Below are 144,179 nucleotides of genomic sequence, written 5' to 3'. Positions count from 1 at the left end.
CTGATTTTGTCATGGTTCTTCCTGCTATAGATAGTTTATTGTATATACATGCAATAATATAAATATATATGTAAAAATGTTTAATTAATTAAAAAAAAATCAACATCTATCACCCAAGAAAGCAACCAAAATCTACCCAGTCCACCTTAATGGAAATTTGATGTTGTTACACTTTATCAGTCTTCTCTCTAAAACCACTAGGCCAGAAGTAAGGATAGGAGATGGCTCAGTCTGCTTCTCTGCCAGTTAAGCTCGAGAACCTAACTTAATATTTCCAGATCATCTGTAAAAGTCAGGTTGGTGGCATGAATATATAATCCCAGCACTCTTACCATATAATAGGAAAGAGATAGGGTGTTCACTGGAAGTTTGTGAGCTAGATATCCTAATCTATCAAGGATAACCAACAAAAGATTTTTTCTTAAGTTGGAAGGTGGGGACTGACAACCAAGGCTGTGCTCTGCTCTGCCCTCCACAAAAGCACATTGTTATGCTTACATTCAAACACACAAGCACACAAGAACTCAAAACACAAGCATACACTGATTAAAACCCAAAACAAAACAACCCAGAAATTCAGGGAGACTAAAGCCATTTAAAATTCACCAACAGGCCCTCCCAGTCACATTGTAGTAAATCTTCTGGTGCTTTCAACAATGTAATTGGTAAACATTAGATTGGATTTCATACTCAGTCCTTAATGAACAGTTTCCATGTTGCTGCTGCTTGACTTCTTGTGTCTTGCTGTGCTTGTATTACCTAGTTTGGTGTGCTAGTGGTGAGATACTGAGATGCCTGTAAAACTCCAGTCCTTCAGGTAATTGGGCATTTTCTACAATACACACTTTCAATTTTATGTAGAATGATTGTTTTCAATTACACCTAAACCATAGTTTCCACAAGATTCTTTCAGACTTTGAAAAGAGACTTCACTGGTTTCCCATTTCTTCCATCAAAACACACTCAAATTGTAGACTTCATGTTGCTATTTTGTGGTTGGCACTACTTTTCAGCATCTGTTGTAGTGATTTTCACAGTAATGTTTAAAAGAACACTTGTTGAAGAAATGAAACACATCTCAGTCTAGGGACATATGCTGAGCTGTGTAGAGTTGTTATCACCCTTTTTATCTGCATAGGTTCAATTAGTGCTGTTTCTTCTTTTAGAATCACTAAACTCAATTAGTGAAACCTACATCTTAAATTAGATAACTTTACTGAACAAATGGCTTAAATAATTTTTAAAATATTCCATGAGAATGGCAAAATGCTTCTGAAAATAGTTTTAAGTGTACAGGAGATATTTTGGGATATATCCTTTGAGGAATAAACTATTATGGTTTCAGATTTGTAATCATTAAACTTAATAATATTAGTACCCGAGACTCCATAGGTGGTAGTGTGCTTATTAGTAGCAATTATCTTAGTTTTCCCCACTGAAATTAAAATGGCAATACAGTGCTGAATTTAAAGAATATAAAACAAGAAAGTTGAAGCAAGTAACCCATCTCACCAGAGATTTTAAACAGAAAACAAATGACTTGGTGGCATCCTCTTATATCTGATACTCACTTGGCAAGTCTGACTGTGAAGGAAGGATGAGTTCGAGAGGCACATTTTGTGTAACCCTGCTGAACATCCAGATCATCCTCCACACCCTCTGAAAGCCTAGAGCTTTCTTGTCCTTTAAGGAAAAGAATATTACCACAAACATTCAAAATACATGTGTCAAGGGGCACCAACCTAGTGCAAAACATTCTGTCTGGTTCCATGAGTCACACACAGGGACAGACATCTGCCTAAAGCAGCTGTGTGTCCATGAGGGTACCAGAGGATGCAGAGTTCACTGAAGGAATGTAGCAAGAGATTTGAGTGTTAATTTCTAAATTAAGGAAAACATTCTACAGGATAGAAAATGCTAACAGAATGCACTGCAATGTTTTCTTCCCACATTGGTCTTTTGTGATTTTTCCCTTGCTATTTGCTCATATATGGTGTAGGTAGTAAGGGATCAGGGATGAAGAAATGTATTCATTCCTTTTCTCATTGCTGTGATAAAATACAGGATGAAAGTAATTTAAGGAGCAAAGGCTTTCTTTGGGTTCACAGCAGCATAAGAATAAAGAACATGGGATAGGATAATTCTGCAGGAAGGGGAGTTAGGGAGTTGGAGTAATTGCATTCATAGGCTGGAAGTAGTGTGCAACAACCCTTCTGCTTTCTGTTTAGTCCTGGAACCCAGCCAATGGAATGGTGCTATCTACAGTTAGAGTGGATCTTGGCAGCTCAGTTAATCCAGAAAACCCCTCAAAAGCACACACCATGTTTGTGAACTAGATCCTATAAGGTTGATTATTAATATCACAAAAGGGATATATTTCTGGTATATGCTTTTGTGCCGTGTGTTCTATCATACATCATAAACATGCTGTTGCTCTTAGCTTGTTGTTCTACAACAAAGGAGTATGTCATCTCTTCTTTCAGGACTGTGTATGGAGCAACCTGTTGAGACTGTACTGAATGCCATGGTACCTGAATCTCTCTAGCCCTCTACCCTTTCTTTCTATTGAAAGGTCAGAAATTCGCTCTCCTTAAAATTACCTGCCATGGCCAGGAGATGTGACTCATGACTATAACCTCAGCAATCTGGGAGGCAGAGCCAATCAGATCTCTGTTCATTATAGGCCAGCCTAGTCTACAATGTGAATCCAGAACAGCCAAGGCTACACAGAGAAATCCTGTATCGAAATCTGCTACCACTAAAATAATTTACCTGCCATGATACTAATTCTCCTTAACATTACCCTAAGCCGGTAAAGTCTATTCTTACGCTTATTAAACTGCCAGAAATAATATACAGGGTGAGGTTAGTAAACCACAGCCTTTTATGTGTGTGTGTGTGTGCACATGCACACACCTACACACAGAGATGCAAACTCTGACAAATCAGTGTACTTATGTATGCAACTGACTGACTATTAGAAATATATTTTCATATACTGTAACAGCCACCATAAGATTTTATTCTCAGCTTAGTCATTTTTATAATAGGGACTTTCAATTATTGATAAATGTCAAATTCTTTAACATCTAGTTTCACGACCTTTTAAACAATGGAATACTTGTAATGTCAGGGGACAGGCCATTCAAAGAGTTAACACCGTGCCTAAGGACATTTTCCATAGTCCACCTAGAACACCAGAAATAGTGAATTTTTGTGATTTCTAAATTATTTTTCGAGGTCTTGTTTTTAAAAAATAACATGTGTTATAGTAATTGTACCCTAAATAATTTGCTTCCTCTGAGTTTGCAATCCACTGTACTGTTTTATAGCAAAGGTACCTACCGAGATTCTGATTATTAATATCATGAGTTGGAATTACTTCTATCTAAATTTATGTTAGTTGTATGTTAAAAAATAGACTGAATATGAAAAAAATACTGAGTGGTATGTTTTTCCCTGATTAAATTGAAGCATCTGACTGGGATAAACTGAAAGGGGTTAACGTTGTCATCGGGATGATGAGAGCAGAAAGATCTCCAATTTCTTCCATGAAGGAGACTTACTATCACAAAACTTTCATATTCAGAGGCAAAGACAAGTGCAGCAAGTATAATTAGAAGTCAGATGTTCCTTTAGCCGTAGGTATTCAAAGTTAAGCCACAAAGGTTATAGCTTGTTCTGAATTCCTGTAAGATTCTTAATTAAGGGTCTTTTTAGTCTTTGCAATAAATATGAGATTTTGCATATATATAGTATTTGAAAAGCCAGAACTTATATGACACAAAATGCTTGCATGTGGTTGTATACATCTTGTGAAAAGAAAGTAGGGATCATTGAATTACTTACATGGTCTGTAGGAAATCTTTTAATGTAAAGTAAGGGATCACCAGATTTTAGAACAACCTTAAAAACTGTTTCAGTCTGCTGACTTACCAGATGAAGACAGGGTGAAAGTGTTGAAAAATAACTCACAGTCTTTCAGCATGGTTTCTAAATTTATTCTTGTGTGCATCTCTATATTGAATTGAACTATAGTTTAACATAGTTAGTAGTGTTCTCTAATGGACAGAAGTAAAGGCAATAAATGTGTGTGTTTGTGTGTGTGTGTGTGTGTGTGTGTGTGTGTGTGTGTGTGTGCGCATGTGCCTATATGCATGTGCATGTACTTGAGTGTGTGTCTGTGTGTCTGTGTAAATTCATTAACTGAGTTGTAAAGCAATGAGAAAGTGAGAACCTGGTAGTCATCCTTGCATCTAGGTGTGTCAGCAGGCAGAGAGAGTGCTTCTAGCACAGCTGTCTCTCACTGGGGAAAGATGACTTGTAATTACTTAGTCCATGAGGCTGGGTGTCACAGTGGTTCCTATCTAGTAATGGAAGGCCAGAGAGCTCCTAGGAACAGTTGGTCCTTATTCCAGGATGAATGCTTAGAAATGCTGATTATGCTGTCAGCATCAGCAATAACAACATGACAAATCAACTCTGTGGCTAAGGGAAGGCCAGGCAAGGAAAATGCCTCCACACCCTTCAGATACATCTTCATCTTGGCTGCTATCTGAAGGTGCTACCCACAGCTGAAGGAGATCGCCCCAGGCCAATTCCTCATGTAAGGCTCCTTATTCAGTGTTTCTATTGTAGTAAATTTAAATGAAAAACAACAATAATATGTGACATGTATATTTATCATGGGGAAAATATATGGAAATAATGGAGTGTTTATTGGTCTTAGATCTAAGGCATGTTCCCTCAGTCTAGCCATCAGTCAAACACACAAAGAGAAGGCCCAGTGGACCTCAAAAGTGTGTCATGATGATATAATTTGATATAATATTGTCCAAGAGTATTGGAAAATGAAGACTGGTCAGATTAGAAATAGAGAAAGTCTATCCATAGCTTTCACTAGGGAGCCTGTCACCATACCTTGCTTTGTCTCAAAGACATAACATATTTTAATAGTTTTTTTAGGAAAGAGGAAAAGCATATATTTGTTGAGGGCTCACAGATTTCTATAAGTCATAGGCACTCTAAGAAACATAAGTCAAATATCCTAAGTAAGTCAGGGGACATATTTCTAACAGTTGGAACTAGGTCATGGAAATTAAAGGAGCTATCTGTTAATGTCAGTGTCTCTGTATAATCGGGAGAGCTGCATAAGTTTGGGCTTGGCATCCTGGGTGGTTGTTGGAGATCATAAATCAGAGTTCTGTGCTTTTTTTTTCTTTTTCTTTTTTAGTATTAATCATATGTACGTATCTGTGGGTGGGTATATGCATGTGGCGAAGAAAGGTGTAGAGCCCATTAAAGATGGAATTTCAGGCAGTTGTGAGTCAAACTTGATTCTTCTGCAAAGTCAATACACACTTAAGATGGTTGAGTCATATCCACAGCCTCCACAGTTCTATTTTAATAGGGGTCTCATTACTCTATTTGTATATTCTGTGTCTCACCACATATGCACAGCTATGACCTGCCTATATGTGTATATAAACCAGATATTGATTTGATATTCATTTACTCAGAAATGTCAGTTTTCTTTGAAAGACTGTATGCACAGGCATAGAACAAAAATGGCACCAAATGGCTAATTGGCTCTGATTGCACCCTGTTAGCTGAGTGAGGGAAAATGAAAGCCCTTCAGACACAGACACTCAATTCTACAGGTAGCTGTGGTGTTGCCATTAGGACTGTGCTTGCTGCTCAATGAGAATGAAGTAATTGTTAATTATAACTTTTCTTGGGACATTTCTTTTGTCTTCATCTTTCCAAACTACACTTGATGACTTTCTAATTGAGTCACCTTTTCTATGTAGGTAACATTAGCAACTCATTTTTTCCTGCCTTTTTCTGTAAATCTGAATGAGTCTCAATTTTCTTCTATGTTTCCTCTCTTAGAAACTAGATCAGTACTGCACTCATTTATCCAAATTATAACTTCCTAAATAATGGACTTATCTGCCATGAAAACTAATGTATTCAGCTAAATATTTCAGAATCTCTAAACTCCAATGTTTATTTACAGTTTCCTCAGCAGTTCTTTTTCTTGAGAAAATAAATTATGAACATGTCAAAAATGCTGGTTCTAACATTTAGCCAGATAACAAACGCTCTTATAAAGTAGCACTAATGAAAAGAAATAGGAGGCTAATCTTGTAATCTGTACTAACAGTCATTTATAGAATTCTGGAGCTAAAGTTTTGGTGTTCCCTCTCTGCTGGTCATAAAACACTTAGAGGACAGTGTGATTCAAAGGTGCGAATCTGCCCATTTATCCTGAAAAGGAATTCTGGCTCATGAATCTCCAAGGTTCACCTTACGATCCCTTTCAAAGTAGGCTCTCTTAAAATGTGTTGATGTTACTCGTGTTGCCAAGCCATTTAATCAAAGCATCTTTAAGCTGGCAATGTTAGAGTCACTATGTTTTATGGGTGACATGAAAAGATCTAACATGGAATTTCTGCCCACAGTTAGAGAACAACAAAGCATACTTGAATACAAAGTGAAAAAATGGCAGTATATTTAAAATACCCAATGAACACGACCTTCGCATCACAGTTATAGCTCATTGTAAGACATATAATAGAATTTGTTTCCAGGCTGTGTGAGGTTCTTATATACATTATCAAAATATTCCTAATTTTATAACCAAACTGTTAAGGACCCAAGTGTTCTGGTAGCACTCAGAGGAATGATAGTAGGCTACCAAGAAGAGACTTGATATATATATATATATATATATATATATATATATATATATATAAAGAAAAAAAGAATCCAAGTGTTCTCAGTTTTAGAGAGGCAAAACAGAAGCCTTTCTGTCTATTTTAGGAGATTTTAAACCCCTTATACTATCTAAATATGTATAAGTGAGCCTGACATCAGAAGAAGCCATCTGAGAGAGGATAGACTAAGTCCAGTCAGTAAAGCCTTGGGTCATGCATTTAATTCTAAGAAGATAAGTCACCAAAAAAAGTAGAATAGTTATTTAAGGCTGACCTATCTCATCACTAGAAGGAGGCAGGAAATTCACTAGCAAGCTATTTAAAAACCTCTTTAAAATGCTTAATTTGTTATAGTTGATGCCGTGTAAATTATTCTAATTCCACTTAATCTCACCACTAAACAGTTTTTTTAAAGTGAAGAAATCCCTTTTTTCCATTAGAGAACTGACAGAAATTTAGAACAACACTCAGTCAATATATACCACAGAGGGCATTTTTGTTAGAAACAGCTTTAGATAGAGAGACCTCTTATTTTCCACGTATGTGAGCACTATTTAAAATATGTAATATATATGATATAATATTTTATAAATGTATGATATATATATCATATATTGTATTAAAAATTTTAAATATATATAATAAAATATAATACAATAAATTATTTTTTAAACAGAGATAAATTTATTTTTCAGGTCACTCATTAAACCTTGAGAGTAGCACTGTGGTCCAGGAACACTTCAAGAGGCCCCTCACACTGTGCCGGTGTCCTTGAGCTGCAGTAGATCTGAAAAGTCTCTCTCTGTCTCTGCTGTCTATCTCTCTCTCTTTCTTTTCTTTTCTTTTCTTTTCTTTTATTCTTCCTTCTTCTTCTTCTTCTTCTTCTTCTTCTTCTTCTTCTTCTTCTTCTTCTTCTTCTTCTTCTTCTTCTTCTTCTTCTTCTTCTTCTTCTTCCTCCTTCTCCTCCCCCCCCCTCTGTCTCTCTCCCAATCTCAGGATGAAGTGGGCCGTCCCATGTAGATGGAAACCATGACTAATTTTTAAGGGATCCTGACTCTTAAACTAAAATATAAAGTGTAAGTTAATTAATGAATGGACATACATGTGTCTCTTTTATTAAGCATTATAGATAAGTTTTTTATTTTGTTTTAAGCAAGAGTCCTTATCACATACTGATTTCATCATAAATTTAATTTCAGTGACCAGTGTGTTAGCTATCTGATTTTATCCATGGAAAGAGTGAACAGAAAAAGTATGTTCGCAACTAAGATCAGGTTACTTGGAAATTATATTCCTAACTCTAACAGAGAGAAAAAGACTAGGAAGGATCTTATTCTTACAGATGATTATATTTAAAAGAGATATTAGTTTTCAGGTCATAGAGAAAGGCATTCCTCTTAAAGATGGAAAGATGTTTATTTAACTTTTAATAGATACATAAAAAGATTTTTATTTATTATTTTTCCTCTTTTTAAAGAAAGTTTGTAGAAATTAATACTTTACTTTTAGCTATACTTCCACAACATTAGCCTATGTCCTTGAAAAGAGAGTATGGAAAGGCAAGTATGTGAAGAGTACAGCTGCATGCTTTGTCCTGTTCTAGGCTATCTTTAAAATTGTGTATTTTTATAAATGCAAGGATTCCCACACATGCACACATTTCCTTTTCTTATTTGTGCAGATATTTGCCTAGTAATACTTTTCTTTTTATCTATATATAAAATCTGAATGAGACATATATTTTGTCATTCATGTTTGGTCCTATGGGAGAAATGATCATTTCTCTATGATAATACATAGGGGAGAATGTATTTTTGGTAAACATAGGAACAAAGAAACCAAGAGCATCCTCACCTCAGTTAATGTAAAAGCCTTCATGATGAGGAATATATACGTTTCTGTTGATAGATGTCATCATCTTTTATTATTAAGATGATCATGGTATTATATGAGCTATACGTTCATTCATTTTTTAAATACAATGAATATAAAATTCTGATAAACATTAAGACTATTTAAATAACTTGTTCTATGTCTGGGACTAGTGACAAGTTTATCTACATCTAGGGAGCCAGACCAGTATCATATCAACTTGTCCCAATCGTCTTCTCACGATTGAGTGTATTACACTGAAAACAAGGCCAAATACAGAACTGAAGCATCACTTAGTGAAGGGCAACATCATGTAGTGTCTTTCAAATTATGAATATACTGCCAAAGAGGAAATGAATGGATATTTTCAGCTTAAATGTACACCCTGACACACATGCATATATACACACATTTTCATCCCCACATATATAGATACAGGGGAGAAATCTTTGGAACTCTAAATTTACCGAATGACAAAGCCTAGGGAATACATGTGTAACAAACTGCATTCTGTCACAACATACAGAACCCATAGAGAATGAGTAACAAGATATACAGTGCACTAAAAGACCAATACAGACTACCTGACCCTGAAAGTTATTACTTGGTTACTTTAATTATTTGGGGTTGTAAGCATAGCAAGAAGCCATATTCACCAAAGGACATGTATGTCACATTATCACCTTGAATTCCCAAATTCCAAGAAACTAAACATTTCAAAATTGAAATTGTTGCCCATGTGGAATTCTAGAACACATTTTTCTTTTAAAACAGGTATGGTGGTTTGAATATGAATGGCCCCTACTGCCACATAGATTTGAATGCTTGGTGCCCAGGAAGTGGCACTATTAGGAGTTATGGCCTTATTGGAGTATGTGTGACTTTGTTGGATGTGGATGGGCTTTGAGGTTTCAAATGTTCAAACCAGGCCCCTAATCTCTCTCTTCTTGCTGCTTACCCATATGGATATAGAAGTACTAACTGCCTCTGAAATACCATGTCTGCCTTCCTTCTACCATGCTTCCCACCGTGATGATAATGTACTAAACCTCTGAATGTCAGCAAGCCCCACATTTTTGAAAATAAGAGTTCCTATAGACATGATGGCTCTTCATAGAAGTAAGACACTGACTGACAAAGAAAACAGGCTTTGTGTGTGTATATATATGTGTGTGTGTATGCGTGTGTGTGTGTGTATTTCTAGTTCCTGAGGTACAAAAACATTCATGTTTTAGGAACCTTTCCTCAAGAAGAGAAGAGAACCTATCTTATTTAAACTAGTCTACTAACATCTGTAAATAAGGAGCAATCAAGTCCTCAATATTTATCCATTTCTATTAAGAATAGAATTTTGGAAGACAACTCTGTGAATGAGGAATTCCTATGACCTTTAGAGTAAGTTTATTATTCAAAGATAAAAAGTGAGGCAATTAATTTCTTAAGTTCTTTATTTTGGATATTAGACCTTTGTCAGATGAACGGTTGGTGAAGATCTTTTTCCAGTCTGTAGGCTGTTGCTTTGTTCTGTTGACAGTGTCACCTGCCTTACAGAAGCTTCTCAGCCTCATGAGGTCTCATTTATTAATTGCTGACCTTAAGGCCTGGGCTGTTGGTGTTCTGTTCAGGAAGTTGTCTCCTGTGCCTATGTGTTCCAGGCTCCACTTTTTCCTTTAACTGAATTAATGTCTCTGGTCTTAAGTTGAGGTCTTTAAACCAAATAACCCAATAGAGAAATGAGGTTCAAAACTAAACAGAGAATTCTCAACAGAGGAATATCAAATGGCTGAGAAACACTTAAAGAAATGCTCAACCTCCTTAGTCATCATAGAAATGCAAATCAAAACGACACACTGAGATTCCATCTTACAACCATTAGAATGGCTAAGATCACAAACTCAACTGACACAACATGCTGGCGAGGATATGGAGAGAAAGGAACACACCTTCATTGCTGGTGGGAATGCAAACTAGTACAACCACTTTGGAAATCTATCTGGCACTTTCTCAGAAAACTGGGAATAGGGCTTCCTCAAGACCCAGCTATTCCACTTCTTCGAATATACCTAGAAAATGCTCTACCACACAACAGGGACATATGCTGAACCATGTTCATAGCTGCTTTATACATAATAGCCAAAACATAGAAACAGCCTAAGTGTCCCCCAGTAGAAGAATGGATAAAGAAACTGTGGTACATTTACACTATGGAATACTACTCAGCTATTAAAAACAAGGAATTCCCAAAATTTGTGGACAAATGGATTGAACTAGAAATGATCATAATGGGTGAGTTCACCCAGAAGCAAAAAGAGTTAAATGGTATATACTCACTTATATCGAGACACTAGTCCAAGGAGTACGTCCCATGAAAAACTTTACTTACCAGGAAAGTGGGTCAGAGGAGAGGACATCCTATTGAGACTTTAGGTGAGAGAAGCATGGGAGAATGGGGAAATAGAAGGATCCAGAGGGTCCTGGAAACCTACAAGAGGAACTTTCTGACAGGCAGATCTGGGTCCTGGGGTCCTCCTCAAACTATGGCACCAGCCAAGGAAAATATAGGCAGTAAACTTAGAACCCCTACCCAGACCTAGCTGATCCACAGGACATTCTCCACCGTTGAGTGGAGAATGAGATCTGACTTTCACACAAACTCTGGTGCCCCATATTTGACCACGTCCCCTGAATGGGGAGGCCTGACGGCATTCAGAGGAAGGATAGAAAGTTACCAAGAAGAGACTCAATACCCTAAAAGCATAAATAGGGGGAGGAGGTCCCCCTCAGTCACAGACATAGAGGAGGAGGGGAGTAGGAGGAAGTGGAAGGGAGGGAGGAATAGGAGGATACAAGGGATGGGCTAACAATTGAGATGTAATATGAATAAATTAATAAAAATCTTTTTAAAAAGTAAGGCAAATTCTATAAAGAGATAATCTAGCCTTACTTGCAAACCTCTTACATACAATCAAGTTCAACTTCTGAGCTTATATTACATGTGGTATTGTTCCTAAAATAAATGGCATACACACATTTGTATGTGTGTGTGTGTGTGTGTGTGTGTGTGTGTGTGTGTGTGTGTGTATGAATATCACTATTTAGATGAACAAAAAAATCTCATTATAATAGTTTTATTGTTCAGATGTATTGAGATAAAAATGTTATGACACATAGGAAATAATTTTTGTGTAATTTCTGATTGTTAAAAGTAATGGTAATGCTTACATTTATTTTAAGAGTACAAGCATTGATATAGAGCCTGCCCAGATTATCATTATGTTGTCTTTTTATACCATATTTGTTACAACAGTCTAACACTACTCACCACTGCGCAGAAGCTAATAGAACTACAGTAGTGAGTGGATAAGGATGTGTTCCAACAAAAACTAGTGGATGATAACATGAATGTACATGAGAAAAAAACTTGATATATGTTCACTAAAAACAGAGCAAAGTACTAAAAAGAACATCTTTACTACCCTCTCCTGCATAGCCATATAGAGTCAAAAAGCAAAAATGAAGAGACAGTTAGCTTTGAGAACTTTAAAACACATTTGTTACTCTTTCAACAGTCTCTAAGCCTATGTCATGAGTGGATAAAGCAAAGCGATATGGCAAGAGGGTGTGTAGACTGAAGCTTGGAGCAAGGACATGAACTGCTGATATAAACATATTGTTTTGTGCCACTCTCATCATCACAAATTTTATATGGATGCATATTGTTCAACTTTAAAATAGTTTGCCTGAAGGTTTTATGGACTAGTCAAGTATAACATTGAGACTGAAACATTTGCCCTAACTTTTATCGAAGAATATCCTGATGAGATAGAAATCCCCCAAGAGAATTATAGTGGGCAACTGACATTCTTCTGCCATACCCAGGAACATTTTGAATATATTAAATACCACATATAGTGTTATTTTATAATATAGTCCATACTTTAAAGTATTTTTAAGTAATTATTGTTCTGCTGTCAATTTAATTGGTTTCCAGAAGTAAACATATGATACACTGTATAACTACACAGACATAGAAATGTGTAACTAAGATATAGCTCCACTATACATGCCCTTTACAAACAATAAAAATGTGACTATCTAATGGTAGAGAAATGTTCAGTGTCCTTAGTCATGTGGAATAAAGGAAACACAAATAAAAATGACTCTAATATTCCATCTTACTCCTATTAGAATGCCTAAGATAAAAAACTCAAGGGACAACACATGTTGTCAAAGATGTGGAAAAAAGGGAACACTCCTCCATTGCTGGTGGGAGTGCAAATTTGGGCAGATAGTGTGGAATTCAATTTGGCACTTTCTCATAAAACTGGGAATAGTTCTACCTCAAGACCCAGACCACTCCTGGGTATGTACCTGAAAGATGTTTCACCACAAAACAAGGACATTTGCTCAACTATGTTCAATAGCAACTTTATTCATAATAGCCAAAATCTGAAAACAATCTAGATGTCCCTCAGTGGAAAAAGGGATAAAGAAACTGTGTTACATTTAAACAGTGGATTACTACTCAGCTATTGAAAACAAGGAAATCTCGATATTTGCAGACAAATGGATGGAAATTGAGACATCATCCTGGGTGAGGTAACCCAGACCCAGAAAGACATGCATGGTATATACTCACTTGTAAGTCGATATTATCCCAATATAGATGTCCTCTGAGAGACTCTACCCAATGGAGGATCAGGACAGATGCTGGAACTAACAACTGAACTCTTGGCAGAAAACTGAGAGTGGTACAGAAGAATGGGGGAATGAAAGGACCTAGGGGGGTCAGGAGCCCCACAGGGAGACCACTAAGGCCTGCACACTTGTACCTACGGGGCCTGCAAAAACTGATGCAACAGCCAAGGAAAAGGCATGTAGAAAACCTAGAAGCCCTGTCAGATGTATCTGATGGACAACTCCTTCTCCCCCTAGCAGGGTGGTCTTGAGGACACATCGAGGATGCAGGCTATCCAGATGAGACTTGATAGGCTGTGGCCAGATGGTGGAGTGGAGGACTACTCCACACCCCATGTCAGACGTCTAGAGGATGGAAATAGGGCAGAAGAGGGAGGAAGGTTGGGAATGGGATGATAGGAGTGAGAGGATAACAATAGTGATGTAATGTGAATAAATTATAATAATTTTAATGTAATAATAATAATTTTAATGTAATTTTAAAAATTCACTGAGTCTAGAGCTTGGAATGAGATAGCTGTATTCTACTTAGGTGAACAAAGAAAGTTAGCAAAAGTGTATGTGGCTTAAAATTTTACTGAGTAAAATAAATCACATAATTCTCAAAATAGTTTTCTGAAAGTACAGAACCTGCAGTGAGCACTGCAGTGAAATACTCATTAGAAAATGATGACACAGACTTGGCTTTGAAGTAATGGCCTCGATATTTTTTTTTTTGGTATATTACTTGAAATGATAGAACTAAGTAGAATTACTTAAGAGAAATTGTTCATGAAAGTGTTAGCATTTCAAGTTAAATCCCTTACAAAAGAAATTGAGAAACAGTTACAGAAGCCAAACATAACCTATCTAATAAGTATAGGTTTTCACAAGGTTTCCTATGGCGTTATTGGGTTTAGAAAAGCACAGGCAAACATGTTCTTGACCAAACTGGTAACAATATAGGGTCGTGCTCTCTTTTGAAGTAATTCCAGGATCTGATGTGAACCATGGCTGCAAGGATATGTTGAAGATGTTCTGCTCTACCAAGGTATGGATTAGACAAAGGAGTCCATTATGTTCATCTTTTGACAGAAAATATTGCTTATTATCAACCACTTCTAGTAGAACAATGATAGTAAGAATATCATGCATAGACTATAAAAGATTACCAGTTATGTAGCAGAATATATATATATGCATGTGCTTGCATATATGGGTGATTTCAGATTTTTTAAATACATTCACATATATTTAAGATAGTTATGTAAATTGATTTTATGTGTACATGTATATATGTAAGTGTTCAAATTAAAATTGTGTATACTTATACACACACACACACAAACACACACAAATCTCAGCTACACTTCGAAAATGTAGTTTTATAGTTTCACTGGCTAAAAAAGGCTTTAGGTATCTGCAGTCAGTCAGGTAAAACTCTCTCATGTTCAGCTATATTTTTTTATGTTTCAGTATGAATACAGGCCAAATTATTTTGAATGTTTCTGTGGACTCCTTTACAAATTCCAGCCAGATGTTAAATTTTACTGTTTATGTCTAATACCCAAAACCATATTCAGTAGGCTGTTGGTAAAGGCATTAATGTTTTCAAATTTGTATTTTCTTAATTCTAAAAAAAAAAAAAAAAAAACTGTACTCTGTTTGGGACATTATAGAAAGGTGAGAATCATCCTGCAATAATCAGCAGCAAGAGTGACATTCAAGATTATATGCATTATTTTAATTAGGCAAGCTTGAAAATACATATGGCTTTCTTTGAGTAATGAACAACTACAGAGGAGATTTGATTAGCTAATGCAATCTCTTTTACAGGTTCACTTAAATCAACTGCATTTCAATAACAGTGAGTGATTAGAGAAAAATTTTATCAGAATCCCATTCTGAGGCATCATTCAGACAATCTATTTTATTTTTTGTAAGTGTTTGGAGTAGTTTGCATGGTAATGGTTCAAATTCCAAATCAATGTGGGAATTTTAACAGTGATTAAATTATGTATTCATTGGTTTGTGATTTAATGTAGCTGGCAGATTGAGAAAATTTTTATTAATGCTCAAAAGACAACCATGTATGCTAGTAAGCCCTGTAATTAGTGAGAGAAAAGCTTTACAAATCAAACTGTGTAGTGTATGCAGATATGACCTACACCCTGTCATCCAAAGCCTATTGATTTTGATTGTCTCCTTCTAAAAGTAAAGTATGTGGCATTTAACTGTGTACTCTGGATTGTTTGACTTTTGTTTATATTTTATCCTAGAGAAAGTAGGATGATTAGTTATAAGGAGAAATAAAGTATTATGGTGTAAAATGTTATGTATTTATTTGCTCTCAAGGACAAAAAAAAAAAATTCACATTTTAAAAACTGAGGATGTTATTTACTTTTATATCTATCCCAAATACAATTTCAATGTACACTTAGTTTTGGTAGTAATGATACAGCATGAAACATTATCTAAATGCCTTTCATTTTAAAAAAAAATATGTATGCATAGAGGGTTTGCACCTTTAAAAGTTACACTATTTCCTTCTACCCAGAGAAGCTTATGATAAAATTTATTTGTCATGATGCTAAAGTCTACAAAATATTTCATGGAGTTATGATCTGAATTTATAGAAAAATGATGGGCTTTTGTAGAATAAATATAAAATGCATTATGCGTATATCAGACAGTACATGTAAATAAAAGCAAAAGTTGTTTACTATTATTAAATTATCAAATAATAAATGTGTAAAAGCTGGGCTGTGGAAATGACTCAGTGATCAGATGCCTGCGTAAGCATGTGCAAAGTGTGAGAATCAAACTCAGAATTCCAATGAAACATCAAAAATATAAAAACTGTTTGAAAAGTTTAAACTATTTCCTTTATTGTGTATGGAGTTAATGAGATCAACAATATTTTATTTGTTTCATAAATTGGATATAAAATATAATGTATAATCTTGTCTTTCCTGTCATCAATCCCAAGGTGATTAATAAGTAAGATGTAGATTGCGCCTCTTCCTACTGAGAGGAGATCAGACCTTTGATACCGGTATGTTAGAATGAGGAAGAGAGGCAAATCCACTAGGAAAACCCCTTTGGAGCTCCCAGAGAATCAGCATTACCTGAGGTTTGGAACACACAAAGATTTAGTGTCCCCAAAATATATTTAATGGGTTCTGAACTCAGAAATGAAGAAAAGGTCAATTAGTTACTTTCCTGGCAGTTTTATAGATACACATATTGACTCTCACTATGCTTCCTTACACAACTGTTTGGTATTTGCCTAACATGTGCAAAGCTCTTCTATAACTTTTAAAAAATTTTTTATTATTTTTTGTTTCTTAATTAATTTATTCAGATTACAACTCAAATGTTCTCCCATCAGTTGTATCCTTCTGTTCCTCCTACACCTACCCTATTGCAATCCCTTAGGTCCATGTCCAAGGGGGATCTCCTCCCCCACTTTACGGTCACAGGCTAACAAGTCTTACTTTGGTAGTCTGCCTATTCTTTCTTTGAGGGTCACCAAGACTCCTCTCTAAGGCGAGGTCATCAAATATGTGGCACCAGAGCTCATGTCAGAGTTAGTCCCTGATCTCCACATTACTTCTATAACTTTATGTTGAAAATCACTATGCCAAGTACTCTATAGACTTTTAAGGAAACCATGAAGGAGCCATGGGTCCATGCCACAGTCTTCAACATTTTGATCTTGAGAAATAGCATTATCACTACCAAGTTCATGCTTTGGAAGTACGTAATTAAGTTTAAAAAAATGAAAAAAATGGCAAAAATATCCAGTCATATTATTTTAATGTGACTCTGTATTTTAATGTGGTTCTGTGTTGAGCCATACTCATAGCTATCCTTGGCTAAAGGCAGTCCTTGAATTGCTGATTAGGTACACCAGAAAAAAGAAGTATTTCTTCATTGTGGTTTGATCTCTTTTCTTCTATTGAAACTGGCAAGCTGTAAACAAATAAGTCATCTGTCTCACATCTTTTGAGGATAGGCAATCCAAAAGCAAGGTGCTGGCATCTGGTGACAGTCTTCAGGTTCTAGTAGTGGGCCTTCCAACCCTATCTCCCTCATACCTCATTGTAACCAACATTCTTCACTGCAGACATAAATGCTTTGAACGTTCTGCCCCCTAAATTAATAGACTGAAACTCACTTATAAAGTGATAGTATTAAGCATTGAAGTCTTTCAGAGGCCATTAGGTCATAGGGGCTGGGAGTTCCAGAAAGTGGCTGTTCCTACATTGAACCTGTGAATTCTCATGAGTGGGAAAATCAAGTGCAAATTTACTAAAAGATGAAAAGTTTTACTAAGTGTGAGAAATTCAAGTGACTGATTCAGTGACCAGTGTGTTAGCTATCTGATTTTATCCATGGAAAGAGTGAACTGAAGAAATATTTCTGCAATTAAGATCAGGTTACCTGGAAATCTAACATGCTTTCTTCCTGATAACAAGTGTGTGACAATCAGGTCTGTATATTCAAGATGTGGCATACTTTACTTTAACAACATAAAGCAAAGCTCAACTTAAATAGTGTGTATGGGAAAAGAGATGCAAGCTATGTGGCAGTATTATTTGTGAATGTTTCCAAGATAATTTTTTTTTTTGCTTGTTGTACCTCCTGAACCAGAGGAGTTCATGTCCTATCTATTTTAAACTTTGACTACACATTGTATTTAATAACCACCCAGCATTTTCAAGTTTTAGAAACCTTGATATATAATGTTACTTTGAAATTTCCTCCTTCTATTCTCATCCATGGAGGCAGATATAATGCCATAAACATGAGAAAGGCATGTTTCAGTCCTGGAGGCTAGAAAGCAATGATTATCCACTGGAGGATTCTGTGTCTGATGACGGATGGTTCCAAGTTCAAACATATGCCTTGGAATATATATATATATAATTTATGTTATATATAATTCCTATTGAATAATTGTAATAAATAAAGTAAAAGAATAAATAAAGAAAAATATTTTACAGTTGAATCTTATAGAATTAACTTCTCCATTGAGCTTTTCCTCTTTCTGATAATTTCAGCTTGTGTCAAGTTGTCATAAAACGATCCAACATACTAATTAGGAAACCAAATCCTGAAAGAAGGCATAAGAAAGAAGCAGAGTACAAACTAATAAAAACTTTGAGCTCTAAGTGATAATTGACTTTGAATCTCAATAACAAAAAGGATGGACTTGAGATAACTGTCACAGAGAATTTGGGTCCAGAATGAAGTTTTTAATGCATTCTAATGATCTTGTTGAACTGCATAGCTAGGGAGTGGATATGGATATGGATTAATCAATTAGTAAGTAAGACATTTCTCAAATAAATTCATCAAAACAATAATAACATAAATGCAATTTTATTTTATGTATATGGGTGTTTTGCCTTATTATATGTCTGAATACGTGCCAGGTGCTGACGGAAGCCAGAAGTGGCTATTGGATAGCTGGAACTGGACTTACAGAAAGTTGTAAGCTCCCATGATAATGCTGGGAATAAACGTGAATTCTCTGGAAGAGCAGTCACTGTTCTTAACTGCTGAAGAATCTCACCAACACCCAAAAATGTAATACTTAAGTCAGAAGAGAAAGTAAAAGTTAGGGAAAAAAAATCTGCCAGTCAAATGAGAAAATGAATTAAAACTCAGTACAATCAGATAAGCAAATATATGTGTAATTTCAATAACAATAAATAATGTATTTGAAAGACAGTAAAATTTTGAATTTTATGAATGCAGTTATGTGCTAATTTCACATTTTAAAAATATTAAAAACCTAAAAATAAAGAGACTAAAAAGAGAGTAGCAACCAATGAAAGCTAATGAAGTAGAATGAAAATCACAGGCAGTAGGTTTCATAACAAGGCTCAGCCTTGAAATATTCAGGATAATGAACAATAAATCAAGAAGATATAGCATTTCTACGTACATGACTAAGAAGCAAGTGTAAAAAATTTAGCACACCACAATAATTATCTACAATTATAATGTAAGATTTTATATACTATCTCAAGAAGTATGTCATAATTGGTTGTAGAAAAGAATTAAGAATAATGTGGTGTAGGAAAAACATTGGGAGAGGAAGCTGTTCCTTTGGGCTGTACAATCTAGCTAGATGAGGCCATTTGGTATTATACAAGGATTGTTTTACTGCTCCTCTACAGAAGGAAGACAGCAATGAACCCTAGGGATTATTTTTGGTGCATTAAATTCATAATTCAGGTTGGGGCCCTGTTCAGTGCATAAAACATTTACAGAATTACCTGAATTCCATCTATAGAAGCAATGTAAAAATTACGACTTGACGTCATATGCCTATAACCCGATATCAGGCAGGCAGACACTAGAAGATCCCTAGGACATGCTGGCCATCAGTTTAGCCTCGCATAAGTAGTGAGTTCTAATCCAGTGGAATAGACTGTCTCAAAGAAGGTGGTAACATCCAGAGCTTGTACACACACCCACACACACACACACACACACACACACAAAGACAGACAGAGAGGAAAAGAGACAGAGAGATACACATGGACAGACAGACACACACATACATGCACATAAACACAGAGACATATGTATATACATACAGAGACACAAAGAAAACTGAAATTTCAGTATTAGTCTATTTGTGCATTTTTTTCCTGATGAATTTACCAAACTTCATTATTCATATTTTTATCATGTATACATAAACACGAACAAGATCAAGTAATTGATCAATTTAGATTCTCTTGGTAGCATTTTATTATGTGTAGAAACAAAATATTAAGAGTTTTAAGCCCTTTAATTCCAGTTCTGGCATGTCTCTGAAAAGTTTGCTGATGCTTAGAAAGTCATTTCAATTTGCAACCCCTATTTCCTTTTCTGCAAATTGAGGTGATAAGATCAGACAGCCACTACGACTTCTCTTATCAGTCACCCTTCTATAAATTTATGCAAAATACTTCATCTTCTCAAAATTAGTTTTGTTACCTACAAATGTATATTTACATTCTATAATTTATAAGGGTATATTATCCAGCAATTAATTTTCATTCAAAATAAAGATAAAGTTATTTGCTTCAGGAATATCATAAAACAGATCTCAGTTAAAGACCAGCTACTTATTAACCTTCCAAAATAATTGAGTTAGATCAGTAGAGTACAACACTTAGATGTGTCCCCAACCTTCTGAATAAGTTGAAGAGAGTAGCACTGGGATCCTTAGCAACTTATGATACATGAATGCAAAAATAAAATATAGTATTAAAAATCTTCATTAGTTGCTCTTTTCCAATAGATAGAACTTGCAATAGATGAAATTATATGTGTTTAACTGGACAAAATTTTGTTCATTTTCAACTATCTGAGTGATCTGATAAGATTTTGTTACTCAAGAAATTAACTCATGACTTGTTTTATTTCCTTCCTCATGAATCAATATGGCACCTAATTTGTATCTACATTTTAAATGTAAAATTAGATAATATAAGATGTATATTTCCAGAACTTTGAGAATCTCTATATAAATGTGCTTAAACCAGCTTTTAAGCAAGCAAAAAGCTCAATGTTTAAAAATTTTTGCCTCTAAGATGGATGACCAGAGTCTGTTTCCCTGAAACCATGTGGTAGAGGGAAAGAATTCACAGAAGACTTGCCTTTTTATTTATTAAGTTATTTTTTCATATTATATCTCAGTTTTTATCCCCTCACTTATATCTTCCCCTTCCTCCTCCCTCTCTCTTTCAGGCTATTTCCCTCCCCTAGGTCTGTGACAGATGAGGACCTCCTCCCCGACTATATGATCACAGCCTATCAGATCATCCTGGTAGTCTGCATATCTTTCATTTCAGTGTCTCCTGGCTTCCCTGCCAAGGATAAATGGTCAAAAGGTGGCACCAGAGTTCATGTCAGAGTCAGTCCCTGCTCTCCACACAACTGTGGAGAATATGTTGTCCATTAGATAGGGGTTCTAGGTTTACTACATGTATTGTTCTTGGTTGGTACAGTAGTTTCAGCAGAACACCCTGAGTCCAGATCCGCCAGCCTTGATGGTCTTCTTGTAGGTTTCTAGGACCCTCTGGATCTTACAGAAGAGCTGCCTTAATGTTTGTGAAATACACAAATGTTGTCAACACTGCTCCCTCACCCACATCCATCTATCATCAGTGATGCTTTTTTATTTTATTTTATTATATTGAGTCTGTGTCTCATGCAGTCTACGTTGTTGTTACACACCACTGAAGGCAACGATGACCTTGAATTTCTGATATTCCTGCTTCTCCCCTCAAAGTAGTGAAACCATATCTTCCTTGTGTTGTAGAGTATAAGGTAGGCACTTCTGGGTCATACAGACGTACTCAACTAACAAAACTACAGGCCCAGGCCAAATGTTTATTATAAAATGATGGATGTCAGGATATTTACACAGATCACCTTAGCCTCTCCCCTGAGTGGGAAAATCATTCTTAAGAATTTACATCTTTGAAAGGTTATATGGGTTTTTCTGATGTTAACAGTCCAATAGCTCTATTCATGAATGCTAATATTCAAGGCAGAATATGGAGTCTTTATTTAAACTCACTGATATTTTCATTATATATATATATATATATATATATATATATATATATATATATATATATATATATATAACTTCACAGTCCTTATTTATTATAATTTGACATGTCTATATAAGGTGAAATGCAATAAGGCCTTCATAGTGGCTGTGAAATATCTGGTTACAATCTGGTACCTTCAGAAGCATGGTCAAGGAGCTTGGAATAAGTTTTCACCAGGAGTCAGACTGGTCATGGGTATCAGGGTTGGTTAGGATAATAGAAATGTCACTTCTACGAAGCTGGCATGAATATAGTCAGGCTTCATAGAGTCCTAAAGATATAGCGAGGTGACTAGAAGGAGGCTGTACTGCCTGATGAGCAACAGAACAATAATCAAAATGAGTTGTTGCTATACCAAAGGAACAGAGGTGGTTCTTTAAGTCTCCATATCAGGTGAGCAGCCTAAAGAGCTCCCTGGCAAATGGCAACAGGGAGAGCTAAACTGGCAGTGGGATATATTTGATTTTATTTTTGAGAGAGCAACACATATACCCTAAGCTACCACCAAACTTGCTCTGTAGCTGAGAGTGGCCTGGAACTCTGATCTTTTTGTCCCTACACCCCAGAAAGTGCTAGAGACTACAGGATTGAGTCACCGTGCTTGTTCTATTCCTCCATCTCTCTCACACAAACAAAATCTGACTTTTTAGGTTACCTTTTTAATAGAATCAGTGAAGCCTTATAATCCAATGACGGACAAGGAAATACACCTAATTCATCTTACAATCTAAGATTCCTAAAATCACACAGACTAGTGAGAAAATAAAAGTGGACTAGCCGGTGTTCTCCATCTGCTGCTTAGCTGTGAGAGACAAGTTCTAATTGAACCCCCATGAATTTTCTTACAAGGAGTAGACTTCACAGAAGTGTTCAGGTTGTCTACAGTAAGAGCTGCATAAGGACCTGATTTTTCAGAATTCTAGTAGGTGCATATCATTCCTTCATGTTCTAGAAAGTAGTTGTACTCATAAAGTCTTTAGATGACTCCTATCATCATCTTGGCCTCTCAATGACTTTAGCCCTCATAATGACCAGCCATGTACTGGAACATTCTAGGAGTACTGTAACCTCCAGAGGAAGTAAGATCTTAATGAATTCAAGGTATATAATGAATCAAGAATTAAATGCACATACTATAGGTCAAATTTCACTGTAGTTCTAAAAAGTTATATTTACATATTATAAAATTTGTTGACGCTGGTAACATAGAGGCAGTGAATATTGGTTTTCAGAAAATAAAAGCATTATAACAGTGAATTCCACTTTTTCCCAAATGAAGCATTTCTTTAGAACCTTATATAGAATGGTGAAAACTAGTTTCCTGGTAATTTTTTTTAGTAATCCTATAATGTCACATTAAAAAATAATTCTGAATAGACATGTCACCACTTTGTAGCTGAAACACAGCTTCCCTTTGCTTGAGATGACTGATAAAGCACTCCTCAATCTGTCAAAGTTGGTTTCTAGGAGGTTAAATCAGCTCTTCCACTTTGTCCTTTCCTTTTACAAGAACATTCTGAATTCTCCAACCTCGAGAGTGTTACCCTTTCTTTAGAGCTCAACAGAAGTGGAATTTCCAGCCAGTGTTGTGGGATGATTACTCTCTTGAATAATATATGTTTACTATCAGGTGACTATATTAACTGATTTACCATTTTGTGTCTAATCAAGAATGTGTGTGTGTGTGTGTGTGTGTGTGTGTGTGTGTGTGTGTGTGTGTGTGTGTGTGTGTGTACAACTGTATATGTGGTATGGCAGGGCCATGTGTCGAGCTCAAACAGCAACCTTGGGTGTCCATCCTTGGTTTCCACCTTGTAAAAGGCGAGGTCTCACTGGTGTTTGCCACTGTGCTACAAAACCCTTGCTAGCGAATACAAAAGCTTTCAGGAATTTACCTCTAGTTTTACTGATGGAGCACTCACTAAGTTTACAGTTGTGAATATTATGAGGCTTTTATGTAAGGTCTAAAGATTTGAATTCAGGTCCTTATGTTTGTGTTCTACTTACATGTTGGTAAGTTTAGTGTTTCTAACACTAATCAGAACTCTTGAATACTAGGACTGTTAGTATTGTTTAATTTCTAATAAAAGTGTTACATGCACAGCTGTACAATAGAGTTGGGATAAAAATTTCAGGATCCTGTCATATGGGTAGTTGCTTAAGTAAGACATTCAATTTTTAAAAACCATTCTGTGGATATTTGAGATATATTTAAAGAAGCACAGGGCTAGATTGTTCCTGTCTGTTTCTAAGTAACTTGTGAAAAAGAAAAGTGCTGTCTCCAGAATGCCTGAGCAGGCCAGGGCACTGTGTCTGCATCTCCTTATTTACATGTTTATACTTGAGATTCAACTGAACAATAGCATCTGCCTCCCAGAAAGTTGCTAGAGGAAACTTGTCAGGAATATAATAACACATCAAAGATTTGAAGCCTGTGTGTTTCTTTTACTATTTTTTAAAATGTCAGGTCTCACTCTGTAGGAAGCATTCTACAACATTTACTGCATTTAAAGTTAGAAAAAAAGCCCAACTGTAATCACAATGTAACAGCACACCTTCCATGTCACATATATTTTCACCATTATTTAAATATGTAGACTCTGTAGGTAGAAGTAGTTATCTCAGAAGAAAAATATTTTTTCTTTGCTTCCACTGCTTCTATGACAAAATGTTGTTATTTAATTAAAATGTAGAAATATATTATAACATTATTTCTAGAAGAAGAGAGTTTCACACAAACTACATTAAAACAACAACAAAATAGCTTTTGGAAGTTTTCACTGAAAACATACAAAAGAAAATAATTATTATGAGCAACTTATAAGAAAAATGCAGCATTAGTCAATTAACTCAATGTGATAGCTATTAACAGTCACTTTGATAGGATATAGAATCATCAAAGTGACAAGCCCCTAGGCATGACAGGAAGAGAGTTTCTAGACTATATTAGTTGCTGGGAGTGCCTAAGAGATTATCTTGGTAAGGCTATTTGAAGTGGGAAGGCCATTTTAAGTGGATGGCACCGTTCTCTTGTCTGGAGTCCTGTACTGAATCAATAAAAGAGTATTAGATTGACACTTCTGCATTCGTGCATCTTGTACTTGACACATGTTCAGTTAGCATTGGTAAAAGCTGCTAAGTCAGCCTTCTTTTCTTTCTGACCTGGATAACTGAAATAATAAAGACACAATGACAATACCTCAACCCCTCTGACTTGCCATCCTACATCTCTGGTGACCAGAGGACTTTGGTGAAAGAGATAAGGATGGATACCTCTTTCTCCCAAACTATGACTTTTAATCACTTTTTCAGGACATGTATGCTAAATAAGCAATAAGATAATTTTAAAAATTAAATATAATAATCCAATTAAGAAAGTTGTATGATGTAAGGACACTTGTTTTACAGCTGGTTTACTCCTGGCTCTTTTCTTCTTGATGCAGAGAATAAATTATTGCCTTCCTCACAGAATTTTTTTTTCTCAAAAATTACTGTCATGATTCTTATGATGAGTGAGGTCCCTGTATACCTTTTCATGTATCTTGTGAAACAATTTACCCTAAAATTATAATCAAAATCATCTTCTTTTATTAACAATGCTTTCGCAGATCCAATAACTTAACATAGCCCCTCACATATAGCTGTTGCAGAAAGAACTTTGGCTTGATAGTAGACCTGTCTTCCAGCAGAATTGATGAGCACAAGTGTCTGATCACTGAGATCCATCTGGATGTTAGTTATGTTACTTTTTAGAAGCATTTTCTTCAGCCTTTTTTGAAGATCCTACTATCAGGATCTTCTTTTTCTTTTACTTTTCTTACTCTTTCCTATTATCTGATTGTCAACACTATTCCTTTTCATGAAATTGAAGTTGAAACAGTCTTTATTTATCAGCATCAAGGGGGATTACTTTACTTAATACATTTATTATTTTGGAGACAAGAAATCAGAATTGATATGCATGAAAATTAGTACATCTGTTAAGATGACTTGCCCAAGTCTTTATTTTAAACCTCCGTGATGAATGACTCAAGTTCTTGGTTGTCCCTTAAAAGTATATTTTTGGTTCAGTAGATGCTTTGTCAGTAGTAAATTGCATTCTTGATTTGTTATTATTCAAAAATGAGGATTGCTAATTGGTGTTGTAATTGGAGTCTTCATTCTATAACTTAAATGCTTTCTGTCACATCTCAAAATGACCATGTATTAATTAAGTGGTCTTCAGATTGTTAATTAATTGAGCAATGTCTCAGTTCTCATCTGCAAAATATAATAATGCTTCTGAATAATTTCAATGGATTAGATCATGTAAAGAATTTAGAATATTGCCTGATACAGTGGAAGAGCTCTAAAATGTTAGTTCTTAATGTTATTGCTAATATTGTGTTAAAGTTAATTATTTGTAAAATAGAGTAAAGATATTTAATCTTTCATTGGCCAGACAAAATAATTGTTGAAAGTAAAATATAAAAAGAATGTATCTTATTGTTTCTCTTTCCAGGAAATATTATTTCCAGGAAATATTGCCACACTTGGCGATTTTCTTCAAATGGTATGATTAGCAAAGTCAAACCCTGTTCTTACACTTTGAAAGTTATGTAGATACCAAGCCAATGGTCAGAATATTCTCCACAGTTGAGTGGAGAGTGTGATATGACTTTCTCACGTACTCTGGTGCCTCACATTTGACCATGTCCCCTGGAGGGGGAGACCTGGTGGCACTCAGAGGAAGGACAGCAGGTAGCCAAGAAGAGACTTGATACCCTATGAGAATATACAGGGGGAGGTATTCCCCCTCAGGAACAGTCATAGGGGAGGGGAATAATGGGAAAATGGTGGGGGGGGGAGGAATGGGAGGATACAAGGGATGGGATAAACATTGAGATGTAACAAGAATAAATTAATAAAAAATAAAAAAAAATAAAATGCAAAAATAAAAAGTTATGTAGATACCAAAGAAATAACTGGATTATTTCCAAGCTGATGGCCTACAGATATATTTTGTCCAACATCTTTTAATGCCGAAGCCAGATGACAATCTCTGACAGAGAGAAATGATGCCTAAACATAGGAGAAATAATAGACTTGCCATAGCTGTAGTTTTGAAATCAAAGAAGTATTTTATTTTCATAATGTATTTGCAAATATTAAACTTCATTGTTCAACCTGAAGCTCTTTTCAGCCATGTGAATTCCCTCATACACAAGAAAATTATAGCCTATGCTGGTCTTGAACTCAAGATCCTCTTTCTTCCGTGTCTTTAGCATTTCCTACCATCATGCACCAACACAACTAGCACCAGTGCAAAGGATAGTACAAAAAGATGGAAGCTGTATCATCTATACACCACAAGCTTTGTTTACTGGATAATGGAGTCTAGGCAGACAATTCCTAGCATCCTCATTGTCTCAATGAGAATGTTACAAAGCACCTGTTTTTTTTTAAGTGTTTTTAATTTTTTCAAGCAAATATCATAAGCAATTAAAATTGGCATGCAAACCTACTTTCTTTTATTATTTCTTTCCATCTAGTTTCCATTAATATAAGGGGCAAGAGAACTTTGTGTTCTGTTAATCACAACTCTGCAATGGACAGATGTGCCGTTCTCAACCTAGTATCCTGGAACCATTGTATAGACTCTGGTAACTCTAGTTAGGGTGGTAGAAAAGGAACTATCAGTTCCCCAAGGGCAATATATATTCATACACCCTGTGGATGAAGAATGTGCACTCCTGCAAAGATGTCTACAGCTCTGGTGGTTTCACTGCCAACATCCTAGATCACCCGAAGTATTATCACTCTTCCTTGCTTTCACACATACTTTTTCTGTAGACATTCCATTACCAGACAACTTGTTTAGATTCCTAGTATTAGCCTATGATGATTAACATTAGATTTTCCTGGTTTAAAAATATTTTTAAAATTACTGTCCTCCTAAGTAATTCTTGTAGAAGTCTTTGGTAATTTCCAAAGTCTTTGCGCAGAAGTAACTTCACTAGAGACTATCCGTCCACTAGAAGTATTCTGGTATTTTTGAAACTTTAGGATAAAGGGGTTTCTATATAGATTTGTCTGTCTGTCTTTCTTTCTCTCAGTCAAATATTGATGTCCCAAATTTAAGTGTATATAGGCTTTTGGGAAGAACTCCTAAGCATCCCATCAAGATCTTTCCATACAAATAATGTTTTAGTCACCCAGTGGGAATTATTGGAGCTGCTCCCCAGTTTTTAGATGTCTTCCCAATCCATGCTGGACCTTGTTGGTGTGAATGGGCAGGCTTGGTAGTTTAGATTTCATTTCCTAGTTCCTGTGGTGGTTTATCACCCATAGTAGGGTATTTGTGTAGGTTACATGAGATTTGATTGTTTTTCCTAAGATTGCTTTAATCTTAATCATTATTTTCTTAGATAACTTTGTTGTTTTGCTAGTATTTGACCTGAGTATAAGATTGCAATTTTTCTATAGTTCAATGGAAATAATAGGGAGTAAGTACATATGTCGCATATACATTAAAAAAAAATTTTTGATCAGTGGACACAGTTCTAACTGTAATATGAAGGTATTGGACATGAACAAGTAGCATTGATGACTGTGAGGAATATTCACATTAGAAGTTCTGAGAGTCACAAAGCTGAGTTTTAACTCTTAGGAGTACAGAGACCATGTGCAGATTTTGTCTGACAGGACATGGTTTGTCATTTGCCGGAAGGCTTAATGTGTGTGTGTGTGTGTGTGTGTGTGTGTGTGTGTTAAATACATCTTGCTCGTCTTCTGAGGTATTCATTCAGAGGTTTAGAAAGGTATCATGAGGACTCCTGTCTCCTGCCCTTGGATGGCTGCTGCTAAGATCTGTTATCCATAGCAAGTTTACTGCCCATGGGAAGTTTTCTGACATAAAGCAACATAACTCAGAATCTGAGTACATCAGTACTGATAGTTATCAGACACCAAATCTGCTGTTGTGAAGTCTATGGCGAGAAAGAGTTCAAATTCTACATATTGTTCTTAAATATTTATGCCTTTTTGCTTTTATTTGTTGATGCTGTCGGAATTTTTCTCTCTTTACTTCTCTTCTCCTATTTTCTCCTCTCTATACTTCTCTCCCTTCCCTTTCCCTCCCATGCCCTTACCCTTCCTTCCTTCCTTCCTTCCTTCCTTCCTTTCTGCCTTTCTTTCTTTCCTTGATTCATTATTTTAGATAGACTTTCATTTTTCCCTAGTTCAACTTGAACTCATTTCTTCAAGTCCCTGTGTCATGATATTGCAGTTATAAGCCATAGCACTCAGTCTTAGAAAGCTAGGGATGGGACCCAGAACTTTGACCCTGTGAGGCAAATACACTAAAAATAGTTATACCCTCAGTCCCATTTGCGCTTTTTATACTTGTTTCATTCCATATACTTGGCCTTTCCTTTTTTATCCATTTTTCTGAGCCCCAAATTCAAATTCCATGCACTATTCTTTCATGGTATAATAAAAAATATTAAAATGTGGTAACTGAAAATCAAAAATTATGTTTAGTAAGGTTTGATGTTAATTTGTTTCCTAATGGTATAAAAGTTCATGACTTATTTTATTGCTTTCCACCCTCCATAGAATGGTTAAGATCACATAGTAAGCTTCAGTAGGTCTTAGTTCATGGTTTATGTATTTTGGCCATATGTCACACAATGCCCATGTGACTCAATATTTCTCTAAGTGTCTATCTCACTGACTTATGACCACTTCTCCTTAGAGGGGGGAGGCGGGGTGGCACTCAAAGAAAGAATAAGCAGGCTACCGAGATGAGACTTGATAGTCTACAACCATATAGTGGTAGAAGAGTCCCCCTTGGTCATAGACCTAGGATAGGATGAAAGCGGGAAGGAGGGAGGAATAAGAGGATACAAGTGATGGGATAAAATTTAGTTGTAATCTGAATAAATTAATCAAATAATAAAAAAAGAAAACACACACACACAAAACAAGTTCTAGGATTATCTCACAATGGCAGTGTTATTCTAAAGTTCTACTGCATTGATCATAAGGACATAAAATCAATGACAAAATAGTCTAATTGCATATCATATATGTGATATAAATTATGTTCAGACATTTTCTTGGCCTGAAAATAAAGAAAATTTATAATCATTGATCACTGAGATAGTTTTAGTGAACCTAGGTATGCCATGTATAGAAAGCCTTGTGCTTCCATTAAATTATGAGCCACTTGAAAGTTAATTTTTTAGAAATGGGTACAGTGACAAATTAAGGACAGAAAAGAGCTCTGTTTTCTCAATATTAAAATTTTGTAGAAAAATGCTATTTATCCATTCTATATTTGTCTGATAAGCAAGAGAAAGATTTCCAAGAATGTTAGAAAATATAAATGCAATATAAAATGGTTATATGGAAATAGATATATTATTTAGAACTTTTTTCGAACATATTTCCTTTTTTGTTCTTGAAAATCCAGAGACTGGAGAGAATTTATTTTAAGCCTTGTACAAAATCATTTTCAAAGCAGCCCAGCATCTGTCATAGTAGTTTTTTACGGTAAAAAAAAGAAGACACTGTTTTTAAAATAGTAATACAGAGAATAGTATCTTTACAATTTAAAAGACTTAATAAATTAAGTAATAGACTGTTTTTTATTTAAGACTTTTAAGAAAAAGCATATGTATAAATATTTTTGTGTAACATATGCTCTAGTAAAAACCATTTATGTAATTGTAGTATGTTTTGTGATAAGTACATATGACTATAGAATCTGTATGTATAGTTCCTATATGAAATTTACTTATAGTTCTCCTTTTAACTGGAATAAATGACAAAAAATATTTCAGGATGAAGACAAACTTATATGTGGAATAAATGCAATTTGCTTCTATTCCCCATAAAAGTTGAAAGAAGATGTTTTGTGATTCAAGTTTTTGATTCTGAATATTGCCTAAAGCCAGAAACGCTGGGATACTAATCATAAACATCAGTGCTTTTAATGAAGAAGGAAAGCTTTTGTCCTTTAGTGTGCAATAATTCATTTTACATCCTTAAAATTCTCTTAAATGTATACATACATTTTCATTCTATTTCATTGTTAATCTTCTGATCAAGGTTAAGATAGCTTAAAAGAAACACAGAGGATATTGGCACACTTTTAATAACTACTTCTATTTCCTTAGGGTATAAGTCTATTTAAGATCTTTACTTGATCTTGGTTTAACATTGGTAATTAGAATATGTCAAGAAAATTGTATATTTTACTTAGATTTTCCATTTTTGTGGAGTATATGATTTTGAAGTAAGACCTAATTTTCTTTGGATTTCCTAAGTTTCTGTTGTAATATCCCCCTTTTAATTTCTGATTTTGTTAATTTGGACACTGTCTCTCTACCATTTAGTTAGTGTGAGTAAGATTTTGTCTATCTTGTTGATTATCTGAAAGAACTAGGTCTTGGTTTTAATGATTCTTTGTATTATTCTCTTTGTTTCTAATTTATTGATTTCAGGCCTGAGTTTAATTATTTCCTACCATCTACTCTTCTTAGGTATTTGTTTCTTTTTGTTCTAGAGCTTACATATAACAATTCAGTTGCTAGTATCAGATCTCTCCAATTTCTTCATGAAGTCACATAGTGCTATGAATGTTCCTCTTAGCACTTCTTTCATTGTGTCTCATCAATTTGGGATGTTGTGCCTTAATTTTCATTGAATTTTAGGATCTGACTTCCAGTGGACACTGAGTAGAGAGCAGTTAACTTTCCATGAGTTTATAGGCTTTCTTTTCTATTTATTTTAATGTTAAAGACCAGCTGTAATCCATGGGTTTCTGATAAGATACAGAGATTATTTCTATTTTATTTATATCATTTGAGGCTTAATTTCTGGAGAAGATTCCCTGAGATGCTAAGAAGAAGGTATATTCTTTTGTGTTTGAGTGAAAAGTTCTGTAGATGTCTGTTAGGTCTAATTGACTCATGACATCTGATAGTTTCACTATTTCTCTGTGCTTGCCTCTATCTCTTGTCCATTGGTGAGAGTGAGGTGTTGAAGTCTCCCAATTTTAATGTGTGGGGTTCCATGTGTGATTTAAGCTTTAGTAAAGTGTTGTGGTTTTTTGCTTTTGTTTTGTTTTGTTTTTCAAATGTGTGCATCATTGTATTTGGAATATAGATCTTCTAAATTGAATTATTATCTTGGTAGATTTTCTCTTTGATGAGTATGAAGTGTCCTTCCCTATCTCTTTTGTTTAATTTTTGTTCAAAGTCTATTTTATTAGATATTTGAATGGCTACTTTAGCTTACTTTTTGGGTCTGTTTGCTTATAAACTTTTTTATAGTCCTTTACTCTGAGGTACTGTTTATTTTTGTTGATGAGGTATGTTTCTTTTATGCAGCAGAATGATAGATCTTGTTTCACATTCATTCCATTAGCCTGTGTCTCTTTATTGGGAACTGAGTCTATTGATGTTGAAAAATATTAATGTCTGATGATTGTTACTTCTTATTATTCTTATGTTTTTGTAGTAATGTGTGTGTGTGTGTGTGTGTGTGTGTGTGTGTGTGTGTGTGTGGTTTTGCTAAATGGAGTTACTTATTTCCTATGTTTTCTTGGGTATAGTTACCCTTGGATTGGAGTTCTCCTTCCAGTATCTTTTGTAGTGCTAGATTTCTTCTTTGATCATATTTAAATTTGTTTCTTGTTTGTTTGTTTGTTTTTTCCTCATGGAATATCTTGTTTTATCTATCTATAATGATTGAAAATATTTATGGGTATAATAATCTGGTGTGACATCTCTGATCTCTTGGAGTCTGCAAGACATCTGTCTAGGCACTTCTTGCTTTTAGAGTCTCTGTTGAGAAGACAGGTGTAATTCTAATAGGTTTGCCTTCATGTGTTACTTATCCTTTTCCTATTACAGCTGTTCTATACATTTAATGTTTGGATTATTATGAGTTGGGAGGATTTTCTTTTTTAGCTCAATCTATTTGGAGTTGTGTGAGCTTCTTGTATGTGTATAGGCATGTCTTTTTTTTAGGTTGGGGAAACTTTCTTCTATAATTTTGTTAAAAATATGTTCTGGTTCTTGGATTTGGGATTCTTCTCTGCATGGTATCGAGATAAAAATAGACAGAATGATCAATGGAATCAAACTGAAGACCGAGAAATAAACCCACACACCTATGATCACATGGTTTTTTACAAAGAACCCAAAACCATATAATGGCATAAAAAGCATCCCATACAAATGGTCCTGATTTGCCTGAATGTCTGGATGTGTAGAAGAATACAAATAGATCCATATATCAAGCCCAAGTCGATCAAAGACATCAACATAAAATGAGATACTTTAAATCTAATGGAAGAAAAATTGGGCAGTAGCCTTGACCTCATTGGCACAGAGCCAGATTCATGAGCATAAAATCAACAGCTTAGTCACTAATATCAACAATTAATAAATGGGATGAAACTGAAAAGTTTCTGCAAGGGAAAGGACACTATCTATAAGACAAAATGTCAGCATATAAAATGGGAAAAGATCTTCACCAACCCTCCATGTGACAGAGTGCTACTACCCAAAATATATAAAGAACTCTAGAAAGTAGACACCAACCAACCAAATAACACAGCTTTTTTTTTTTAAGGAGTAAAAAGCAAAACAGATTTTTCAATAGAGAATTCTCTAATGGCCAAGAAGAACTTAAAAATATTCAAAGTCCATAGGCATCAGAGAAATGCAAATCAAAATGGCCCAGATATTCCATCTTCTCTGGCCAGAATAGCTAAGAAAAAACCTCAAGTGACAGCACATACTTGTGAGGATGTGGAGCAAGGGGAACTGAATATTTCTCTTTCTGATAGTAGTTCAAACTTGTACAATCATCTTGAAAATTAATCTGGAAGTTTCTCAAAAATTTGGGAATAGACCTACCTGAAGACCCAGCTATACATCTTGGCATACACCCAATATGTCCTTTACTATACAAGGACACTTGCTCAATTGTGTTCATAGAAGCTTTATTTGTAACAACTGGAAACTGGAAACAACCCAGTTGTCCTTCAACAGAAGAATGAATAAAGAAGCTTGTACATTTATACAGTAGAATATTACTTATCTATTAAAAACAAAGACATCATGCAATTGGAGAAAAATGAATAGAACTAGAAAAGATCATACTGAGTGAGATACTCCTGACCCAGAAAGATACGCATGGTATGTACTCATTTATAAGTAGTTAATTATCTACCATTTAAAGGCTAACCATGCTACAATCTACAGACCCTAAAGAACCTAAGGAACACAGAGGATCCAAGGGAGGATAGTTGTATCTCACTCAGAAAAGGAACTACAATAGGCATTGGAAGTAGATGATGGGGGGAGAAGTAGGTAGGAGATGAGATGGATAGTGGATCAGGATGGGGCTTAGGAGTAGGGAGATCAAGGGAGAGAGGGGCAGATGAGAGAATGGAAATTTGATATGGGGAATCTCTGGATCTGGAATAGAGGAGACCCTAGGAAATCTATGAGTGTCACCTTAGCTAAGCCTCACAGCAGCGGGGTATATGGAGACTGAAGCGACCACCTCCTGTAACTAGGCAGGACTTCCATTAGAGGGCAAAGGATGCCAACTCACTCACAAAATCTTTGACCTAAAATTTTTCCTAGCTACAAGGTATGCATGGTCAAAGACTGAGTGAAGATTGTGGGAGTGGCCTTCCAAAGACTGGCCGTACTTAAGACCTATCCAATGGGACAGAAACAATTCCTGACATCATTAATGTTACCTTGCTATGCTTGTAGACAGGATCATAGCATAACTTCTATAAAAGGTTTAATACAGCACCTGATGGAAAGAGATGCACAGAAATATGGTCAAACATTATACGAGGCTCATGGAGTACTATGAAACAGTTGGGGAATGATTGAGGGAGCCAGAGAGATTAAGCACTTTACAAAAAATCTATACACTCCACTAACCTGGGCACATGGGGCTCAGAAACTGAACCACCAACCAAAGATCATACATGGATTGGTACTAACACCCCTACACATATGTAGCAGATACTCAGCTTGGTTTTCTTGTGGCTTGCTCAGTAATTGGAGTGGAGGCCCTCTCTGGTGTTGACCTCTGCCTTTTGATCTCATTCCTCTAGCTGGACTGCCTTGTGTGGCCTCAGTGGGAGAGGATGTGCCTAGTCCTACAGTGACTAAATGTGCTAGAATGGGTTGCTACCAATGGGGGACCACCACCATCTCTGAGTAGAAAGAGAGGGGAGAAATTGGGGAAGGGACTGAGAGAAGAGGAGGCATGGGGCTGCAGTCACAATTTAAAATAAATATATAAATAAATGTATTTGAAAAGACAGGAAGAGGAGGGTCCTGGGTTGTATGCATGTATGTGGGGGTACATATGTACCATGTGTGTTATGAGGTATGTGTGCAGAGATCACAGTAAAACCCTCAGAAGTCATTCCTTTACTTCCAACTTGGGATCTTTGAACTGAACTCATTTGATCATCAGGCCTGCATAGAAAGTGTAGTGACCTGAGTCATCATGTGGTTATGAAGGAAGATTAGAATATGTACTTAGTTTTGTTTTTATTTTTAGTTACAGGACAATGTGTGTGATAGGGTGGGGGAAATGCCTGAAGAAACCAAGGTTGGCCTCAAATCCTCTGGAACTAGATTTACAGGTCATTGTGAACTACCATGTGGGTTCCCAGAAGAAAACCCCACCCTCTGTGACAGCAGCCCATCTCTTGACCTCTGAGCATCACTGTATCACTGTGACCTACTTACACTGTGGAATCTCAAGTTGCCTTCTGATGTTGCTGCATTATGCAGTATTTAGATACATTTGTCATGCTAACAGATTACCACAGTCTTCAAAAGTTATAAACAATAGAAGTTCATTCAGCTCATGACTTTAAAAGTTGCAAATAGCAATAGCAAAGGACCAGTTTCAGGTTAGGGCTTGCCCTCTTGGAGACAGCATGAAGAGGGGAGCTCCTGATGAGAAGACACATAAATACGTAAACTTCAGCACCTTCTTTTCAGTTATGTATCCTTTCATTGGGGCCATTCTCAGAACGAAACTTAACCCTAGTTCTATCCCAGTAGCCCCTTCACATCAATATATAGTTTGTAGCTTTTCCCATATAAACCCACATGGACTTTATGTCAGACAATATCCTGTGGGACTCTACGTATCACCACTCTCTAGGAGTGTAGGATCTGGTAAGAACTGGTCAATATTATAAGAACTAGATGTATCTAAGTAAGGAAGCATATGTATGTATTATAAATAGGAGTGTGGACAGAGAGACTTTATTAGTTCTTTACAAATAATCAATTAAAAGCTCTTTGCAAGAGTTTTTTATAAGTTTCAAGATACAACAACAAAATGGCATTGACTTCAAATCCACCTCCAAGCAGTGACTTGAGAAGGTTGCCTAAACTTTCTGTTACTTGGTTTCATTATTTGTGATACAGACATAGTTGTGGCTGCTCTGCTGAGCTGTGGTGAAAATTAGATGGTGCAAGGACTTCCGAGCAGCGTCTGATTCCAGAAATTCCTTGATAAATTTTGACCATTGGTATTTTACCATCACTTTTAATGATTTTTAGGTGCTGGGCATTTCAGCCATAGGAATGGCCATTAGTCCCCCTACTGCAAGCTTCCACAGGTGACCTCATATGTGGGTTCCTTTCCCCAGGAGGCTGGCCTGAGAATCTGGTCACAGAGTTTTCCTTTAGCCTTCTGGAGACTTGCTGAGCAAAGCTGTCCTGAGAACTGGTCTAGAGGAGGCCTCATCTACAGTGAGGGAGCATTCTGGTCAGATGCCCTAGCTTGTGGTAGTGCAAGATGGTCTTGCACTTAGATGGGATTGACACAATGGCAGTCCATGCCTCTTCCAGTGGAGGAAGAGAGCCTACGGCTTGTAAAAGGCCATGTAATCAACTGCATTTGGTTAAAATAAAGACAGTCAAGAGTCGAAGAACTAGATTTTAATTCACTAAGATTAATGATAAAAGAAAGACTAAGACGGGGAACTACAAAGGGAGAAATGGGAAGTGAGTGACCCAACTCCAGACCTCTGGGATTTTTAAACCGAGAATATCTGAATTGAAGCCTTTTAACACAGTTCTGGGTCTGAGGAGATATTGTCAGCAGGGCAGGGCATATGCTCACCTATTTCCAAGCAGGAAGCTTACCTAGAGGGAGCATCTCTTTCACCTACAGACAAAGGCCCACACTTATAAGGAAGTGTGATAAATAGAATAGAAACATGAGCCTCACATGAGCAGCAAGAATTTCTGTGCTCTTCTGTTTGAGGAAGGCTGTAAGAAGATCCTATCACACAGCTCCCCTCCTCCACATGGCCCAGTGCACACAACTCTCCCTCTTGCCTATGAAACTGCAAAAGAAACCAGTTTCACATCATGGCACAGGTGCCTTCAAAGTTTCACTCCTTGTTCCCAGGTTATTTTCCAAAAAAGTATCAGGGTGGTTGACATGTATTTCATTTGCTGGTGCTGCCAAATGAACTTTTTATAAAACATAATAAAACAATGTTCTCTGGTAGCACAGAGTCACCTTCTCTTCCCTCCCCCCTTTCATTCTAATATTTTGTCAAGTGTGGCTTCGAGATACCAAAAGCATCAACAAAATGTGTCTCTTCTATAGTTTCTATTATCCAGGAAAAATTGGAAAAAGGGAAGCCTCATATTTTCTAACATCCCTTAAATTTTTCTTTTTCAAATAATTTATTTTCAAATATTGGTGTTCACTGCATGATTTGACAGGAGGTTGGAATAGAAGGGGACTCCTATCAATATGCTGCAGGCAGTCCTCTGTTCCTAAAGCACAGTGTGATCAGGCAGGCAGCTCCCCACAGGCTTTGAAACAGATGTGTCAGGCATCAAACTCCTCAAAGATATCTTGGCCACTGGGGGAAAAAATCCATTGCTATGTTTGGGAGTGAAAGACCTCAAAGAAATAAGAGAATCTCTCCCCTTTATTTCTGAGAAACATATTTTCCAAGCCTGGACAGACCAGAGAGAATTGCATTTTTACCATGAAATGAATTGTGTGACAATAGGGAAATGAAACTCTTAAATTATATAGGATATAATGCATCATGAACATATAGACCTGGTTATCTAAAATCATGTTTATCTGGTATGTTGTGTCTCTGATGGTTTCTATCCTGACTCAAGTTCATACTCTGATTTTCATGTATGTTTTTGTTATGGCAACATAGTCTTGTTTCCTTCTGTTCTTGGATACAGGCTAATAAGAGACACAGGGACATTTGAGAAGTTCTGGGAAACATTAAGTATCATATATGAGGGTGAAAGAGATGGAGCATTGGCATTATTGTTGGTTTGAAGTTCTGGTGATAATTGTATGAGTGCAGATACTAACAGAGTGTTCCAAGCATGTACTCACTCAGATATAGTATGTGCCATTTTTTTTCAGAGTGGAGTGAGGGGATGCATGTAAGAAAATCTAATTATGACCTTGGTGGGGTGCCATTAAAAGTTTTATTTACTTTTTAAAACTCAAAATGAGGTGTATTCTGGAAAAATATATAAATAACATTGGTTTTCATAAATTTCAGAAGCATGGTTAGGAATAAACTTAAGCATTAAAAAAGGTATACCTAAGGGACTAAAATATATCAGATTGGATTGTTTGCTAATTGAAACACACCAATGGTTAACTAACTGTGTTTGGGGTTTTTCTTAATTTACTTACCAGAGGTTGGTTTTTTACTTGTGTTTCTATAATAATTGACTATATTTTGAATATAATTATTTTAAACTAACTTCTTGATACTTAGCTCAAAAATGAATGATTCTTTGTAGCTTTATACTATCCTGACCTGAGAAATGTATCTAGTCTTTTTTGTTTTTTATTGAAATGGAAACTCAAAAAGAGTTTGAAAGGAAAAGGATTTAATTATTTTTCTTCCTTTTATTTTTACTCTGGGCACATAATAGTATGTGAAATAACCAAAGATATTAAATGACCATATTAATTGGTGAATGCTAGAAATTATTTTTTCCTTTCATTTCAGCTCTCAGGGGAAGTAATTTTACAAATTGCAAATGAACCAGTCCTGCCCTTCAGTGCTCTTGATATAGCCTTAGGAGTCCAAAACAGCCTTAAAGGTAATTTTTCTTTACATTGTTATAATTTTAATAAGTGGGAAAAAGTTTTGAATACTTTGAACAAGAACTAATTAAAGTAGCTAGTTTCTTTTTAAATATATTTTATTAATTTATTCATATTATATCTCAATTGTTATCCCATCCTTTGTATTCTCCCAGTCCTCCCTCCCTCCCATTTTCCCCTTACTCCCCTCCCCTATGACCATAACTGAGGAGGACCTCCTTCCCCTGTATATGCTTATAGGGTATCAAGTCTCTTCTTGGTAGCCTGCTATCCTTTCTATTTCTTTCTTTTTTTTATTAATTTATTCTTGTTACATCTCAATGGTTATCCCATCCCTTGTGTCCTTCCATTCTTCCCTCCCTCCCCTTTTCCCCTTATTCCCCTCCCCTATGATTGTTCCTGAGAGGGATTACCTCCCCCTGTATATGCTCATAGGGTATCAAGTCTCTTCTTGGTAACCTGCTGTCCTTCCTCTGAGTGCCTTTCTATTTCTTAATACTTAGAGCCGTGCTGTCTCTCTTCCTCTGAGGAAAAAACTGGAGACTATTGAGCAGTGTTTAAGGACCCGGCAGAGAGAAGTGAGGCAAGTGTTGGCAACTGAAGGGTCTGACTGCTGTCTTCTTTCACAGAGAGTTGAATCTCAATTCTCAAATCCCATTACTATTTACAGATTCATTGTGAGCTAGCAGTTCAGAAATCTAACTTTCCACCAACACTGTACCTAACATATTCACTCTACACAAGATGGAATCCTGGAATCCTCCTTCTCCTTCTGGACAGGTTCCTATGGGATGTGGTCTACTTTCCTGGCTCATGGAAAAGGCAGCAGTGAGGCAACAAGAGGATCAATTCAAGAGTTTCCCTTTCAGTCCCTCATGCATAAGCATAACTGCAGAATTCAAACTTCTCCTTTCAATTAAGTTCTTTCTTGTGTTAGTTAACTAAATATAAACAGGGGTAAAGTAAGTAAAGTTACGATCCTCCTCCTGATTGACACATCCTGCTATCAAATCAACAATGAGTCAGTGGCAGAAAACCACTATATTGAAAAAAAAAAAACAAAAAAACCGTAGGTTAGCTATACTGCTTAAAGAATTCTATGACAACAGAATGATCTCCAGAGTCAATGATTTCCAATAACTTGAAATTAATATATATTTTAAATTTGGAATAATTCTTCCTCAGAGAATTATGCTAGTTTGTTAACTTACTATTTATTTTGTTTATTATTGTACTGTATGAAAACAATATCATTGGTATTTTTTTTTCAACCTACTCATTTGTAAGTTCTCTTCTTCTATCACTCTAAGGTTGCTATGGCTACTGGTGCCACTCCGTTACCGTTTCATGTTTGCCACTTCTAGAATATTTTGAGCTCAGAAACTGGGTAGATAAGAACATGGTCTTTTACAAAATAAGCATAAAGCAGGTATAGAAAATCAATAGTTCTGTGAATAATAACTTTTCTCTAGGATTTTTTAAAAAATATTTTTCATTTGTTCTGAAGCTACTTTAATTTTCTTAGGGTCCAAAACATCATTTTCTATAAAATTGTTTTGGTATGGCAGATAGTACTTTAAATTTTCAGGGGACAAAAGATGAGGCTTTTACATTATGCAAATCCTTGTCCATCTGTATTGAAAGAACCATGCATGAAAAGGAATCTCAAGTAGTATACTTGAAAACACCAGTATAATAGAATTATAAACAAAGTTCTGTATGAATAAAATTTTCCTATGATCAATGTATCTTCAGGAAAGAAAAGTAGAACTACATAAAAAAAAGGTTAAAGAAATTAACCGAGTAAAACAAGAAGTGTTAAAAGACACTTTTAAATGTTGTTTGGTTATTTTTTTTTTAATAATTGAGTTTATTTTAAAATATCTTCAAATAGGTGTAATAGCTTATTATTACAACAACTATTAACATTTTTATAATGTAGGGTACTTCTGGGTCTCAAAAAGACCTATTATTCATAGCTAGAGTCATGCTATTAAGCTGGTTTTGTATGTGGTCAAAGGCCCCTTTCAACAAAAGTCCATATTTTCCCTAAGAGAAGCAATACAGTAAAACTGTTTTTCATGAACCCACCTTGGAATTCACAGGGTCTTTGAAAATCATTTGTTAACTAAGTTAAATACTTTCCAAAAATATGCTTATCTCAAAAGACTAGAAGGGGAAGAGATAGCAATTTTGTTTCATGTTGCTGAAACTCAAGAAAACTTAGCACCAGGCATTCACTATTGGATGAAGCAATTTGGGTGTCAATGTGATCTCAACAAAAGCAGTTTTAAAACAATGGTGTATGCAAAAGCATGGTGAGATGGCTTAAATTAGAATGTGCAATTAGGATGCAGCCAAGGGCATATGGTGATAGACAGAGTCAGGAAGCTGAGAATATTTTTGTTTTGATGACAATAGTCATGTGGGAAGCCAAAATTTTTTTACCAAAGAAAGGGAGAATAATTCCTGACCTGATTTCCTAGAGAAGGTGATGGTTCCTGTGTGATCACTTTACAGTGGTTAAAATGGCTGTTGGTCCATTTGGGATACTGATACAAAAGCTAAAGTGTAGATAAACAACAGGGATTTGTTGCTCACAGTGCCTAGGGCTGAGATGCTGAACACAGGCCTATCATATTCAGTACCTGCATCCTGGTGCCCAGATGCTGATAGTTTTCTCTAACCTAGCAAAGCAGAATGTGGGTGAGAGGTATCTGGGCCTCTTTTATAAGGGTGCATGTCTAGCATCATGGTACTTGAACACTGGGAGAGTACCAGCATTCAGACCAAAGTATAAGTAGAGAAATTCACCCCTAAAGTATGAAGCAAGATATAGAACATGGTAGATGGTAGATGTCATGTGAGATCTTCTTGTCTCTTTATTCATAAAGAATAATGTCATTATACAGGGATAAAGGGCAAGGAGAGAGCTGTGAAAATGTGATAATTTTTTAGGTAATGTTAAGATATCAGAAGAAATGTTTAATTTAATGAATGTACATTGTAAATGTAATCATTCAGCATAATTATGCAATTTTATACCTTCAGATGGAAATGTAAATGTGAGTAAAACAATTATTTTCCCTTGCCCTAACATAGGATGATTGTTAGTGTCTTAGAACAAATGTGAGGCAGCCACATTTAGTTCATGTAAATTATATACATAGAAGAGCCCTCTGTGATGGGGATTCAGAGAAGTGCAGAACCATGCTTAATTTTATCTGAAGTTTCCTAACAGTAGATAGCCATGCTGAAACTTGAATGAAGGTCAGAAGAGTGTGATTTAATCTAACAATGTGGTCCTCTTACCAAATCCAGAAGCTTCAGCTTGTTCCCTAGGCTTCTGGATCCCTACAGCCAGAGATAAGGGGCTTCCTTGCTCTCAGCACAGGAGCTATAGCAGGGCAAAGGGATTTCCCCTGCCTTGAAAGGCAGGTGAGACAATTTTGTGGTCCTCTTTGGGACAAAGCATCAAATGGCTTCCAGAGATTATTCTGTTCTTGCACTTCAGCAATTAAGGATCAAGTTAGCAAAACTTGACAAAAAAGCAGTCATTATTTGTTCTAAGGTTTGAAGTTATTTAGAAACTTCTCATACTACCTTCCTAGGCCTAGTCATTGACAGAGCTTTAAACAATGGAGTTAGGGCAGTATCAGGGTTAAGTTAGAAATAAGAAGGCAAATAAATCACTCTGAAGGCCTGTGAGATGGCTCAGTAGAAAAGGATGCTGAGAGTCTGAGAGCTACATCCTGCCTCTCACTCAGATCCTGTGGTGATGCATTGTTTGAAAACCTCACTCCCATGCAAAGGGACAATAACTTTTGCTTGATCTTGCAGCCGAAGGTAGTAAAATATTTTGACTTGAGACAGCAGTCCTACTGCGCACTCAGGCTCTTTAACCTACCTTTAAGAGAACAACGTAACAACCAATATTACTTGCTTTAGATTTTCCATGTCATCAACTTTTATCAGCTAAGGTAATGCATAACTGAAATCTCAAAGTATATGTTTTTCTGGGAATGACTGAACACACAAGAAAGCAGAGAATCGAAATCTGTCCTGGCTCTTGGTTAAATGATACCAAAGAGAAATGCTTTATTAATTCCTTTTCCTAAGTGCAACACTGACATATTCTGGGCACTCTGAGGTTATTATTGATACACTCAAAGCAGTGTAATAATCTCCTTGTAGAAAGAGAACCCTGACTTCTACAGTAAGTTATCTTTTGACTTCCTCACATGGACCATGGCTTAGGAGTGACAATACACTTATACCCACAAAAAAAATAAATGTATAAAAATTAAAACAGTCTACATTTAGGCCAGGTTAATAGCCCTGTCTGATAGTTCTATTTGGGAGCATGGTATAACAGTGAGAAAATCACAGGTAAGAGGTGAACCCTTGGTTACTCTATGGGATTTATTTCCTCTGTAGGTCAGACACCGCTGTCTATATACAGAAGTTTCCATAAGACCCTTGGTTTTGTGTGGGCTCAGCCAGGAGTGCATGGCTTTTTGTTGTTTTATTAGGCTGCCTCTGCTGCAGGTGAAGAACTTGGCCTTTCAGGGTTTGTGATTTTTTGTTTTAGGTCTCATGTGAAATTCCTTGAGTGTTCAGAGACTTGATACCCTATGAGCATATACAGGGGGAGGTAATCCCCCTCAGGAACAGTCATAGGGGAGGGGAATAAGGGAAAAATGGGAGGGAGGGAAGAATTGGAGGATACAAGAGATGGGATAACCATTGAGATGTAACAAGAATAAATTAGTAAAAAAAGGAAGAAAAAAATCAGGTCAGATTTTAGAGTTATTCATATTAAAATTTCATTCAAAATAAAAGAAAATGTAACAAAAATATCTTTGAAAGTCCATTCACAATGTCTTGAGTCTAAATATTTGTTCAAAGACCTGCAGGTTGTAGCCTTTAACATAGGCATTTTTAGAGTCCCAATAGGATGCCTTCCCCTCTGTCCCAGTTTCCTGGTAAGTGAAGGCTTTTGTGGGACATGCCCCTTGGGCTAGTATGCAGATATAAGTGAGTATATACCATTTGATTCTTTCTGCTTCTGGGTTAACTCACTCATTGTGATCATTTCTAGCTCAATCCATTTATCCACAAATTTCGGGAATTCCTTGTTTTTAATAGCTGAGTAGTATTCCGTAGTGTATATGTACCACAGTTTCTTTATCCACTCTTCTACTGAGGGACACTTAGGGGAGAATAGCAAAATAAAAGGATCCAGAGGGTCCTAGAAATCTACAAGTAGAACAATATGATAGGCAGATTTGGGCCCAGGGGTCCCGCTCAAACTAAGGCACCAGCCAAGGACAATACAGGAGGTAAACTTTAAACCCCTTCCCAGATCTAGCCAATGGTCAGAATATTCTCCACAGTTGAGTGGAGAGCGTGATATGACTTTCTCACGTACTCTGGTGCCTCACATTTGACCTTGTCCCTTGGAGGAGGAGACCTGGTGGCACTCAGAGGAAGGACAGCTGGTAGCCAAGAAGAGACTTGATACCCTATGAGAATATACAGGGGGAGGTAATCCCCCTCAGGAACAGTCATAGGGGAGGGGAATAATGGGAAAATGGGGGGGGGAGGAATGGGAGGATACAAGGGATGGGATAAACATTGAGATGTAACAAGAATAAATTAATAAAAATGCAAAAAAAAATAGGCATTTTTCCCTTGTATTTTAGTCATCCTAAATAAAGATGATGAAGTATTAATTGCTTACTAATTTAAGTAAACCTCTTTTATTTCTGTCATATTGACTATAACTGTATTTCCAGTACATATTACTTCAAGATTATAATGTGTAAATATGACTATGATGTCAACAGCTGATAGTAACTGATTTTGTCAACCATGCTATACACTTCCCTGGACTAAACATTTTCTGTAGCATGCTAAATGAAACACATATTTCTACTGCTTACTACTAGCTTAAGTTCTGACATATTTCTTATTTTGTTATGACAGTCAGCAGTGATTAGTCTCAAGTTCTAATTTATAGTGAAGAAAAAAAAAGTGACCTTCAAGGCTGAGCTATAAAATACTGTTTCTCTTCTCCGCGGCCAGTGTGAAAGCTAAGGTCCCTGAAACCCAATTGCATTTTCAGCACAGTAATTTTTACCCCTTGAAAATTGGCCATCTTGTTTATTTATGTCACTAGTTTATGATCACAGCCAACCATTCTCCACTGTTCCCACAACTGCCAGAAATAAGGATCATTTACCAGTGAATAATTTGTTTGAGTAGATTTACTGCATCTTTCTTGAAAGTGTATTTTGACTGAATGACCTTGGGTCTTAATATTTGGTCAATATCAAAAACAAAATAGAAACTGGATATTTTTATATTTATCCACTGCATTTAAAAATGGAACAGAAATAGTGACTGATAAGGTAAATGATACATACACTTCAGATGTACTTTTGTGTATTTGAGTGTGTGTGTATGTTTGTGTGTCTTTCTGTGTGTGTGTACATTTGTATGTGTGGGCAAAAGTACATGTGTGCACACATGTTTGGAGACCAGAAGGACAAAAATTGCTACTTTTTCTTTGTTCCTCAGATACTATCAATGTTTCCTTATGACAAGTTCTTTCAGTAGCCTGGGACTGAGAATGTAGGATTTGACCTAAGAGAGATGACCACTGAGTCCAGGGATCTACCTATATCACTCCACAGTCGTGGAACTCTAAGTCTGTGTGTACTACCACATGTAGCTGGCATTTCATTAGAGATTGAACTAAATTCCAAATGCTAAGAATGGAAGTATTCTAGTAACTCAGATATTTCCACTAGACCCTTTAGATGTAATTGTCATAAAGAAGGGTAAGTCTAAAATATTCTCCTAAAACGAGATGTGCTACCAAGAGGACACTTGATACCCTATGAGCATATACAGGGGGAGGAAGTCCTTCTCAGTCACAGTCATATGGGGAAAATGGGAGGGAAGGAGGAGTGGGAGGATACAAGGGATGGGATAACAATTGAGATGTAATATGAATAAATTAATAATATATATATAAAAGAGATAATAGATAAATAGATAAATAGATAGATACATAGATACATAGATAGATACATAGATAGATAGATGGTACTAGACTTTTGGAAGCTGAGTGGACATCAAAGGAAAATAATCATAAAGTAGGTTTATACTTAGGGGTCTGATAACAGTCAGAGAATGGGAAACTAATAACGTCACTCAGTTACTCTTTTTCAATTTTACTATATTTCAACATATAAAACATCAATTTACTATCATGACTATAGAGTGGTGATGTCTATTTTTTCTGTTGTAAGAAGTCTGAATGTTAATAATTTAATGTTATTATAAAAATCACATGTTATCAAATAAGCAGAAGTAATTCCCATTTGATCTGGCTATTTATTCAGTGCAAGCCAGACTTAGCTAGAAATATAATTTTGAGCCTTGTGACTTGTTTCCACCTTTGGATTGTCTAAATAAATTTAAACACTTGTTGGCATCATTTTCCCATATCCATCGAATAACTGACAATGCTGATTTGATGGGAAGTTTTTTTCTATTTTTTAATTAATTCATTCATATTATATCACAATAGTTATCCTATCCCTTGTATCCTCCCATTCCTCCCTCCCTCCTGCTTTCCCCCTACTCCCCTCCCCTATGACTGTGACTGAGGGGGACTTCCTCCCCCTGCATATGCTCATAGGGTATCAAGTCTCTTCTTGGTAGCCTGCTATCCTTCCTCTGAGTACCATCAGCCCCACCTCAAAGGGACATGATCAAATATGGGGCACCAGAGTTCATGTGAAAGTCAGTCCCCACTCTCCACTCAACTGTGGAAAATGTTCTGTCCATTGGCTAGATCTGGGTCAGGGTTCAATGTTTTCTGCACGTATACTTTGTTTTGTGTTTATTAGCTTTGATAGTTCATTGATGACAGTCACTGCATTTGGAGATGAAATAGAATTTTCAAGGTGATGTGCAGAGACCAGGATTTAGAATCCTGTTCTATTGGTTTCAATTTTTAAATGTCACAAGCAATTGAGACTCATCTAATATGTTTAATTTTTTCTCAACAATATAAAATGAATTTCCCAACTGGAAAAATTATGTGCCCAACCAATTGCACGATTCTTGTTCGCTGCCTACCGTATCCATCTTGGCTTTAATTACCACCTACCCCACCTGTGTGCCGGTTGATACATGGGGAGCTTTCCATGCCCTGCTCACCTAGTTCTATGAACTCCCCTTGAGGTCTGCAGTAGTGTAAACTCCAATGATTAAAAAAATGAGTTTTCCTTTCTTTACATGGACATTTTGGATGGTGCTTGATGTACAACTCAGAACAGGAATGTTGGAAAGCTGCCTATTTATGTGCTAACTACTTCACAGAGCATGCCACCAGTCTTGCTCAGTCAATGAAATGGGTTGAGAAAATATTGGCCATCTTTTCACGTAATTAAAAAAATAGAGTTAGTATTAATCCTCATTTTATTTACATGTGAATTCTCATTATATTACTATACCAAAGATTATAGTTCACTTATTGATAATCAATACCCAGTTGAATGAAATGTTCAAAAGAATGGGTCTAGTAGCAGAATCTCACATTTTTTATATTATGTTGCTGTTGGCCTGTCAAGCTTGAGTTTTCCTTCCCATGGATTTTCTTTTAAATCACTAGTTAGGTATGTTTGCTTGTTTTTTTTTTCAAGCAGTGCCCCTCCCTAAATTGTTATTCTATGTTCATGGGTCTTTTTATATTTCTTGGAAGTATACTTTTACTTTTGATTATCTCTTGTTTCACAGTTTAGTGGTAGTCACTCAGCTCCATTTGGGGTAGTGTTTTCTTCCCCAAGGCCTCACTCAAATATGTGCTACCTCTGTTATTTCCTGCAACTAGAACTGACATGGCAGTGACTACAGTCAGACACTGGCCTCTTAGTTTTCTTACATTCCCATTATTGTATTGGTTTATTGTATTAAATTTTTTTCTGAATGTATTTTAATCTAATACCCCAAGTCTATGTAGTTAGAAAAACCTCAGTCTATTATTACATGCATTTTGATTTAATGGTGTGTTTTAAAGGTGTTTTGTTCATTTGATTGCCTTAGTTAGCTTGTAACTTTGCTTACTATGTTTGTTCCAGGCCCCAGGTTTGTTTGCCAACACAGATCATAATTCTTATTTTCACTTGTGATAGAACCTAAGAAACTACCTCACATTCAGCAATTTTACTAAATCATTGGGTTTCTTTTCATTTTTGGAGTTAGCTAATGCATAATTAAACTAATATACACTGTTAAATATTCAGCTTCAAATTTCTCCCTGAGGTGGATAATGATAAGAATGTATAGTACGTGAATATAGTTCATTTCAGAAAGCTGTGGGTGCTGAAGGAACATCTCAGTGATTAAGAGTACTTGCAGGTCTTACAAAGTGCCCAGATTCAGTTTTTAGAGACCACATGATAGCTCAAAACTGTCTCAGCTCCTGCTCTAGGGAATATAATATCCTTGGCTCCTAGAACTTATGTGATACACACCTACATGCAAGCAAAATATTCATAAAAATAAAAATATCTATTTAAAAAGACAGAAAGCTTTAGTTCTCTCTTTTAAGGCTGCCAGTCACAAGATCTATATATCCAAACATTGCACAGTGGCAGCATCAGTGAGTTACAGAGAATGCTCAGGCATCATTTTCTATACCAGGCATTCAGGGATCAGGGCAGAGTTCATAACAGGTAGAGTTTGGAGATATATTAGTTACTCTTTTTTTGTGATAATATACTATCACCATGGAAACTTACAGAAGAAAGAGTTATTTTTGCTGAAGGAGATGAGGTCCATGATTTTGGGGAGAGGCATGGCATCATGCAGTCAGAGCAGAAATCTGAGATAACACCTCTTCAACAACAAACACAAAGCAGAGAGAATGATCTGGAAGTGAGACCAAATATCAAACTCTCAAAGCCCATTCCCAGTGGTGTACTTTTTCCAGCAAGGCTCTATCTCCTAAAGACATCTGCACCTCAAACAAGACCACCAACTGGGGACCAGCTGTTCATGTACATGAGCCAATTGGGGTTACTTCTCATTTAAATCTCTATACGTGCTAACCTCTCTCCATTTAGTTTTGTGGAAAGTGTGTCCACATAGCTTTAGAAACATAAACCACAACACGCACTTTGGGGATGAGAGCTCATTCAACACTGTGATGGGAGTACAGATCACTCCACATATACTCAATTCAGAAGTACTAAAATGTTCTGGAATAACGTCTATACCGGTTACAGGACTATTAGATAACTTTTATACTCAAGAATACAATGCCAAACAACATTCTAAGAAGTGGCCAATGTCTAATCCTTTCCAAATATCTGTTTTGTCATCTTTGGCAAGGGAATCTTACGAGCATTCAGTTTAGCCACAGGTGCTCATGTTCTTTTCTACTATTCATTTTTAAATAATATATATTTCTATATGCACTGTAAAGTCAAGGTTGGGTTATCTGAGCATTATTTTTGCTTTAGCTCACACAAATCTTTCTTTACCTGAATGGTGTTTATGGCCTTTAAGGAATCAGCTGAGATGATGCATTATGACTCCTACTGAAGAGGACAGCATGAGAGATAGAAAATGTAGTATAACAAAGAGCTGTTTCTCCCTTGGCATCATATCTGCAATTTCTCTTCTTCCCTTTGGTAACACCATGAGATATTTTAAAGCTGACATTAAGTAGCATATATTTTCCTCCAAATAATCTCCTATTCTGCTTTCAACCACTGAATTACATCAAGGATAAATCAGTTTGTATGTGTTTGTGTTTGAGTGTGTGCATCTGAGAAGTCTAAGGCGAGATTGTGCATATGTTAGCACCTTTAAACTGGAATAAGCTCCTGTATTACTGCAGTGGGCTCTGTGAAACGCTACTAAGAAAAAAAGGCTGTGTTTATTTTATATAAAAATACAGCTTTTGAGTGTAACTGGTATACTTTCCCCTTAATTTAAGAGGAAATGAAGTAGGTGTTTAAAACAACATTTGCAAAAAGAACCAAATCATACAAAAATACAAATAAGCTAATAGCAAAAACTTTTTGGATGATGATTCCTCCAGACACAACAAAGGTAGGAAGCAAATCAGTCTTTAAAGTGTGTTATTGATACACTTGTTAAATTTTGTAAAGCAGACATATACATAGTGGGTTATAGCAGTAAAAGTCCTTAAGCTATGAGACAGCTTATGCTGGTGGGTATCTTGTTTAGACAAAGGCACTGCCCTATCAGAACGGGTGGAGACTCAGTGAGCAGTGCCAGGTATGTGCTTGATGTTGGATCTTGATGGCGTAAGTTTGTGGGAAATGTATCAGGTCTGACCTATTCCAGGAAGTTATTTGGGAGATCCAGCATAAAGAATTTTCATAAGGAATAAGCTCTCTGAGAGATATCTCAGCACTCCAGAGATCCCTATACTAAGATGCCTGTCCTGTGTATTGTGCTGAGTTCCTCTCATGCCCTGTGCATGACAGGAGCCAAGAGGTGTGTTCTTCAGGGGCCAGAATTAGACCTAAATTGAAACGGAGCTTAAAAGAGATTTATGTCTTGGACAGATATATTCATTTAATCACAGATTAGGCTTGCATTTAGATTTCCCAGATCTCATTGCACCTGTCAGACCACTATACAAAACTACCTCAGGAACCACACTCTACTTTGGGAGGGATGCTATAAGGTGGCGCTCATGTAGATTTGTAGCAGGATCCCTGAGTGAAAAGCGTTTGTCTTCTACAGCACAGATGTAGGGATACATCAATATTGCTGTTTAAGACAGCTTTCCTGAAGTAATTTGCTATATAGAAACTGCAAGAATTTTCAAGAATCATTTGACATGATCTATTTTTAGGTAATCCTGAAATATATCTCCAAAACTTTTTTTCTTGGCTTCTGTATCAGATCCAGAAAAAGCATGAGTGGCCCTTACATACAGTGATTTCACATGACATTTGTACTGCATGCTTACGATTATTATGCCCAACTAAGTCACACATTATTAAATTATTAATCTTATATGTCATTACAAATTTCCTAACAGTGACATATTAATGCATGGAAAATTACTTCTTAAAGACTTCATAACTCCATGAATATTACCTTGAGATGCATGGAAAATGAAAGTATTTTTCAGTTGAAATGTAAATGAACTTTAAACATCTGGAATATATAATTTGTGCAGACAGTCCTAAATATTGCATACTATATCAGGCCCACTTTCAGCATTTAAAAAAGCACTATTTTCTACAGAGTTCCAAAAATGTGATAATGTTTGGCTTTTCACCAGAAGCAAAGATGTGACCATTATTGTAAATTAGGATTTTATTTTTAATTTCAAATACATTGGTATTTTCCCTACATGTATGTCTGTGTGAGGGGTTGGGTACCCTGGAATTGGAGTTACAGTTGTGAGCTGTCATGTGGGTTCTGTGAATTGAAACCAGGTCCTCTGGAAGAGGAGCCAGTGTTCCTAACCACTGAGCAATCTCTCCAGCTATGATCATCATTAAGAGTTGACAATTGAATTCCTTTATCCCCACATCAATCCTTTCCTTTCTTCACAGAGACTGGTGAGGTCAGTCCTTGGTGAGGACACATGGCTGCAGAGTCAGACATCCCAGAATGAAAATGAGATTTTTCTTAAAATGTAAACATAGAGGCCTGATACACTAAGGACCATAGATTTGGAAAGTATTTGGGAGAAACATCTTTGAGATTATACTCAGAGAACTATAATCATATTGTTGCTTTTCTTTCCTCCTTTAAAAATTACCTCTTAAACATGAGCTGATAACTGCCTCTAGCAGTCTTACATTCTCAGCTAATCCAGGCCATATGTGAAAGTCAAAATATTTTTAGAAAATCTGTAAGGGATATTTTGATTCAACTTTGTATAGTTTAACTGATTGCTGTCTTTAGATAATTTCTTCTTTTTTTAAGTTTGTATTTTCATCTATAATTTATATCAATCTAGAAAGTAAAGGAAACAGAAACAATATCATTGAAGATTGTTATACTCTAAACATATTCCAGAATAATTTTGTAGCCATCATATAATACAGCAATATGTTTCAAAGAAGACATTAACTTATAATTTCACAGTCAACCATTGTTTGCTTGCTTTTACTCAATGATTGTGAGAACAGCTATTTTCCTAGAACCCAATGAAGGGAAACAAATACACTGTATTTTCAGATAGGAGTTTCTTTTCCACAGAAAAACAAGATGCACCAGCAGATAGAGATAAAATTGTTACCAGTTTGGATTCTATGATAAAACAAGGTAATGTGCAGGTTACTTCATTAAATGACATATCTGGTGTCATTTAGTAAATAACTACTGTAATCTGCTGTAACTAAGCAGACAAATGTCTCTCTTGGCAAAGCTAAAATTCTTATGCAGATCCAAAAATCATGAAGGATTACTTTTCTGAGATCAATAAAGTTTCATAGAATGGGGTATTCATTCTGGGTCTGATTGAAAGGCAATAACAAGCTCAAATTGATTGACAGAGAAGTGTCTGCTAGGATTGCTTGCAGCATAATTCATACATCAGAAATACTGGGAGAGCATTACATGTGGAGCTGCTTCTCAATCTGTGACCCCTGACCCTGGAAGTAATGCCTGCCGTGTGTCAGGAAGTTGCCATTCTTGTTTTTTTTTTTTGTTTTGTTTTTGTTTTTTTCCAATAAAGATGTCAGTTCTATGCTCTGTAGTAACATAAAACACAAATTCATTTACAGCTAAATAAGAGAGAATGGCACAGTTTTTCTTACTTTGCTATGTAATAATGGCTTCAGTTCTAAAGTGCATGCTAGATCAGAACAGATTTTTCTTTCTTAAGTAGAATAACCTGAAAGATGTCTAGCTTGTTTTTTTCTTTGCTCACTCTTTCAATTTCAGTAATATCTAAATGTGCCTTGTCTGTTAACTTTTCTTTATGCAAAGATAGTCTGAGGTTACTTTTTTATGCATTACCCTTGGTGAATCATCACAATTTAGGAAAATACTTGTCACCCTAAAATTTCTATGAAGTAATTGGGAGTTGATTTTCAAAATGCATAAAGCTCAATTCACAGGAACTTTTGTGAAACCAAACACAGAAACGAGTCAATGTGGAATTCACATTGCAAACAAGAAATACCCAAACTCTGTGACTCCTGGAGTTGAATATACAATACCATTATTTGTGTTGTCTAAAAATTATCTTCAGCTCACATATCTGCATCTATATATTCTTTAAGTACATCTATAAATAAAGAATATTTAAAATTTTTAAGTTTTGTGCAGATACTTCTCTTAAGCCTATCTGTGTTTTTGAACTATGTTTACAATAACTTATCCAAATATATATGTGTGTGTGTGTGTGTGTGTGTATGTGTGTATATATATATAGATATAGATATAGATATAGATATAGATATATTATGTATTTCAGTGTGATGGCTCAGATTCAGACCCTTCTTGCCAAGCCTGATGATATGAGTTGCAGTCCCAAGATTCATATATGGAAGAAGAAACTGATTTCTACAATTTTTTTCTCTGAGCTATGCACACAACACATTAAATGGAATAAAAATTTATTATTTACCATTTGATACATGCATATAATTAGGTTATATTCATATAATGAAATGCTTGATTATATATAACATGTATTCAAATATGGTTTCAAATTACATTTGCTAACTTGCAGGAAAATACTTGATATGTATTAGTCAAATGATTCTCATGAAAATCCTGGGTAATGTTACTATATTTATAGTACCCTAGCAGTCGTCAAAGTTACTACATTTATATGACAGTTCAGTTTTCAGAGGGCAAAGAATGCTACAAAGATACAACAAATACTAGGTAGTATGTGCATTGCACCAGAGTCTGAGCCCACTGTGGTTCTAGACATGGCTTTTCTCTTGGACAAAGAATGGACTTGCAGGTGGTTTGGTACCTCCCTTAATATAAGAATCATCCTAATCATGTGGAAAAAGAACCAAAGGACTGTAGTCTTAGAAGTAAATTAAAGAACAGTATCAGTACATGGAGTGATTTTCAGCACACTGTAAAATGAAAAATACATTTCAAATAGGGATTGTGAAAAAAGTCTACTAAAAAAGTAGAGTCTCAAAGCATGTAATTTCATGTAGTCACATACCTCACATCTTTTCAAAAAGAAGAGACATTATTTTCTTTTCATTCTTTCTTTTTTCTTATTAATTTATCTCTTCTGACAGTGTATGATACAGCTTTAAGCTGATTCATATTCTCTTTGAAGTCAAGAGTGATCTTAAGTTCAAGGTCCATCTTTTTCCACCTCACAAATCCTGGCAAAGCAGGCATGCACCACTGTGACTGTATCGTTTACATTTTCTATTCAAAGATAGGTATACTATGGTGAGTCTGGACTGTTGAGCCAAAAATTCAAGGTTCCAATTCAACTTTGTTATTTGTTTGATGACATGTGACTTTAATTTGTGAGCTTCAATTAAGTCTCACTTTTCATAAAATTAGCAATGTTTGATAAATTTTAAGTTGTGCAACTAATAATATTTTAAAAATTAAATATGGTAAGTATGTGAAGCTTAATATAGTGTGTATAATACAATAATTCCCACTTTGGTTACCTACCACCTATTATGAAAAGTTAGTAGCCATGTGCTTAATGGTATATAATATAAATACACGTGTCAACAATATGCTTGGCAGAAAAAATATTATATCAAAGTTTAACTGAAATGTATATACCTTTGTTTGGGGAGGCAACTGACAGAAGTACTGAAGATGGGCCATTCTCTCATCAGGGGTCTGTCTGAGTTATAAACTAGAGCCAAAGTGGTAAAATATTAGCTTGGCTCCTTTGATACAGTCTCTTCTGAGATGGGCTCATTTATCTTCACCAGGTGATAAGCCCAGGGTCCCTCACCTGCTTGCCATGGCATCACAGTTGAGGGAAAGTGCTGAACTCTTCCAATCAGATGAGATGCGACCGGCTAATGACCCAAAGGAGAGAGCTCCCAGTCATGTCCGAATGCTGAATGACATCCTTCAAGACCTGGAGAAGAGCTTCCTTGTACAGCGGGTGCCACTGGGCTTTTATAGGTAGGAAATATACCTCCACATTTATGTCTTTCTCTCAAAGTCTTAATTAACTTCGCTTCCAGAGTACATTAAAGACTATAACACTACGTAAAAGAAGCTCCACTTTAGGATATTTAAGAAGAGTAAGAGTACTCTTGAGGCCTCTAAGAGTACATGGCAGTGAGATTGAGCAAACATGACTTGAACAGAAAAGTGGGGAAAGAATAGGACGAGCACTAGAGATACTAGGTGATAGGTTTAATCCAAACATATAAGCATATGCAAATAATCAATTTTTACTCAGAGGAAGGATAGCAGGCTACCAGGAAGAGACTTGATACTCTATGAGCATATGCAGGGCAAAGAGGTCCCCCTCAGTCAAAGTCATAGGGGAGAGGAGTAAGGGGAAAATGGGAGGTAGGGAGGAATCGGAGGATACAAGGGATGGGATAACAATTGAGATGTAATATGAATAAATTAATAAAATATATTTTTACAAAGTAAAAACAAAATAGTTATAGATAGAATATGGAGATGATTATTATCCAAAAGAAAACCTCAAATGAACAAATCTGGAATAACAGATTTCACTGGATTCAATATGATATCTTTACTGGGATATCAAGTTTCATCAAAGCTTCTATTAGGAGAAATATGCCTTCTTGAGTGCCAAGAGATGGGCCAGGCTGCTTTTCTCTAATAAGAACACATCTAGAAAGTTGAGTTTAGTTCTACAGGCTTTAATTTATCAAAGTTTCAAATATATTTAATATTTTTGTACAGTGCATTTCAATGGGTCTTAGGACATCTAAGAGAGCAGGGCAATTTTGGTGGAAATTCACAGGGATGCTCTTGAGAACATGTGGATAATGGTCTTATAGAAACAATGGTATGATTGGCTCTGTGCCTAAAACAAGTGGAATATGGTTTAATTTAGTATGTAAAAGGAAGATGGAAGTTAAACAATTCTGAGCATTTTAAATATTTTACATAATTGATTCATTATTCTACTGAAGATAAAATATACCTTTTTGTATAATACATGTTTATATAATATCTATGGATACAATAATTTAGTGTATATATATAATCATATCTATGTGTGTTACATGTGCATGTATATATATTTTCTGCATTTATATATGGTATTTGCAAAGTGTTAATTTTATAATCCCTTATGAAAGTTCTAGGCTGAACTGATCTATTGCTTCACTTCTCTCCCACCTCATTTCATCTGCTGTAGTGTTTCATGACTAGTCTTGTTAATATACTATGTATAACCAGAACTTAAAGAAGGAATCAATAGTCAATATAAAGGTATAGAAATCTTAATTACATTGAGAAAGAGTTTTAAAAATTACTCCTACACAAAGATTACCTATGACAGCGCTTAAAGCACTAGATGCTCCATCACTGTACATACTGAAACATGAGTTGTGAGCCACACGTCTATGACTACTGAGTGAGCGTGAGATTTTGAGTAGTATCTGGCAGCAAATTTAGTGACTGGATAAGAACCTCATCAATCCTCATCTTAATTTCTGAATCTAGAAGATGGGAAACTTTCATAAGGCATTTTTCTATTTTTGGTAATTGACTCTTTTAGCTTTTGATTTTAAATTGAAATTAACATGTAGACTAAATTTTACGTTATTTCTTTGACACTATTACTCAGGATCATATGATGTTAAAAACATTTTATGCCCTGTGTTTTCTAAGGCCCTGATATTTAGCAGGCGCTACAAGTAAAAAACATTTTTCCTGATAGTAATCTAGTGCAGGATTTGAAAGAAGATGGAACAAGGTGATTTGAAGAAGTGTAAAGAAGGAATGCATAGGTAACTGCTTAAAGAAAATCCAACCACATTATTGACAGATTTATTTAAAATATCTTTATTAAAGAAGGTACATCATGTTTAGAGACCCATTCAATAATGCCTATTTCTATAAGAAGAATACATACTGTTCTTGATATTACTGCAATGTGTAGCTGGCTAGCCTATCTAGTCCGATTTTTCTTATCCTTTCAATACTATTCATGGACTCAAATTACTTTGTCCTGTATTTTGAGAAGAAAAGCAAACATTGTCTGTTCAAAATTAAGACTTATTATTATCACAGCATATCCTGTTTCCAAGCAATATAAGTCCAAATGTTATTATAATAGTCTAGTTCATATAATATACTTTAGGACTGAAAGACAAAGGTTCAATGTTTAAGCATTTACTAAATTTTGAATATAGTTATTAGTTAAACATGCATTTCCTTAGGCTAAATGCTTGGTACGTGATAAGTCTATTTATGCATTTGTAAAGAAACTGTCCTCCAAAGTGTCAGTCTCATCTTGCATATCCAACAGTGAATAGCATGGTACTGTCATTCTCACCCTCAGCTACATTCACTGATAGTGTCCTGGGATAAGCTCTTCTGAAAGGTTCATGTTGGTGTCTAGTCTTTGAATTTGCAACTCCCTAATGGCATATGTTGTTGACAGTCCTTTTCTATACTTATTTCTCACCTGTGTTTTCTAAAGTGAGATTTCTCTTTAGCTATTCTGCCCAATTTCAAAACTGAATTGTTTGACTTCTGGTTGCTAAGTTCCATGAATTCTTTTATATATTGGATACCAGTCTTTTGTCAGATAACTGTCTCATAAAGATTTACTCCTACTGTGTGTTTTTTCTCCTTTTTGTAAGCATATCTTTTGAGCAGCATAAGTTTTTAATACTAATGAATTGTTACCAACAAATTTATATTCATATATTGGGCTTTTGTGCAGTCTCCAAAAATCTGTTTATGAAAGCCAAATTTATATAAATTTCTTAATCTTCTTGCATAAAGTATTCTGAAAGTTTTACAGTTTTCTGTTTTAGACTTATGTGTACTAACTAGATTTAGTTTACCTTTGTGAGATGTAAAAGGCTTGGCACTATTGCTTTTTTTTTACTTTTACTTTTTTTTTTTTTTTTTTTTTTGAGACAGGATTTCTCTGTATAGCCTTGATTGGCCTGGGCTTGCTTTGTAAATGAGGCAGGCCTTGAACTTGCAGAGCTCTTCCTGCTTCTGCCTTCTCAGTACTGGGATTACAGGCAGTTCCATAGCTCCTGGTTTGAGTTTATCTTTCTTTATATTTGCACTGTTTGTTTAAAATGCCATATTTCTATATTTCTCCACTCAATTGTCTTGGCTCCTTTGTTGTACAATAAGCACTTATTATTTCATGTACTAGTAGTTTCTAACCTGTTCAGGTAGAAAGGATTTTACAACATGTAGAAAGCATTGATGAAGATGGGATGACTGGGAAGGAGCTAGTGTGTGGATGTTTATCTTTTTCACCTTGGATGTTCTGCATCATAGGTAGAATTTCTGAACATCAATTTTGCTTCTCTAAAGTAGAAAAATTACTAGAGATGTTAATAAGAGAATAAAATTAATTGAGATGAGGTCAGAGTATGATATTAAATTTAAAGTTCTATACAAAAGTTAGAAAGTGAAAATAACTGTAACATTATGCTGTGTGTATTTGAAACCCTATAAGTATTTGCATCTCTACAGAGTTTGTTGCATTCCAACAAGGGAGATTATTTTAGATGTATTTATTACTTACTTAGTAGTGACTGCATGTATGCCTGCAGGCCAGAAGAAGGCATCAGATCTCCTTATAGATGGTTGTGAGCCACCATGTGGTTGCTGGGAGTTGAACTCAGCACCTTTGGAAGAACAGCCAGTGCTCTTAACCTCTAAGTAATCTCTTCAACCCCCAAGAATTATTTTATTTTTAAGTGACACAAAAAGTTTCCCCACTCCAGAATCACTACTATGATATCTATTCTTATATTAAAAAGTAGTCTTTTCCCTTAACAAGTATTTTCTAATTTTTTGTCACCTGATGGAGTCATAGCATCTTAGAGGAAAAGGGGATTTACAAGTAGCATATTTTTAATTATAAGCTATTAAATAAAGTATAAATAGACTGGACATCACTGCATTCTAAAATCTACCAGGTACTGTAACCACAGAGCAGCCCAATGAAAAATGCTGCTCTCATGTCACTTCTGTAAGTGATTGAGGAATGCTGACAGCATCTGGCCTTTTGGGCACTATTGCCCATGTGTTAAATGACGACACATAAATTTTCACATGATGGCTCTAGCAAATTCTGTGACTGAAATTTATGATCTTGTAAATTTACCCTTCCTAGCTTGTTTTAGTAAAGCTCAGGAAGATTCTCAGTCTTGTCCCCAGTTATTTTGCTGCTAAGGGTGTATTCCTGATGATGGGGAGTTTCTGTCATTTCCCCTTCCTCTCACATAACACCAGTCTACATAGTTAACAATCAGAGAACCCTAACCGTTGACATGTACGTTTAAATGTCTGGGCTGCACATAGAAATAACTTCAATTTTCAAACCTTAGACTAGAAAGTCATGGGGTTTTTGAATCCTCCCTTCAGGCACAATTAACAAAGGCCTTCTACCAAGGAACAGCTCAAAGCATGAGTACCAGTTACAGATGCAAGTTTTCAGTCAAACATTCCAATAGAATGTCAGCATAGGGGGCTGGAGAGATGGCTCAGAGGTTAAGAGCACTGCCTGCTCTTCCAAAGGTCCTGAGTTCAATTCCCAGCAACCACATGGTGGCTCACAACCATCTATAATGAGCTATAATGCCCTCTTCTGGTGCATGTCAGCATAAAGCCATTGTAGGATCTCTAATTATTTAAAGAAATGATAATTAAATATAAAAGCTAAGAGAAGTGTCCTATATAATTTTAATTTCAAGTTTCAATGTCTAGACTTATCAGAGTAGAAAGCCTAGATTGGGAAATGCCTATATAAGATTGACCTATGGGCATTTCTGAGAGGGATCATTGTGGTTACTAATGGATGTAGGAGAGCCCACACCAAGTGAGTGGTTTCTAGTGTAATGGGCTTGGCCTATATAAGGAAGATAGCCATACATGAGCCAGAGAGTAGGCCAGCTGATAAACAGACTCCTCTACAATTTCTGTTGTTCTTCCTTGCCTTTGAGTTCCTGGTCTAAAGTAACACTTCCGAGAATTGTAAGCAGTCCTCCTTAAGTTTAATTCTTTGACTTCTCTTTGTGATTATGGATTCTGCACAGCTTGCTTTTGTTTAGAGTATCACAGTAGCATAAAGAAAACTAGAACAACGTGTTTCTGTTCTGATACCAAGGTAAGAACACCCCCTCACCCCCATACGCACACACCAACTGCTCTGCCAACTGTGTTTAAGGGAAACTTCACCAAAGAATACCAACCTTACTATGACTTTCTTAAGGAGAACTGGAGGTCTACTACTGCATTTGCCTTGTACTTACTTGGCTTCAAGAATATTGACAACTGAGAGAGACTCAAATATGAGCTAGTATCAAATGTTACCTTCTACATAGAAATCATTCTTAAGAAAAGGAAATGTCTCCTAACTCTACTATACAATGCATTATGGGAGAAGAGTTATTAGTAAAAGAAATCTGTGGCTGGTAATGTAGTTCAAGACTCTTGCTGCCAAGCCAGCTTGATGATCTGAGTTCAATCCTAGTGGCTCATCTGTTGAAAGAAAAGGACTGACTTCTACAAAATATTCTCTCACCTCCAAGTATTGTGGTATGTCATACATGGGCACTCATACAATGCACATGTACACACACACACACACACACAGGGAGAGAGAAAGAGAGAGAGAGACTTAAATCTTTAAATAAATATATTGATCTGTATATTACCCTTCTAACTTTACAAAATATGTGTTATATTCAGCTGCTTATATAAACTATGAGGCTATATAGGAAACTCCAATCATACATCTTTGAAACATAAAACTTAGTTTCAAATAATGGACATATTCAGTCACTTAAAGAATGCAGCCCATGTGTAAATTAAAAGAGAGCATATGTTTGTGCTTGTACACATATGTATATCATGTACTTTATGCTTTTGTGAGAAATATGGCTTTAAGTTGATAAAAAAGGACTTCTTTTGGAGCTAGCCAGAATGTATTTGTGCAAGTTCAGGAGACCATTTCAAGCTAAGCCACGGCAAGATGATTTTCATGTGCAGTCTTGAAAGCAGAAATATAGTAGTGTAAATGCCAAGATGCTTCTGCCTTGAACCAGGAGTAAACAGAGCAAGCAACCCATTAAAATGCTTTTCAAACATGTAAGTTTTCCAATTTTCTTTGGAAAAAATGTTAGTTCTAGCTTCTACTAAGGCGTAGAAGGAATAGCATGTGGAATGTTGGAAAAATTACTTCCAAGATATCCATGTCTATGACCTAGCAGCACATTCATGGTGAATACTTGATCATTAAGAATTTCAAAAATTTTAATATATAGAATACTAGCTCATTCCATATTTCTGAATATCCATTATTATTATACAGCTTACACGATGTTTTAATAAGAGCAAGTTTTATAAGTAATAGTAGAATTTATTGTCCGGTATTCGATTGAGTTAATGACTACTTTGTTTAGGTTATTCTTTTTCCTTTAGTGGGGTGAGGGCGGCCTGAATGAGATTAAAAATCTCATCATTGTTTCTTTTGCATTTAATTCTATAAGTTCTGACTCTGCTTTCTTATGTTATTGAAAATACTGATTAAGGATTATAGTAATTATTTTAAATTGTTTTAATAATGGCTGTTACAACAGAGAGATCAATGCATGAACAGAGATGTGGAAAATGGACACAATGCAAAATTTCCAAAATTTGGTGATGTGGCTCATACAAATATTCTATACTGTATATCATTATATATGTTCCCTTTTATAATTATGAATACATGTGTTTATATGCTTTATAATGACGTATCCCTTGCATACTTTTATTTTTATCTTTCTAGGAAAATAAAGAACATCTCCTATATTTTAGTAGAAATGGGATTAATACGCTAATTTTAATAAATCTTTTTGTTTCTCCTAAGACAATGTATCTCATTATGACAGGAAACAGTCACATGCCATTAGATAGACTTTTATCTAGTCCTTTACAGTTAGCAGTGATTACTTTCTTCATGTACTTAGCCTGACTGCCATTTGTCGTTCTCAATATTTTGATTCCAATTGATATTGCTTCCTGCTGCTACTACTAAAGTACACCTACAAGGAAAACAAGGAAAAAACTGGAATATGTCATTTAAAAAAATCAGGTTTCTTCCCTCCTCAGACTAGTCATTCATAATATCTTGTCTAAAATTTGAAAAAAAAAGTAACAAAAATGAAGAAAATATGTGTTACTCTCAAACTGAATGCCTTGTAAACCTTTGAAAAGTATTTCCTTCATACAGCTATCCACACTGGCTTCTTATTCTTCTTACTTGATTCTCATTCTTCAGCTCCTTTGTCAAACTTTAATTCACATGTTGTCTTTTATGTTTTTTTCATGCGGAGAATAGTGTGTGCTGGGCTGCTGAAAGAAGGGTTGTCATACACTATACCATCAGTCTATGGCTGGTTCTGTGATCAATATTATAAAGGTTTTCTTAGGATTAATCATAAGCAAGGGCACTATGAATGAACAAACATGGTCTCAGTGGTTAGTGTGAAACAGATAATACATTCATTGATGTAGATTGTCCCTGGACAGAACAATGAAAACCCTCATGCATACACTCTGATTTTATATCACCCTGAGACTGAGAAGGAAAAGGAGCTGATGTTGCTACATAGTAAAGCCATCCTCTACTAGGCATCGTCCCTCTCAACACATCTTGAGCCTCTTCACAGAAGGTCCTATCTAATCTTAATCAATTTTGGAAGGCACCATAAGATAGAGTTTAAGATTATGGACTCTGGGGCTGGAAGATCTAGATAAATTTTTTGCTTATTTTTACCTAGACAAGCTTGGGAAGGATTTCTAACCTCACTGAACAAGAGTTTTATAAGCTAGCAACTTGTTATTTCTGAGAAGTTACATTGAGAGTTAAAAGGAATATTTATAACAACAATTTGTCCTTTTTAGACATTCCACAGTTTAGAATTACGACTGTCTTATGGTTTTATGCATTCCATGCATGCATAATGACTGGATCCCAACAGGACTCACATCAAGTAGTGTTTAACCTTTCTGTGCTGCCTTTAAACTACACACACACACACACACACACACACACACACACACGCACACACACACGAAAAAAAACTAAATAAGAAAGAAATTATAGCCAGGTGGTTGGAGCTTAGTTGTAGATGCTTGTCTATCATTTGCAAGGCCTTAGAGTTTATCCAGAGTGCTTAAAAATAAAACGTGTGTGTGTGTGTGTGTGTGTGTGTGTGTGTGCACATAGGTGCATGCAAATCACACATTTCTTCCAGTGTATAATGAAAGAAATAAATGCTTTGCTGTTCTGTATGAGGCTATTGAATGGAGGCCAATACAGAAATACTACAGCTGAATTCGTATCTATCATTCTCAAGAGTTTAACAGTAAGAGACTAAAGATTTATATACATACTCAATTTCAACTTTGGGATGGATCTTCACTCCCCAACTGAATTGAGAAATATTTGTGTGTGCCCTGCTAACTTAGTGTCCTTATCTATAAAACATGCATCGATGTCTTCCCTAGATGAAAGCCAAGCATCACAATAATACTTATCCAGCTTTGGTAATGGAAACTGTGTTATAAATATGGAGAGTTGATCAAGATCATAGTCCATGATATAACCATGTTAAAATTCTTAATCTCTGCTGTTGCTTTACCTGTTGAATCATGCTGCTCTACTAACAAGCTTTTTTGATGAACTGATCATTTGGGTTTCAATAGCACAGATTCTTGCCAAGGACTTACAATTCTTGTCAAGGACTTATAAGGATTAACATTACCATATCATATACTATATGTCTTTTTAGCAAGAGTTAAGAGCAGTGTATGTGTGTGTGTGTGCTTGTGTGTGTGTGTGTGTGTGTGTGTGTGTGTTTACCTGCCTGCCTGCCTATCTACCTGCATGCTTGCCTGTGTCCCTGCTTGTTTGTCTGAGTGTCTCTCTGTTAAGGAATATTGCACCAGGGTTAGGTAGCTATTCTAGTGTCTCTGAATGACTAGGCTGCTACATATGCACTTATTCATTCATTCATCATTATTGATTGACTATGTACCACATGCAGGCTTTGCACTCAGCTTTGAGACCACAATAGGGAACATAAAGACTCATCAAGCCTGATAGCCGACTTGATGTATTAGCTACAAGAAAAGCATCTGTTCCCATTTTATTTTATCTCTGTTCTTTTACAAGAGACTTTACTAAGTCCTTGTGTCCAAAGTTTAGCACACACAAAAAAAAGTGTTGTTTTCCTTAACAGGCAATATTAGACAATTTAGTTTCTTTCTGCTAGAAACAGATTAGAGATCCTGTGTGCACTTTGTTTGGACTTAATCATCAAAATGCCTCTTTTTACGTTTGTTGTTCCTTTCTATTTCAAGTGAGGAAAACAATATGGTTGTCAGATTTTCAGAGGGCGCTACACTGTCTTTCTGAGGGTACAAGCATTAGGATAGCCCTTATAGCACGTGTTTATTTCTCTAAAAATATATTAAACTTCAATGTTTTTATATGTTAAGTAATATTAAGACTAGTAATAATTACAACATCTGTGCCAAAGCAAGAGTAACTTGTAGATGGTGCTATGCTGAGCATTTTTCATATTTCATCTGGAAACCTTTTAGCAATATAATCCTTTAGTTTTATTATTTCTTTATAATAAAGAGGAAACTGTGTGAAGAAAAGATAGGCTTGGAATGCAGGTTTATTTTTCACCCCAAAGCACTCAAACATATATGTGTGTGTATGTGTGTGTGTGTGTTATGTTTGTGTGTGTATGTATATATGTATGTATGTATGTATGTATGTATGTATACTACATTTAATTGACTCAGTTTCTCCCTTTTTTGCTCAGAAGTTAATAATAATTTTAGCTAGATATTTATTTTGATATAGTCTAATGTTACTTTCAGTCACACAAATGATTTTAAATTTTATCTTCTCTTTCAGTGTACTGTGTACTCTCACAGTCAAAATCACATATAGACGTCTGCAAGGTTCTGTGTCTGTCTTTATTGTTGGAAATATTTAGTCTCTATTGTTCTAAATCTAAAAAATCCTCATATCCAACAAAAAAAAATGGCCTTATTCCTTCACAGTTCCATTAGATATTAAGCTGAATTCCAAGGTAAGTTGCATGTATTTTCCAGAGACATATATTACAGTTGATTGCCTTTTTACAAAAAAACATGTGCTATAAAAGGGGCCACAAATGAAAGACGTAGAGTTTAGCTATTGACCATGAAGCCTGAAAGCCATTACCTACATCATTCAAGAAGCATTCACCCACCTTGTATGTCATTTTCTTTTTTTAAAATTTTGGACAATTAGTGACTGGGAAGAATCTAACACTCAATAAGTATTTATAAAAGCATTAATTAATTTTTATTACTTTAAAATACATTATTAAGAAACAGTAGATACCAAGGGATACCAACCCATCCTGCCACCTCAAGTTGTGTATCCGTCCCAACTGAAGCCAATCAAGGTATCCGGCTAAGGGAAAGGGACCCAGAGGCAGGCAATAGAGTCAAAGACAGCTATTTTTAGTGCAACACATTTTAGCATGGTCATGTGTATAGTATCCAGACAACTTATTGTCTTATGAAGAGAATGAAGAAAAGTGGCCACATTCAGTATTTTCTTTATATCTTTTAAGGCATATTATCTCTCTCTTTTTTTCAGAATTAAACAAAACCACTTGTCTTTTGCCTAATTCATATTATCATTAAGCACTCTTGAATCCCTGAGCTCAAGAAGAAAATGTCTACCAATAACCCAGATATTGTGAAGAGCTACATCATATACTAAAATATGTAGCAAGTCCAACATATTGATATAATAGACATGAAAAAAAAAGAGCCAGTAGACATGACTCGGCAAAGCAGATGTTTGTTTCTATACCCTCACTCAGTGTAATTTTTTATTCAGATGAAAACATTACATGAGCTAGCCTAGCTGAGAAAGGGACACAAATGACCTTTCCTTGCCCCTTGACCCATTGCAGCACCTCCTGAATTTAACTATTAGTTTCAGAGGTGTGGAATATTTAACATATTCCACAGAGCCAAATACCCCATGAGTATACAAAAAAAAATGTAGTATATTAACTTATAGTCAAGTTCAAAGAACACCAACCTGGAAATTTAGAAAGACAGCAAAGAGTAAGTAGGAAAATATCTATATCACACTCTACAATGAGATGCACATATAATGTACAATTTGACATATAATTTATATAATCCTTAAAAGAACACAATAAACTACTGAATTGTGTGTGGAAAGACTCTGGTACTTCTTCACTCTATACCATATGAAAAGATACCACCTATCTTCATCAGCCCAATCTAAGTAAGTAAATTGGAAGTCAACCTGTTTCCAAATTACAAATACATCTTTCATGCATGTGCCTAAAGTTTCTAAATACATAAAATCATCTGATTATAATTAACTGAAATAAAAAACATCACATAGCTAGTATACTGAAGCCACTCAAAATACTTTTCCAGTCCCACTATCTTGTAAGTGTAAGTGTAAAATCCTAGCTAAAGCTTCAGAAGACTATTTTAGCTTTGTAGATGGTCACTGAGATGTATAGGCTTAATACCAGCTTCAGTAGAGTTAATTTCTGTATGCATTACATGTCCTGGATCTATGTGGCTATTTTATGGAGTCAGAGACTATTTGAACTGAAAGGAACCTTATGAATAAACACGATGTGCTCCAAGTGCCTATTCCTTGCCAGAACTGCTGCTTGATAACATAGGTTCATTTCTTGAGCCTTTCTAATTATCCTCTGTATACTTTTATGTGCTTTGATGACATCTATGAACTAGCTCTTTCTCAAATCTGTTCTCTTTTCTGTCTTCAATGCCTTATGCTGCATATACACATGTATTTTTATTGAAATTTCTAATGAGACTTTTGCTAGTTACTCATTTAGTTCAGTTATCCCATAATAAAAGTAAATCTTCAGATCAAAACCATTAAAAATTTCCACAAAGATATTAAGGATGGTAAATGACATAAGTTAAGTAATAAAATTTAATTAATAATGAAACTTATTTTAATATCAAATGTATGGCCAGTTTGTAGGTATAGATAGAATTTTAAAAATACTTTAAATAGCCAGAAATGTCAATTAACTTATATTTAATATTACATACAGTTGGGTGACTTTTCTTTTTCATTTCTTCCAGTTGGTACTTTAACCATTTTCTTGTCTGTGAGGTAAAAATGCCTTCCTTTAACTCACAACACTTACCTGAGTCTACTACTGATCCCTATCACAGGGACTAATTCAGCAAGTTCTAAACATCTGTCATTTGCAAAAACTACTAGGCATGGAGAAAAATTAGACCCAAAGCTCAAGCACTCTATAAATAGTAAACAGATGCGGACCAAATAATTATGTCACTACAAGTGTTAAAAACTGTCTTAACTGAAAGAAAGAAATGTGTAATCTTTTTCTAAATTTTATTTTATTAATTTATTCATACTACTTCTCAATGGTTATCCCCTCCTTTGCGTCCTCCCATTCCTCCCTCCCCCCCCCATTTTCCCCTTACTCCTCTCCCCTATGACTGTTCCTGAGGGGGATTACCTCCCCCTGTATATGCTCATAGGGTATCAAGTCTCTTCTTGGTAGCCTGCTATCCTTCCTCTGAGTGCCACCAGGTCTCCCCTTCCAGGGGACATGGTCAAATATGAGGCATCAGAGTATGTGTGAAATTCAGACCCCACTCTCCACTCAACTGTGGAGAACGGCAAAGTTGAAGGATCCAGAGGATCCTAGAAAACTACAAGAAGAAAATTATGATAGGCAGATTTGGGCCCAGGGGTCCTGATCAAACTATGGCACCAGCCGAGGCCAATACAGGCTGTAAACTTCAAACCCCTATGCAGATCTAGCCAATAGAAATGTGTAATCTTTTAATGTGACGAAATTGATTTGGTAGGAAGTGGAATAAAGGCCACTGAAAGAAATTATGTTATTAAAAATCTGATTATAAGTAAGTAGTAGCATACTTCATCAAATACCATTTTATCTATCTTCATATTTCTAACTACTATGTGAATGAATGATTATAAAGGTAAAGAAACAAAATAAGAGTTTTTTAAACTAGATATATCAAGAATGTAAAGGTGCAAGCATAACGGAGACTGAGGCACAGACACAGACAGAGATCTGTAAGCTAAGCAGGGTAGCATCTTAAAATTTTGAGTTCAATATCTATACTGCCTGTTTGGAATTGAATTAGTATAGGTTTTTACCTCCCCCTGCGTCTCTCCTTTCTTTCAGACTGCCTCTAACCTGATTATATGAGTCCAAATGAGGCCAAAGTTAAGTATCATGGTAAATATTCCTTACTTAAGTTGTAGGTATAATTCATGTATAATGTGCCTGTATGGCGACATAGAGATGAGTATTTGGTCACATGACTAAGCCATGTAGTTAATTAACTTAACAAATAAATTAATCATTGTAGCAATGATTTGCTGGGCAGGGAATTAGAAAAATGTGGTATTTTTAATAATTAGGAAATAGAATCTATGAAATTAGTGCTGGATTGGATCTCTGGGTGAAAATGTGGGGTAATAAAACATTTACCAGGCTTCTCCATAGAGAATGTCTTTTAACAGGTATAACATAGACTGAAAAAGTCTGTTTTTAAGAAGGGAGCCTTCTCAGTTCAGCTTATATCATCTGATTGACAAGAGAAGATCTATATTATTAATAACATTAAATGGGTAAATAGAGTTTGAGAAGAAATTATGTTTACATCTATTTTTTGCTGCTTCCAATATAGACAAAATTCATCTTACAATTCGGAAATAATTACATTTAAATGGTAATTGACTTCTTGTTCCAATGTGTGAAATTGGATGTATCATGGCCCAACACTTTTGGGAGTGTTTGGAAATATTCTGGATAAACAATTTCCTTTCCTCCCTCTTTTCTTTCTTTCTCTCGTTCTTTCTTTCTTTCTTTATTTCTTCCTTAATTTATTAATTTTCCATCTAGATTGTAGCGCACTCCCTCATCTCCTCTACTTCCCCGTCCTCCTTCTTTTTCCCCTTCCCCCTTTCTCTAGTCATGTGAAAGGCAGAACCCTCTTCTCCTATAACTTGAACCCAGCCTATCAAATCTAATCTGGACTGCCTACATCTTAATCCTCTGTGACATGTAAGGCTGTCCCACCATGGTTAAGTGATCAATGAGCCAGCAATAGGGTCCATTTCAGAGACATCTCCAGCTCCCCATATTAGGGGGCCCACATGGAGAAAGCACTGTCTGTGATCTACATCTGAACAAGGGATGTAGGTCCTCTACATGTGTGGTCCTTGGTTGGAGTGTCAGTCTCCGCAAAATGCCCTTGGTTCAGATTTGCTGGTTTTGTTGTTCTTTTTGTGGAGCTCCAACATGCTCTAGACCCTTCTACTCTTCAACTCATCAATAATACTCCCTGTTCCATGCCCAAAGTCTAAGTGTATTACCATTTGCTTCTATTCCCTGCTGGGTGGAGTACTCAGTGGACATCTATGGTAGTCTCCTTTCCCGGTCCTTCTCTTCAGGCCCTTCCAGTGTCTATTCTATTTCCCTTTGTCAATAAGAATTAAGCATCCTCCCTAGATTTCTCCTTGTTATTTAGCTTCTTTAGGTCTCTGGATTGTATTGTGGTTATCACGTGTTTTATAGCTAATAACTGCTTATAAGTGAGTATATAACATTCTTGTCTTTATGGGTCTGGGTTACCTTACTCGGGGTGATCTTTTCTAGTTCCATCCATTTGACTGTAAATTCCATGATTTCCTTGTTTTATAACTGAGTACTATTCCACTGTGTAAATGTACAACCATGTCTTTATCCATTCTTTGGTTGAGAGACATCTTGGTTGTTTACAGATTCTGGCTATTATAAATAAAGTTACTATGAATATAGTGAGCAAATGACCTTTTAGTATGCTGGAAAATTTTTTGAGTGTATGCTCAGGAGTAGTATAGCTGGGTATTGAGGGAAAGCTCCTCCCAGTTTTATGAGAAATCACCAGATTTATTTCCAACATGGTCAGACAAGTTAACACTCCCACCAGCAATGGAGGAGGGTTCCCTTTCCTCCACATCCTTGTCAGCATCTGCTGTTACTTAAGATTTTGATCTTAGCCATTCTGACAGGTGTAAGATGGGATCTCAGACAATTTCAATTTGCATTTCCCTGATGTATAAAGACACTGAGCATTTCTCTAGGTGATAAATATTGGTCTATTTGCATTTTAGTACATGTAGACATCCAGTTAGACCAGCAGGTTTATAAACTCATCTAAAAGTAGCATCCTGTGGCTAGGAATGTTTAACTTACATGAATATTAAGCAACTTAGGGTTTGGGATGTAGCTTAAAGAGGAGGGCATTTGCCCAGTATACAAAGAATCTTAGTTTCAGTCCTCAGCACCACACTCTAGTTGCACCATCAGTCCTCAGCACCACGTGCCTGTACTACCACTGTACTTCAGGCCCACAGACTAGTAATGTAGTACCCTCTGCATTGCGTGCAATAACACCAGAAAACCTCGGCATTACATGCCTTAACACCATCAATCCTCAGCAACTCATGGTGGCAACACCAATGTTTAGGAGGTACAGACAAGAAAATCAGAGTTGGAGGTAAATTTTAGCTAAGTTTAAAGAATACATACATGAATAAAATTTTCAAAGAAAGTAATTTCTGATTTTAATATTTACTTGAAGCAAAGGTTAAGAACGTTTTAAATTTTGATTTTTGTATGTCTGACTTCCTCCTCCATTATAAGATGTGTGTGCAAAGTTCAGCACTACAATAAAAGAGTGAAATCATGACCTATGAGTTTTCTATATGAGACAAAATTGTTATTTTCAGAAAGGTTTTCTTCTTAATTATATCTGTTAGCTGTTCAACATAAACATTGTTTGTAGTTATATGACCTGAATGTTTAGATCATGAGGCTCACTAACGACAACATTCACTAACAATTTCAAATGTACATAGTACAGATGTGCTTGATTAAAGAACATAAAATGCTTGGAAGATGTGCTATTAAATCATGAAGATGCAATGAAGAATAGCACAATGAAAATTCTATACTGACTAATGTTAAAATAATAGTCCTAAACCGAGTGTAGTAAAATGGCTTCATGTACTTTTTAACTCAATTTCATGTAGCCTCTAGAGAATTTTAATTTACACATGTAATAATCATTAGAAGTCTTCTGATTAGTATTGCTTAAAATGTTTTTCTAAACCCAATCTATTTTTAAAAATGAAACACATAACTGATTCAAATCAAGAAAAATATTTTTAAGATCCCATCAATGCAAACTGAGGCTTTTTGGAGGAGAGTTGTTTGGATAATGAAAATATGAGATATATATATATATATATATATATATATATATATAAAATATATATAATATAAAATATATATATTAAAATGAAAAAGTGAGGCAAATAAATGGTACATGAAATATATTATTATGTGAAGTATTCTAGCTTCTAATGAAAAAAAAATATATATCCCCGTCATATGTGTACCCTAGCTCCTATTTTTATATATCTATGTTATTTGGGAGTAAAGCAAGCATGGGTAATGAACTAGAATCAGCCACTATGAGAAAGGAAAAAGAAGTTTCAAGGAAAAGTGTACAGATGGTAATAAAACAATTATGACACCAGCATGGAAAGCTGAATGCTGGAAGAGGGTGGAAGCAAATGTACAGGGAAGCAAGCTGTTGAGAGAGGAGATTCATGGGGGAGAAGAACCAAAGAGTACATAGCCTTGTGAAAATTTTATATTTTATCTGCTACATTGCATGCTAATTCATAACTTAAAAATAAAATAAAATTAGTCTTTGTCCTCAGTAATCATAGTGGATAAGGCTACTGTTGTCTATGATGGTAGACTGTAAATATAGAAGAGGAATTCTTGAGAAGAAAAAAATATCATTAACATCCATAATAATTAGAGTATGCTGCTTTTTGAAGATGAAACAGAACTCAGTAATCCTAGTGTATGTTAGTTAAGTGGAAATGTGTTTGCCTAAGTAACCTGATAAGATATAGTGAATATATTCTGCTATTCTTGGAATTCTTTGTCTTTGATGCTAATAAGAATGTATCTAACTTTTGTCAGTACTCTCAGGTCCTTCACCAAAGAGACTCAGCCAGCCTTCTCTTCATTAACTGGATTCTGAGTCTGTACATAGGCTAAAGTCTGAAAATTGATTGAAAGGTCATGACTTTGTTCTTTTACAATTAAAGATTGGCTTTTTCCAATCAAAAAAAAAAAAAAAAAGAATGTATCTAACTTTCATCATATAACTACTTATCTTCAGAAGTCATAGTGTGATTTTTCTGAGGCATGACTAAAATATACTGGCTATTTGATTTACTTATGGACCTACTAAGGTTGTGAACAGTCCAGTTGCTGTCAAACTCAGAGCTATGTTTCAAGATAAGATATTCACTTCCTCTTTCAAATATCTGGAAGTCTTGTTCACATTCTTCTGCTTCTACACAATATCTACTATATGGCATTCATTGAAATCTGCAAAATGGATGGAATTATGTGAGGTACTCAATCAGGGAAAATTATAGAAGCCAGTCATAATGTGTCAGCATCTTGGAAGTGATGTCTTGAGTGATAGGAACACAAGTAGAGCAGGATGTCACACATTAGGATCTTGAATGTGCAGCATCAAACGAATACTGAAATTAAGGTTAGAAAAGTTTAAGCAACCTTGCACAGCAGCCACTAGTCTTTCTGTCCAGACTTAACTATTTAGTATGTCTACCCTATTCTCATTTTCTTCATTCTATGACTAAGAAGTGATATTTCCAGTTTGAGGGGATGACCCAGGCAGTAAGGCATGAGGACCTGAAACGAGATTCCCAGCACCTATGTAAAAAGTGAGATATATCAGCAAAAAAGAGGTTGAGGCACAAAGACCCTGGAGCTTTCTTTCTAGCCACCATAGCTGAATTGATGAATTCCAGGTTCAGTAAGAGACCTGGTCTCAAAAAAGAAAGTATAAGAAAGCAGGAATGATTGCAGAAGACATCTAATATCCACTTCTGGCCTTCCTATGCAAGGATAAACAGAGAAAGAGAGAGAGAGAGAGACAGAGAGAGAGAGACAGAGACAGAGAGACAGAGAAAGAGAGAGAGAGACAGAGAGAGAGAGAGAGGAAGAGAGAGAGAGAGAGAGAGAGAGAGAGAGAGAGAGAGAGAGAGAGAGAGAGAGAGAGAGAATTAAGAATAAAGAGTTCCCCCAAAGCTATCCTCTTATTTTTTTCTCAGCCATTTTTTTCTCCTGGTTTTCCATTGTTCTTTATAATCATTTCCACTACACAAATGTACATCTATAAAGAGTTTTTACTTCTGCTATGACTTCTTCTCTACAAACCCAATGTACTAAGGCCTAGATGAAGTCTTGCAGGTCACAGCCTCAAACTATGATATTGAAGCCTGAATCACTCTTCTATCCCTTCAGCTGTGTCCCTATCTCCCTTCCTTTTATTTATTTATTTTTTAAAGATTTATTTATTTATTTACTTATTTATTTATTATATGTACAATGCTCTGCCTGCATGTACACCTGCACACCAGAAGAGAGCATCAGATCACATTCTATATGGTTGTGAGCCACCATGTGGTTGCTAGGAATTGAACTCAGGACTTCTGGAAGCATAGTCAGTGCTCTTAACCTCTGTGCCATCACTGCACCCCCCATTTATTTATTTATTTATTTAGCAACATCCTGTTCTGTGACTGCTTCCTTGTTAAAGAATCTTTTTACTTCTGCAGTATCATTTGCAAATTATCTCATTTCCATTAAAGTGAACAAATTTGGCTGTCACAGGTTCCCTACTCTGCTTTTATTTGTTACTTTTAGGAGAGTCTTATCTTTGATCTACTTATTGTACCAAGTCAATATCTATAGGATGTAATGTATATTCTAAAGCTGCTTAAGATACAGTATTTAAAAATATCCCATTTAAATGACCCTTCCAAAGTTCAGGCTGAAATATGGTTTCTACTATGATTGCACTTGGATATGACAACTTTAAGAGCTGAATAGGTTATGAGAGTCTATGATTACAAGATGATTCCTACCTTTCTCAAGTGACCAGGTTAGTACTTTGCTTTGCTATAAAAGTTAGGTGTCTTTCTCATAGATATTTTTGCATCCTGTTCCATCTACTGTCTGGCTATGGGATACTCTCTGCCCTGATATTACTCTGTGAGGGAGACAGGAGCAGATGAAGCTCTTTGACTGTGGGCTCATTAGAAAACTATGAGCTACATCCCCCAATGGTTATAGGGAGAGCAGGAACTGTCTCTGACATGAATTCTGGTGTCCCCTTTTGGTCACTTCTGCTTGGTAGGGAGGCCTGGCAAGCATAAAGAGGAAGCCTAAACAGGCTATCTGGATGAGACCTGATAGGCTGTGGTCATATGGTGAGGGAGGAGGTTCCCTTCTGACAGAGGTCTTGGGGAGAGGGATTGGACAGAGGAGGGAGGGAGGATGGGAACTGGAAGATACAAGCGAGGGGTGAAAATCAAGATGTAATATGAAATAATTATAATTTATTAAATTTTAAAAAAAGAAAGAGAAAGCTAAGAATATTTAGGAAGATTTGGAGAGAGAAATGGAAAGGAGGAAATGATATAATTATTGTATACTCTCAAAAATAAATAATTATTATTAATACAGAAAACTATGCACTAATTTATTATCTGTATTAATCATTTGGGTATTAGTATTCTGTTATAGGAGCAGAAAATGTGCTTAAATCTGTCAGTGACAAAAAAAAAATCACAATTGATTATGCTCCTTTATTTTTTTCCACCTATCAGGAAAGACAGACAATGTATACATCTGCTAGCAAGAAAGACACAGAGCAAGAGACTGGGAAGCCCATAGTTGCAGGTCATATGGGTCATAAAATTGTTCTTCTTCCATTTTTCCCTCCTCTTTCTCCTTTTCTCATAATTTCTTTCAGAACACACTAGCTTGAAATTTTTCTGCTGGTTAAAGTTTGTATTGTTATATTGCAAAATACCCAGAAATAATATTTTCAGATGACAAATATTTAATACCGGGGTTAAATCGTGTCTTTCTTAGAAAACAACCTCAGACAAGTATCTCTACCATGATTGTTTTTTTCTTTTTCTTTAAACATATACAATTATTTTATTACACATTAACAAAGCAAACTACATACAGCAGGGAGAACCGTGAGATGATCATGAGATATATAAATATTACATTCATAGGAATTTGGTTATTTATATTTGTGAAACTTGAAGGAAACATCTTTCCTGTCTTGCTGGGTTAAAATTTATTAATGAAATGAAAAAATATCATATCTCATCTCTAGTCTTTTATCTTGATCTAAAAAGATCGTATGCCATAACCAACTAAACTTGATTGTAAAACTAAACTATCTGGTCTCCAACTTCTCTCAGAGACTTGGGAATAATTAAATTTAAATGCTGGAGTGAACTTGTAGTGCAGTTTGGTGACTTCCAAAATGAAAAAATGGCTGAGACAGTTTCCTGCCTGAACAATCACCCAACAGATCTAACATGATTATTAAAGCAGTACTATTGTCACAGAGTGAGGAGGAAATACATTGGCTGTTTCCTTATTGATGAGGTTGCAAATCTTTATGAGTTTGAGATGAGCGGCATTTTGGCTGTTGAATAGGAGGCTTTTGGTGTTTGCTTCTGTTGGAAGCTTTTCAATTTGTTAAACAATAATCCCAGTTCTGTACTTGTTGGGATGCTGTTACAATCTAAGTCCATTAGCAGAACATACTGAAATTAAACCTACTTCAGCTATGTGCTTTGCCAAATCTGGCATTTCTAGGCAAAGATCAAGGCTATTAATTAAATGAATTTGTCCTGTTTTTTTCTTTTTCTATAAAAAATGTATAACATTGGATCTTATATTTAGTTGTTTTGAAGATTATGTGAGATAATTATATAAAATGCACAAAATGTAAATGTTAAGTAATCACCAGAATTAAATTATTTCATCAGACTTATTTGGTATCTTCTAGCTATAAATCTGGACATGAATAAGGTGAACCAGACTCTTTTTTGCTATTCTTTTTTTTTTTTTAATTTCTTCTTGTTACATCTCAATAGTTATCCCATCTCTTGTATCCTCCCATTCCTCCCTCCTTCCCATTTTCCCCTTATTCCCCTCCCCTATGACTGTTCCTGAAGGGGATTACCTCCCCCTATATATGCTCATAGGGTATCAAATCTCTTCTTGGTAACCTGCTGTCCTTCCTCTGAGTACCACCAGGTTCTCCCCTCCACGGGACATGGTCAAATGTGAGGCACCAGAGTACGTGAGAAAGTCATATCCAAGGGGCATGTCCCACGAAAGCCTTCACTTACCAGGAAACTGGGACAGGGGGGAGGACATCCTATTGGGACTCTAGATGAGAGAAGCATGGGAGAATAGCAAAGTAGAAGGATCCAGAGGGTCCTAGAAACCTACAAGTAGAACATTATGATAGGCAGATTTGGGCCCAGGGGTCCCGCTCAAACTAAGGCACCAGGCAAGGAGAACACAGGAGGTAAACTTTAAACACTCTTGCTATTCTTGAAGATCTCCATCTATGGAAAGGCAAGAAACAAGGAGTTACAGTGGATGGTGGTCCGTGCTGTGATGATATTATAATCCATTTATTGTCCACTGAGGAGAAATCTACAAACTTTGTAATGAGTTGCGGGGTTCTCAGAACCATGACAGGCTCATGATGGTTCACCCAGAGCACATGTTACACTTTTGATCATTACTTTCCTAAGAATCAGTGCTTATATGCTATATCAAAAGGAAAACCTTACATGCTGATTTACTATTAGCCCTTTAAACATTACTCCAAAGCATCTATTGTTATTAGTTTATATGTAAACATCCTAATTGAATCTGATTGTTTAGAAATGCATACACATTTTAAAGAAGTCAAAAGTCTTTGTAAATCATATATTTCAGAATAAAAATGACAACAGCTGCTGATAGGTGACAGTCTGAAATCATTTAGTGGAGTTGACTCATTTCCAACATAAAGTGAGAGGGGTCATTTTATATGGAGGACAAAATGGAATACTGATTTAAATTTGGCCACAAAACTATTTACAGAAAATAAGCATTAGGAAACAGAGTGCTTTAGGAAACCAGTGCTTTCTTGAGAGTGGTAGGGTAGTCTTTTCATATCACTAGTGTGGTAAAATTTGAAAGGACAGGTGATTTTATTTGAATGGCCACCTGAAAGGCATTAATGTATCTGGTCAAGATCACAGACATGGATTTTATCTACTTAGAGTATCTGCATGTAACCTTTTCTGGTCAAGAGAAGTCATTTGATGATCCAGAGGTCATAGGCTATCATAATTTGGGGGTTAAAGGAGGTGGAGAATGTATGTCAATGGAAGTGCACCCGCAAAATGTTAAAGAACATGAGGTGATATTTAAAGAGCATTTTACATTTATCAGTCTTTTTGCATGTTATAGCTCACTTAATCATTGTAGCTAACAAACACAGTATGAACTAATATTTCCTATTGTTCAAGTTGTAGGCTCAATTAGCATAACAAGTATTACTTATTATAAACTTATTAAATGAGTGTACCTCCTTTACAACTCAACTAGCCTAAATTAGAGGGAAAGGAGATTAAGGACAACAAGAACGAAACCTGGGTATCAGTTCCTAAGAATAATTCTCCTGGCATAGTCAGCAGGATTTCAGCAGACCAGCAAGTTTATCAACATTGCTGCTGGTACCTAGAGCAATAGGAACCTGAAGCATCAGTCAGACTCCAAAGCCTTGAAGCCTTCCCTGGAGCAGTTCTCTTTAGGAGCAGCTCAAAGAGGAGTGATGAAAAGCCTAAAACCAAGTACAAGAAAAAGCACCCACCCTCCTGTTTTGGGCTCATATTCTGTCCAAGGGTATTTTTCACTAAGTTCCCCAAAGAAATAGTTTGACTTCTAAGTGGAAAAACTTCTTGCTCTCTCATATCTAATTGGTAAACATCCTGCTCTCTTCCCCATGCCACACATGGGATCAAAATAAAAACAGGTTTATCTCTCCTACATCAAGTGCCTGAAAAAGGGATCAGGTTACATTTCTTATAGTATGCCCAAGGGTATGGAGTAAGGAAGTGGTGGTAATAAGTCTCTCTGAGGGCTTGGAAGCTGCCGAGGATATAAAATGTATCCCCATCCTTCTAGAACAGGTTCTGCATGGACTGTTGATTAAATTTGCAAAACATAAACATATAAATTTAATTTAACAAAATTTCACAGAGCCTCATGGGGTGTTCACAAATAAAGTATAGAATAAAAGTTAATGTCAAGAACACACATCAAAAATCGTGAATTCAGAAAAGAAATCGTGATTAAAATAAACTTAGACTAGTGAAGCTTATTGTGTAATGGTGATTAGTAGAGATTAGCTACCAAGACTAGTTTGGCAGATTTTTCTTGATTTCTACTCCTATGAGATTGATAAAAATATTATTTTTCCTTCTTATATGAAGGCAGTACCTTTCATCTAGAAATATTATCTACCATGAATTTCAGAGGTCTTTCTTTTTTCTTTTGTGTTTCAAATATTTTCTACCTTAAAATAAAGCCACTTATCTACCTTAAAATAGCCTATTTCTGTGAAAAATATAGTCTGTGTGTGTAAGCTAGTTTCTTATACAGAAAAGACACTGGTGTATACTCAATGGACATGTTTCTGCTATGTAGCACTTAATATCCCTTACATTTTTCTCTCAATAATTTTAAATACATACTTGTATTCAACTTTTTTCATTTTTATCTTATACTAATACACTAGGAAGAAGATCACAATGGATCCTACGTAATACAAAGCATATAATTGAGGGTAGGGTGTATGCTATAATTATGTTTGTTAGGAAAGCTCTATTTTAATTTAAGAAAGTGTACTTAGAGTTAAGATTTGAATATTATGCTTAGAATAGAGTAGAGACTGAGAACTTGAGAATAAATACCAATATAGGCTGCTTTGAGAATTGTCTATAGTCTGTGAATTATAGGATCTCTGTGTGCTCGCATATTTCTCTGATGAGCGCAAAGCATAAATATAATTAGTACTTTGCCATTCACAACATAATATATTTGCTTAGTTTGGAATGGCTTTATTTTTATTGATTTTCTTCACTATTGAACACTGTACTTTACATTATAATAATCTGCTTTTAGTTTAGGTATTGGATTTGGAGAAGGAGACATAAAATTTAGCATTTTTCCTCATAGTTTAGTGTAGCTCTATTTAAACACTTTGTGAATGTATGTGTGAATGCATACTATATGACTGTATCTATTCTTGTATACATGTGCCCATATGACATATGCAAATCTGTATACATACATTTGAACAGTAGCCATGCATAAATATGTGCATACATGTATTATCTTAAAATTTATCGGCAAGTAATAAAAACAAAAATAGCAAGAATGAATGGGAAAGACTTACCACATGCTGTCAGGCATAAAGCATCTCTGAGCTGATGCTTTATTTGCTCATAAAACCACAGGAGGGGAAATCGTGTATAGCTTATCCTCAAAGATGTTATTCATTCACAGCTGTTAAATAGCATCAATAGCTTTTGTTATAAATGTAATCATCATCTACATCTGGGAATTGAAAAACAATTTGAAAATTCTGTGATAAAAATAAAGCAAAATTTTCTGTCTGCGGAGTTAGGAGAGGGATTCAACAAAAAAAAAAAATATATATATATATATTTTAAATTTTTTCCCCATTTTCTTTGTGACTGAGAGAAAGATGCAACTATACCTTTTTTTCTCACACCAAAATATAAATGTTCTTGAATTTGTCTTCTCCATGTGTTAAAAATATCAAAGTTTTGTATCTCAAATATTGCATATGTAACCTCAACATCTGCATATATTTGGTGAGATTTTAACGTCATCTCACAGACTCCCTGGTACTGGTATATTTTCAGATGAGCACATATTCTTCCCCAAGAGATCCTGAGTTTTGTATACCCCACACTTCACTGGGTGGTATCGGTTTAGGGTTATTGCATTAATGTTTCTGCCAGAACATTCACTGAGTGTGGAACAAATGTCAAGATGACACGTACCAGCATGCCTATTTCAAAGAATCTATTAACGTCTTTACTTTCAACTTGGATCTACAGTCCCAAAGGGTCTAACTCAGGGGCAGCACATTACTATTATTTTTTTGCATGATTCAAGTATTTGGATTCAATAAATAAAATTTCAGACAAGGAAAACTTTATTATTTGAAAGAGTCTATAACAATAAAGCTATTTGCATTTTAAACAATGACACTTAGGTCTTGCAAAATAGATTCTCATAAACTCTAAAATGTAGTTATTAACAAAATTACATATTTTTTTATTTTTAATTTATTCTTGTTACATCTCAATGTTTATCCCATCCCTTGTATCCTCCCATTTCTCCCTCCCCCAATTTTCCCATTATTCCCCTCCCCTATGACTGTTCCTGAGGGGCATTACCTCCCCCTGTATATTCTCATAGGGTTTCAAGTCTCTTCTTGGTAACCTGCTGTCCTTCCTCTGAGTGCCATCAGGTCTCCCCCTCCAAGCGACATGGTCAAATGTGAGGCACCAGAGTACATGAGAAAGTCATATCACACTCTCCACTCAACTGTGGAGAATATTCTGACTATTGGCTAGATCTGGGAAGGGGTTTAAAGTTTACCTCCTGTATTGTCCTTGGCTGGTGCCTTATTTTGAGTGGGACCCCTGGGCCCAAATCTGCCTATCATAATGTTCTACTTGTAGGTTTCTAGGACCCTCTGTATCCTTTTATTTTGCTATTCTCCCATGCGTCTCTCATTTAGAGTCCGAATAGAATGCCCTCCCCTCTGTCCCAGTTCCTGGTAAGTGAAGGCTTTCGTGGGACATGCCCCTTGGGCTAGTATGCAGATATAAGTGAGTATATACCATTTGATTCTTTCTGCTTCTGGGTTAATTCACTCATTATGATCATTTCTAGCTTAATCCATTTATCCACAAATTTTGGGAATTCCACGTTTTTAATAGCTGAGTAGCCTAATATTCAAAATATATAAAGAACTCAAGAAATTAAACACCACCAAACCGAATAACTCAATTGAGAAATGAGGCTTGGAACTAAACAGAGAATTCTCAACAGAGGAGTATCAAATGGCTGAGAAACACTTAAAGAAATGCTCAACCTCCTTAGTCATCAGGGATATGCAAATCAAAACAACTCTGAGATTCCATCTTACACCCATCAGAATGGCTAAGATCAAAAATTCAAGCGACACCACATGCTGGCGAGGATGTGGGAAGAGAGGAACACTCCTTCATTGCTGGTGGGAATGCAAACTAGTATAGCCACTTTGGAAATCTATCTGGTGCTATCTCAGAAAACTGGGAATAGGGCTTCCTCAAGACCCAGCTATTCCACTCCTTGGAATATACCCAGAAGATGCTCCAGCACACAACAAGAACATTTGCTCAACCATGTTCATAGCAGCCTTATTCATAATAGCCAGAACATGAAAACAGCCTAAGTGTCCCTCAGTAGAAGAGTGGATAAAGAAACTGTGGTACATATACACTATGGAATACCACTCAGCTATTAAAAACAAAATTACATATTAATCCATATTATTTTTAGTTTATGTTAGTTATGAGTGGATTTGGGAATTTCTAACAAAGCACAGAATCAAGTATGATTAGTAAAGGAAAATTTAATAGCTATTTAATGAATTCAGATATCATGAGCAGAGTAGCCAAAGGTTTAGTATATAAAATTTAGAAGTAGTTTCTAGGAACGTTCAACCCGAATCAGAAAAACAAAGTAATTATGACTTCTACACTCTGTTCATTATTTTGTTCGTATAACCAATTACTGAGAAACACAGGCATGGCTACCAAGAAGACGGACTGATTGATCTTAGTAAAACAGGGTCTGTATACAGGAGTCTACTAAAAACTGACCTCTTTTCCTTTGGGTAATCAAACAGTACCTGATTCATCTTACTCATAGAATTTCAGTCAATGACCTTCTACACTGGAACTCAAGGGTAAATTACAACATGTTGAGAAGAGTAAGCCTACCTTGTAACTTTGACCCAGGCTTAATCAGTAGATGTTCAGATGTTTGAAAAAGCAGTTTACCCTAAACATTTGCCAATGATATTTTGATCACAGATGACAGACCTTTCTCAAGGTATCATTCAGAGAAATGAAACTCTGTATTTACTTATTTAAGTCATATGGGTGGTATATTATCTTAGGCTTTCTAGTTCCCATCCCCTCACACTGGCAGGAGAAATGGCCACTGCAAAAGAATCTAAAAGCAGCTTTCATCTCTGCATCTTCTACTATCTTCCTCCCTTTTCCAACAATCTTCCCATTTGTTTCTCAAAATGTAAATCAGTGACACTCAATGTATTAATTACTCTTTATGACTCTTTAAAAAGCATTTAGGGTCATTTGATGAGAATAATTATTTCTGCATATTTAATATGTTACAATTTTAACAGTGATAATTAAATCACGTAATTTTATATGGTTATACATTTCTCTAAGGAAAAACTGACTATAGAACAAAACCAAAGATCTTGTTAAATGCATAACTCACTGGAGTAATTGGGGGGTAGGTAAATGTCATGATATAATTAAGGTTCAGAGCAGGAAAAAAAATATAAAGTCTATTAGACATCAACAATTCCTTGTTTCTAGATGCTCTGAGCAGTTATTTTTTACATTTTATATCTGTGTTTTACATCTTTGTGTATGCATGTATCTGAGTACAGGGGTGAGGGTACATGTGGGCAACTGTGCATATATAGTCCCAAAGTTGATGCCCAGAATCTTCCTTAGTGACCCTTCTACCATATATAATGAAGTATGGTCTTAGTAAAATCCATAAATTGCAGGTTTAGCTAGTGTAGCAAGTCAGATTTCTCTGGATATACCCTGTCCCTCTTTTCTGAGGCTGGGATCACAGTCAAGCTCTTATGCCTACCCAAGATTTACGTTAGACTTGGGAATCAGAACTCTGATTCTCAAGCTTGCAAAGCAACAGTTTCTTATGGAGCCATCTTTCCAGCCCACTAAGTAGTTTGAAGACAATCTCAGGATGTTCCATTACACATCAAATTTAATAACCTCTTCTAGAATATTATAGAGTACTAACATCAACCATAAGGCAGAAAAGTACTATGCATTAGAGGAGCAATATAAAGGATTATACCATAAATAACACTGTTGAAATATATTTTCCTTTCTTGTCATCAATGCAGAAGATCTCTGGGTTACTATTTTAAAGTCTAGATTCCTTCTGGTATGAAGGTACCCCTTTGGAACACAGGTACAAGCAGGTTCTGTTTCTTCCCCACAGTGCGCAAATGTACTCATGTACTTTGTACCTGCTTTAGAAGGCAGGTGTGCTGGCTAGTTTTATGTCAACATTACAGAAGCTAGATTCATTTTAGGGAGGAAACCATGATTGAAAAATGGTCCCATCAGTTTGGGCCACAAGAAACACTATCATGCATTTTCCTGATAATGAATGTGGGAAGTTCCAGGTCACTCCTGGCCTTGTCATCCTATTTGTTATAAGAAAGCCAGCTGATGGATGTTTTAAGTTGATAATGATGAGATATGACAGATATTGATTTACATTCAGAATTTTATATGCACCAAAATAAGAAAGATGTTTTCTTCAAGGCTGCCAAATGCAAATAGCCAAAACACTATGAATATAACATTTATACAATTCCTGCTTGTCTTGTGGTTCTTCTTGATGTAGGTAGTTTACTGTATATATGCATTATGATAATATAAACTTATATGTAAAATAAAACAAAGAATTTCATATTCTAAAAAAGAAAGAAAGCCAATTGATCAAGTCATGAGGAACCAGCTAGTCAGCAGTACACTTCCATGGGCTCTGAATCAGTTCCTGCCTCCTGTTGTACTTTTTTATTGCTGTGACAAAACACCATGACCAAAGCTACTTATATTAAAAAGTATTTTATTTAGCTAATGGCTTCAGAGAGCTAGAGTCCATTATGGTGGAGAAAAATGCATGGCAGTAGGAAAAATGTGTGTGTGTGTGTATGTGTGATGTAAACATTAGACATACTGTGAAACTTTTGAAGCTATACTATACTATCAGAGGTATACCTCTTTAAAAAGATCATGCCTGCTAAAAATTCTGAAACAACTCTACCAACTGGAGACAGAGTGTTTAAACATGTGAGCCTATGACAGCTATAGCCTTTCTCGTCATACTACCATAAGGTTCCTGTCATGACTTCCTTAGGTGATGTACTAAAAACTTTAAGAAAATATGATGGTGTGTTATAACATCCATACAAGTCTAAGACAATAGTCACATGACACTCAAACACTCTTAAGTCCTAAAATCTGAAAAGTGAAAAGCAAATATCTTTAGGTATGTGATAGCTAATACTGATCATCAATTTGCTAAAATCTAGAATTGCTTATAAGACAATTTTGGTTATGTCTATGAAGGCGTTTTTTGTTTTGTTTTGTTTTGTTTGTTTGTTTGTTTGTTTGTTTTTCGGATTAGGCCAAATGAGTTGAGAAGATACACCCTAAATTTTTCGTCTACAATTTCATATGCTGGAGTCTTAAACTGAAAGAGTAGAAAGTGAGGTGAGGATGGAAATTTATTTCTTTATGCTTTGTATAAATACGGGATGCAGTGTGGCCAGTTGCCTTACTCTTCTGCCAACATGATATACTACTCCCCAAACTGTGAGTCAAAATTAATGTTTCCTTCATCAAACTGTTTTTGTTACAGCAATGAATAGGTAACTAAAACAAGCAAGTTTCAGTTATCCCCATGAGTTGCAGATGAAGACTCTCTTGGTGAGAGAGACAATGCTGAGCAATAGCAGTTTGTCGTAGCTGGTTGAGACTTATTGCAATAGTGACCATGTATGTTGTTATAAATATGGGTCATCACCCAGATTTTGCCCTAGAAGGATCTTGCTCAAAGCTTCTGGTATTTCTCTTCCTTGGTTTCTTTTCTTCTTCCCTAGTTCTGACTATTTTTTTATACTAATTCTATAAACTATGGCATCAATATTAGAGTCAAGTTCAGTGTGTGTGTGTGTGTGTGTGTGTGTGTGTGTGTGTGTGTGTGTGCGTGTGTGTATAACTAAATACATTAATTATTAATCTGAACATATTTACATCTTGGTATAACCAAATAGACATTTTATTTTAATGTCTTTTGAGAACCCTTCCCAGCCTTCTGCTTGTCTTGTCCTGTGAGCATATGATGCTCTTTATTTAGTGTTCCTAAAGTCTAAGACGATATTTATATTATTTACATAAAATCTGGCATTTGGTTTTTAGTGTTTTTAATTGTTCGGTTTTGTTTTTGAGAAGATATTTACTTTATAATCCTGGCTATCTTGTAATTCATTCTGTACACCAGGGTGGCCTCAAATCGTCGAGGGACAGCCTGCCGCTGCTTCCCAAGTGTAGAGGTTAAAAACATGTGCCACCACCCTCTGTACAGAATTAGGATTGTTTTCTTAGTTAACTCTTACATAACTAATAAAATGCATCTATTTCACGCTTACATTTTGAAAAAATTCACAATACTTAAAAATCAGATAATTTTAGTATTTTAAAAATTGCAAGGTTCGACAACCTCTCTGTTACCTCTGTGATCCACCTCCCATAATAGGCATGTCCCTTGTCTCCCTCCCTCTCTCCCTCCCTCCCTCCCTGCTTCCCTTCCTCCCTTTCTCCTACCCTTTCTCCCTTTCTCTCTCTCTCTCTCTCTCTCTCTCTCTCTCTCTCTCTCTCTCTCTCTCTCTCTCTCCTCTCTCTCCTCATAGCTTACACACTCTTACTTTTCTCCAGGCTCCCTCCCCATTTCCCACAATAAACCTGTATACCAGAAAAAAATTTCAGTCCTGGAACAATTGCTTAGTGGTGAAAATAGTTTACATCTCTTGTGCAAGACCTGGGTTGCATCCTAGCTCCCATAGTAGGTCGCTCACAACTGCTTGTAATTCCAATTCAGAGGAAATAAGGCCCCTTGTCTTCTGAGCTTCTGACCTACACCTACCCAATGCACATAAATTCATGCAGATACTCATATGTATCTTAAAATAATTGCATAGCAATTTGCTTATGCGTCCATATGTTTTCAGGTCGGTATTTGCTGAGTTAATATCTTCAATTTTTTAAATATGAAAAATAACCTTTTTGTAAGCTATTTTGTATTAAAACATTTGTGCATTAAGAATCTGCAACACTTGACAACAGTCTTTAGAATTTTGTTATGTTAATCACTATACTTTGTGTGTACTTTTCCTTCCAAATAAAATTAGGCAAATATTGCAATATCCTCATGATGCTGAAGTATTTGTTTTGAATAACATAGTTGGTTTCAAAGAGACTCAACAAAAGTTGACTGTACAGCAGCTGTTTTCAAAATAATTATCTAAATTTAAAATAAAGCACTATATTATGAAAGTATACTATAAATCCATAATAAATATACAATTAATTAATTGGACTAATTTTATTCTCTATAATGATTTAAGTGTGTTACATAAAAAAGTTAAAATTACATATAACTTTGTCCTTTTGTGATTTATATGTTTTATATATTTATATATTCACTTTACATCCCTATTTTAGGTCCCTTCCTCCTCTCCTCCCAATCACACCTCCCACTCTCTTCTTCATATTCCTCCTCCCCCTCTCCTCAGAATAGGGGAGCCCTCACACCCAACACACCCCAACACATCAAGACCCAACCCATTGGGAAAGCCAATCCCTGACACCATTAATATACTTTGCTATGTTAACAGACAGGAGCCTAGCATAACTGTCCTCTGAGAAGCCATGCCCAGCAACTGACTGAATCTGATGCAGAGACTTGGTTAGGTAGAGCTTGGGGAGTGTGGCTTTCCTTTTTTTTAAAAAGTCAGTCTGAAATTCAAGTCCACTGAATGATGATGACCACAAATAAAGTCATTTTTCTTCCTTAATTTATGTAGTCTAGGTAATCCTTCATATATATGATCACAGGGTAATGTAATCTAGAAAAATTTTCATAAGCTTTGTAAAGAGGCTTGTAACTTAGAGGGTTCTAGATCCTGCTAGGTTTGCAATCAATATTAGTCATTACACAGTATGATACATCTTATATACAGGATAGAAATGGAAATAAATAAAAAAGAAATGCAGTTGTATAAATCTTGTCCTTCAGGTTCTTTACACAGTTGGAAGTAAGATGGAAAGAAAATTGCAGTAAAAAATTGAGAGTGAAAGCATATGACAAAGAAGAGTCATCATCAGCAGCAGCTTCTTGTCCAAGTATGGAGTTCTAAGAATTAGGAAAAGTCTTTTCTAACTTCTGTCTCCCCATTTGTAATCATGGAAGATTCTTTGTGCACAGATGGTTGTTTGTCTATTCGACAACCATCAAGCTCTGTAAAGGAAGAAAGTCTTCTTCAATCACATTAAAAATCACTTGAAAAAATGAGGTAGTTGAGCTTTATTGAAAAACTTTGGCTATCACTGCATAGACCACAGTTGTTTCTCTAGCATAATAGATATAGAAAAGTTTTAACCTAATCCCTGATTGTAACTTAGCAAGATGATTACTTTCTTACATGAGCCTATGTAAGACAAAATATCATGCAATGGATGGATCAAAAATTAAGAACTTCTTCCTCAGAGTTCTAGAGTCTTAGAAGTCCCATATCAGAGTGCCAGGACAGCAGTTTCTAGTAGTGATCCATTTATATTTTTAAAATGGCTAGGTACTTTCTGAGGTCCTAGTATGGTGGAGAGAAGATGAAATAGTCTTTCTTCCTGTACTCATCTCACTATGGGGATTCCACTCTTGTAAATACATATTAAAGTAGTCACTTCATCATACTAACACCTCACAGAGGTTAGGACTTTGGGTGGAATACAAGCATTCAGTTCATGGTAATGTTATCGTTGGCTTCTTCTTTGAAGCAAAAATCTACTTGCCAATCTTTAAACTGACTTTTGCGAATCAACAGAGATAACAAAGTATTGTAATGCACACTTCATAATTCGCAATTTTCAGACATTCATCCATATTTATCTGGTTGTTTAAAGAATTGCTAATCTATATGTCTCATTGTGCTCTGTTGATTTATTAGGAGTGAATAGGAAATGGATTCCTATACTAACTAATCTCTGCCCTTCTTCACAAGGAAGGCAATCACTACAAATCTATCAATGACATATTGAAAATCATCCCAAGATTTATTATCTTAAGAAATAGTCAATTACTTTGTTTATAATTCTCTACTACAGCTATGTGGGCTGGACCCAGCTTTGTGATGCTTCCAAGCCAGGCTTGGCTGTTCATATCTCACAGTGTATGTGTATTCAACATTTTTTCTGCCCTACTATCTGAAGGACACTCCTCACAGGCCTCAGATGATCATATCCTCTGTAACCCACTGTTCTCTTCCTAAGTGGAATAACCTAATATTGATTGCATAACAGCTTGGGAATGAGAAAAACAACCTGCCACAATTGGTGGGACACTGGCTTGCTGTATATGCCACATTGCATTTATCAAAGCAAATATTAAGGTTAGACCAGATTTAAGGGTTTAAACTGGTAAAATGGATCTTAACACTTAGGATATGAGTTAGAAATAAATATTTAAATGGGCCTGCATTCATGGAAGAAAGTGGTTATAGTCATTTGTTGTGCTGTGTTTTGTACTGTTTTGCTTTGCTTTTGATGAAGACTGACTCCCAGGACAGAGATACATTCAGTGCATGCCCTAACCCTAACATTGACCCCCATCCCTGATTGTAGCCATTTCTTCCCACAAGTTCCTTTGGCTGTCTATTGAATGGTCTGTGCCTTGACCATATCAATAATTGCCTCAGTTATTACTCTGAAAACTTTAGAGACTACCAAATTCAGTTTATCCAAGAATATCTGCATATTTTGTTAATTCTAATAGGCAGAGTATCCATGTGCAATGATTTTTTAAAATCAATATAATATAGTAATCTGCTTGTCAAGATGGGGTGCAGTTAGTGCAGCTCATGAAAGAATTAGAAACCATCATACATAATTGAAGTGGACTTTCTGCTTAGCATGCATATCAGTCAGTTATGAAAGCCATGACTTTTTATTTAGTATGATTTAATTTAGAAGTTTGCATTATAAAGCATATAGTATAATGCATATTATTAATACAAGTGATAGTGGGGAGCATCCCATGCTCATTTACTTATAGAAGAAGAGATACTTAAAAGGGTGGCATTATTTCTATCTTTCCATGACTAATTTCCTCATAATTCACACAACTGTACATGGTACATGAAGATCTTAGATGCATTTGTCTCAAAATTCATTATTTCTACTCTTTTCTTTTGCATATATAGAATTAGAAATTCTTTCCCTTGACACTACCTAGAGTTATTGATTAGGTATCTGATTTAGAACAACTCTCTCCTGGTCTTTGTGATGTGTCATTGAAATAGACCCATTACAATGAGTGATGTGTGTTGTAATTTAATTAGTCCCATCAATAATGCATTACATTTTCTTTTTATGTTTGTGTTTGTGTGTAGGGGGTCTTCAGCAGAACTATATGAATTACATTTACAAGATCCAAATTGTTACATATGAACGAAGATAGGCATGTGGGTGGGATTAATGTTTTGTTTAGCACAGTAACTAATAACAAGTTTCCAGTTAAGTAATATTTGAATTATGTCTCATGTCTATACATGCTACACTTGGATACATATTACATAAATTAAAATTTAAATGTGATTGATTGAGTTATAACAGTATTCTCCATCATTCTTTCTATAGGAAAAAATGTATGAATTGGACTAAAGCAATTTTGTCTATGGTCAATGTCTACATAAAAAATAATAAATCCTTATGGTTGTAGCCTAGAGACTCCATTCCTGGAAAATTTCTTCATGTACAGTTTCCCACTGTTTTCTGCTATTTTTTCCTGCTCTACATGTGACTTTTTAAACAGTCTATTAGTTGATTTTCAGTCTTTCTTAATATGAAATGTATTGGTCTGTAATTGGAAGAGAAAGACATTTGATGTCTTCGATACACTACAGGCTTTTCTAACCTTTAAATTACATTTGACTGAGTTTCAATTACTGTGATATCACATGGGAATACAGAAAGCTCTTGGCTTAGACATTTCTACCAGACCCATTGAAGTAATTAAAACATTTCAGGAGCATGAAGAATTTGTTTCTGAAAGTGGTACAATAGTAGTTTTGCTTATCTGAGAAGATGCTAGGGCACATAGGATTATTGTTAGAACATATAAGAAACACTTCAGAATTACAAGATGCATCAAAATATAGGAACATATCTAAATCTTGCCAGGGTTTCAGTATAGTGTTAAACACATGTTCCAAGGAAAATTATAATAGGTTATTTTTTGCAAAAGAATGCAAATACAGAAATGTGTTATGTAAGCAGGAAGCTAAATAGCCTTCATACACAAAAAAGAAACTGGAAAATAAAAGCTACTTTTGAAAGTCACTAAGAGAAATTATCCTGGGAATGAAAATTTAAGAGAGTTTGGTTATCCCTAGTTTTATTTTCAAGGGATGTAATAAACAAGGTGAAGATGTATTCTGTTATTATAGTAGAGATAAACTTTGCTATCTCACAGCAGCACCTACATAACTGTCCTTCAAATTATGATGGAAGAATACTTGTCATTCACACTCAACTAGACTTTTAGTTGCTGGAGTTCTATTCTGATCTGTATCCAATTTGAGTGGAAATGGATATAACCATCTATCTTATATAATAACTTGCTACAAGTTTCCTACACTTAAACTACATTTGACTCAATTTTAATTTCTGTGAGAGTACATGGACATACAGAAAGCTCTGGCATCACGTAACATGGAAAATGCATCTTGCTCCTTATGGAATTTCATAAATCCAAAGCAAGTATTTCTGTTCATATGGCATGTTTATTGTCATCATGAAGGCAGGTAATACATTCTTAATAGTTAGAAAGGACAACTGTTGGCATTTTTCAGACTCCATTGTGATGTCTTTGGGGAAATTCTTGTATTGTTTTCCAATGTTAAAAGCTAGTGAATGCACCTGTATTTTCGCTGCTTTAGACTTGAACATTCTTTGTGGAGGATATTTTCATTGTCCCACATTATGTTATATTATTTTTCTCAGGGTAAAGAATGTGATATCTAAGCATGAAAATATTTAATAATAGTTTCTGACAATGTCTAATTACTTTTTGATCCTGGAAATTAGTTTGAATAAAATTATTCATGATGAAGCATGAAATTAACACAGCACAGAGAAAAGATTAAAAATGGTAAATAGTATGAAAGTTTTTTTGTTGCTTTTTAAAATGTTTTATTAATTTACTCTTGTTTCATCTCAATGGTTATCCCATCCCTTGTATCCTCCCATTCTTCCCTCTCTCCCATTTTCCCATTATTCCCCTCCCCTATGACTGTTCCTGAGGGAGATATCCTCCCCCTGTATATGCTCATAGGGTATCAAGTCTCTTCTTGGTAACCTGCTATCTTTCCTCTGAGTGCCATCAGGTCTGTCCCTCCAGGGGACATGGTCAAATATGAGGCACCAGAGTTCGTGTGAAAGTCATATCCCACTCTCCACTCAACTGTGGAGAATGTTCTGACCATTGGCTATATCTGGGTAGGGGTTTAAAGTTTACTGCCTGTATTGTCCTTGGCTGATGCCTTAGTTTGAGCGGGACCCCCAGGCCCAAATCTGCCTTTCATAATGTTCTACTTGTAGGTTTCTAGGACCCTCTGGATCTTTCTGCTTTGCTATTCTCCCATGCTTCTCTCATCTAGAGTCCCTATGGGATGTCCTCTCCTCTGTCCCAGTTTCCTGGTGAGTGAAGGCTTTTGTGGGACATGCCCCTTGGGCTAGTATGCAGATATAGGTTTTTATTCTACTCAAATTTATATTTTAAAAATTCTAATATAAATTTCATACAAAGGAACACTGTTCATATGACAAAAACAAACCCATATCTTTTATCTTTAAAATTACTTGACTTTTAAACAGTCTTTTACGATGTAAGCATAAAATGTATGTTTTGTCTGCTTGATTACTGATTTCAATAAGGTTTGTGGGTTTATTAGCCAGAAGATAACACTTCTTTTACTGAATTCTGTTACCAGTGCCTATGTTATGATTAGAATAAGCATTACCAATGCCTATGTTGTGATGATAGTATCTACTACCAATGCTTATTTTATGATGAGAGTGTCCATTAACTAATCCCTATGTCATGATGAGACTCTTTGTTACCAGTGCCTATATTATGATGAGAATATCAAGTTTTGTTGGGTTACATTACATAGGAGATAATGCATGAGACTTTCCTAGGATATTTCATCTCTGTGTTGAACATTCTTTGAATGTATCTTTATTTATGCTTTATTTGGTTTCTTTGTTTTTCCCCCATCATAGATCTCATTTTTATTTAAAAATTATTATTTAAGGAAGATAATTTAAGCTGCTTCAGTAATTCTTATGTTCTGGTTATAATTTCACAAACTTTTAAACTGTCAGGTAAATCTGGAAGTCAGGGGTCTTGGCTCAGTTGCATAAAGCCTGCTAACCTTAGTTTGATCTGTGGAGCACATATACTGGAAGAAGAGAACTGACTCCCTCAAGTTTTCCTCTCACCTACACATGTGTATTGTGATATGTGCAATGCCTCCAACAACATGCCCAAATGAAAAATATTATAAGCACTAACAGGATAATGTAATTATTTGCTATGTATATGATATATATATATATATATATATATATATATATATATATATATATATATATATATATATATAAAGTCTCACACATTTAAAACCTCAATCATTTACTAACCCACTGTGGTAAAAGGATTCACAATCTCACCCTGAAATCTCATTCTATGTGACAAAATAAGTCATCTTGCTCACATGCACCTGTAGTTTAGTCTTCGTTGTGCAATCTGTTCCTTTCCATCTGTCCGATGTTCCCCAAGATTACATAGAATCCATTCTAATCTCAACAGCTATGGGAAACACATTTAGTTCACATCTTAGTGACAATTTCCATTTTCTTTAAATCATGAAATAATACAGCACCCATGAGACTGTGCATGTATAGTTGCTGTAATTGCTGTCCTCCAATTGATCGCTTTGCTGTTGTTGTTGTTGTTGCATAATTATATTAAGTTTTTAAAATTCTGTAGGAAATGCAAAAGATAAATTTCCACAGTGGAGGTTTTACTACTCCTGAGGATTAGCCCATTGCATCTTCAATTGTGGGAGGATGGTGACTCTGTTGCTCAATTAAGATTCACTGTCATGTTTTGGGACCATAAAAACTTAACATGCTTTTTATCTATATCAAAGACATATGTCTGAGGGAAAGCCAGTATGAGGAAATGTTGTATATTTCAGGTCACTAGCCTAGGACATAAATTTGAGGCCACTATCCACAGTGGGAGAGGGACATTGTGCTGATGCTCTTCTGTACATTGGGAACTACAAATCTCCTATGCTTTTGTGAGCTTTTGTCATAATATGACTCACAGTTCATTTGCCAATTTCCAAAGTGGTCATCTCAGTCCAGATCTAAAAAATAGTTTGTGCATGTAAAAAGCAAAACTTGAATCCAAACATAGTGTCATCTTAGAATGTTTTTCTTGTACTGTTCTATTTAATTGAGATGATTCCAAATTGCTTCTGAAATGCATAATGTCCATGGGTATGGAATTTGGGATTGCTTATCACTCAAATCGTGTTTCATTTCTCTTTTTGAATGTTGAGTTATGGTATTAAATAATGATGCAATTCATAAGTACATTTCATTGTAGTATCCTGTAGTTAGAACTGCATTCCTCCTCATTATCTCCTTTCCCATTAATCCCATTCAGTCTCCAAAGCAGTTTTCCATGTCTAGTCTCATGTCCTACCCATGTATAAAATGAATTCCAGAAAATCAAACAATCTTGTTAATGAAAAACCTAATGAGAAAAAAGGAGACATTTCTCAAAGGAGGCAGTAGAAATCAAAACTATTCAATGTTTTAGAAGCAGGGAAACCCTGGGAGTCTAACTCACCAATAAAGTATGTCAGAATTGGGAAATATTTTGCTTTGTGTTACAAAGCAACACATTACTGAATAGAAGTGCAATTGCAGGGAAACAACCCAAGATTTGCCAATGGGATTAAATTAAATAAAAAGGGTCAGCATGGCAAAATAAACTGGCAGTTGCCTATAGAATGGAATAAGTTCTTAAGTATACTGCAGTAAAAAGGTTAATATCTAAAATACATAAAGAACTGCAAAAATTATGGAAACACAATCAACAAATGGATCAATGATCTGGAAGGAGAGTTATCAAAAGAAGAAATATAGGATCCAAGATGGCGGCGAGCATTGTGGACCGTGTTTAGAAGTTCCAGTAAGCAGTTCAGGGAATTGCACAATTTCTGAACCAGGAACACCGAGGTACCCACACCATGGCAGCAGGAGTGCTCCATGGTTCAAAGGGACCAGGGTGCAGAGGACCTGCATGCCCCTGCACATGGGAAGAGCGCAGATTTTCTCAGATTGGAGCAGCACCGGAAGATTTTCTCAGATTGAAACAGCACTGGAAGCAGCAGCAGCAGCTGAGGTATGCAGCTCGGAGTCCTCCGGCAGAGACAAATGGTGTGGTGGCCGGTGGGAGTTGCTGCGGGAGAGGAGACTCTGGCAGGATTTGGATCGCACGGTGCCTTGAGACCCAAACTGGACTCAGCGGACAGTTCAGCCCCTGAGTCCCAAGTTCAGCTCAGTGCGCAGGGCCGTGGAGACATTAGCTCAGCTCAGCTCAGCAAGCAGCTCTGCCTGAGGCAATAGCTCAGCTCAGCCACAGCTCTCCTGCTGTGACATGGGCTGGGCGGAGTGCTCAGTTCCACCTGAGGTGCTAGATCAGCTCAACAGCAGCTACCCTGCTGTGACACAGGCTGGGTGGAGCACTCAGTTCCACCTTAGGCACTAGCTCAGCTCAGTGAGCAGTTCTGCCCAAGACACTAGCTCAGCTCAGTGTGCAGTTGTGCTGCTCTGACTCAAGCTGAGGTCAGCACCCAGATTCAGCCCAGAGTCCCTAGCTGGACTTGCCAGGCAGATTGGGCCCAGAGATTCTAGCTGAGCTTTCCTCACATGCTCAGTGGCCCTGAGACTCTGGCTGGATTCTCCAAGCAGTATATGCCCAGAGTCCCAGGCTGAATTTAGTGCGCAGTGTGGGTCCAGAGTCCCTGGCTGAGCTCAGTGTACAATTCCACCCCAGAGACTTGGGCGGAGCTCGGCATGCAGTTTGGGGCCAGAGTTCCTAACTGTGCTTGGCAGACAGTTTGGACCCAGAGACTCTAGCTGAGCTTTTGGCACAGTCCCGACTCTAAGACTCTGGATGAGCACAGTGCGCAGTTTGAATCCAGAATTCCAGGGTGAGCTTGGCGGATGGAATTGGCCCTGAGTTTCTAGCTGACCACAGCACACGCTGTGAGCGAAATGCCCTTAGCTGAACTTGGTGCGCAGTCCCAGCCCAAAAATTCTGTCTGAACTCTGCATGAATTTGCAGGCCAGAGTCCCTAGCTGAGCTCAGCAGACAGTTCAGGCCCTGAGAATCTAGCTGAGCTCAGAGCATGGTTCAGGCCCAATGTCCCCGGCTGGACTTGGCAAGGGACCCAGAAGGCTGTGGATAATTTGGCCTGACCCAACGTTCATTCAGACCCCAGAACAATTGCAGGACCAACAGTACAGGGGAACTGAGGATCACTGGCTGTGAGAGTCTAAAATGACAGGGCTAGCCTCCTGCCATCCACACCAGTGAAGTATCAGAGCTTCCAGCCTAGGGAAATCATAAGAAAACAAGTGAATCGATCATCAGACTCCCTCCACCTAACTCTGGAAGCTACCGAACAAAAACAGAGAAGGCAAGATGTGTAAAGGATGTGTTAAAGCATATGCAAAAACCCCCAAAACAACATGGCATCTTCAGTTTCCAGCTATCCCTAAGAAAACAACCCAGAGAATTCAAACACAACAGAAATACAAGAAAATGACCTCAAATCCTTAGTAATGAGGATGATAATTGAGGAAAAAAATAAAATCAAATGCAGGAAGATGCAGCCAGACAGGTGAGAGACATAAAAGAAGCACATAGAGTGGAACTGTAAAATTTTCAGGAAAATGCAAACAACCAGATGAAAGAAAAAAATAAAATGGTTCAAGCTCTGAAGACCTATAAAGAGGCAATGGAAGAAACTCAGGAATATACAGACAATCAGATGAAAGAAATCAAAAAATCAGTTCAAGATCTGAAGATGAAAATGGATTCACTGATAAACACACAGACAGAAGAAAAACGAGAACATGAGATCTCAGATAAGAAGGCGAGCAACACAGGGGGGAGTTTTTCTAACAGAATGCAAGAGATGGAAGGAGAAATCTCAGATCTAAAAGATACAATCACAGATCTTGAAGCAACCATTAAAGAAAATGCCAAATCTGGAAAACTCCTGAAACAAAACATCCAAGAAATCAAGGACACCATGAAAACAAGAAATCTGAGGATAATACGCATTGAAGAAAGAGAAGATATCAGACTCCAAGGCCCAGAAACTATTCTCAACAAAATCATAGAAGAAAATTTCCCCAACCTAAAGAAAGAGATGCCTATAAACATACAAGAGGCCTACAGAACCCCAAATAGAATTGACCAGAAAAGAAAATCTGCCCATCACATAATAATCAAAACACAAAACATACAGAATAAAGAAAAAATATTAAAAGCTGCAAGGAAAAAGGGCCAAATAACATTTAATGGCAAATCTATCAGAATTACACCAGACTTCTCAGCAGAGACTATAAAAGACAGAGAGCCAGGACAGAGATCCTGCAAACCCTAAGAGACCACAGATGCCAGGCCAGACTACTTTACCTAGCAAAACTATCAATAACCAGTGATGGAGAAAACAAAATATACCATGACAAAAACAAATTCAAACAGTACCTATCCACAAATCCAGCTTTACAGAAGGTACTAGAAGAAAAACTCCATCCCAAATGGGTCAAGCTACAACCAAAACTACTCAGGAAATAGATAACTATACCATGGCAAAAACACAACTACACAAACGCTCGACTGGAAACAACATCAAAATTAAGACACTTAACAGTCACTGGTCATTAATATCTCTCAATGTCAATGGTCTCAATTCTCCAATAAAAAGACACAGAATAACTGAATGGATGCATATACAAGATCCAACATTCTTCTGCATTCAGGAAACACATCTCACCCATAACGATAGGCATTACCTCAGGGTGAAAGGTTGGAAAAAAATATTCCAAGCAAATGGTCACAAAAAGCAAGCAGGCGTAGCCATTTTAATATCGAACAAACTAGACTTTCAACCAAAATTAATCAAAAGAGATGAGGAAGGGCACTTCATACTCATCAAAGGTAAATTCAACCAAGATGACATCACAATTCTGAACATCTATGCTCCCAATACAAGGGCACCCACATTTGTAACAGATCTGCTAAAAAAAAAAAAGCTTAAGCCACACATCGATCCCCACACAATAATAGTGGGAGACTTCAACACCCCACTCTCACTGAAGGATAAGTCATTGAAACAGAAACTAAGCCGAGAAATAACATCATTAACCAATGCCATGGGTCAAATGGATCTAACAGATATCTATAGAACATTTCACCCAAACAAGAAAGAATATACCTTCTTCTCTGCACCCCATAGAACCTTCTCTAAAATTGATCACATCATAGGTCACAAAGTAGGGCTCAACAGATACAAGAGGATTGAAATAATACCTTGTATCCTATCAGATCACCATGGCCTTATGCTGCAATTTATCAACAACAGAAATAACAAAAAGCATACACATACGTGAAAACAAAACAACTCTCTGCTAACTGACACCTGGGTCAGGGATGAAATAAAAAAAGAAATCAAGGAGTTTCTGAAATTCAATGAAAATGAACAACAACATACCTAAATTTGTGGGAAACATTGAAAGCAGTACTAAGAGGAAAATTCATAACACTAAGTGCCTTTAAAAGGAAATTGGAAACATTGCACATAAGTATATTAACGACACAACTGGAAGCTCTAGAAAAAAAAAAAAAAGAAGCAGAAACACCCAAAAGGAGTAGACGTCTGGAAATAATCAAACTCAGAGCTGAAATTAATAAATTAGAAACTAAGAAAACAGTCCAAAGAATCAACAAAACCAAGAGCTGGTTTGTTGAGAAAATCAACAAGATAGACAGATTGTTAGCCAAACTAACTAAAAGGCAGAGAGACAGTATTGAAATCAACAAAATCAGAAATGAAAAGGGAGACATAACAACAGACACTGAAGAAATACAAAGAATCATAAGATCCTACTTTGAAGGCATATATGCCACAAAATTTGAAAAATCTAAGGGAAATGGATGATTTTCTTGATCAATTTCACTTGTCAAGGTTGAGTGAAGAGCAGATAAACAAGTTAAGTAGTTCCATTTCCCCTATAGAATTAGAAGCAATCATTGATAGTCTCCCAACCAAAAAAGCCCAGGGCCAGATGGTTTCAGTGCACAATCCTACCAGACCTTCAAGGGCGAGCTAATACCGATCCTATTCAAGCTACTCCAAAAGATAGAAATGGATGGAAAATTACCAAATTCATTTTATGAGGCCATAGACTCATTGATACCTAAACCTCAGAAAGACTGAAAAAAGAAAGAGAATTTCAGACGATTTCTCTTATGAACATTGATGCAAAAATATTAAATAAAATACTTGCAAAACGAATACAAGAACACATCAAAGATATCATTCATCATGACGAAGTGGGCTTCATTCCAGACATGCAAGGGTGGCTTAATATATGGAAATCCATCAATGTAATCCACCATATGAACAAACTGAAAATAAAAAAACCACATGATCATCTCGTTAGATGTAGAGAAAGCATTTGATAAAATCCAACACCCATTCATGGTTAAAGTTTTAGAGAGATCGGGGATACAAGGAACTTTCCTCAACATAATAAAGGCTATATACAGGAAGCCAATAGCCAAAATCAAATTAAATTGTGAGATACTCAAGGAAATTCCTCTAAAATCGGGAAAAAGGCAAGGCTGCCCACTCTCTCCATATCTCTTCAATATAGTACTTGAAATTCTAGCCAGAGCAATAAGACAACAAAAGGAGATCAAGGGTATCCAAATGGGAAAGGAGGAAGTCAAATTATCCCATTTGCAGATGATATGATATAGTACATAAGTGACCCTCAAAACTCCACCAGAGACCTCCTAGAGCTGATAAACACTTTCAGCAAATTGGCTGAATAAAAAATTAACTCAAAAAAGTCTGTAGCCTTCCTATACACAAATGACAAGCTTGCAGAGGAAGAAATTAGAAAAAACACACCCTTCACATTAGCCACAAGCAATATAAAATATCTAGGAATTACTCTAAGCGAGTGAAGGACTGTTTGAAAAAAATTTCAAAACTCTGAAGAAAGAGATCGACGATGACATGAGAAGATGGAATGATCTTCCTTGCTCATGTATTGGGAGAATTAACATAGTAAAAATGGCCATCCTACCAAAAACAATCTACAGATTCAATGCAATCCCTATCAAAATATGTACACAATTTTTTAAGACATTATAACTTCGATTCTGGACTTCATATGGAAAAACAAAAAACCCAGAATAGCTAAAATAATCTTGTACAATAAAAGATCTTCTGGAGGAATCTCCATACCTGATCTCAAACTGTACTATAAAGCAATAGTAATTAAAACAGCATGATACTGGCACAACAGCAGGCTGGTTGATCAGTGGAATCGAATCGAAGACCCAGATATGAATCCACACACATATGGTCACTTAATTTTTGACAAAGAATCCAAATCCACTCAATTGAAAAAGGATAGCTTCTTCAACAAATGGTGCTGGTCTAACGGGATGTCTATGTGTAAAAAAATGCAACTGGACCCATATTTGTCACCTTGCACAAAACTCAAATCCAAGTGGATCAAAGACCTCAACATAAAACCAGAGACAGTAAGTCAGTTAGAAGTAAGTGTGGGAGAGAGCCTGGAACATATTGGCACAGGAGACAACTTCCTGAACAGAACACGAACAGCCCAGGCCTTAAGGTCAACCATTAATAAACGGGACCTCATGAGGCCAAGACGCTTCTGTAAGGCAGGAGGCAATGTCAACAGAACAAAGCGACAGCCTGCATAATGGGAAAAGATTTTCACCAACCTTATATCTGACAAAGGTCTCATATCCAAAATATATAAAGAACTCAGGAAATTAAACACCACCAAACCAAATAACCCAATTGAGAAATGGGGCTTGGAACTAAACAGAGAATTCTCAACAGAGGAATATCAAATGGCTGAGAAACACTTAAAGAAATGCTCAACCTCCTTAGTCATCAGGGAAATGCAAATCAAAACAACTCTGAGATTCCATCTTATACCCATAAGAAAGGCTAAGATCAAAAATTCAAGTGACACCACATGCTGGCAAGGATGTGGGAAGAGAGGAACACTCCTTCATTGCTGGTGGGAATGCAAACTAGTACAGCCACTTTGGAAATCTATCTGGTGCTATCTCAGAAAAATGGGAATAGGGCTTCCTCAAGACCCAGCTATTCCACTCCTTGGAATATACCCAGATGATGCTCCAGCACACAACAAGAAAATTTGCTCAACCATGTTCATAGCAGCCTTATTAATAATAGCCAGAACAGGGAAACAGCCTAAGTGTCCATCAGTAGAAGAATGGATAAAGAGACTGTGGTACATATACACTATGGAATACTACTCAGCTATTAAAAACAAGGAATTCCTGAAATTTGTGGATAAATGGATTGAGCTAGAAATGATCATAATGAGTGAGTTAACCCAGAGGCAGAAAGAATCAAATGGTATATACTTACTTATATCTGCATACAAGCCCAAGGGGCATGTCCCACGAAAGCCTTCACTTACCAGGAAACTGCGACAGAGCGGGGGATATCCTATTGGGCCTCTAGATGAGAGAAGCATGGCAGAATAACAAACTAGAAGGATCCAGAGGGTCCTAGAAACCTACAAGTAGAACATTATAATAGGCAGATTTGGGCCCAGGGGTCCTGCTCAAACTAAGGCACCAGCCAAGGACAATACAGGCGGTAAACTTTAAACCCCTTCCCAGATCGAGCCAGTGGTCAGAACATTCTCCACAGTTGAGTGGAGAGTGGGATATGACTTTCTCATGTACTCTGGTGCCTCACATTTGACCATGTCCCCTGCAGCAGGAGACCTGTGGCACTCAGAGGAAAAACAGCAGGTTACCAAGAAGAGACTTGATACCCTATGAGCATACACAGGGTGTGGAAATCCCCCTCAGGAACAGTCATAGGGAAGGAAATAAGGGAAAAATGGGAGGGAGGGAAGAGTGGGAATATACAAGAGATGGGATAACCATTGAGATGTAACAAGAATAAATTATTAAAAATTAAAAAAGAAGAAATATAGAAGGCAAATAAAAATTTTTGAAGTTTTTAAGACATATCTTCATTATATAATTGTATATTAAATCTTGAGTTTCTGTACCATTATATTTAAAATGTTTACCATTAAGAAATACAAATGACGCAAGTTCTAGAGGGGATATAGTAGATAAAAGTGAACCCTTATTAAATGTTATTAGAAATTTAAACTAGTGGAGTCATAATGGAAATCAGTGTGAAGGCATCTAAAAAGGAAACAAATCCCAAAACCAACCAACCAACCAAACAAACAAACAAAAAGTAAAACTGTCAAGTGGTCCATCTTTAAATATTCTGGACATATACTCAAAATCTACATGCTTCTAGAGACACACCCCATTGCTATCAATATTATTATCCCAATAGAAAGGATAAAGGATTAGCAGTATGCTCATGAAAAGATGAATAGATTGAAAATATGACGCATGTGTACAATGGCACTTTAGCGAGCAATAGATAGAAATAAAGTATGGAATTTGTAAGAAAATGAATGGATTGAGACAATATTATATTAAGAAATTAAGTGAAGCTCAGAAAGAGAAACATTGTAGTTTTTATGTCATATACATGCCATAACCCGTAAATGTGAACTGTGTGTCCAGATGAGTGTAAATATGAGTAGAGGCAATTAAATATAAAAGGGGTTCATGGAACTTGGAAAACAGGGGATTTAAACTAGGAAAACAGGCAAGAAAATAGTTCAGAATTAAGGAATACAGGGTACAAAAGGTACAGCAAAAGGGAAGCGAGTACTAGGGAAAAAGAAGTCAACCAAAAGCAAAGTATGTATGAAAACTCCATATGGAAACCTATTTCTTTGTCACCTAATTAAAAACATAAAGCAAATGACAATGGATGAGGAAGGGATGAGGGGAAAGGGAAATGTGTATGTGCTTCTTTCCCAAAGTCAATCATTTGCTAAGATACACTATAGCTCCATTTAACAGATCTGTCCCTTGCTAGGATACACTATAGTACCATTTAACAGATCTGTCCCCTGTATTTTCTGGTTGTAGATCTAGAAGCTTTGCAATCTCACTCCAATTTTTGGAGGCATCTGTACTTTCATGCCATAGCATTGTGTGATTGAATCAGGAAGCATTCAATACATGGTGACTTCTGACCCTACCAATGAACTGTATCTCTATGTTTTCATTCATTATTGGTTGAAAAATCATAACATTGTACTTTTTAACTGTTTTCTTTTTTAAGACATTATTTCTTTCTGGCATTATTCCTGATAAGGCTTTTATATGGAAATATAGTTGTGCATATATCTTTTTCATATTCCATGTTTCTTTTAGAAATATCCTGTACCATCTTGATGAGAAGACAAGCCAGTTTTCTATCCTCAAAGAGGCTTGGGAGCGCAGCAATCCACAGTCATCAAATGAGACCTTGGAAGAGGCCCTGTCCAGCGTGCTGAGTAGCATTAATGCAGCACAGGGTTTCTTCAAAGCAGGACTGGATGTATTTGAAGGTGTCTTGATTGGAAAGAACTGAAAAAATGTTCAGCATTTTTAAATATCTGTTTACAATTGTACAAAAAGCTCTAATTTGACCAGGTTTTTTTTGTTTGTTGGTTTTTGTTGTTGTTTTGTTTTTTGTTTTTGGTTTTTTTTTTTTTTTTTTTTTTTTTTTTGTCATTGAAGACTTCTACCAAGTTTAAAGCCATTATAAAGCATTTTATAAATGTACATAAGAACATTTTGCACAACTTAAATATTTTCTTGTATCCTAGTTGAGTATGTAACAACAATTATTGAAATAACATTTAAGATTTATATATTACAGAGAAATATACCATATTTTTAGAAATAAAATGCTTCAGGATGAGGTTAACATGGTCTTGGCACTATCACTACTGTGGACAGAGCCAGCAAAAATGCCAGGATTATCTCTGATGAAACTCTCAGTAACTGGGTTCCTATATCAGACATGGAGAGCTGATAAGGGTTCACATAATACTGCAATTAACTATTCAATATGAAGACGTGATGCATGGGTGATTGATGCCCAAAACCACTTTGAATGTTTATATTTTATGAAATGGAGTTCCTATTTTTGACACAACTAGATATAGTGATGTACTGGTTATAAAATTGTATTTTGTAAGTACTAATGAAAAAAGAGCCATAAACATTCCAAGGGGGAAACTCCACAGAAACTGGATAGAGCAATTTAAATGCAAATTCTTCCTAAAATGACAAGTTTTAAAGCCCCTAAATTGCCTCCTTGTTGCTACATGAACTTCAGCAGTGATGTACATCTGACAAGGAGAGCACATCCCTTCCCTCATTTTCTGTGGCTTCTGAATGAATGAAGGATATAAACAAGGACCAGGCTAAAGGAGAGCATCTCACATGGCTGTCCCCCACATCCCCCAAATTCTCTTCATATAAAGTGAATTTAGAGAACACTATATTGCTACAGTGGAAAGATAGCAAAGTTTGTCTTTGAAAATCCAAAGTATCATTAAAAGTCTAAGTGTTGCTTTATACTTATTCTAAGTACAGGAAGAAAATTTAACATTTTCCTTTTGTTTTCCTTAATAATGGCTAAGATTAAAAATAGAAAATTCACATGCCACTGATGCTATGAAAAAATGAAGTGCCTTTGAGTCTCTTCTCCCACACTGCTCTCATGTAAGAGAAGGATTTTGTACTTTGATATTGTTGTTCAGTAGCTCCAGAATCCATTTTCCCTCCAAGCTACAAAATTTCACTTGATGGTGGACAAGAATAACTTTTATTCCACTTTTCCAACACATTTGTTTAAAAAATATTTTTTATATTGAGTAATGCAGTTTCTCTTTGTAAACAGACCGCCAGAGTAATTCTTATAACGCTCTCTAACAATTTCATTCCTTAAACAACTGCCATTCCACATGGCTAGGGAAGTTCTCTGGCCATTCCTGTGTGTCTAACTCTTCACTTATTTTGGGTGAACATGAAAGTAAGCTTAGTTAAAACGGAAAGCTAGAATTCAGGGAAAAGAATTAATCATCATTGACTAAGTGATTTATAAGGGTCAGTTTTTCCCACCATTAGTAATGTTTGTCTACTCAAAGCAGAGAACTGAAGCAATTAGTTGATTCAGGTGGGAGAAATATTCAACTGAAGTGCCTATGTACATACATTTTCACATGAGAAATGAAACTACCTTGTAATATTTTAATGTACTTATTTAACGTAACAATTTTAACTGTACTTGCTTGAGAACATTTTGTTGTGTATGGAAAGGCACTAGGATGGTCCGGCACTGGCTGCTCAGCAGTGCTTCTTCCCCATTATCTGCAGAGATCAGCAAAGAACAGAGGGTCAGAATACTCACAGTGCCTGAGAATTAAACCCTATGTCAAAGGGTGCTTAATACTGAATCCAAGGTCATGCAGTTCCTGGTGTGGAGTTGAATTTAAAACAAAGAATGACAAAATATCTCTCATTTGGCAGAGTATCATCTTGGATCAAAACTCTATATTGTTCTAATACAACAACATATTGAGAATAGAAAATCAGTCTTCTGAGTTTTTATAAACTGTGTCCATAGGTAAGTCTAATTACATATGAGACCTGTATTCCTTCCTTCTAAATTCATTGGATTTGTTCACTGAAAACCAATTAACTCTTTGAGAGCATATTTCATTAGATCAGATGAACTCTCTTGTATGAACACACATTTAAACTTTCATGAATCCTGAAGATACTTACTCATGTTTTGATATTACCTGAATTTCAAGCTTATAAGCTAAGTACCACAACTCTGACATGCTTTTCTTGAGACTTTTTTAGATGCATAGCATGTTATCTTTCTCTAGAACTCCCCAGTTGATATTGTCCTGAACCAGGTAATGGTAAGTGCTGTGAATCAGCAGTACTTTCAAATTGATACTGAGACATGTAGGCATAAAATCAACACTGTCCCAATCAGAAGCAGTACCTCAAGATAGATGGTGAAGAAATGTGGACATAAGCATACGCTCGGAGAGTGACTAAAGCCTCCTACATTTTCAACATTTCAACCTTCTTTCCCAGTGTGTACTGTCCACTTTTTCAGAAGACAAAATTATAGATGACCTTTGTTGTAACTAGCCATCGACCCAGATGGTGTTGTGGGATCATAACCTAATTTTAATGTCAGGAAAGCTCACACTTTCTTTATTCTTGACAAAGTGTTTCCAGGAAATCTGAACAGAGTACAAAATCTGAGGAAGCACTGTACTTGATGCCAGAAGTCATGGCGGAGCATGCTGAACAAAAGAGTACCTGTTTCCTGGGAACATCAACAGAATCAGCAGATTTGAAATGTGAAATTTGAAGAAAAAGTCTTCATAATATTTATTCTCAGAATCCATATTATCTAGTTTAGTGATTCCTAATTTGTATTAATATTGTACGCTGATGAGACATCTTTTGAAAGCCAATTAAAGTGAAAAAAGTTTCACATTAATGAAGGAGATCAAAGATTCTCAAAATGGCCTCATTAAAACCCCAAACAAGGGCCTGGTGAGATGGTTCAGCAGATAGGAATACTTGAAACTCAATGTCCAGGGCCATAGTCCGGTTCCCAGCACCTGTCAGGGAGCTCATAAATGCTTTCACTAAAGGATGCGATGACCCTTCCAACCTTCAAAGTCATTGCACACAGATTCTTGCATGTACACACATTAATAAAATAACCACCAATCAAACATAGTAAGTGCAAAGGATTATCTATAAAAGAGTAGAAGGAAATAACTGAAATTTATGGCAGCTACAGCAGGCACTGGTCTAGACAAGGTTTATTTTTTTTTCTAGGTGACTATTACAACTCATTTAAGAAGGAAGAAATTGAATTTAATGACATAATGACACGTCTTCAAGAATTTTCAGATTAATTTAAAAAATGGTGTTTTGTCTCTTTCTTCTCTGAGTGGCCCTGTAATGTTAATGCAGCCCTCCTCACACCATGTATTGCAGAGAAAACAAGGGTTGTTTTGAGGTGATCTTTCCACATAAACAAACCCTCAGCTGGGTCATTAACAGCCACTTCCCCATCATTGTAAAATACCTAAAAATCATTATACACAATTCTCAATGGCTATAGCCCACCTAAAGAATGGTGTGTGTGTGTGTGTGTGTGTGTGTGTGTGTGTGTAAATTTGAAACTTTGAGAAATCACGAAAAGTAAGTACACAATTGTACTGCTATTAGGACAGCTAAGATTCAAGTTGTAAAACCAAGCCAAAATACATAAAACTCATAGTTTCTTTGCCGAAATATCTGTAAAACTCACTGCAAAACAACAAGTGCTTTGAATTAAGAATGAAACTGTATGTCAGATTTCAAAACTGAATAATCAATTTCTTAAATAAGTACATAGCATGTAGGAGTTTTATTTGTTGGAAAGATAAGTGTCAGAAAAATAAAATATTTCTTAGTATCTTATTAGTGATGAATCAGCATCTTGCATCAAATTTGAAAATATTAGTTTCAAGATCAATTGGTATATGTAGGCAATAATGACCTGCAGAGACAATCCTTGGTATGTGTAATTAATTACTGAAGAAATTAAGCTCTCTTTAAGGATTACATTTTCATATCCCATTAGTTTAATACATTACTGAAGTGTGCCTTAGCCATACATTTCCTTAATTGAAATGAGTTACTTTAAATACATGTGCTGAGTAGAAGGAAAATGGTTTTGCATATACCAGTAAATTTCTCTCCAACATGCTTATCTACACAACTGGGACCTCGGCCTAGGGACAGAACATGCACATGATATTTGCCCAGCTATTCTAGCAAACTCAGATCACTTGCATGAGTTTAAATTGCTAACTTAAAAATGGCACATCACAGTTCGCTGTTCTGAAATCTCAAAAAGTGTTGAAAGTTCAAAATACCCTGTCAAGTGTGAATACCTTTTAGTTGAACAGAATTGTTTTATCAAACTATGAATTTGAAGTGACATAAATGTGAAGAATTACAAACTATAGTGTAGAGTGTTGCTGGTCATCACGATAGGCACTCAGAAATATATCTTATTTTTTCTAGATAAACTTTAGAAATGGCATTAGATGTTCCTTTTCTGTAGGAGTCGTTTTAAGACCCACCTATTCAACATAAATGCATCAGTTAACTACCCTAATAGCTTCTCATTATCTTAGAAAGATGTGTACTAAAAGTGCCTTTATCAGAGAGGCTGTCAAGAATCCTAAGACCTGGCTTACTCTGAGTGACATGTTTCTTAATGGCATTTATAATCTTGTATTCAAAGTGGATTAGAATTTTAAAAGTAAAGGACTAAACTGAAGCAAATTCAGAGCATCCCATTGTGTTTCTGGTTATATTACTTTGTGTTTGAATATACAGTTACAAACCTTGCAATAAACAAAGTAGTGATATTGAGGAAATACACTTGGCAAAGCCAAAGAATTGCATGATTGTTCTCATTTCTTTTCTCCATGATTAATTCGAGAATGACATCACAAGTTACTGATTGACAATCTATGCCCAGAAAAAACTCTAATATCTGTACTCCAGGCATAACAATATTTACTCTTGCTCCTTTGATGGCTTGATCCCATAAGCACTGAGGTAGCTTTTCTCAGAGGAAAGCAGATTTTATTTTCCAGGGGTTAATTAATATGTACCATTTTAGTCATACACACACACACACAAACACACACAGGTGCCTGTACTATGCCATATGTCATGTGCTTTACTTTTGCAAGATCAGGAGATTGATATGCAATCATAAATGATTATGTTGCAGTAAAGTTGACATTGGTCTTTTGTTTTAATTAAATTGCAGACCTGGCATCTGTATAGAACTTCACTGAACAAATTGAGTCAGAGTTCCTATTTTAATGGGATACATATATTTTTCAATATAAATGTATAATTGTTTAATTATCTATGCTCTTCAGTAACTCTAACTTTACAGCTCCTTCAAAAGGCCTGATTTCAATTTGTGGCCATGTAGATGGTTAAAATCTGTGCTTCACCTTTGGAATTTCTTAGCAATTTAATAATGTGTTTTCAGTATACACAGTCAAATTTTATTCATATTCATGATAGTGATTTTATTTGATTTTATATAAAGATTGTATGAGTGGAGCTTACTCTGAAAGTTAGAACAAAAACAACTAATAAGAATAATTTCCTTATCATCAAACCAAATATATAAGAAAACAAAATATTTCACTACATTATTACATCTTGTGTGCAAGAAGTGAAATACCCAGATGGTTAAGTGTAGCTCACATAATTATATTCCCAGGATGTTATAAATAATTCTATTTAGTGGCTAAGCCAGACTTTTTTAGGTGATTTACTGTGTACATTACAAAAAAAAAAAAAAAAAAAGGTTTAGTCACAAAGATATTCAACATATTTTAACTTCCTATTTGAAAAAAATCAGATTAAAAAAGTCTCTTAGGGCATTCTAAAATTCTAATTAGTTTTAAGGACACCCAGAAAAATTGCATGGCATTTCAATAATACTTTTCTAAGTGGGCATCCAATGTTGTTTATCATTTTATGTTTGTTAGTTGTGTTTGTAATAAAACAACATTTAAAGTCAGATTTTATAAAAATTAATTTTCCAGTGCTATAATATCAAAAGATGTAATCATAGAATTATAAATAGAAAGAAGCAGGGTAAATATATATGTTCATTTGTTGCAAAATGTAAAGACTAGCTTTACCAAATAGATGTACTTTAATTGAAATCAATCACCTATAAAAGAAGTATGCCAACTAAGAAATTGCACTGAACTGTCTCAGTATTAGCTTTTGATCAAGATAACTTTATTATCATCTGTGATTGACAAACTTCAGTGCATAGAGATTGCTAAAGTCTATGTGGTCTTTCTTAATTTTTGATGAATTTAGTTTATAGTTATATGTCTATATTTTCAAATTCTATATATGGTCATGTGTCTAATTTTTATGTGTGAATGGCCATTAAAAGCTGATTGTTGTTGCATGTTTCCCAAGAGTGACTGCATCTCAGTGTAAACACATGCTGTGTACACAAATGATTCAATATGAAGTCGTTGGTGTGGTTTACAGTGATAAAAATGGATTGGATTACCAGAACCATTAAGAATGTGTACCTATTTTATATTTGACTTAGGTATTTGCACGTAATTAAAACTGTAGTACCATGAAATGAAAGCATCTTTAAATTAAAATGTTGTGATTCATAAATAAAATTAATATATAGCGAAATGATGATTCTTAAAGCACCAATTTCAAATGTATTAAAACACATGAAAAGTGATTCTATGTTCTTTTGTTACAAATATACAGTATTTCACATATGTAAATAAGTTAGTTCATGTTTTCTTAATGAGCTATCTTTCCATAATGATTGCCACAGCAAAACAGGTGTCCCTTTTCCACTTACTTAGAAAATCTGGTTCGGAGATTCATCATCGTTTCCTGCCAACTCTTTGCCTGAACTTTTATTTTTTTATTCATTATTTTTTTATTTGTTCATTTAACACGCCAAACACCACCCCAATTCCACCTTTTCTCCAAGATCCACCTTCCCAGACACTACCCCTATATACTTCCCCCAGGTACCAACACACACTGGCACATCAAGTCACAATAAGGACTAAGTATCTCATCTTTCACCAAGGCAAGACAATGCAACCCTGCTAGGAGATGGAATCCAGAGAGAGTCCAAGTTAGAGACAACCTTTGTTCCAGTTGTTAGGGGACCCACTTTATGACCAGACAGCCCATTAACATATGTGTAAGGGACCTAGGAAGGGTCCATGACTATTCTTCAGTTGGTAGTTCAGTCCCCATGGGCTCAGTTTAGTTGGCTATTTAGGTCCTATGGTGTCCTTGAACCCTCCTGCTCCCTCAATTCTTCCCCAAACTCTTCCATAAAACTCTATGAGTCCTGCCAAATATTTGGCTGTGCATTCCTGCATCTGTTCCCATTATCTGCTAGATGAAGTCCCTGAGATGACAGTTATGATAGGTTCCTATCTATGAGTATAGCATGTATCTATCACTAATAGTGTCAGTGATTGTGTCTCTCCCATGGTGTGGGTCTCAAGTTGGGCCAGATATTGGTTGGCCATTCCCACAATCTCTATTCCATCTTTTATCCCTGTACACCTTGTAAGCAGGACAAATTTGGGGTTTAGGAGTTCTGCCTGGCTGCAACATGCAGTCATTTCAGCCCCAGTATCTCCCACACCAATTAGAATGGCTAAGATAAAAAACTCCAGTGATAGCACATGCTGGCAAGGCTGTGAAGCAAATGTAACACTCATCCATTGGTAGTGAGAGTGTAAATTTGTACAACCACTTTGGAAATCAACCTGGCAGTTTCTCAGGTAATTGGGAATAGTTCTATATCAAGACCCAGCTATTTCACTCTTGGGATTATACTCAAAATATGCTTCACTAAACCACAAGGACATTTGCTCAACTCTGTTCATAGCAGCTTTATTTGTAATAACCAGAAACAAGAAACAAACCAGATTTCCTTCAACTGAAGAATGGATAAAGAAATTGTGTTACATTTATACAACGGAATACTACTCAGCTATTAAAAACAGGAAATCATGAAATATGCAAGCAGAAAATATCATTGTGAGTGAGGTGACATCGACCCAGAAGAACACAAATGGTATGTACTCACCCATAAGTGGGTATTAGCCATATAGTACAGGAAAACCATGCTACAACCCACAGACCCCAAGAAACTATCAAGGAGGGCTTAAGGGAAGTTGTTTGAATCCTACTAAGAAGGGGAAATAAAATAGACAACCTAGACATTGGAGGTGGAGGGAAAGAGAGACCTGGGTGAGAGAGGATATGGAGAGGGGAATGGCGGTCTGTAGGAAATCAGGTATTAGCAGAGCAGGGATGGGCTGAGGGGACTGGGAATGGGAAGGAAAATTTGTATTGGGGTATCTCTGGAAGAAGCTGGAGACCTGGTGTGGGTGAGGCTCCTGGGAAGTTATAAGGATGACTGGAACTTAGACTCCTTGTTTGAACTTTCTGTTCTCATATGCCATTTCAGGTTTCTAGTGTGGTATGCATTCTAACATCAAGCAATGACATCTGTACCCACTCCGATGCAAACAAATTTTGCTTCCTCAAATAACACTTTACAAAATGTTGTAAGTTATTCCCTACCTACAGAAGGATACCTCTTTGCATTTTGTAGCAAGTTCTATTCCTTTATTTGTTTATTCATTCAGTAAACATAAACCAAGTGACTGTTCTACCCAGGTTTTTAAAGGTGCCCAACACAATGTGTACTTCCACCTCTTGAGTCCAAAACCATGTAACTCTTTAGTTTCATATCAATGACAGTGTTAGAGATAAACATGATATTGTAGGTTATTGAAATCTTAGCAGATCAGGTACAGGAAAAGAAAATATGGCAGCTTCACTGGCCTGTTGTATAGTTCCTTAAGGAAAACTCTTATTTACCTAGTATTCTGCTGCACAGTAGTGTTGCTTTCTATGGTCTTACTACTATGTAACGCTCCAGTTACATGGGATGATTTCAATGATGTCTCTTAATCATTAGAGTAGCTTGCTCAATAGCTGTTAGCATTCTATTCCATCCAATAGATGACAAAACTGAGAGTTATGAAGATTAATAACACCTAACTGTGAAAAACACACAAATATTTTTAAAATATCAACTGTATAGGATTACATTTCTAAGACTATTAACATGAATAGATTTAGAATTTTTGTCGAAGGCCTATTCTGCATCTAATGGCATGATCATGTGGTTTTTGTCTTTTAATCTGTTTGTGTTGTAGATTACCTGTATTGATTTATGTATATTAACCACCCTTGCATCTCTGGGATGGAGCTAACTTAATCATAGATGATAATTTTGATATGTTTTGAATACTCTTTGAAAATATTTTATTAAGAAATTTTGAGCCTATGTTCATCAGTGACACTGATTGACCTATAGTTTTTCTTTTCTTGGATCTATTTCTGGTTTTGGTGTCAGGGTGATATTGCCTTTGAATCAACAACTTCAAAGAGTTCCTTCATTTTTCTTTTGTATTACTGACTAATATGACAAATATTAGTCTTAGCTCTTTTTTGAAACTCTGTTAAAATTCTGCACTGAATCAATCTGACCCTTGGCCTTTCATATTTGGGAGATTTTTTAATTACTACATCTATCTTATTGAATATTATAAGTCGATTTAAAATACTCATTTCATAAAGTAGATACCAACAGAAAAGAAAGAAGTCAAAGTAATTTTATCCAAAAATGATGTGATTCTGTACATAAACAAGCCCCAAAACATCGCCAGGACATTTATACAGCTGGTAATTCATTCTTTGTGGTTCCAAGATACAAAAATAGCATATGAAGATCACTAGTCATATGTATCTTGCTCCACTTTTAGCACCTTTTTTAAAGGAAGACAATAGATTAGATACATGCCACCACCTCTCTACATCCCAGAGACCAAGGACTGTCCCTCTTCAGAGGTGACACTGGACATACCCTATCAACTCTGCCCACCTTTCTGACCTGCCTGAGTACTGTGAGCCTTGAAACTGCCTTTGGACCCTCCTCTCATTCTAATATTTTTAGGAAGGGATCTGATATTAACAATTCCAGGTAGATTAGCATACATTGCCTGAAAAAAATAATGAGCTTGCTTCCACATTCCATAAGATTGGCTATGAGAATTTCTGACTCTCTAGAAGGTCTGGCTTTGGAATTAGAAACATCACTTAGTTTGGATTGATCCAAGATTAATTGTGACATCACTTTCAAACAACAAGGCCGAATTACCCAGCCACTGAATCCAAAATCCCATATAGCCATCAATATTGAACCAACCAGGAACAGCTTTAAACACCAAATCAGCAAAAGAGAAATAAGATTTCCATGTCAACATCACCAAAAACAACCTAATACCAGATCCGTAGGTCCTGCCTTAGTTAGGGTTTTATTGCTGTGAAGAGACAACATAACCATAGCAACTCTTCTAAAGAAAAATATTTCATGGGAACTGGCTTAGAGTTCAGAGGAAGCATGGCACTATGGTGCTGCAGAGGAAGCTGAGATATACATCATGATCTGTAGACAACAAGAAGAGAAAATGACACTGATCCTGGCTTAATCTTCCAAAACCTCAAAGCTCACTACCAGTGACACACTTCCTCTCACAAAGACATACCTACTTCAACATGGCCACACTTCCTAACAGTGCAATTTCCTATGGGCATACAGGAGTTATTTTCATTCAAATTACCACAGGTCCCATCTCAAATATAAAAAAGAGGAATAAGGAAAAGAGCAAGCCTCTGTAAAAAACTGGTATTCCCATAGTAATCTCAAAAAAAGTTAGTTGAATGATACAGATAATGAATTGAAAATAGCAATAATAAGCATGATCAAATAATTAAAAGAAGGTATGAAGAAATGACAGAATGAAGCTATAAAAACGCCAACCATTGAATGAAACGAAAAGACAAAACTGAAGATCATGGACACAAAAATCATACCTAAAAATAAGAAAGGTGATATATAACAAGCCAATAGCCAACATCAAATTAAATAGAGAAAAACTTAATGCAATTCCACTAAAATCAGTGACAAAACATAGCTGCCCAATCGCTCTGTATGTCTTTAATATAAAATTTGATTTTCTAGCTAGACAATAAGGCAAGTAATGAAGATTAAGGTGATTCAAATTGGAAAGGAAAAAATATCACTATTTGCTAATGATATAATGTTGTACTTAAGTTATCCCCAACATTCTACCAGAGAACTGCCGCATGATAAGCACCTTGAGCTAAGTGGAAAAATACATTAACTCAAAAAAAAAGTCTCCCAAAAAAGCTAAACCAAAACAAAGAACAGTAGCCCTTCTGTATACAAAGGATAAAAACAGGCTGAGAAACAAATTAGGAAAACAATACCTTTCACAACAGCCAAAATAATACAAAATACCTTGGTGTACCTTTAAAGAAAGTGAAAGATCTATATGACAAGAACTTCAAGTCTCTGAAGAAAGACACTGAAAAAGATATCAGAAGATTGAAAATCTCCAATGCTCCTGGATCAGTAGGATTAACATAGTATAAAATGTCCATCTTACCAAAATTAATCTAAATAAATGCAATTCTTATCAAAATTCCAGAACTTGAATGAAAAATTTTCACTTCATAAGAAAAACCAAAACAAACAAATGAACAAACAGACAAACAAACAAACAAAAACCAAAAACCCAGAATAGGTAAAACAATCCTTTGGAATAAAAGAACTTCTGAAAGTATTAACATGCCTTATATCAAGGTGTACTACCGAGCAATAGTAATAAAAATACACATGTTATGGGCATAAAAACAGACAGGCTGGTTAATGGAATCAAATGGAAGACTCAGAAATAAACCCAGAGACCTAGGGCCACCTGACTTTGTGACACAGAACCCAAAACCATACAATGGAAAACAAAAGAATCTTCCGCAAATGGTGAGAATCTTTCTGGATATGTGCAGATAGAAGAATGCAAACAGATGTTTATTGATCACCCTGAACAAAATTCAAATTAAAGTAGATGAAAGAGGACAACATGAAAACAAGATACAGTACGTCCAATAGAAGAGAAAGTGAGGAGTAGCGTTCATCTCATTGGCACAGGAAACAACTTCCTGAAGAGAAGAGCACCAAAGTTTCGGACACTAAGATCAACAATTAATAAATGGGACCTCGTGAATCCGAAAAGCTTGTGTAAGGAAAAGAACACTGTCAATAGAATGAAACGGCAGACAAAAATATGCTAAAAGATAATCACCAGCTCTATATCTATCAGAGAGCTACTATCCAAAATATATAAATAACACAAGAAACTAGACACCAACAAACTAAATATACCAATTAAAACATACGGCCCATTGGGCTAGTATGCAGATATAAGTGAGTATATACCATTTGATTCTTTCTGCTTCTGGGTTAACTCACTCATTATGATCATTTCTAGCTCAATCCATTTATCCACAAATTTCGGGAATTCCTTGTTTTTAATAGCTGAGTAGTATTCCATAGTGTATATGTACCACAGTTTCTTTATCCACTCTTCTACTGAGGGACACTTAGGCTGTTTCCATGTTCTGGCTGTTATGAATAAGGCTGCTATGAACATGCATGTCCCACGAAAGCCTTCACTTACCAGGAAACTGGGACAGAGGGGAAGGCATCCTATTGGGACTCTAAATGAGAGACGCATGGGAGAATAGCAAAATAAAAGGATACAGAGGGTCCTAGAAATCTACAAGTAGAACAATATGATAGGCAGATTTGGGCCCAGGGGTCCTGCTCAAACTAAGGCACCAGCCAAGAACAATACAGGAGGTAAACTTTAAACCCCTTCCCAGATCTAGCCAATGGTCAGAATATTCTCCACAGTTGAGTGGAAAGTGTGATATGACTTTCTCACGTACTATGGAGCCTCACATTTGACCATGTCCCCTGGAGGGGGAGACCTGGTGGCAGCAGGTAGCCAAGAAGAGACTTGATACCCTATGAGCATATAACAGGGGGAGGAAATCCCCCTCAGGAACAGTCATAGGGGAGGGGAATAATGGGAAAATGGGGGTGGGGAGGAATGGGAGGATACAAGGGATGGGATAACCATTGAGATGTAACAAGAATAAATTAATAAAAAAAAAAGATAGCTTTTAAGCATTAAAAAAATAAAATAAAATAAAGAAATGTTCCTCTTTAGTCATCAAGGAAATATAAATCAAAATGACCTTCTGATCCCACCTTATTTCTGTCAGGATGGTAGAATGCCGTTGGAATTCTGAATATGAACCAATGGCACGTTGCATATATTTTAGTTCTCCAAATTCTGCAAAATGAAGCACAGAAGCCACTGTATGACCTTCTTCCAAGACAACATGACACAGGCTTTGTATTTTTACTTTAGCATACACCATTATCTAGTAATTGAACCTTGGCAATACACACATAATATCTAGTCTGACCATGTTGGCTATAGGTGAAGCCCTTTTCCAGCATCTCAATTGGACTGCCATTCTGCAATTTTTCAAGCCTTTGTGGATATTTACCATTTGGTACTACTACCACTTTTGTTGTTATTGTAAGTTTCAGATTTTATTTTTCTGAATGTTCCATATTTTGGGTCAAATATTGCTAACAAGTCTGTCTTAACCTGATGTCACTCAATGATAATAGAAAATACTGTCTATTATACAAAATTATTTTTATGCTAAGAGAAATAAACTCAAATGGAATCCATAAGGACTGTGTTACACTGCCTTTCTCCATTTTCTTTCTTTTTTTTTTTCTTTTCTGTCTTTCTTTTTTCTTTTTTTTGATTTTTTGTTTGTTTGTTTGTTTGTTTTTGTTTTTTCGAGAAAGGGTTTTTCTGTGTAGCCTTGCTGTCCTGGACTCACTTTATACACATGCTGGCCTTGAGCTCACATTGATCCATCTACCTCTGCCTCCTGAGTGCTGGGATTAAAGGCATGTGCTACCATGCCCAGCAATCTTCCTCCTTTCTCAACATAGAAAACAATATTTTTCTTAAATCCCAAAACCTTTCCTTAAGGCTTTATTATCTTAGACCCAGCTTCTCAGTATGTCTTTGATTTCTTTCTTCTGCCTTCCCAACTGGATCCTGACTCCTCCCCCACTCTGGGAAGTTATTGGGTTCACAAGTGTTTGCCCCTCTGTCCTGTGGGAATCAGGCCAGCAAAAACCCTTCTAAAAGGAGTTTAGCTTCTTGCCTTGGCTGGGAAAGTCGTGCTTTGACAACCTTCCTTGTGTTAAAGTAAGGGTGCCTCGCTAAATAAGCCTAACCCACTCCATGACGGGCATCACTTTTCTAACTACGCCAGCAGAGGCCTAAGTTCCTGTTTCTCAGAAATAGAAATAGAAATTTCAGTCACAGGAAAAACCACAGAAAATGGACAAGCAGAGCTGGTCAAGACATCTGGCCAGGGGAGATAAGGTTGCTCACCTAGCTGTTTAAGTTGGTCCCTAACTAATGACTAACTCCTGACTTGGTGTCAGCCAATCCCTGTTCCACCCATACCCTCACTTCTAGTTTACACCAAAGAAAATAAAGAAGACTAACTGTATCTGTATTTTCCCTAACTGGCTTTAAAAAGAGCCTACAATCTTACCTCATGGTCACTGTTCTGCCTTGGTGGTAGTTTCTACTTGCTGGACTTCTGCAGAAATAAATGATCTTTACTGTTTGCATACTATCTGAGCCTGGTGTATTTCCTTTAGTGAGCTTCAAACCCTAACAAAAGTTTCTCTTCTTTTTCCTAGCAAAGACTTCCTAAAGAATTGCTTCTGGGTTTTGTAACAGTTCTTGTTTTCCTATAGACAGCTGGAGGCTTTGCTGCTCTGGGGGAGGGGGGACCAGCTGCTTAATCCAGAAGCTTTGAGCTCTTGCCTTAAAAATTGCAGTTGCTCCCCTGATTGCTGGAAAAAACTGAGAAACCACTCTGTACTTTTACTTTCTTTTTTTTTTTCATTTTATTTTATTTATATTACATCTCGATTGCTAGCCCTTCCCCTGTCTCCTCCCATTCTTCCCTCCCTCCCACTTCCCCCCTTCTCCTCTCCCCTATGTCTGTGATTGAGGAAGACCTCCTCCCCCTATATATGCTCTTAGAATATCGAGTCTCTTCTTGGTAACTTGCTATCCTTCCTGTGAGTGCCGCCAGGCCTCCCCATCCAGGGGACGTGGTCAGAAAAGGGGCACCAGAGTTCATGTGAGAGTCATGAATCAAATGGATCTAACAGATATCTACAGAACTTTCCACCCAAATGCAAAGGATTATACCTTTTTCTCAGCTCCCCATGGAACGTTCTCTAAAATTGATCACATAGTTGGTCACGAAGCAAACCTCAACAGATACAAGAAGATTGAAATAATACCTTGTATCTTATCAGATCACCATGGTCTAAGGCTGGACTTCAACAACAACAGAAATAACAAAAAGCATACTAACACGTGGAAACTAAACAACTTTCTACTTAATGACACATGGGTCATGGAAGAAATAAGGGAAGAAATAAAAGACTTCCTGAAATTCAATGAAAATGATGGAACAACATACCCAAATTTGTGGGACACATTGAAAGCAGTGCTAAGAGGAAAATTCATAGCACTAAGTGCCTTTAAAAAGAAAATGGAATCATCCCACATAAACAACCTACTTTTACTTTCTATTTAAGATTGGCCCCACTTTGGGTGCCAAAATGTAAAAGTTATTTTTATAAAATAGTGTTTATTTCTCAGTTTCTCTTTTAGCCAAGCTATCATACATATACCTGAGACTTTTGTTTGTTTAATAAAAAGCTTCCCGACACAATAACTGAGCAACTAAACATCTAATCTAATCTGACTTGCTCCCAACATGCATCCCAGAGATATTTGCACTTTGTAGCTTTCTCACTCCAGCACCTCTTTCCTGGTGTCTGACACCATTAATGTTACTCTGTAATCCTTACAGATAGACACATAGCATAACTCCCCTGAGAGACTTCACACAGAATTTATTGGAAGCAGATGCAGTTACCCACAGCCTAACATTAGATAGGACTCAGGAAGTCCTGTGGAAGAGTTGGGGGAATGATTGAAGGAGCGGTAAAGGCCTCCACAAAAAGACCTAAAGTCAACTAACGTGGGCACACGGTGGCTCACAGAGACTCAACTACCAACCAAAGAGCATGCAGGGACTGAATCTATGCTCCCTGCATATCTGTAGCAGATGTACAGCTCGGTCTTTATGTGAATTTACCAACAACTGGAGCAAGGCCTCTTTAGATCCCAGCTCCCCAACTGGGCTACCTTGTCTGGCTTCAGTTGGAGAGGATGCACCTAGCTCTCCAGCAACTTCGTGTGCCAGGCTGGGTGGGTACCCATGGTGGACCACTCCCTTTGTAAGGGCAAAATTAATGCCATATTCTATATGTAATTTATATTCTACAATTAAGCCAAGGTCTGTGAGAAAGTTGTCTTCCAGATGAATCCACTACTTCCTGCATTCTGGGAAAGACCATGCACTGCCATAAATGAAACCTGCCAGCACTCTCCAGAAGATACAATTAAGGCTCAGTGATCCTCTGAGATAAAACGGCTTTCCTGGAGAGTCAGCCTCCAGGGGGACCCAATCTGCCTGAAGGTCGACATTCTTGACACTCATGACCCCCGCTTATGGTTTTTTCCTTACTTCCCTGTGACCCCCAGCCCTAATTGTAGTTTTCCCTTATAAACCTGTTACCCTTGAAGTTCCTATCCTGCTGCATCAGGAAGCATGATGATCCGAAGCTCTGAGTCCGAAATACGGAACCTTGTGTATTTTGCATCGGTATCGAGTCATGGTTGTCTTTTTTACAGGTCTGGCGATCCGGGTAATCTCGGCATGACATCTTCTTTGAGGAGAAAGAGAAGGGTGAATCGGAAGGAAGGTAGGGGTACTTAGGGAGAGGATGGCAGACTGCAATCAGGATGTGAAGTGAGTAAAAATAAATTTAATTACTAAAATGATTAGAAAACAGAAGAAAAATACTCCCTCTTCCATGGTATTGCCATTTATACCTCATTAAGCACTGCTGCCCCTCCTCATTTTTCACATTTCACCCTTCTTAAAAACCTGTATCATGCTATTCAAGAGCCATAAAATACCTAACAAAATCCACAGTACCAGTCATTAGAAAATATTCTAGTTGTTAATCAGAACTGTCCACAATACTTGCAAAATACCATAAGATATTTCTGTTGTCCTTGGTTGTCTCCCAGAAACTGAAGACAAGTCTCCATTGCTAAAGACATCATGCATTTCAGGCACAGAAGTTGGAAGTATCAAAATGAATGTTTTCTAAAATCCCCTTCCCCGGGGACTAGATTAAGCAAAACTGGAAGGTACTCTGTAGCTTCCAAGGAAGAAAATCAATCAACAGTCATATCTAGTTACAATCCCTATGAATCACAGCAATGACAAACTTTGATGATATCGCTGAGATTTAGTAGAGGTACTTACATCTTGGGGTAAAAAAAAAAGCTGTCTAATTGGACTTAAGGTCCATTTAGTAAAAGAATTCATGCCTGATAACGTATGCCTAACAACTATCCATGGCTGGTGAGTCTGTGGAACATAGGAAAAAAAAAACTAATACTGCCACTTTCATAATACTGCCTTTACCTCTCATCAGGAAAGCAGATATAGACATCATAGAAACCCACAGTTAGTCAAAATGCAGAAATCAACTGCTTATATGGTACGCAACCACAATTTATGTACCTAAATGTAACTATTAAACCTAAGGATTCTGAACATTTTTAGAGGAGGTACCAAAAATTTTGAATTAGCCAGAGAGGCAGCACCACTGTTCTCTGAGACTGCTTGTTTTATATGTTATAGAGAGGCTGGACCTGTGAAATCTCAGCAATACAGTTGCATAAAGAAACCTGTACGTAAGGAGGTTCTTTGATGCTCTTCATCCTCTTTGAGGTAGGCTGGATGTTGCCAGGAGTTAACATGTCTAATTGTCAGTGAATCTTTAAAATCATAAAAAAGTTTTTAAATTATTCTGCATGTCTCTGAGGTTTTTGAAGGACTAATCTAACTATCCTACCTTATCTTTCTATAGAATCATATCTATATGCCACACCTAAGATGTATATTCTTGTGATAAAAGTAGACTAGTAATTGACATTACCATGATTTGATCAGCTAAAAATTAACATGTATAACTTATTTATCCTAAACAACCTGCAATAGCACTTTCAATGTATTAGGAGTAAACCTTGTATCTAGAATTAAACTTATTTTGCATCAACATACAAAATTCTATATCAGTGAATTAAAAATATCCTTGATACCCTATGAGCATGTACAGGGAGAGGAGGTCCCCTTCAGTTACAGTCATAGGGGAGAGGAATAAGGGGAAAATGGGAGTGAGGGAGGGAGGAATGGGAGGATACAAGGGATAGGATAACAATTGAGATGTAATATGAATAAATTAATAAAATATATTAAAATATCCTTCTGAGTGAAAATTGAGGCATTAGTTTGAGGAGTATGGAAATGACTTCAAATGTGGCAAACAAGACACTGGGCAAAATGTCCTCAGTTCTACCACAGACAGAATTCTGCCTAAGAAAGGGCAAGCTTGGATGCAGCCAGAGTCGACATCTAAACTCTGCCAAGACAGAGTAAGTAAGTCCTCAATAGTTCCTGCCTCACAGATATGTCTGTCAGATATATTGGCCCAGAAGGCTAAAGAAGATACTTCAACATAATAGAAAGTTTGTGTGACTATTCAGGTAGAAAACTGTCTCTGTCATTTTCTCATTTGGAAAGCTACTAACTTGCACTCCAAGTATATTCAGGTAATCAATTTTATTTTTTCAGGTCTCTGATGGAGTTGAAGACCAGGTGGTCTAGTTTTACAATGAAGTTTAGTTGTTTAGGGGTTAAGATGTTTTTAGGTCTAGATAGATGTTTTAAGTTGACAATGACAAGATGTGATGGAGATTGATTTACCTTCAAAATTTTAGATGCACCAAGATAGGAAAGATGTTTGCTTCAAGGCTGTCAAATATAAATAGCCAAAACACTAAGAATATAACATTTATATAATTGCTGATCATGTCATGGTTCTTCCTGCTATAGGTAGTTTATTGTATATATGTGTAATATTGTAAATGTATATGTAAAAATAAAAATGCCTAATTAATTTAAAAAAAAGAAACTTGAACAATGACACCAGTTGACATTCCAAAGTGGATGGAAGAAATCACATATGGCCCTCTCTGGAGCTGAAGAACTCTGAACAGTAATTGGCTGCAGAGAGACAGAAATTAGTTTTCTCCTGCAATGAATCCCTAACTTTTATCAAGTGGTCTGTCCTAAATCTTAAGTAAGAAATACTAGCTGGACTTGGCAAGAAAAATCACCCATGAATTTGAGAGATAGAGGCAAGGAAGAGACACAGAAGAGGGTATAGGGATTAGAAATTATATAAATAAAACACACATATATGAAAAACAAATATAAAAATTAATTATTAAAATTAAATATTTAAAAAGAAAAATGTGAAAAGGAAGTGAACAGAATGGAGCTGGAAAATCTAATAAGTGAAACTTTAAAATTATCTTTTTCTAATTTGAAATATAACAACTAACATAAAAAATGATTTCATCAAGTAATAAGATATTTACAAAACTTAGTTGTATATATTTGTTACACTAGCCTGGCTTATATCAACTTGACACACAAACTAGAGTTATCTGATAGTAATGAACCTTAGTGGTAAAGATGTCTCCAAAAGATTCAGTTAGGAGGTAATTCCTCAGTCAATGAGGGAGGGAGGACTCAGCTCATGATGGGTGGTGGCATCCCTGGGCTGAGTGTCCTGGGATCTATAAGAAAGCAGGCTGAGCAAGCAAGAGGAAACAAGCTTGTAACCAGCACCCTTTCATGGGCTCTACAACAGCTATTGCCTTCAAGTGCCAACCTCGCTTGAGTTCCTTTCCTGGCTTCCCTAGACAATGAAAAGCAAATATACAGGAAATATTAGCCAAATAAATATTTTCTTCACTAACTTGCTTTTTTTTTTTTTTTTTTTTTTTTTTTTTTTTTTTTTTTTTTTTTTTGTCATGGTGTTTCCTTGCAGCATTAGAAACCCTGACTTTCATACTTTTAATACTAGACTCAGGAGGTAGAGGCACAAGGATCAAAAGATGAATATCACACTCAGCTACAAAACAAGTATGAAAATAGCTGTGATCATGACACTATCTCAAACAATATTATAATAGTATCTTCCTTTATTCTTCTCTCCTCCAACTCCACATTTACTTCCAGTCTCACAGAGATATGCCGGCTTGATTTTCCCGTAGGACTAGCTGTCCCTAGTAGGCACCTAGAGTATGTTTTGTGAATCTGTGTTGTATATGCTGTCCCTTGAGCAGGATCACAAAAATGTGAGTGTGTGTTTGTGTGTGTGTTTGTGTGTGTGTGTGTGTGTGTGTGTTTTGAATGCAAAATGTGCTCCTACCCTCTCTCTATCTAAATAAAAATGTTAGACATAAACTGTCTAGACATTGAACTTTACTACTCAGGATGAGTATCACACAGGCTACAGAAAATTTGCTATCTACATTTGTATGTGACTACTCTCATTTGTCTAAGATGATAATCTGGCTGTGACTTTTAAGATCACTGTAACTTCTGAGTATGGTTGCAGATTTCTCAGAAAGATATTTTAGTCTCTGCATCAATGTGAAATTGACGTTTCTTTGGGTATGCAGAAACATGGGTTATTACTCTAACATACTACTGATATCAATGTCACTCTCAATATTGTTAAATACTGAAATAATTCAATGCAATTAGTTCATCATATGAACATGGCAGAAATGAAAAATATGCATCTTTTGCTAGCCATATTTAGACATTTAGTGTTGGAAGATAATCTTCCATTCCATTCTTCACTTCTATCTGAGAACTCTTAAGCAGGTCTTTGTTTCTTCCAGCATATGGAAGGACCAAGCAGTTCCCTAGCTGAGAATTGTAGTGGATGCAAATATGTTTTGTTTTGATTGATTTGCATGAAACAGACTTGTATGAGGGTGTGTGATGTTTGTCCACTGGAAAAGGACTTGTGAGAAGATATGTGGTGCATAAAGTGCATGAGGAGAGGAACTGCCTCTTGTGGAGCATGGTCTTTGCCAACTGATAAACATCCTAGTATGGACTCCGAGAGGAGCTATGTATACCAGAGGTTTGATTTTTTGGACAGAAACACTGCGATGCTTTGAGATTCCATGTTTCAACTGTTGCTCCAGGTTCTGACTGCTGCAGTTTCAGTCACTTCTGCTGAATTACTCCTTTGCTGTTTAATAGATCTGCTAGAATCCTGAAGACAAAGAGTAGAACTGCTCCAAAGAACTGAATCTACAAAGGTCTACTTCTCCTGTCCTGATTAGCTTTTCTCTCATATCTAGGGTACATGGGATGGAAGGGAGGTATAGGCATTAAAGTAGCCCAAATAAAGTAGGGGTTTAAAAGTTCTATGCCTACAGAAGATAGATTTGTTTGTTGCACAGTGTGACAAAAACACTGTCAGTAAGTCATAGAAATGCCTTTTGGTGTGCTAATAGCTTGTTATAAAAACCAGAATTTCACTAAATCTGTCAGCTGTTGCAACCCTCCTTCCTTTACTCATAGAAGACTGAGGGAGGGGTGGAGACAGCATTATTATGTGTAATTAATACATACTTAGAAAACATTTTAAAGCAAAAAGCATCTACTGCCTGTAGCATTTTGCATAATGAACATTCAGTATCTAATTATGACACTTCTATTTACTGGGATCATTCCATGTGGTAAGCCAATGGGCAGCCTCTGTCACTGTGAAGCGGCTGTGTTGGATCATCTAGATTATTTGATGATTGCATCATGGGTCTACATTTAAACAAAATCCAAAAAGAGGAAATTATATGATAGCTCAGTTTTCTCAGACTGTGTACATGCTGGATAAATACTAGTTAAGAGTTTAATTTCAATTCTCTTCAAGGCTGTCAAATACAAATAGCCAAAACACTATGAATGTAATATTTATAGAATTCCTGATTCTTTCCTGGTTCTTCTTGCTGTAGATAGCTTTTGTATATATGTGTAAAAATAAATATATGTAAAAAAATAAAAAAATATCTAATAAAAGAGTTCAATTTCAAAATGATCAGGAGGTGTCATTTGGTTTAATTCACATGACCCCATGAGCAGTCTGTGATCATGGCTCTATGGCTATGTAAGATTGTCAAACGACATCTAAGTGTGTATTTAAAATCTGATGTTTTATAAAAAAAATATCAGCTAAGAGTTTGAAGAAAGAAAAGTAGAAGGAGAATGACAGCTGAAAATGAGTATAGTGGGGGGGATATCTAATCTGGGGTAACTCAAGAGCACTAAGTCACATTCATGTACCACCAGACTGCTAAACAGAGGGAACATTTTTTTTCCTCTAGAGACAAGCTGCATCCTTTTAAAATCACCAAGGGTAGATAAGCCTAAACTAAAAAAGGTTAAACAAAATACAACTGAATGTCAGAATTTACAATATGCTCTCTAGAATGGAAGCCATTACATGGAAGCATTACATTTTTTTCAACCAATAAATTCTTCCAAGGCTCAAAGAAAGTTGCTCTTGTACCATAATTCTATGACTCATTGCTTTTAACATGCCCCTCTACCCTCTGGATTTTCAGACTTATTTTCATTTCTGGTTTGCTGTGCTGTTGCAATGGTATTTTATCGTTGTCTAAGAATCGCAGGGATGAAAAACTTAGCTGTGATTAACAAGATACCAGCAGAACTGGTTAACCTTTGCTTTGATGGGACAAATCATGGTTAGCTATAGTTAGATAATCAGCTGTGGTTACTGATCTTCATTGGAATGTGAAAGATCTAGGTTGTTTCCAGTTTCAAGCTATTACCAAAAAAGCTGCTATGAACATATTTGAGCAAATGTTCTTATTGTGTGGTAGAACACCTTTTTTTATATGCTGAGGAGTAGTATAGCTGGGTATTGAGGTAGGGCTATTGCAAATTTTTTGATAAAGCACCAGATTGATTTCCAAACTGGTTGTACAAGTTTACACTCCCACAAGCAATAGAGGATTGTCACCCTTTCTCCACATCCTCGTCAGCATGTGCTGTTCCTTGAGTTTTTATCTTAGCCATTCTGATGGGTGCAAGATGAAATCTCAGATTCACTCATTTTTGCATTTCTCTGATGACTAAGAATTTTGAACATTTCTTTAGGTGCTTCTCGGCTGTCTGAAATTCCTCTGTTGAGAATCCTCCATTTAGCGCTGTGCACCATTTTTAAATTAGAAGATTATATGCTGTTTATGTTGTTGTTTAATTTCTTGATAAACCCCAGGATTCAGGAGTTGCATGACCCACAGTGGACAGGACCCTGCTATATGCATTATCAATCAAGAAGATGCTCTACAGAGTTTCCTACAGGCCTATCTTATAGAAGCGGTTCTTTTTTTTTCAACTGAGGTTTTCTTTTGCCAGATGAGTTTAGTTTGTGTCTGGTTGACAAGCAGCAGGAACAATGACAAAGCTAAACAGCACAGTGTTCAGTGGATAAATATTGAATGAATAAATAACTTTAATTGTTATTTTTATATTTTGTTTAGACACATAAAATAATTAAATATAATTATCTCTAACCATTTAATCTAATAGAATCTATATTTTGAATACATCAGTAGTTGTTAGAAGCATTATTTGGAAAATATTATTCATAGCTAGTATAACAACAAGCATTGATAGATAATCAGCTGAATAACAAACCAAATTTAAAAGACTGATATAGTCAAGTAGATAAAAAGTTCAACTAAGCAAGTAAAATATCTAAAATCCTATGCTTAGATCTGCAAGGAATGGTTAACCAACTTAATTTCTAGTAGAATAAATATACTATGGTCATTAAATGTGTTAATTCATTCTTTTTTTAACTGATTATTTTTTGTTTGTTTTATTTTTCAATTTTTTTATTAATTTATTCTTGATACATCTCAATTGTTATCCCATTCCTTGTATCCTCCCATTTTTCCCTCCCTCCCATTTTCCCCTTACTCCCCTCCTCTATGATTGTGCCTGAGAAGGACTTCTTCCCCCCTTATACGCTCATAGGGTATCAATTCTCTTCTTGGTAGCCTGCTATCCTTCCTCTGAGTGCCACCAGGTCTCCCCCTCCAGGGGACATGGTCAAATATGAGGCACCAGAGTACATGTGAAAGTCAGACCCCACTCTCCACTCAGCTGTGGAAAATGTTCTGACCATTGGCTAGATCTGCGTAGGGGTTTGAAGTTTATGGCCTGTATTGTCCTTGGCTGGTGCCATAGTTTGAGCGGGACCCCTGTGCCCAAATCTGCCTATCATAATGTTCTTCTTGTAGGTTTCTAGGACCCTCTGGATCTTTCTACTTTGCTATTCTCCAATGATTCTCTCATCTAGAGTCCCAACTCTGTCCCAGTTTCCTGGTAAGTGAAGACTTTCATAGGACATGCCCCTTGGGCAGGTTGCAGATATAAGTGAGTATATACCATTTGAGTCTTTCTGCTTCTGGGTTAACTCACTCATTATGATCATTTCTAGTTCAATCCATCCTTCTACTACATTCACAAGAGTATACTGCAGGGTAAAAGAGGTGATAGCCTAGCTGTTTTTCTCGAAAGACAAAATAGAATGTTTTATTCAATACTTTGCTCCAATTTAAAAGAGGAACAAGAATAAGCCAGACACTATCCAAAATACCATGATATAGATCCTGAAAATTCAGGGTAACACATACATTTCCACCCTAATAATCAGATTTAAAGACACACTGAAATCTTCCATATCAATTTTGAACTTCCAGTATTAGCAAAAAAAAAAAAAAAGTGATGTTTTAAAAAGTAAAAGAAAGCCAAATATTCTTGGGTGAACCAGAAGTCATAAGAAAATACAGAAATATATGAATTTGCAAAGAAGAGCAAAATAGAGATGGTAATGATGAGATCCATGGGTAATACATATCAAAGTGTAAGGAACTGAACCTAAAAAATCAACAACAGTGCAATGTGTATAGGTAAATATCTGCCTCCTTAGTTAAAATTGGCTAAAGAACCTTTAGTTAGGTAGAATTCTCTGGAAGATTTACCATACTAGGGACACAAGGTTAGTTACTTTGTTTTTATGTGTTAAAATATCTCCTTTAAAGCAACTTAAAAGGAGAAACTTTATTTTGGCCCTCAAGGTTAGGCTGTGTTGTGTCTTGTCTGGAAGCCATGGTGTCAGGAGCAGGCAGCACATAATTCCACTGAAACTACTATCAGGAAAAAGATACTGAGGAATTATCCTGCTCCTTTCCTTTCCTATATCCTTTTTTTATTCACTCAAGGACAACAGCCCAGGTTATAGTTTTCCTCCACAATAATGTCCATATTCCCACCTCTATCTAGACACTCTCCATGGGCATGCTCTGAAGCTAATATAATGTACATACTCCCTTACATGAATGGACAGAGACTAACATAATGCTCAGACTCCCTCATAGGTGTGTTCAGAGGTAATCTAATGTACACACTTCCTCACAGGCAAGGCATGCTCCCAACATAACCTACTATGCACAATCCCTCACAGGCAAGCTCACAACCTAACTTAATATGCACAATCCCTTACAGGCATGCTCACAATTTAACCTAATATGTACACTCTCCCACAGGCATGCTCACAACATAACCAAATGTACACATTCCTTCACATGCATGGTCACAACATAACCTAATATGCACATTTTCTTACAGGCATGCTCACAACATAACCAAATGCACACACTCCCCTACAGGCATGCTTACAACGTAGCCTAATATGCACACTTCCTCACAGGCATCCTCAGTGGGTAACCTAATTTGTACATTTTCTCATAGGTACACTCAGAAGGTAACCTAATGTATATACTTCCACATAGGCATGCTCAGCACCTAACCTAAGGTACACACTCCCTCACATGCATGCTCAGAGCCTAATCTAATGTACACACTGCCTCAAAGGGATGCTCAGAACTTAACCTAATTTATACACAGGTTTGCTCTGAGCCTAAGCTAATAATCTAGACACTTGCTTGCTGGCATGTTCAGGGGCTTGTTGTTAGGTGGATTCTGTGAAGCTGAAAATTAATATTAAGTATCATACACATGAAGTACCATGCTACCAAGACCTGCTCATAGACTAAGTATTGATATTTTCACAGATTAAATTTTTAACACTCTTGGCACTACTTATACACATTAGAGAGTATATACCATCTAAAAGAAAGCTGAAGTACCAGAAATCATATTGGAGTTTGATGTCAAACAGTTTTAAAGAATGAGAGATATCTGAGAATGTTTCTGATTCATCAAATTCAGACAAACGTATATGTCTGTTAATAAACATCAAGTAGAATTCCATTCCTATGTCAGTCAGAAACAGTATGAAGCATATGTTCCTCCTCACTGTTCATCCAACCAGTAGAAACCACAGAAGAACACATAAATCCATCCATAATCTTTCTATACCTAAGCATCTTTGGAATGGTACACTGATTGCTGGCTGAGTTCAGACAGTGAAACTGAGACTTTCCACTGGCTTGGATTCAATCTGTGAATTGAACATTTAAAAGCTTCTCAAGTATCATTGTAATGTGAACCAATTCATAAAAATAACACACCTCTTGTTATTGATTCATTTTTATACATGTGGATATGTGTGTGTGTGTGTGCTTTCATGGGTGCATGCCTAAGAGCACAGATTCATGTGAAGATTAATGACAACCACTGGTAGTGAAAGGATTGGAATTATTGTCTTTAGGATTTTGATAAAACAGAGAAAAACTGAAGAGAGAGAGGATGAGAAATGAACAGAGATAGAGATAGACAGAAATGGAGACAGATAGCATGGTAATACTGACAATGGCGATGACAACAGTGAGGATGGTGCTGGTGATGGAGCAAATAATGAGAGAAATTATGAAGAGTTAGGAAAGGATTGTGTTCATATCACATTGAACTGATGTTATGCCATATTATTCTCTCTAGGACCAGCCCACTAGGAATAATATTTACAATGTGACACTAGACTCTATCCTTGGAGAAAACTTTCAATTCTTTCTTCAATCCACAGTTGTATGTATATTATATAAATGAAGTAATAGTCAAGCATCCAACCAATCTATCATATTTGATTGAGGCACACACAAATCATTTATTCATGATTTACCCTTGCTAGTTTGATTCATCTTGAGACAAGACAAGGTCAGTACAACAACAACAACAAAAAATATGATTAAGCCTTTTGTCCTTCAGAGCGAACAGCTTAACCAACAAATTCATCTTCACATCTGACCTCATGAATCTTGACACTGGGAATACTGTATGAATAGAAATAGTCCTTAAAGAAAATGTCTGGGAAAGAATACAGAGAGTAGGTAGAATGAATTATGAGAGTGTGAAGTGCTTCACAGCTGCTGCGTGTCTCATGAAAGAACAATCAAATCCACCAATTCGGCATTATTTATTCTTAGCAGTATTCATTTCTATTGTTTCCCCCAATAATTCCTGGTTCTGCAAGCTTTATTGTTTCCGACTTGCCTGCCCTCTGATACTCTTATATTTTCACATTATCACTATATTATTCATATGATATGCTTATCAATGAATTGGATTGAGTGAGAGGTGGGATAACAGCAGTGTCCTTCAAATCTTCCAATAGGATACCATAGTAAAAATAACCAGACAGACAAAGAGTAAAAGACTTCATCAACCCTTACAGCAATGATCAGGGAATTCTGATTTTCTTATTTATTCCTCTTGATGCTCATCTTGTTCTTATGTATTTCAAACACACAATGAGATTGAAGAAAAATAAATTTATATGCTATCTTATCTTGTTATAACTAATTACCACAAACTTATTGAATTAAACAAATATTTATTTTTTATTTTCAAATTCAAAAGAATATGAAGTTTATGACAATGATTCTGGTTACTATGGATCTTATTAGGAGAACTATTTTTCTGGTTTTCTTATGATAATTCTTGGTTTTGTGACCCTAGGGCAGAGAGAAAGGATCTGTGTTACCTCTCTCTCTCTCTCTCTCTCTCTCTCTCTCTCTCTCTCTCTCTCTCTCTCTCTGTGTGTGTGTGTGTGTGTGTGTGTGTGTGTGTGTGTGTGTGTGTGTAGAGATATCAATCTTGGCATGGCATTCCGTAATGAGATTCTCCCTCTAAACCCAATTTGCTCCCGAAGTACCTCCTTCAATAAACATCTTCTTAGATGCCATCGATTTATATCTGAATTTAAACAGATGATGTAGTTTGTAGCTTATAATTATAGTCATGGCACATGTCTTAAATGTATAATATTTCTACAATTATATCTTATACTTTACTTTCTACTTAAAATTATTTATAAAACTTAATTATTTTAAAGGAACTTTGGATAAATTCCTCATTTTGTAGTCAAAGAATAGAAGCTATTACACTATCTGACCAGGTCTTTTTTTCTAACTGTACATTCCAAGAGTCTGTTTCTGCCTATTATTTTGAATGTAGGGTCATCTCTGTATGAAATGCCTTTCATTCTTTTGTACTGAGAGACACTTATTCATCCTTTATAACCCAGTCCCATTAATACCATCTTGACCTCTTTTCCCCAGTAAAGTTTTCCCCTAAAAAGATCCTTCATCTAATTCTATCCCAAATGTTAAATCTTCTGATGAAATCACATACCCCAGTGTGTGATGTTGCAGTGTCACAAAAAACCACTTACATTCTAAGAGACTGGAATCTTTGCTGGACCTCACAGCCAGAATTAATAATAACCACGCCATTTAAAATTTAAGACTGTTGAGGCATGCAGATTGCTGTGGGAGTTCGAGGCCATCTTTGTCTACAAAGGGAGTCGAGGACAGCCAGTGATACACAGAGAAACCGTGTCTCAAAAAAAAAAAAAAACCCACAAAACAAAATACAAAAACATTTAAGACTGCTAGCTTACTAGCATCAAACTGTTTGCCTGACAAATATTTTTCAGAAGAACAATGTAAGAATCACCTTTACTTACCTTGTGCTGTCAGTGTAATCAACTTTTAAAACCTGGCGAAATACCTATCCATAATCTTAAATTATGTAGTGTTCCAAGTCCATGATGCAGACGCATGAAGGTGTGTCATTTGCTGAAATCAGCAAATACTGAAGTTCCTAAAACCTTCCTAAAATCTACCATGAAAATTCAAAATTAAAATTAAAACTGGAGGTGTAGATATTTTTAATAGCTATGGTCTGTTGGAGGAAGTGTCACTGGGATTGGGTTTTAGGTTTTAGAAATGCCTAGTCACTCAATGTTTTTTTCTGCTGTCTGGGGATCCAGATGTGGAACTCTCAGCTTCCTCTGTAGTGCCATGTCTGCCTGCATGCTGTCATGCTTCTCACCATGATGGATATAAACTAAACCTCTGAACTGTAAGCCAGCCCTGGTTAACATTTTCCTTTAAAGAGTTGCTGTGGCCATGATGTTTCTTTACTGCAATAAAACCCTAAGACCGATAGCTTCTGAAAATACAAAGTACTGAAACTAACCACACACTTGTTGATTATTACAGTTCAGGAAACAACTTCATGTTTCTACACATGGTCTCTAAATGATCCTGAACTTCACTGAGAATAACAGAAAGGGGCTGGAGCAATGGCACAAAGCTTATCAAAACTTGTTGCTCTTCTACAGGACCCACAGGACATCTCTTAACCTTCTGTAATTCTAGTTCCACAGAGTCTGACATCTTTTGTATACCATAGGCACAGAATTTACAGGACACATGGACATGAATGCAGGCAAAACAAGAACATATGTACACACACACACACATGCAAACACACACACATGCACACACACACACAAAGGAAGGCTACCACCCCCACCTGATGAGTGACAGCTGCTTAGCTCAGTGCCATTTCTCTTTGATACTTTATTAAGTAGTAGTTAAGGGATTAACAGTGACTTAGAAAGATAAGTGCACTTGGATGTCTTTCTGTAGCTGATTTATCAGCATTTAGCAAAGCAGAAATCCTTCCAGTGGACCCACAGCAGTTTCCTGGCAGATGTTCTTCTGGAAGATTCCTCCTGTTGGTTTTAGTACTATACTCTTCCTGCTCTGTTGCGCGGGTGCTGTTGAAGTTGCTACTGTTCAATCCTAGAATAGCTCTGGGTATTGGCAGCCTACAAACTGATTCTGATGAAGTGTGACATACCTACGCTCTGTGGGTTTATCCTTAATTAAACTCGACCTTGAGTATGTATGGATTTTCTGTAGTAAGCGCAGATTGGGTGTCACCAAAGGTTAAAAGTGTGAATGAAGACTAAGTAGAACTTATAGAGCCTAGCAAGGATAAAACACACAATAAATATTGCCAATTAGTGACATTTCTGTCTTAGATGGACTACATTTAGTTTTTGCTTTTATCCCAGTCAAAGGAAATATATTCTACAAAGTTTTTTGTAGATTTGTAGATTTTCATATTTAATTATATAAAAGTTACTATACTTATATTTTGTTTAAATATTTGGAATGTCATATTTTACAGAGTGTCAAAATTCAAAAATTTTTAAATATTTATATTCATTTTATTATAATTTGTTCACATTATATATGGAATTTTATCCCCCCATTCTTGTCTTCCTGTTTCAACCCTCCCTTCTATATCAAATCTAGTCCCCTCCTCTAGTCCTCTGACCAGTGGGTTCCTCCTTCCACAACATCTGACCATAGCCTATTGGACCACATCTGGATAGTTTGCATCCCCTTCCTCTGTGTTCCCATAGGGCCCTGCTTCTAAGAGGCAGTGATCAAATTGCAGACAAGAATTTGAAGCCTTAAAATAAGGGGCCATAGAGTAACTGCTTGATGGTTTAAAGAGGATAATGATATTTCAAGAATATTTTACACAATAAATATTATTCTTTTAAAAAGATGTTATTGATTACCAAACCATTCCATGGTTGTATACTTCAAATGATCATTTTTATTATCCCTTATAAATCTTAGTTAACTGGTGATTTGATTTCACATAAGTTGGAAAAGTTAGGCTAAAATAAAAAATGTATTTGTTCAGATGGAACAATGCTGGGAATAGCTTAGGTGTTCTGCTATTTTCTTAACTCAGGTGGCTTCTGATACCCAGTAGGGAGCTATTCCAAATTATAGTAGTAGAGATCAAAAAGAAACAAAATAGCTATACGTTGTCCTGACCAATTTTGGAAGTAATAAAATGCAATTTTTCCACAGAAAAACAAATTCATCAAAACCTTAGTGTAACGAATACACATTAACTTCTTGGCAGCAGTTACCAAACATTCATATTGCAAAGGACACAGAGAGACCACTATTGGAATTGTCAATGCCATTTTAGTCCTTGTACAAAATATTGTGCTTCTGAGTCCAAGTGATTCTGGACTCCCTTTTTTTTTTTTTTTTTTTTTTTTTTTTTTTTTTTCCTTTTCAATCATTCCCTTCCCCTTCCCCTTCCTTTATTTTCCCTTCCCCTTCCTTTCCCCTTCCCCTGGATTTCTGGACTCTGACAGAGCAACAAATTAGATTATAAATTAAGGACAAACATTGTGTCTTGTGACACTTATGCCATCAAAAAAACATAAACACTTCCCTTATTTTCTTTAAAGAATTGGTAGTATAAAGTTCATATTATTATTAAAATGAGAATAGAAGATCCCATGTTAATACATATACATTATGTATGAAAAATGAACACACACTCACACAGTACAGGGCTACTTTCCTGTTATCTTGGCACAGGAGAAAAGGACACAGAAGGATTAACATTTACAGTTATCATTTATGACATTAAGTTTAATCATGAAAAAGAAACACTTCTAATTGTATCCTTTGGTTCCAGACATGAACATGGCTTTGGAATAAAAGAAAATATGTTATCCCCTCACTGTAAATTATCTTATATATTGTGAGTGTGATATAAGCAAGGTCTCTACAGTCACAGTGCTTCAATACAATTTTCAATTATTTTATAACTGCAGAAAATTAAAGAAAAACAGGAGAGATCATGAAAGTATAAGAAAAGACCACTCCATGAGACAAAACAACCAAAAAAAAAAAAAAAACAAAAACAAAAACAAAAACAAACAAAACAAAACAAAACAAAAAAACCCAAAACAGCCTTTTTTCATGGCTAAAATTTATTTCTTCTAAACAATATTTACCTATAACTGGATAACATATAAAGACATTTAGTGAATCTGTAAATTTAACAATGGCAGAAACATGATAGGTGGAGAACTAAATCTAAATCCAGTATCTGTTTTAGGACAGGAAAAAAATGTTTTAGTGCCTCCAGCCTTTAGTAGCATTGAATTATTGTCTTCTCCAGGCTTGTTCCACTAGGGAATGATTCTACCCTAGACATGAGATTGCTTCTGGCTGTCGTCAGTGGGGCATGCACTGCCTGGATCCATAATTTCTGTCAGAAGATTCTGACCTGTTTTCTCTGTCCACTCATTCAGGAGCCCAGGGAGAAATGCCAATTTGGAGACTAGGGAGAATAGTTAATCTCCTAACTAATTTTCTATTTGCCTTAGATTGTGAACAAACTTTCATGAGGCTTTATCAATAGAATATTTACATTTGGGTTCAAATGTTCCTGTGCTTTATGCCTATGCTGCCAATGAAAGATAATTAACCACTTTCAGACTTTTTATTTGTTAATATAGGGTCAGGCATTGAATAGGAGAAGGGTGGGGGTGGATGTAATCAATGAATTGTATGAACTATCAAAGACTGAATAAACATTTATAGAAATTTAATCTTTTAAGTGTGAATATGAATGTATGTCTGTGTGGGAGTATGTGAACAGTAGTATTTTTCCCCATGCAAGCCAGAAGATAGTGTGAGCTTTCCAAGAATTACAGGTGGTTCTGAGCATGTTTGATAGAAACTATCCAAGACCAGAAACCACTCTAAACCACTCACCTATATCTCAAACATCTTGATTTTTATTGTGCACATAATATATTGAGTTTCCACATGACTTGTTGTTAAAGTCTTTGCTGAGGAATTTTAACTATCCTCAACTCAGGCTATGCCTTCTGTAGGAAAATATGGGCAAAAATAAAACCACAAACCAAAGCATTTAAAAATAAATTCTTCTAAGGATTAACCTTACTCGTCATTTTTCAGATGGAGAGTGATGAGTTAGAATAATATTGCTAGAAAGAACTCCACCCAGGTTAAGAAAGAAAGGAAAAATTATCTGCATTACAGATGCTTTCCTAAGATAGTCCTACGTCACTTAGATGCAAGTTATCAGCCAACACTCCAAGTGTAGTATTATAGTTAAAATACTGTGATGTCAGTGCTTCTAAAATTAAACCGGGAGAAAGAAATAAAAATACCAAATATTCTACTTTGAGCATGTTAATTGGCTCTTCAAAAGTTCTCAGTGTAACTTGTTTAATTTTTCTTTAGTGGCCCTACATTTTGATTGAAATTTATCTGCTCCTTGGAGGCTATATTAAGTCATACTGAACACATCTAACTTATACTGCCTGACTTTCCCTACAATAATGACAATATCAGTTTAGGAAAATTTGCTTGTTAGGATTTTTGTTTTGGTTTTCACTGTTTGTGCATTTTACTTTTGAGGGGGTGGCATTTACACATTATCTAATGTCATCTTGAAAGAGAAAGCATATCAACCTGAAAGTGTCTCCTTCAGATTGGCCTTTAGGGCTTTTGGGTATTTATTTAATGATTGTTGTGAGATGTGCCAATTCACTGTGGGTGGTGCCCTTCCCAGGCTGGTGTCTAAGAAAGCAGACTGAGCAAGCCACGGGAACAAGAAAACAGCACTCATCAATGGTCTCCACTCCAGGTCTTACCTCCATGTTGTCGAATTGAGTTCCTGCCTTGACTTCTTTCATGATCAATTCTGATGTGGAAATATAAGTGACATAAACTATTTCCTCCCAATGTTGCTTCTGGGAAGGTCTTTATCACAGCTATAAAAAGAAAGTTAAATAATGCATTCTAGATTACGCTATAATATTATCATATAAAATTAATTATTATCAAGATATAGGTGTGCATTTGATGCAGAATTAAAACAATATATTTTTTTATTAATTTATTCTTGTTACATCTCAATGTTTATCCCATCCCTTGTATCCTCCCATTCCTCCCCCCAGTCCCCATTTTCCCATTATTCCCTTCCCCTAAGACTGTTCCTGAGAGGGATTACCTCCCCCTGTATATTGTCATAGGGTATCAAGTCTCTTCTTGGCTACCTGCTGTCCTTCCACTGAGTGCAACCAGGTCTCCCCCTCCAGGGGACATGGTCAAATGTGAGGCACCAGAGTACGTGAGAAAGTCATATCACACTCTCCACTCAACTGTGGAGAATATTCTGACCATTGGCTAGATCTGGGAAGGTGTTTAAAGTTTACCTCCTGTATTGTCCTTGGCTGGTGCCTTAGTTTGAGCGGGACCCCTGGGCCCAAATCTGCCTATCATATTGTTCTACTTGTAGATTTCTAGGACCCTCTGTATCCTTTTATTTTGCTATTCTCCCATGCGTCCCTCATTTAGAGTCCCAATAGGATGACTTCCCCTCTGTCTCAGTTTCCTGGTAAGTGAAGGCTTTCGTGGGACATGCCCCTTGGGCTAGTATGCAGATATAAGTGAGTATATACCATTTGATTCTTTCTGCTTCTGGGTTAACTCACTCATTATGATCATTTCTAGCTCAATCCATTTATCCACAAATTTCGGGAATTCCTTGTTTTTAATAGCTGAGTAATATTCCATAGTGTATATGTACAACAGTTTCTTTATACACTCTTCTACTGAGGGATACTTAGGCTGTTTCCATGTTCTGGCTATTATGAATAAGGCTGCTATGAATATGGTTGAGCAAATTTTCTTGTTGTGTGCTGGAGCATCTTCTGGGTATATTCCAAGGAGTGGAATAGCTGGGTCTTGAGGAAGCCCTATTCCCAGTTTTCTGAGATAGCACCAGATAGATTTCCAAAGTGGCTGTACTAGTTTGCATTCCCACCAGCAATGAAGGAGTGTTCCTCTCTCCCCACATCCTCGCCAGCATGTGGTGTCGCTTGAGTTTTTGATCTTAGCCATTCTGATGGGTGTAAGAGGGAATCTCAGAGTTGTTTTGATTTGCATTTCCCTGATGACTAAGGAGGTTGAGCATTTCTTTATGTGTTTCTCAGCCATTTGATACTCCTCTGTTGAGAATTCTCTGTTTAGTTCCAAGCCCCATTTCTCAATTGGGTTATTCGGTTTGGTGGTGTTTAATTTCTTGAGTTCTTTATATATTTTGGATATTAGACCTTTGTCAGATGTAGGGTTGGTGAAGATTTTTTCCCAGTCTGTAGGCTGTCACTTTGTTCTCTTGACAGTGTCTCCTGCCTTACAGAAGCTTCTCAGCCTCATGAGGTCCCATTTATTAATGGTTGACATTAAGGCCTGGGCCGTTGGTGTTCTGTTCAGGAAGTTGTCTCCTGTGCCAATATGTTCCAGGCTCTTTCCCACTTTTTCTTCTAAGTGGCTTAGTGTCTCTGGTTTTATGTTGAGGTCTTTAATCCACTTTGATTTGAGTTTTGTGCAAGGTGACAAATATGGGTCCAGTTTCATTATTTTACCCATAGACCTCCAGTTAGACCAGCACCATTTGTTGAATACGCTATCCTTTTTCCATTGAATGGATTTGGCTTCTTTGTCAAAAATCAAGTGATCCTATGTGTGCGGATTCATATCTGGGTCTTCGACTCGATTCCACTGATCAACCAGCCTGTTGCTGTGCCAATACCATGCTGTTTTAATTACTATTGCTTTATAGTACAGTTTGAGATCAGGTATGGAGATTCCTCCAGAGCACCTTTTATTGTACAAGGTTGTTTTAGCTATTCTGGGTTTTTTGTTTTTCCATATGAAGTTCATAATTGAACTTTCAATGTCTTTAAAAAATTGTGTAGGTATTTTGATAGGGATTGCATTGAATCTGTATATTGCTTTTGGTAGGATGGCCGTTTTTACTATGTTAATTCTCCCAATCCATGAGCAAGGAGGTTCATTCCATCTTCTCATGTCATCTTCAATCTCTTTCTTCAGAGTTTTGAAATTTTTTTCAAACAATTCCTTCACTTGCTTACTTAGGGTAACTCCTAGATATTTTATATTGCTTGTGGCTAATGTGAAGGGTGTGATTTTCCTAATTTCTTCCTCTACAAGCTTGTCATTTGTGTATAGGAAGGCTACAGACTTTTTTGAGTTAATTTTGTATCCAGCCAATTTGCTGAAGGTGTTTATCAGCTTTAGGAGTTCTCTGGTGGAATTTTGAGGGTCACTTATGTACACTATCATATCATCTGCAAATAGGGATAATTAGACTTCCTCCTTTCCCATTTGGATACCCTTGATCTCCTTTTGTTGTCTTATTGCTCTGGGTATAACTTCGAGTACTATATTGAAGAGATATGGAGAGAGTGGGCAGCCTTGCCTTGTTCCCGATTTTAGAGGAATTTCCTTGAGTATCTCACCATTTACTTTGATTTTGGCTATTGGCTTGCTGTATATAGCCTTTATTATGTTGAGGAAAGTGCCTTGTATCCCTGATCTCTCTAAAACTTTAAACATGAATGGGTGTTGAATTTTATCAAATGCTTTCTCTGCATCCAAGGAGATGATCATGTGGTTTTTTATTTTCACTTTGTTTATATGGTGGATTACATTGATGGATTTCTGTATATTAAACCATCCCTGCATGCCTGGAATGAAGCCTACTTGGTCATGATGAATGATATCTTTGATGTGTTCCTGTATTCATTTTGCAAGTATTTTATTTAGTATTTTTGCATCTATGTTCATAAGAGAAATTGGTCTGAAATTCTTTTTCTTTTTTCAGTTTTTCTGAGGTTTAGGTATCAATGAGACTATGGCCTCATAGAATGAATTTGGTAATTTTCCATCCATTTCTATCTTTTGGAGTAGCTTGAAGAGTATCGGTATTAGCTTGCCCTTGAAGGTCTGGTAGAATTCTGCACTGAAACCATCTGGCCCTGGGCTTTTTTTGGTTGGGAGACCATCGATGATTGCTTCTATTTCTGTAGGGGAAATGGGACTATTTAGCTTGTTTATCTGTTCTTCATTCAACTTTGGCAAGTGAAATTGATCAAGAAAATCGTTCATTTCCCTTAGATTTTCAAATTTTGTGGCGTATATGCCTTCAAAGTAGGATCTTATGATTCTTTGTATTTCTTCAGTGTCTGTTGTTATGTCTCCCTTTTCATTTCTGATTTTGTTGATTTCAATACTGTCTCTCTGCCTTTTAGTTAGTTTGCATAATGGTCTGTCTATCTTGTTGATTTTCTCAAAGAACCAGCTTTTGGTTTTGTTGATTCTTTGGACTGTTTTCTTAGTTTCTAACTTGTTAATTTCAGCCCTGAGTTTGATTATTTCCAGGCGTCTACTCCTCTTGGGTGTTTCTGCTTCTTTTTTTTCTAGGGCTTCCAGTTGTGTTGTTAAGATGCTTATGTGCGATGTTTCCAATTTCTTTTTAAAGGCACTTAGTGCTATGAATTTTCCTCTTAGCACTGCTTTCAATGTATCCCACAAATTTGGGTATGTTGTTTCTTCATTTTCATGGAATTTCAGAAACTCCTTGTTTCTTTCTTTATTTCTTCCCTGACCCAGGTGTCATTTAGCAGAGAGTTGTTTAGTTTCCACGTACGTGTAGGTTTTTTGTTATTTCTGTTGTTGTTGAATTGCAGCCTAAGAGCATGGTGATCTGATAGGATACAAGGTATTATTTCAATCCCCTTGTATCTATTGAGGCTTGCTTTGTGACCTGTGATGTGATCAATTTTAGAGAAGGTTCCATGGGGTGCAGAGAAGAAGGTATATTCTTTCTTGTTTGGGTGAAAGGTTCTATAGATATCTGTTAGATCCATTTGACCCATGGCATTGGTTAATGATGTTATTTCTCGGCTTAGTTTCTGTTTCAATGATTTATCCTTCAGTGAGAGTGGGGTGTTGAAGTCTCCCACTATTATTGTGTGGGGATCGATGTGTGGCTTAAGCTTTTTTAGGAGATCTTTTACAAATGTAGGTGCCCTTGTATTGGGAGCATAGATGTTCAGAATTGTGATGTCATCTTGGTTGACTTTACCTTTGATGAGTATGAAGTGTCCTTCCTCATCCCTTTTGATTAATTTTTGTTGAAAGTCTATTTTGTTCGATACTAAAATGGCTACGCCTGCTTGCTTCTGGTGACCATTTGCTTGGAATATTTTTTCCAACCTTTTATCCTGAGGTATGCCTTTCATTATGGGTGAGATGTGTTTCTTGAATGCAGAAGAATGTTGGATCTTGTATATGTACCCATTCAGTTAGTCTGTGTCTTTTTATTGGAGAATTGAGGCCATTGATGTTGAGAGATATTAATGACCAATGACTGTTAAGAGTCTTAATTTTGATGTTGTTTCCAGTCGAGCATTTGTGTAGTTGTGTTTTTGCCATGGGATAGTTATCTATTTCCTGGGTAGTTTTGGTTGTAGCTTGACCCTTTGGGATGGAGTTTTCCTTCTAGTACCTTCTGTAAAGCTGGATTTGTGGATAGGTACTGTTTGAATTTAAAACAATATATTTTTAAAATATGCATCCTACCTCCTTATTGGAAATGCAGTTTCTGGCAATCTTTTCTACATAAAAATATGGATTTGTGCCAAAGTGGAAATAAAATGTAGCATAGCAGTTCCCCAATCAGATACACTTTCTGATTACAGATTGCAAGACCCAATGTGAATTCCTCTAATTCCTATGAAAGTATCACATAAACCTGTCTGTTTCACTTGATATTTTGCAAGATATTAAAGAGGTATGTTTAGGTACCCAGTGAAAAGAATTACATTATCATTGAAACAGTCTGCAAGGGAATTCCGGTGAAATTCTACATGTGATGAGGTTTTTATTTTAATTTTTTAACGTAATTTCAGAATCTTTATCAATGGATTCAAGTCTCTCTAGTTCTAAGTAATTTTGACTTAAAAATTCATTCAGACATGAGAGTTAGGATGAGTGTCAATAACTTTAGAACATGGTAATCAAATCAAGCCTTTTGTAATTTTCTTTATATAATCCAACTCAATATTTTATCTCCTCTGAATTTATAGTTGACCATGCAACATGGTACTACTTATCCAAATGGTGTCTTAAATGATGTTGTCATTTCCATTTCTGGATACTGAATTTCATTTTTATCTTCTTTCCAAAGTAGCCCATTGTCTTCTATATCAATAACATACTGAGATTGACGTAGGTAACATCATATGGCAAAAACAGGCATGAGTGTATGGATACACAATGTTCTCTTATTTGTTTAATCAATATTTGATACTAATTCTCAAATTCAGCCCCTATTATGATCAAAGCTCTAGCTTTTCCAAAAAATATCTGGTAATTATATGAGTTCAGTGGGTATTGAACTTGGCTAACTGTGTAAGATCAGTTTTTACACTGGATTCTTGACTCTTCCAGACCCACAAATGTAGCTGTAGCATGATCACGGGATAATCGCGATTTCAGGCTGTGCACTTGGAATTTAGTGTTTTGAACTAATGAACTTCATCTTTTTAGCTGTTGTTAAAAATAGCCAACAAACTACAGTGTTCTATAATGTCTCCTTTTTATTTCTTCAAAATAGATGCAAGACAGTTTTATAGAGTCTTGCTTCTGAAAAACACTTTATTCCAAGAAAGCATGGTTAATAATTCAATTAGAAAATGCTTCATTATGGGTCATGACTTGCTAAAATCGCTTCTTTGGAGCTAATATAATTTTGTTAAGCATCAGACCTAATAACTGTTTCTTGCCTGGGATGTACATATGCATGATCTTGGCTATATATAATAGAAAATGTTTCTGATAAATGAAACATACACATTAAAGACTATGAGAAAGTGAAGAGATCCATGCTTCCATAATGGACAAGGGTGAAAATACATATAAAGATAAAGACAGCTTAATTAATATTAAGAACACTGCCTAAATATGGCTTCTCTGTCACTGCCCATTTTCTGAGTTCATGAACCAGTCCACATCTAGACAGGTGATTGGTCCTGCGTGACTGCACTCTGCTTTTCAGAGTGGTAGTCATGCCCACCACATCAAGATATTAGATTCTTCTTCATACAAATGTGGATATTCCCCAAAATGCACATAGAGAACTGTATGTCTGACATTGTCACTGGAAGGAAGGCAGTAGTTACATAGTTGCATAAGAATCAGAGACTTGTGTTCTGCCCTTGCCCTACATTCAGGGGCCCATGCCTCTATGGATATGCATAACTTTGTCTATGGCTCACTTAAAGTGTTATGGCCTCAAAATCCAACTTCATCACTAAATGCTAGAAGACTCATATAGGCCTCATTAATTAACAAAATCACCTTTCCTGAATTGTTTGTTTGTTTTTGTTTTTCAGGACAGGATCTCTCTGTGTTGTCTTGGCTGTCCTGGACTCACTTTGTAGACCAGGCTAGCCTCAAACTCACATTGATCCAAC

The 144,179-nt window shown here is 36.1% G+C and overlaps 1 protein-coding gene across 1 annotated transcript; it reads left to right on the top strand.

Moving 5' to 3' along the window:
- The first annotated feature begins 38,965 nt into the window (after positions 1–38,965).
- Positions 38,966–103,527, top strand: LOC127199116 (inactive N-acetylated-alpha-linked acidic dipeptidase-like protein 2). The gene is made up of 3 exons (XM_051156973.1): positions 38,966–39,055; positions 55,016–55,214; positions 103,289–103,527. The coding sequence occupies exons 2-3, from the start codon at positions 55,048–55,050 to the stop codon at positions 103,485–103,487; spliced, it is 366 nt and encodes a 121-aa protein (XP_051012930.1). The 5' UTR covers positions 38,966–39,055; positions 55,016–55,047; the 3' UTR covers positions 103,488–103,527.
- The last annotated feature ends 40,652 nt before the right edge of the window (positions 103,528–144,179 follow it).

The sequence above is a fragment of the Acomys russatus genome, chromosome 15 (assembly GCF_903995435.1).
Source record: "Acomys russatus chromosome 15, mAcoRus1.1, whole genome shotgun sequence".
In the NCBI taxonomy this organism is placed as follows: Eukaryota; Metazoa; Chordata; class Mammalia; order Rodentia; family Muridae; genus Acomys; species Acomys russatus.
The sequence above is the reverse complement of the archived record's forward strand: the minus strand, read 5'-3'. Positions and strand labels throughout refer to the sequence as shown.

Excerpts from the sequence above, each read along its gene's own strand:
- LOC127199116 (XM_051156973.1), top strand. The coding sequence starts at position 55,048 with ATGGCATCACAGTTGAGGGAAAGTGCTGAACTCTTCCAATCAGATGAG. Across the intron at positions 55,215-103,288 it reads GTGCCACTGGGCTTTTATAG|AAATATCCTGTACCATCTTG; the intron begins GTAGGAAATATA and ends TGTTTCTTTTAG.